Genomic DNA, 140,672 nt, shown 5'->3' with positions numbered 1-140,672 from the left:
CGCCTAGCAGCCGCAGGCAGCCACGGGTCGGGGCTTCCTCTGGGGTGCTATCAGCGCGGGCATAGCTCGGGGACGGGACAAAGAGACAGCAACTTGTGCCTCTAGGCGGGTGCTCCTCGTGCGCCCCTGGCTGGGGCTGTCCTGACTGGGACCTAGGGGGACGGAGGTCCAGGCGCTGGGTGACTCCTAATGTGCCCTGGAGCGCGGACCTCCGGAGAGGGGAGCCCAGGACGTGCCATCTGGTATCCGGACTGTCTGGCTCACCCCGCAGCGTGCCCATGGCTCTGCCTGGGCAGCGCCTGGCCTCCCCCACTGCGCGGGGCTTTCCCTAGGTCTTGGCCCTAAGAACGTCGTGGACCTTGGAACCGCCGGGGTCTCTGGGTCACCTTTCGTTTTCTGTCCGTGCGTGCGCGCGCGGCGGGGTGGGGGGTGGGGGTGCATGCCCCTCCGCCGTCTTTCGCGAGGAATGCCGCCCTCCGCGCGTGCTTTCCCCCGGACTGCGGCGGCGGGGCGGTGAGCGTGTGTGCGTGATGCTCGGAGCTAGGGAACACAGTGTCAGCGGGCGGCCTGGCCCGCGGCCACGTCCTCCGGGGGGCGCGCAGCGGGGGCAGCCCGGCCAAGCTTGCAACTCGCACGTGTGTTCCACAGCCATCGCCAGTTCCTGCTCAGATCCGGCCCCGGCGCCGCAGCGTTCCACAGACTCCCACCACCTGTCCCTCTGTCACCAGCCCTAGGAGGCTCCTTGGGGCGCTCTGGCGGGTGCTCGGTCCCGGCTCACCTGAGACTTCGACTCCATCAGCCTCACTGGGCACCCTTTTATCTGCCGCCTTGGTGGCACTGCCTGTCAGTTTCTGAGAGTCCCAAGGCTCCGCTCATTCTCCTGGTCCCCTCCTTGTCAGACTGCTGCCATAATCACTCCAGCAAGGGGGTGGGTGAGGCTTCACTGCCAGCTCCCGCCAGCAGGAGGGCCCCCCTTTCTTCTGTGATGACCTCAGAGAGGGAAAAAGGCCCCAGGGACAGCTTTCCTCAGACTTTTCTGTGCTGCCATGGCGCCCTGAGCTTCCTTTTCCGGAATACTTGTCACATTTTGGCACAGATTCTTCTCCCCAAGAACGCGATAAGTTTGCCTTGTCCCATGTCCCCAGTGCCTGGTGCGGTGCGCAGCGCAGAGTGGGTGCTTTACAGAGTGCCTGCCTCACAGCATCATCTTCCCTCAGCTCTCAACACTGGTGGAACACCGTTGGGAAGGGGTTTCTTGTCCCTTTTCTGTTGCGGTGGGGTTGGAAGCTCAAACCAGGCTGGATTTCATCACCCTCTGTCCAGTCCATGACTGGAGCTGGTTGCAGTTGTCCTCTCTGTCCCCCTCGAGGCCCTGCAGTTGTGCTGTTTCTCCTGCTGGAACACCCTCTCCCTTCCTCTTCTTTTGCTGGCTGCCCCACGTGTTTTTTTTGAAACAGAATCTTACTCTGTCACCCAGGCTGGCGTGCAATGGCTTGATCTCGGCTCACCGCAAGCTCCGCCTCCTGGGTTCAAGCGTTCTCCTGCCTCAGCCTCCCAAGTAGCTGGGATTACAGGCATGCGCCACCATGCCCGGCTAATTTTGTATTTTTAGTAGAGATGAGGTTTCCCCATGTTGGTCAGGCTGGTCTCGAACTCCTGTCCTCAGGTGATCCGTCCGCCTCAGCCTCCCAAAGTGCTGGGATTACAAGCGTGAGCCACCGTGCCCGGCCTGTATTTTTTTTTTTTTTTTTTTTAGTGGAGACAGGGTTTTGCTGGGTTGACCAGGCTGCTCTCAAACTTCTGACCTCAAGTTATCCACCTGCCTTGGCCTCCCAAAGTTTTCTCTCTGACCTCAGCCTAGATGCTGCCCTTCCAGGAAACCCCCCGACCCTCCTCAGAGCTCCACAGCCCATTCCATTATGGCATTTGTCACTCTATGCTGTTATCATCTGGCTCCTGGTTTGCCCTACGTTCCTTGAAGGCGGGGGCAGTAGCTTGTTTATGGCTGTATGGTCACGCCTCACTCAGCACCCAGCACCAGTTGGATGCATCTGGCTTCCCACCCTTTCTGGACCTCATTCCTGGTTGAACAGACCCCCACTGCCTCCAGTTTTGGGCGGCTCACTGATGACCCCACACCCACCCCAGAGATGTCACCTATGCCATTGCCCTTCTCAACCTTTCCCTCAACAGCCATTTATTGAACACTCACTATATGCCAGGCACTGCTCTGGGTGCTGGGGTAAATAGATAAGAAACCCTTGTCATCAGGGAGTTGTAGGGGAGACAATGAATTCATAAATTAAAAACTAATCTATTGTCCCAGGAAGTAAATGTTGTGGAGAATAAAGCAAAGTAAGGGTCGACAAGGAAGGCCTCTCTGAGAAGGTGCCTTGGGCAGAGATCTGGGTGAAGGGAGAGAGGGAGCCCAGTGTGTGTCTGAGGAAGAATCTTTCTTTCTTTGTTTCTTTTTTGAGATGGTCTGGCTCTGTCACCTAGGCTGGAGGGCAGTGGCACCAACTTGGCTTGCTGCAACCTCTGCCTCACAGGCTCAAGCCATTCTTCCACCTCAGTCTCCCAAGTAGCTGACCCTACAGGTGTGCGTCACCATGCCCAGCTAGTTTTTGTGGAGACGAGGTTTCGCCATGTTGCCCAGACTGGTCTCAAACTCCTGGGCTCAAAATGGTCATCCTGCTTCGGCTTCCCAAAGTGCTGGGATTACGGGCATGAGCCACTGCACCCGGCCGTAAGAACCTTTCTTAGAGCAGGAACTGTAAGTGCAAAGGTCCTGAGGCAGCCACCCCGGGGCTCCTCATCCATTGCACAGCCTTTCTTCAGCTCTGAGGCCCCTCTCCTGGCCACTCTGCTGTGTGTTCATGTGGCAGATGTCTGTAGGAGGCCAGTATCTATTGTCTCACACTTGTCTGTCTTGCCTCCCGGAGAGACTGTCTGGGTCATTTTTCTTTGGCACTTCCCATTGCCCCTCCAGACAGTTCTTGAGAACTGTTCGTTGATTGACTTACAGACTGGCTGGGAGACTTTCCTGTTGACCAATGTCTCCTTTAGTATAGAATGAGGAAAGTGCTTTCTCTTCTCTTGCAGACGCATGCTGGGCCCCCACGTCTGCCTCTCTGGGTTCGGGAGTGGTTGCTGCCCTGGCTGGGCGCCCTCTATGGGTGGTGGACACTGCACCCTGCGTAAGTGCTTGTCCCTGTGCCCCAAGCCTTCTCCTCCAGCAGTGTGTGTTGCCAGCCCTCAGTCCCTTGTCCGAGGGGCAGACGGGGGTCCCCAGTCCCTTGTCTCTCACCTGCACTTCTCCTCTCAGCCCTCTGCTCCTTCGGCTGTGGGAGCGGCATCTGCATCGCTCCCAACGTCTGCTCCTGCCAGGATGGAGAGCAAGGGGCCACCTGCCCAGGTAACTGGGGATGGGCAGTGGCTGATGGGAACAGATGAATGAGCACTGAGGTTATGTGCTGGGCAGTGAGCACTTGAGATGGGTCCTGGCATCTCAGCTTCAGACAACTCTATTAGGTAGACATTTTGTGCCCATTTTATAGATGAAGAAACTGAGACACAGAAGTTATTGTCTTGCCCCGGGTCACACAGCTGGTAAATGGCAGATCTGGATTTAAACCCAGGCCTGTTTGCCTTCAGAGCTACCCTCCCAACAGAATTCAGGAGGATCCTGGTGAGGTGGGGGTGGCTGGGACTGCCACAGGGTGCATGCTTACCCATGCGATGCCTGCTCTAGAAACCCACGGACCATGTGGGGAGTACGGCTGTGACCTTACCTGCAACCATGGCGGCTGTCAGGAGGTGGCCCGAGTGTGCCCCGTGGGCTTCTCGATGACGGAGACAGCTGTTGGCATCAGGTGTACAGGTGAGACCTCTGGGAGTGGTGGGGGAGGGGGACTGTGGGAATTATATCTCCTCCCCATCCTGCCAGGATGGTCTCCAGTGTATTGCAAGAGCCAGGCTGAGCCAAGATAGGCTCTGATGTATCAGATGGGCAGAGAGACACAAAAACAAGAGAAATGTGTCACTTCTGTTATTTTACAAATATATATATATCTTAGGGGCAGGAACTGAGCTAGGGACTGCGGTTATGGGAGCCACAGTCAGTCCCTGTTAGGGAGGTTTTTTTTTGTTTTTTTTTTTTTTGAGATGGAGTTTCGGTCTTTTGCCCAGGCTGGAGTGAAGTAGCATGGTCTCAGCTCACTGCAGCTTCCACCTCCTGGGTTCAAACGATTCTCCTGCCTCAACCTCCCGAGTAGCTGGGATTACAGGCGAGTGCAACCATACCCAGCTAATTTTTGTGTTTTTAGTAGAGATGGGGTTTTGCCATATTGGCCAGGGTGGTCTCGAACTCCTGACCTTGTTATCTGCCCACCTCGGCCTCCCAAAGTGCTGGGATTACAGGCGTGAGCCACCGCACCCGGCCCCTGTTAGGGAGTTTCTGAATATGAGGAAGGAAGACAAGTAACAGCACAAGAACAGCCCAGTTGTCGTGGAGACCTTAACTGGGAAGGGCAAGGTGCCAGGGTCCACAGAGGGGCATGGAACCCAGAGTCGGTCGGGTTGGCCAGGGGAGGCTTCTTGGGAAAATAACATTTGAAAGATGAGGGAAGCTAAACTCAATAATTATTTTGTGAATGTATTATTTGTTTATGATTTTTAAAACGTTTCTACGGACAAAATCTGTTACCTTCCCCAGAAACAGCCACTGTGACCAGTTTCTTGCCAATCTTTCCAGAGCGACAAAAGCCTTTTTGGAGTTTTAACTTGGTAAAAATAATGTTTCTCCCCCTAAATAGAAAATCAGGAGATAGTTCATTGTAGAACATTTGGAAAGTAAGAGGAGAAAAATGAAAATAAGCATTCTCTGGAAGTCCCCACCCGGAGATATTTGTTACTAAAATCTAGTTTTTTTTCCTGCCCTTTTCCCTGGGTGTGTCTGTGTTTGTGTGTGTATATGTATGTTAAGCATGCATAGATGTATGCTTTATAAAATTGGGGTTGTATCTTACCTGTAGTTTTTATTATTTCTCCTATCTTATTTTATGTTGTAGGTATCACTGACAATTTCTTGCAACGTAATTTTTTTTTTTCCGCTGGGCTTGGTGGCTCACGCCTGTAATCCCAGCACTTTGGGAGGCTGAGGCGGGTGGATTACTTGAGTTCAGGAGTTCAAGACCAGCCTGGCCAACATGGTGAAACCCTGTCTCTACTAAAAACACAAAAACTAGCCGGTGTGGTGGTGCATGCCTGTAATCCCAGCATGGGATTACAGGAGGCTGAGGCAGGAGAATTGCATGAACCCAGAAGGTGGAGGTTGCAGTGAGCCAAGATCGTGCCACTGCACTCTGGCCTGGGTGACAGAGCAAGACTCTGTCTCCAAAAAAAAAAAAAAAAAAAAATTGTTTTTAGCAGTTACATATGTGGTTGCTGTAACTGAAATAAGTATTTGTCTGTTGTCCCTTATTTAAGAGGTTTGCAGTGTTTCACCACTATAAATAATGCTGCCATAAAGAGGCTTCTTGTCGGCTTCTCTGATTATTTTCCAGAAGGACGCTGTTGGGTCCGAGGGTCTCACTAAAGGTGTCTTGGAGTTCCTTGCTTGTTGCAGCATCTCCTCCAGATAGGAAAAACAATGGAAGCAATTATCTGCTCCCGAATACCGTTCACCTTGGGGCGCTTTCTGCATGTACTTCTTATTTCTGAGGCAAACGGAATCAAGGAGAAGCCAGAGAACAAAGTCAGAGCACTTGCAGGACGGGGTGGCACTGACTGTAGCCACTAGACATCCCAGTGGAATGGGGTTAGTCAGGGTGGGTTTCTTAGCAGTGTTGAGCATGGTCTTGACCGTCCAGCTGTTGGGAACAGTGGGTAGATGCTGGGTAGAAGGCTAACTAGGGGATAAGGAGAGCGGGGGTGTCCCACGGGCTTGGGGGCCACAGTGGGGAGACTCACTACACAGTGAGTACAGACTGAGTAGACTGAGCTGAGCCCTTAGGTCCTCAGAAGCCGCCGCAGATCTTTGGCAGGGAAGGGATCGCATGCAGCATGATTTGGGGAGATCTGTCTCCCAGCTCCTGTCATCCCTCAGATCAGAACATCTCCCTAGGCTCGCGTTCCTAAAGTACTACTTGGGTTTAGTCACCACAACTTAGTCTTATCTTTTTTTTTTTTTGGAGACAGAGTCTCGCTCTGTCGCTAGGCTGGAGTGCAGTGGTGCGATCTCAACTCACTGCAACTCTGACTCCCTGGTTTAGCGATTCTTGTGCCTCAGCCTCCCAAGTAGCTGGGATTACAGGCACGCGCCACTACGCCCTGCTAATTTTTGTATTTTTGGTAGAGACGGGGTTTCACCATGTTGACCAGGGGAGTCTCGATCTCCTGACCTCGTGATCTGCCCACCTTGGCCTCCCAAAGTGCTGAGATTACAGGCGTGAGCCACTGCTTAGTCTCCTCTTAGTTCACATCTTCAGTCCTGTCTCCTGCTGCCTCGAAAGGAACCCAAGCTTCAACCAGTCTGGGCCTCAGGACAGTTTGAAAGGAGCTGCTGCCTGGAAGCACATCAGACGCTTTCTTCACCTGGGCAGTCCCTCCCCCGATACTCCTGGTCCTCTCAGCCAGTCGCTCTTCCACGGCATGCCTGCTGGGGCCAGTCTGTCCCTGGTGAGGCATATATCACCCCAGCAGGCACTGTTCTCCCTTGGGTGTGTGTCTTGGCTCCTGTGTTATCAGACTGTGAACATCTGGAGTCAGCACTGTGTCTTACTCACATTTGCGTCCTCAACAGCCCCACTCTGGTCTGCAGCACACAGTTGGTGCTCAGTGAACCTTTAAGAGAATGACTCTGTTGATTATTTAATCGGCCTCCCTGTCCACTGCCCTCTGCCCTTTTGAGGGCCCTTTGGGGCTGCCCTGCAGGCAGGGCCATTGGAAACAGTTGGGTCCGTCTTCTCTCCTCATCTGATCTCCATGGGCTGAAGGGGGCCCCAGTCCCTTGGCCTCTTCCTTCCTGGGGTTTCCTCATAGCCAATGACCTTCCTGGTGTCTGCTCTTTCTTCCTGGGGTGCAGGTGGGGATTCCACGCTGCCGAGGGCAGGCTTGGTGTGGGCTCAGGGTCCTTGTGGGGTTGATTTGTTCCTGAGTCACAGTCATGTTCAGATAGGGCTGTGGAAGGGTGCTTTCTTTTCTTTTTTTCTTTTTTTTCTTAAGACGGAGTTTCGCTCTTGTCACCCAGGCTGGAGTGCAATGGTGCAATCTTGGCTCACCGCAATCTCCACCTCCTGGGTTCAAGCGATTCTCCTGCCTCAGCCTCCCAAGTAGCTGGGATTACAGGCATGCACCACCATGCTCGGCTAATTTTGTATTTTTAGTAGAGACCGGGTTTCTCCATGTTGGTCAGGCTGGTCTTGAACTCCTGACCTCTGGTGATCCGCCTGCCTCAGCCTCCCAAAGTGCTGGGATTACAGGCATGAACCACAGTGCCCGGCCTGCAAGGGTGCTTTCTTCCCAGACACTGACGAATGTGTAAGTTCCCTTGCGAGGACCACTGTGTAAACACGTGCTTTCTCTTCTTTCCAGACATTGACGAATGTGTAAGCTCCTCTTGCGAGGGCCACTGTGTGAACACGGAAGGCGGGTTTGTGTGTGAGTGTGGGCCGGGCATGCAGCTGTCTGCTGACCGCCACAGCTGCCAAGGTGAGCTGCAGAGAAGGAACGGCTGCTCTGGGAGGGGTAATGGGGATGCCACATTGAACACTCAGCCCTGCCATGCCCAGCACAGTGTGCTCTGTGCGCCACTGGATTGAACCTTCACCACGGGCTTCTGAGGGAGATGCTGATATGGTTCCTGTTTGACTGATGTAGAGACTGAGGCTTGCCCAAGGCCAAGTCATTAGTAAGAGGTGGAGTCAGAGTTTGAATCCCAGCACATCTAACAGTTGGTTAACGACTGCTGCTGGCCTGGCGGGATGGCTCACATCTGTAATCCTTGCACTTTGGGAGGCCGAGGCGGGAGGATCACCTGAGGTCAGGAGTTTGAGACCAGCCTGTTGGCCACATGGTGAAACCTCATCTCTACTAAAAATACAAAAATTTGGCCGGGCGCGGTGGCTCAAGCCTGTAATCCCAGCACTTTGGGAGGCCGAGACGGGCGGATCACGAGGTCAGGAGATCGAGACCATCCTGGCGAACATGGTGAAACCCTGTCTCTACTAAAAAATACAAAAAACTAGCCGGGCAAGGTGGCGGGCGCCTGTGGTCCCAGCTACTCCGGAGGCTGAGGCAGGAGAATGGCGTAAGCCCGGGAGGCGGAGCTTGCAGTGAGCCGAGATCGCGCCACTGCACTCCAGCCCAGGCGACAGAGCGAGACTCCGTCTCAAAAAAAACCAAAAAAACAAAAAACCAAAAATTAGCCAAGTGTGGTGGCGAGCACCTGTAATCCCAGCTACTCGAAAGGCTGAGGCAGGAAAATTGCTTGAACCCAGCAGGTGGAGGTTGCAGTGAGCTGAAATCGCACCACTGCACTCCAGCCTGGATGACAGAGCGAGAAACAAAGTACCTGCTGCTGCTGTTGCAGGATAAAGGGATGGTGATGGAAGAGGGGTCATAAGGAGAGCCAGGGCAGAGTGGGCCGACCAGCCTGGGGAAGGAGGCCACCGAGAAGAGGGAGGGCCAGGAGAGACTCAGGCTGTGAGACCAGAGGAGCCGTGGGAGGGGCATACCAGGATGGGGTCATTCACTGACTTCATTCATCAGTTTCACCTGCCCCAGTGCTGGCCCAGGCTCTGGAGCTACCCTGGGGAGTAGGATCCCCCAAGTCTGGTGGGGAGCGGAAGAACAAGGTTAGGATAAGGGATAAGCGTTGGGGAAACCCAGGGAAGAGACGGAATCCTTCTTCAGTTTGCAGGATAAGAGATCTTACAATTTATTACTCATTCTTTTAAAATGCCTTTTATTTACGCGTTATGGAAGGAAAGAATCTCACAAGGCGGATAATTGTGAGCTCCCCCTGAATCTTACATTATTATTTTCTTTGTGTTTGACATTTTCATAAATTATAAGAAAAATTTAAAAAGCCATGGTGCTAGCCCAGGCCCTCTTTCCCACTGCTGCCCTCTGCTCTCCCTGGAGAATAGCCTGCACGTCTTAGTCTGCTCGGGCGGCCATCATAAAATTCCATAGGCTGGGCTGGGCGCGGTGGCTCATGCCTTGCAATCCTGTGAGCCTGCACGCATGAATCACCAGGTCAGGAGACGAGACTATCTCACACGGTGAAACCCCGCTCCTACTGAAATACAAAAATTAGCCGGGCTTGCAGGGATTGCAGTCCCAGCTACCGGGAGGCTGAGGCAGGAGAATGATGAACCTGGGAGGCAGCTTGCAGTGAGCCTGGCATCCCTACCACTGCACTCCAGCCTGGGGACAGAGTTTAGACTTGTTCTGCAAAAAAAAAAAAAAAAAAAAAAATTCCATAGGCTGGGGGCTTATACCACAGACATTGATTCTCATAGTTCTGGAGGCTGCAAAGTCCAAGATTAAGGCACCGGCTAATTCAGTTTCTGGTGAGGGCTCTTCCTGGCTTTCAGAAGGTAGTCTTCTTGCTGTGTCCTCACTTGGAGAGAGAGCTCTCTGGTATCTCTTCTTTTTTTTCTTCTTTTTTTTTTTTGTTTTTGACATGGAGGAGGACAGAGGACATTCCCTCTGTCGCCCAGGAGTGCAGTGATACAATCTCAGTTCACTGCAACCTCCACCTCCTGGGTTCAAGCGATTCTCCAATCCTCCCAAATAGCTAGGGTTACAGGTGTGTGCCACCATGCCTGGCTAATTTTTGTATTTTTAGTAGAGACGGGGTTTCACCATGTTGGCCAGGCTGGTCTCGAACTCCTGACCTCAAATGATCTGCCTGCCTCAGCCTCCCAAAGTGCTGGAATTACAGGTGTGAGCCACCCAGCTAGGCCTCTCATGTTTCTTCTTACAAGGACACTAATCCCATCAATAGGGCACACCCTAATGACCTCATGTAACCCTAATTATCTTCTTATCTACTTATCTTTGTATCTTCCAAATGCCATTACATTGGCGGTTAGGGCTTCAACACGATTTTTGAGGGGACAGAGTTTAGTCCATAGCATGCAGACATTGGTCTGCTGTGTGCCCTGACTGCCCTTTCCCATGATGTGTACGTACATACACCGGCACTTACAGAGATACGATAGTTGCTAAACTCTTGGGTCCTGGGTCCTGGACTAAGCACTTTACATGCATTTTCTCCTTTCGCCCTCAAAATTACCCAGTGAAGTTGGTATTATTTATCTCCATTTTATTGATAGGAACACTGAGGCTTAAGGAAATTGTTACTTGCTTAAGATCACATTAGCGCTAAGGTTTTTTTTCTTTCTTTTTTTTTTGTAGAGATGGGGTCTTGCTGTGTTGCCCAGGCTAGTCTCAAATTCCTGGCCTTAAGCCGTCCTTTCCCCTTTGGCCCCCAAAGGGCTGGGATTCCAGGCATGAGCCACTGCTCCCAGCCAGAGTTGGGATTTGAACCTAGTCATTTCTTTGCTTGTTCCCCCCAACCCCACCCAATGTTGGTCTTGAAGATCTTTCCACATCAGGGTAAATAGACTTGCCTTGTTCCTTTTAACTGCTGACTCTGCAGTGCAAATATTTCATAGTTTACTAACTCTTCTCTTATTGATGAACATGGAGATTATTTCCAGTTTTTCACAATTTCAAACAGCACTAGGGAACTTTTACAGAGGAGGTTCCACTGAACCTGAGTTTTGAAGTATGACTAGGAGTTTTCCAGCCAGACAAGAGAGAAAGGCATTCCAGGCATACAGAGAACATGGGCAAAAGGGGAGCACCAGAAGAGCATGGTGCATTTGGAAGATGGCAAGAATTTAAGCCAGTGGCCAGGTGCAGTGGCTCACGTCTGTAATCCCAGGTGTAGGATTTGGGAGGCCAAGGCAGGTGGATCACCTGAGGTCAGGAGTTTGAGACCAGCCTGACCAACATGGTGAAACCCCATCTCTACTAAAAATACAAAATTACCCAGGCGTGGTGGCGTGTGCCTGTAATCCCAACTACTTGCGAGGCTGAGGCAGGAGAACTGCTTGAACCCAGGAGATGGAGACTGCAGTGAGCTGAGATTGTGCCATTGTACTCCAGCCTGGGCAAAAAGAGCGACACTCTGTCTCAAACAACAACAACAACAACAACAACAAACAAACAAACAATAAAAGAATTTAAGCCAGAGTGAAGGTCGGGGCAAGGAAGGAGGTGGGCAAGGCAACCAGGACTATGTTCAAAGGCGTCGTGAGCTGTGGGGCGGCATTGGTGTCTTACCCTAAGATGAGGTCTGTGACCCATGGGAGCAGCGGAGGGGTTTTGAGCAGGGAGGGCCCTGATTAGAAGTGCCCTTTGGTCAGAACATCCTGGAGGCTGTGCAGAGGATGACTTGAAGGAACCTAGGTAGAGACAGAGAGACACACTGGAGGCTGTGGCTATTCTCCAGACTAGAGATGAATGTGGCCGGGCTAAGGGGTAGCAGTGAGGATGAGAGACGTGGGCTGGTCCAGAGAGTATTTAGGACTGGATGTGGGCAGTGCAGAAGAGTGGCAGCTAAGGTGGTTCCCCACAGCCCTGTGTGGGATAGGAGATGGAGATGACAGAGGAAGAGGGGACCACATGTTTCCAAAGTTCTCTTGGGGAAATGAACCCCAGTCTTGTCCCTTTTCCTGCCAGACACTGATGAATGCCTAGGGACTCCCTGTCAGCAGAGATGTAAAAACAGCATTGGCAGCTACAAGTGTTCCTGTCGAACTGGCTTCCACCTTCATGGCAACCGGCACTCCTGTGTAGGTAAGGCGGGGAGGACGCTGTGGTCTGCACACTTAGGCTGCCAATCAGGAAGATGGACAGGGAGCCCAGGGACCCGGGAAGGTTAACAATCAGACCTTCTGGTCCTCTGGAGCCTGAAGGGGCTTGAGCCTTTGCTCAGAGCCTGCCTGTCCCTGGGGTTGGCGGGGCTCTGCATGAAGACCCTGTCTTGGACTTTTCCTGGCCATTTGCCACTTTCATCCTGTTATGTTTCTCTTCCGCTCCTCTCCCAGATACACCCCAAGGATTCCTCTCTGCTCACCCATTTTCTTGGCTGCCTTTGCTCCCCTTGGTAAATAAAGCACGTTATGTCTTGGTTCCTCTGGTTTAGAAGGAGACCCTGTTTTCTCAGCCCATTAGCAGAAATTTCCAGAAAGGGATTGGCATGTTTGGTTTGAGCTTGGCTCATGGGCTGAAGGTGGGGTCCCATGGGCCTGAAAAAAGACCTTGTTCTAGCGGAGTTAGGTATTTGTCCCGAAGCCTACCTTGAGCAGCTCAGTGAGTTTTGAGACTTTTTTCGGAAAGAAAAACGGGAGGGTGGAAGGTTTGGAGATGAGCTTCTCAGCGGGATTTATCCCCACCAGGCAGCAATTAATTACCACTGCATAGTGCTGGGGCTGAGTCTGATACTCGCATTAAATGCCTGCTGGATATGTGAACCTATCAACGAGACTAGCACTAGATTTCAGCCCCGCTCCCAACTGCCTGAGTCACATCCCGCACCTTGGGGCAGGGATGGACCCTGTAAGAACGTGGCAGGGAAACTCCCCAAGTCTTCTGAGCTAAGGGATGGGCGGAAGAAGGGCTCGGTACCCCAAACAAAGCAGCTGTCCGCAGCGAGGCTCTCCCGCAGATGTAAACGAGTGTCGGAGGCCATTGGAGAGGCGAGTCTGTCACCATTCCTGCCACAACACCGTGGGCAGCTTCCTATGCACATGCCGACCTGGCTTCAGGCTCCGAGCTGACCGCGTGTCCTGTGAAGGTGAGGTCCCCCTCCCCTCCCTACAGTCGGCGACTGGCCACGCCCCCTTAGAGCGTGTCCCCTCCCCATTCACGCCCTCTGGGCACCCAGCCAGGCCCTCTCAGCGCCTGACCCTGCCCTGCCCCGGCCCCGCCCACCTGGCGCCAGGCCCCCTTATTTCCGTCTGCCCTTGTTTTCAGTTCATCTTGTTTGTTACTTCCAACACTCCCCTTTCTTCCTCGCTTTTTTTTTTTCCCACTTCTTTATCCATTCTTCCCTCTTCTTTTCACTGTTTCCCCAGCCCTTCTGTTTTTTCCCAAATGATGAAAGGATAAAACCCAACAAGGAGTCAGAATAACATGGGCTGCAGCGACAACCATTTCCATGGTTCGCTCTGTCGCACGGCCACAGTGTGCCCATAAACATAGTAGAATGTTGCGCGGACCACGGGGGTAAACAGGGGCTTGTGTTGGAGCTGAGCCCAGGTCTCCCTAAACCTTGCCTCCTGTCTCTGCTGCCCACCCCAACAGACCTCCGTGCTTCTGTTTCAGCTTTCCCGAAAGCTGTGCTGGCCCCATCTGCCATCCTGCAACCCCGGCAACACCCGTCCAAGATGCTCCTGTTGCTTCCTGAGGCCGGCCGGCCTGCCCTGTCCCCAGGACATAGCCCTCCTTCTGGGGCTCCAGGGCCCCCAGCCGGAGTCAGGACCACCCGCCTGCCATCTCCCACCCCACCACTACCCACATCCTCCCCTTCTGCCCCTGTGTGGCTGCTGTCCACCCTGATGGCCACCCCAGTGCCTACTGCCTCACTGCTGGGGAACCTCAGACCCCCCTCACTCCTTCATAGGGAAGTGATGGGGACCCCTTCCTCACCCAGGGGCCCTAAGGCCCCCTGGCTGGCAGCAGGGCCCTCTCCCTGCTGGCACCTGGGAGCCATGCTTGAATCAGGGAGTCGCTGGACAGAGCCCGGGTGTTCCCAGTGCTGGTGCAAGGTGAGTACTAGGGGTCCCTGGAACTTCTTTGGTCTGGAGTCTGGGGCCTTGTGATGGCTGTAACTCCTGGTTGTGCTTCTAGGATGGGAAGGTGACCTGTGAAAAGGTGAGGTGTGAAGCTGCTTGTTCCCACCCAATTCCCTCCAAAGATGGGGGGTGCTGCCCATCATGCACAGGTGAGAGCTGGTGCCAGGGAAGGACATAGCCCTGCCTCTTCCTTTCTCTGCACCCTCCTGCCGCCAAAAGGCTGTTCTTTAACATTAGTGTACATTAGAATCTCCTGGAGGGCTTACCAAGCCACACTTTCCTTGGCACTGTCCCTAGAGCTTCTGATTCAGTAGGTCTGGGATAGGGCCAGAACATGTGCATTTGAACAGGTTCCCAGGTGATACTGATGTGCCTGGTCTAGTGACCACACTTTGAGAACCACCCGTTTATGCTGTAATATCCCTCAAGGGGGACTTTTCATCTTCCGGGCATTGTTTTCAGCTTCATTTGCTCATTCATTTATTCAGTCATTCATTGAGCCTCTTTAAATCCACTGTGCAGTCCCCTTCTCCTGCCCCAGTTCCCCTCCTACAGGGGGAGCAGTCATTGTTTCTAAATTCTGTCCCCTTTTTGACTACCCCCGCCATCTGCTGATGGTTTTTCATTTGCTTCTCATTGCTGGAAGGATAGGGACCCAAATTCTTCACAGATCCTTCACAGAGCTTCTCGAAACTTGCTCTGCACTTGGATCAAGGGGACTCTTATTAAAATGCAGATTCTTGGCTAGGCATGCTGGCTGAAGCCTGTAATCCCAGCACTTTGGGAGGCGGAGGTGGGCGGATCACTTGAGCCCAGGAGTTTGAGACTAGCCCTCTGTCTACAAAAAATACAAAAAATTAGCCAGGTATGGTGGCGTGTACCTGTAGTCCTACCTGCCTGGGAGACTGAGGTGGGAGGATCACCTGAGCCCAGGAGGTTGAGGCTGCAGTGAGCCATGATTGTGCCACTGCACTCTAGCCTGGGCGACAGAGCGAGACCTTGGCTCAAAAAAAAAAACAGGCATGAGCCGCCGTGCCTGGCTTGATTTTCTTAGTTACTGTTGTGGGTTATGTCCCCGATACATGCTGAGTCCTGAGTGCGAAGTATTGGGTACTTTATTGCCCAGGTGTTGGATCCTTCCAAGTTCCCTGCAGGGTACATGGTGGTGTTTTCATTTTGCAGTGAAGACAGCTGGGTACCAGAGAGGTGAACATGTCCAGGGCCAAGCTGGTTAATGGAGCTGGAGGGCTAGGGTTTTCTTCTTCTTTTTCTTTTTTTTAAGATGGAGTCTCACTCTGTTGCCCAGGCTGGAGTGCAGTGGCGCGATCTCGGCTCACTGCAACGTCTGCCTCCCGGGTTCAAGCGATTCTCCTGCTTCAACCTCCCCAGTAGTGGGATTACAGGCACACACCACCAGGCCTGGCTAATTTTTGTATTTTCAGTAGAGACGGAGTTTCACCATGTTGGCCAGGCTGGTCTCAAACTCCTGACCTTGTGATCTGCCAGCCTTGGCCTCCCAAAGTGCTGGGATTACAGGTGTGAGCCACTGCGCCTGGCCTCAGGTTTTGAAGCCAGGCTGCCTTTCCTGCCCTCTGGGAAGAAAATGCTGTGCCCTCCAGACAGTTGTGAGTTTGTGAGACAGGGACGGACCCTTCTGGGGCCACCACAACTGATCCTTGCAGGACCACACAGTCAGAGTACCCTGAATCTGCCACTCCTGGGACACCTAGGGCAGTGAGAGAATGTTCCAGGTACATTAAGCATGGAGAAGCAGCGAGACCTCAAGCTTCCTCTTTGAAGAGGTCTGATGCTTTTACCTCCTATTTGTCCTTCAAAGACTGTTTTCACAGTGGTGTCGTCCGAGCTGAAGGGGATGTGTTTTCACCTCCCAACGAGAACTGCACCGTCTGTGTCTGTCTGGTAAGCGTCACAAGATCCTCAAAGCCTCCTGGGTGTTTTCTTAACCTTTGGGGGTTTTAGAGGAAGGGGAAAAGACCGGATGTTAAAGGTGAGCTTGTTGAGTGGAAGGGAACATTCTCAGGTTGTGGAATTTGGTTAGAAGCTGTAGAATTTAAAAGGGGGAGGGAAGTATAAAGCGGGAAGGTTGGTGGAGTCAGGGAGGCTTCTACTCCGCAGCAGACAGCCAGCAGGCACACAGGGTCGTCTGTTTAGGAAGGGGAGGGGACGAAACTCCCTCGGAAACTTCCCACCAGGGAGGCTGTTTTTCTCTCCAGGCAAAATATTTGCCAGCACAATAAAGGTCTCCACATTTGGGAGAAAGAAGGCTCATTACCAAACCCAGCTTGTCAAAAGTATTTGGCTTTGGGCAAATTCACTCCTGCAAGAATAGTTATTAAGCACCTACTGTGTGCCTGCCCTGCCAGATGCTGTCACGTGTATTTGATTAGGAGCATCTACTGAGTGCCAGGCCCAGGGTTGGTGCTTCTCATCTCTTTCCTCACTGAGGCTCCCAGCAGCTCTTCGGGCTTAGCTTTACTGCCCCTATTCTGCAGATGAAAAGACAGAGGCTGGGAGGTGGCAGAGTTGGGATTTGAGGTCTCTCTGAGCCCAAAGTCAGGGCTCTGTCCACCAGCCCTCACTGCCACCTTCTGACCATCTTTATTTTTTATTTTAGAGACAGGGTCTTGCTCTATTGCCCAGGCTGGATTACAGTGGTGCAGTCATAGTGCATTGTAGCCTCGAATTCCCGGGCTCAAGCGATCCTCCCATCTCAGTCTCCCAGGTAGCTGAGACCACAGGCACATGCCATTACACTCGGCTAATTTTTTTTATAGAGACGGTCTCCTGTGTTGCCAGGCTGGTCTCTCAAATTCTGAGACTCCCAGCGATAATCACCTTAACTCCCAAAATGCTGGGATTACAGGGATGAGCCACTGCACCTGGTCATGACCATCTTTTTTTTTTTTTTTTGAGACAGAGTTTCACTCTTTTTGCCCAGGCTGGAGTGCAGTGGCGTGATCTCGGCTCACCGCCCAGCCTCCGCCTCCCGGGTTCAGCGATTCTCCTGCCTCAGCCGCCCGAGTAGCTGGGATTACAGGCATGTGCCACCACCCGGCTAATTTTGTATTTTTAGTAGAGACGGGGTTTACTCCATGTTGGTCAGGCTGGTCTCGAACTCCCGACCTCAGGTGATCCACCTGCCTCGGCCTCCCAAAGTGCTGGGATTACAAGCGAGAACCACCGTGCCCGGCCTATGACCATCTTTAAATGTCTCTTGTTCTGGCATCAAAGGCGGAAGCTGCAGTGTGAAATCGGGCATGCAGACAACCACCAGCACCCTTTATCCAACTTCCTGTGTGCTACATTCCATTGTGTCCATTTCTTTCCTTCCTTTCTTCCATGTTTCCTCTTTCCTCTCTTCCCCCTCTTCCTCCTCCTGTCCCTCCCTATCCTCTCCTCCCTCTTCCCCTCTTCCTCCTCCTTCCTTCCCTCCCTCCTTCCTCCTCCTTCCTCCTCTTCCTCCTCTTCCTCCTCCCTCCCTCCCTCTCTTCCTCCATTCCCCTCCACCCCTCCTTCCCCTCCCCGTCCCCTCCTCCTCCTCTTTCTTTCTTTGCTTCATGGATCTCGTTTTGTCCAGGCTGGGGTGCAGGGGTGCAATCATGGATGACTGTAGCCTTGACTTCCCATGCTAAAGCAATCTTCCCACCTCAACCTCCCGAGTAACTGGGACCACAGGCATGTGCCACCACCCCAGCTAATTTATTTTATTTTATTTTTTGTAGAGATAGGGTCTCCCTATGTTGCCAGGCTGGTCTGAAACTCCTGGGCTCAAGCAGTTCTCTCGTCTTGGCCTCCCAAAGTGCTGGGATTACAGGCGTGAGCCACGGCACGCAGCCCCAAGTGCTTTCATGCATGATCTCATTTCACGTAATCCTTGGAAACCCCGAGAGACACGCAGATTCCAGCCTATTTCTTAGATGGGGAGACCAGGGCTCAGAGATGTGAGGTACTTGGCCCAAAGTGTTGATAGGGGAGGAGCAGATATTGGAACTCAGGTGTGGCTGACTCCAAAACTGGGGGCTCTTTGGTCTCAATGTCAAATTTAAAACACTTACTTTGAAATTTAATTCTTTGACTAGCCAATATGAGCCACCTAATTCAAAACTCAGATGCGTGGGAAGATGTGTGGGGGGTCTCCTTCCCTGGAGGAGTCAGCTCTATTCTCTGCTCCCTGGTACCTTCCAGAGCTCCCAGGCACATTTGCATAAGGAAGGGAGCACGCTCTGCCCTCTGGGCTGCCCTGGCCTTTTTCCTGGAATGGTGTGTTACGGCCTGGAGGTGTTCTAACCACACCATATGTATTAGTCCATTTCCACACTGTCGATAAAGACATACCTGAGACTGGGTAATTTATAAAGAAAAGGAGGTTTAATGAACTCACAGCTTCATGTGGCTGGGGAGGCCTCACAATCATGGTGGAAGGTGAAAGGTACGTCTTACATCGCAGAAGGCAAGAGAGAACGGGAGCCAAGCGAAAGGGGAAACCCCTTATCAAACCATCAGATCTCGTGAGACTTACTCACTCCCAGGAGAACAGTATGGGGGAAACCGCCCCGATTCAATTCAATTCAGTGTGAGAATTATGGGAGCTACAATTCATGATGAGATTTGGGTGAGGACACAGCCAAACCATATAAGCCTCATAAACACCGGGAATGTGTCCCTGTGACACACAGCATTTAAAGGTTTCTGGTGGCCTCCTTTAGGCACCTTTCCTGTTCGAAGGGCCTGCTGTGAGATGGGGAATGAGCCCTGTTCCACGCTCGTACCCCCAGTGCCATCTCTTGCCTCCTCCTCAGGCTGGAAACGTGTCCTGCATCTCTCCCGAGTGTCCCCCCGGCCCCTGTCAGACCCTCCCACAGTCAGACTGCTGTGCTTGTGTTCCAGGTAAGTGACACTCTTGGGGCATTTTTCTTTTTCTTTTTTTTTTTGAGATTTTTTGTAGACCTCGCTATGTTGCCCAGGCTGGTCTTGAGCCTCAGGTGGTCCTCCTGCTTTAGCCTCTCAAAGTGCTGGGATGACAGGCATGAGCCCCCAAGCCCATTTTTGCATTTTGCTTTTTTTTTTTTTTTTTTTTTTTGAGGGGGAGACTTGCTCTCCAGGCTGGAGTGCAGTGGCATGATCTCAGCTTGCTGCAACCTCCGCCTCCCAGGTTCAAGTGATTCTCCTGCCTGAGCCTCCGGAGTAGTGAGTAGCTGGGATTACAGGTGCCCGCCACCACACCGGGCTAATTTTTGTATTTTTAGTAGAGACAGGGTTTCACGATGTTGGCCAGGCTGGTCTCGAACTCCTGACCTCAGGTGATCGACCTGCCTTGGCCTCCCAAAGTGCTGGGATGACAGGCGTGAGGCCCGGAGCCTGGTTTTACATTTTGCTTCTTCGTGTGTGCAGGGGAGGTTGTCTTTTGAGTATGCGACAGGGTGGGGTGAGTGGAGGAGTCAGGGAGGAGATTGGTTTCTGCTTTACAAACTCAGATCAAGTGAAGCATTTCAAAGTGGCTGTTTTTATTGTGCACTTTTTATGTGTACAGCAGTTTGATGCTAGACTGTACTCACAGCCCAGCTTTCCCCTGCCTTAGGGGGCACCTTCAGCTCAGGCAGGACCGGGTTTCAGTCCACCTTTATCATTGCTCTGTCCCAGGGCAGGGAGGGGTCTCTCCTTAGCCACTAATGAGTTGGTCCTTTGTTAAAAACAAGGTTTTATTTCCTGGGATGGCTTCATCACTGTCATGGATGTTCCCTGCTGACCCTGTGCCCCTTGCTGTGTGGGGCACTTGCCGGAACTCCATCTCATGAAACCCTTATGTCACCACTCTAAGGCAGTACTATTTATTGCCCCATTTTATAGATGGGAAGACTGAGACTCGGAAAGTTCAAGTCACTGCCTAAAGGCACACAACCATTAAGTAATGGAGCAGAACTTGAATTCAGGTCTACCTGATTTCAAAGCTGGTGTTCTTTTTAAGTATTTTTTTCTTTTTTTTTTTTTCTTTTTTTGAGACGGAGTCTCACTCTGTCGCCCAGGCTGGAGCGCAGTAGCCGGATCTCAGCTCACTGCAAGCTCCGCCTCCTGGGTTTACGCCATTCTCCTGCCTCAGCCTCCCGAGTAGCTGGGACTACAGGCGCCCACCACCTTGCCCAGCTAGTTTTTTGTATTTTTTAGTAGAGACGGGGTTTCACCATGTTAGCCAGGATGGTCTCGATCTCCTGACCTCGTGATCCGCCCGTCTCGGCCTCCCAAAGTGCTGGGATTACAGGCTTGACCGTGCCTGGCCAGTATTTTTTTCTTAATATTTAAATGTTATTTTTAATTGACTTATTTTTGCATAGTCAATGTAGTCTGGATGAGATAGGAACCCTTATCAGTCCCATTGTACAGATGAGAAAACTGAGGCTTAGAGAGCTTTAAGTGTCTTGCCCAAAGTCATTCCCTGGTAAGTTGTGTAGCTAGGATTTGAGCCCAGGGCATTCTAACAGCAGGTGACCCTGGGCAGTTTCTAAGGCTGTTTTTTCACTGGAGTGGATCTTCGAATCAAAGGCTCTCCCCAGATTCTCATAGCTTCCAGGGGGGTTGGTAGCAACATTTGTCTAACGTGGCACCTTTGTCTTAGGTGTCTGGGACAGTCTCTTTTTCTTTCATTTTTTCTGTTATTCTTTAGTTATTTAGGGCTTCCCCTGCCTTTTTTAGTTAAGGACCTCGTCTTACATGTGATTCATTCTTTGTCAGATTTTTTGTTGTTGTTGAGATGGGGTCTTGCTCTGTCGCCCAGGCTGCAGTAGAGTGATGCAATCACTATAACCTCAACCCCTGGTTTCAAGCCATCCTCCTGCCTCAGCCTCCTGATTAGCAAGGACTACAGGCACACACTGCTGCACTCAGCTAATTTTTAAAAGTTTTTGTAGAGATGGGGTCTCGCAGACTGGCCTCGAACTCCTGGGTGCAAGAGATCCTCCCACCTCGGCCTCCCAGAATGTTGGGATTACAGGCGTGAACTGCCATACCCAGCCCTTGTTTTGTGTCTGGGGTTTGGAGGGGGAGAAGTGCTTTGGGTTCCTGGGCATGGAGCATGCTTGGAGCATGCTGTGGAGTGTCGTGGGTGGGTGTTAAATGCCCCGGGGCTCCCCACCCATTTGTTCCCCCTTTTCTTTAGCTGCCTCTGCCCAAAGACCTTGAGCTGCTCCCTTTCTCCTCTGCAGTGAGATGCTATTTCCACGGCCGGTGGTACGCGGACGGGGCCGTGTTCAGTGGGGGTGGTGACGAGTGTACCACCTGTGTCTGCCAGGTATGGTGGTGGAGCGTCCCGAAGCCTGTGGAATTGATGGGGAGGGGAGCGAGGCACAGCGCTTTACTCAGGTTGACTTGACTAGGAGAACATGAGCTGCCATACAGCAACAGGGAAACTGAGGAAACAAAGGCACTACAGGGATCCCCCAGGCCTTCCCACAGTCTCTTTGAACTTCATCTTTCAGCACTGCTATTTACAGAGCACCTACTATGTGCTGGGGACACAGCTGAGCACAAGGAAGTCCCAGTCCCCTTGGTCCAGAAGCCCACAGCCTAGGTGGGTTGATGGCCAGGGGCCCAGGACTCCTGATGCCTTTTTGGAAGGCGGGATGTTAAGTAGAGATCTAGAGGGTGGCGGGGACTCATCAGGCAGGGAGCTGAGGTTGCTGTACCCAGCAGAGGGTGGAGGACTGGAGATGGCCATTCTGGCTGGAGCACGGAGAGAGGCAGGCAGGCAGCAAGGCTGCAGGAAGGGGTTGCATCTTGGGTTGTGTTCCCTAGAAGCAGGGCCTGTGCAGGCGACTTACCAAAGGAGCGCTCTCAGGAGAAACCAGCGAGGGAAGCAGGGTGAAGGTGTGGTTTCACACTGATCCCTGGGAAGCTCTGGACAGTGGACCGCGCTGGGGAGCAAGGCTCTTGCACCCCAGGGCCAGTCAGTTATAGAGACTCTCTGTGTTCCCCAGGGAGTGGGGGGCAGTGACCATCCAGGCATCTCTGGAGGATGCAGCTGCCGCCAGCCACTGGCAGCACTTCAGAGACAGGACCTGGGTGGGCACTGACAGCCTCTGCCCTGACTCAGTCCTGAAGGGCTCCACCAGCTGCATTGAGGGCTTTGCACTCAGTCAAGCTGCGTGGAGGGATGTGATCGGATTGTGCTGGAGAAAGTTCTCTGGCTGCGGACCAAGAGACGATTGGAGGGGCCAGAGTGGAAGACAGTAGGGAGCCTGGATGGCAGCGGGAGGCTGAGAGATGGTGGACACTGCGCCTATTCCCAGGATGCCCTCCTGGGCTCACACCCAGCCCCCATTGAAGGACTGCGGGTTCTCCCCACCCCACTGTTGTGCTCCCTGGAGATTTCTTTGTCAGTTTCACTTGAGTAGTGGGAGGGTGATGGCAGCCTGCCAGCCTCCTCTAGCTCTCCATGGTCTCCAGGCGGGGCGCTGCCCTCATGATTCTGTGCCTGGGCTCTCTTCCAGAATGGGGAGGTGGAGTGCTCCTTCATGCCCTGCCCTGAGCTGGCCTGCCCCCGAGAAGAGTGGCGGCTGGGCCCTGGGCAGTGCTGCTTCACCTGCCAGGAGCCCACACCCGCGACAGGTGAGCTGGCCCAGGGCTGCCCCGACACAGGGCAGGGCGTGGATGCTGGGGAGAGAGGCTGAGCTCCACCTGTTGAGACTGCTGGTGTGTGTGTTTGTGTGTGTGTGTGTACATGTGTCTTTGCGTGTGTATGAGTGTGAGTCTGTTTTGTGTAGCGTGTCTGAGTGTGTGCCTGTATAAGTTTGTGTGTGTCTGAGTTTGTGAGTGGTTATCTGTGTGTTGGTGTGTTAGTACCTACGTATGGGAGCCTGTGTATGTGTGTCTTTGTATTTATGTATATGAGTGTGTGTCTGTGTTTTGTGTAGTATGTCTATGTGTATCTCTGTGGGTGTGTATGTGTGTGTGTGTCTGTGTTTTTGTGTGTGCCTGTGTGAGCATGCATGTTTGTGTCTCTTGTGTCTGCATATGTGTCTCTTCTGTCTGCATGTGTGTGTGCATGTAAGTGTATGAGTGTGTCTGAGTGTAAGTTTGTGTGTCTGTGTGAGTAATGTGTGTGTCTGTGAGCATGTATATGTATGTGTGCATTTGTATGAATGTGTGTAAATTTGTGTACATGTGTCTTTGCCCGTGTACAATTGTGTATCTGTGTGTTGTGTAGTATGTCTTAGTGTGTGCCTGTGTGTGTGTTTCTGTGCTTGTGAGTAGTTTTCTGTGTGTGTGTGTCAGTGTGTTAGTGGTAGCTGTGTGTGGGAGTCTGTGTACATGTGTCTTTATGTATGAGCATGTGTCTGCTTTGTGTAGTATGAGTGTGTCTCTGTGGTATTTATGTTTGTGTCTGGTTTTGTGTTTTTGTGTGTGCCTGTGTGAGCATGCATGTTTGTGTTTGTTGTGTCTGTATATGTGTATGTGCATGTAAGTGTTTGATTCTATGAGTGTGTCTGTGTGCAAGTTTGTGTCTCTCTGTGTGAGTAGTATCTGTGTGTGTGAGTATATGTATGTAAGTGTATTTCTATGAGTGTATGTCTGTGTGAGTTGTATCTGTGTGTGTATGTAAATGTGCATTTGTGTATGCGTGTGTCTCTGTGTGCATGAATGGTATCTGCGTGCATGTGTAAGTGCATTAGTATGAGTGTATGTGTGTCTCTGTGAACTGTATCTGTGTGTGTGTATAAATATGCATTTGTATGAGTGTGTGTGTGCATGAATGGTATCTGCGTGCATGTGTAAGTGTGCATTAGTATGAGTGTATGTGTGTCTCCGTGAACTGTATCTGTGTGTGTGTATATATATGCATTTGTATGAGTGTGTGTGTCTGTGCATGAATGGTATCTGTGAGCATGTGTATGTGTACGTAAGTACATTTGTATGCGTGTATGTGTGTCTGTGTTGTATCTGTGTGTGTATGCAAATGTACATTTGTATCAGTATGTGTGTGTCTCTGTGTTTGTGCATGAATGGTATCTGTGTGTGTGTATTTAAGTGTGCATTTGTATGAGTATGTGTGTGTGAGTTGTATCTGTGTGTATATGTAAGTGTGCATTTGTATGAGTGTAAGTTTGTGTGTCGATGTGTGTGAGTGATATCAGTGTTTGTGTGTGTGTGTGCGCATAAGGTGTCTGTCCTTGCTGCTGTTGTAGTCTAGGTCTTGTGCCCACTGTCTTTTCTTTGCCATTGTCCTCATCCAGGCTGCTCTCTCGATGACAATGGGGTTGAGTTTCCAATTGGACAGATCTGGTCGCCTGGTGACCCCTGTGAGTTATGCATCTGCCAGGTGAATGACAACCTGCTCGCCTTCAGCTGCTTTACCCGGCTGCCCCGCCTCACCCAGAGGAGACAAGCGTCCTGGCCCCTCCAGAGGCTGGCCTTAGGCTGGCTGCAGTCTCCCTCCAGCACTGTCAAGTTCCACTTTCACAGAAAGGGTTGGACGCAGTTTATCCTGCCCTCGGTAGATGTGTGAGGACCGTGGTGCTTGGCAGTTGGCCTTAAGAAGTGCGTATGGTTGGCTGGGCGCAGTGGCTCATGCCTGTAATCCCAGCACTTTGGGAGGCTGAGGTGGGTGGATCACAAGTTTAGGAGATCGAGGCCATCCTGGCTAACGTGGTGAAACCCCGTCTCTACTAAAAATACAAAAAATTATCCGAGCATGGTGGCGGGTTCCTGTAGTCCCAGCTACTTGGGAGACTGAGGCAGGAGAATCATTTGAACCCAGGAGGAGGAGGTTGCAGTGAGCTGAGATCGTGCCACTGCACCCCAGCTTGGGCAACAAAGCAAGACTCCATCTCAAAAAAAAAAAAAGTGTGTATGTCCAAGAGTGGTGGCTCACACCTGTAATCCCAACACTTAGGGAGGCTGAGGTGGGAAGATTGCTTGAGCCCAGGAATTTGAGACCAGCCTGGACAACATGGAGAGACCCTGTCTCTACAAAAAAAATACAAAAATTAGCTGCGTGTAGTGGCATGCCCCTGTAGTCCCTGCTACTTGGGAGGCTAAGGTGGGAGGATCGCTTCCTCAGCTCCTGAGGCTGACCCAGGAGGTTGAGGCTGCAGTGAACTGTGATCACATTACTGCATTCCAGCCTGGGTGAAAGAGAAAGACCCTGTTTCAAAAAAAAAAAAAAAAAAAGTGTGTGTAACACACTGTGCATGTGCAGGGAGCTGCTGGCATGAGGAGTAAGAATTAGGAATCTTCATAGAAGGTTTTCCCCAGGCATGGATAACTGAGGGAGTGGGGCAGCCTGAGACCTAGTTGTTCAGGCTGTTTCTGTGAAATTGCAATGTTTTCTTCATGACTGCAAATCGTGTGACCTCACCATTTCAGAAATGGGTAAGGAGGTGCATGAGTTTGAGTCAGATGGACAGCAATGCAAACAGCTATCCAGCCAGAAATACAACCCTTTTAGCTCATTATTGAAGCACTAGTCATTGCGGGTTTTTTTACCATTACGTATGATGGCAAAAACCGCAGTTTTGCACCAATCTAATACATGCTGGCTTTCCTTTCTACTTTAAGAGCTTCGAGTCTTTTAGAGGTTTATTTCTCAAAATGAGGTCTCTTGCACCTGCGTTGGGAGCCCTGGTTAGACGTGCAGGCTTTCGAGGCCCCGCCCACACCTCTGCCCTCAGAAACTGCATTTTAACCTCTAGGTGATTTGTGTGCACTTTCATGTGGGAGAAGCCCAGCCTTCTAGTGCCTTCGATGAGCCGTTGGTTAAAAAGCTGTAAGCTGAACACGTCTCATTGAAATTAGAGTCGGGAGGAAAGTCCATCCTGTGCTATCTTCTTTATGACTGATTTCAGGCACCCATAATCAGTCACCGAGAGAGTGATACAAAAGGTTCAAACTGTCAGATTTTTTTTTTTTTTTAAAGAAAAAGAGTCCGGGTGCGGTGGCTCACGCGTATAATCCCAGCACTTTGGGAGGCCGACGTGGGGGGATGATCTGAGGTCACGAGTTCAAGACCAGCCTGACCAACATAGTGAAACCCCGTCCCTACTAAATATAAAAAAATTAGCCTGGCATGGTGGTGCGTGCTTGTAATCCCAGCTACTCAGGAGACTGAGGCAGGAAAATCGTTTAAACCAGGGAGGTGGAGGTTGCAGTGAGCCAAGATTGCGCCATTGCACTCCAGCCTGGGCAATATTGAGTAAGACTCTGTCTTAAAAAAAAAAAAAAAAAAAGAAACCTTGTATGGCACTTTGGCTCTCTGAAATAGACATTTCTGGTGGCATTGTTTTCTCTAAAAATAATGTTTTATGGTACTCTGTAGGTTCCCGGTGAGCCAGGTTTCCAGGGAAAAGGTGAGAAAGGATTTGGATGGGGTAACGGTGCAGCCTTTGGCTGCTACAGGAAGCCGAGGAGACCAGAATCCCAGCCCTGACTTTCCTTCTCCTTAAAGATGCGTAGACTTCCTGGAAGGCTCACATGGCCTTTCCCAAGTAACCGGTCCTCTTTAGGGGGACCTGCCACCTTTCAGCTGCATCATGGTGCCTTTCAGGGCAAGCCTTGGCCAGGTTGCTACATTGCCGTTTCTTTTGCAGGGCGGGGAGGCAGGGGCTGGTGTCACCGGTGGGGTCTTGGTGAAGTTCCTCCTTCCTCCAGGCAGATGGCTCGGTGAGCTGCAAGAGAACAGACTGTGTGGACTCCTGCCCTCACCCGATCCGGATCCCTGGACAGTGCTGCCCAGACTGTTCAGCAGGTAATCCCCTGCCTCCGCCCCCAGCCCCCAGGGCAGGGCATCTCAGGGGGTCCCACCTCCAGGTTCACCCTGCACCGGGCTCCTTTGCGCTAAGCCCTATACAACCTTCATCTCTTGTCCTAACAACCCCAAGGGACAACCCCATTGCACAGATAAAGAAACTGAGGTAAAACAGTTTGCCCAAGTCAGGCCGCCTCTGAGTGCTGGAGGCAGATCTGAAGACATGCAGGACTTACAGTGCAGGTGGGCGGTACAGGAGCTGTACCTGTGAGGCAATGGGAAAACAGCAAGAGGAGAGAAGTTTTAATAGTCATTTTTGCCTTTTAATAGTCATTTTTACCTTTTCCATGATTTCAGAAGTAATGTTTTATTATAGAAAATTTATTTTATTTTATTTTACTTGTTTTGAGACAGCCTCGCTCTGTCGCCCAGGCTGGAGTGCAGTGGCACAATCTCAGCTCACTGCACCCTCCGCCTCCCGGGTTCAAGCGATTCTCCTGCTTCAGCCTTCTGAGTAGCTGGGATCACAGGCGCCCACCACCACGCCCAGCTAGTTTTTGTATTTTTAGTAGAGACGGGGTTTCACCATATTGGCCAGGCTGGTCTCGAACTCCTGACCTCAGGTGATCTACCTGCCTCGGCCTCCTAAAGTGCTGGGATTACAGGCGTGAGCCAACGCACCCGACTCCATTATAGAAAATTTAGGAAAAAAGCACAGAGAGCAAAAATAAAAAATATTAACAAGGACCTATTATGACTGTTAAATTTGTGTTTATGTCCTTCTAGTCTCTTTTTGTGATGCTCACACACATTTAGTACATGTACATTTTACATATATATATATATATATATATATATTTTTTTTTTTTTTTTTTTTAAAGTTTCCCCTACTATCTTATCACCCGCTTTTACACTTACCAGTATGTTATAGTATCATCACTCAGATCAGGCTTCTGGGGCTGTCAGGAATCAGAGAGGGGAGTGGTGTTGGGGAATGTTCTGGACAGGCGGGGTTGGTGGTTTGACTGAGTTTGGAAGGCAGAGAGGAGTTGGGGGGCCTCACACACACCTTGTATTTCCAGTCCTTCCGCCTGATCCCCCCTGGTGAGGAGGTAGAGGACGAATCTCCCCACTCTCCAGGGTGAGAATACTGAGGCCAAGACACTTGATCCTTTTGCTGAATCCGGTGGGGAAAAAGTCAATACACGATTGAGACAATCCAGACAGGCATTTCGTCCCTTCCCTAACTCCCAGGGTGACTGCCTGGGGAGGCACATGGCCTCCCGTTTGCTATCCAGATAAGCCTCTGACCTTGGCCCTGGCGGGGAGCCTGGTCCCTGGCCACTCCCAGCTGGTGCTCAGCACGTGCTCTCTCTGGCAGGCTGCACCTACACAGGCAGAATCTTCTATAACAACGAGACCTTCCCGTCTGTGCTGGACCCATGTCTGAGCTGCATCTGCCTGGTATGGACCACCCAGATCTGACCCCTGCCTCTGGAAACTCCCCCACAACTGACATCGGCTCCTGAATCCCAGAGGCAAAATCCAGAGACCTCCACGACAAGGGATGCTTCTGGTTCATGGTGGAAGTCAGCTCCCTCCAGTCCTGCCCAGGGTGACCCTTTAGACAGGGCCAGATAAATTTTTTTTGTTTGTTTTTGAGATGGAGTCTTGCTTTATCACCCAGGCTCCCAGGTTGGAGTGCAGTGGTGCAATCTCAGCTCACTGCAACCTCCGCCTCCCGAGTTCAAGCGAATCTCCTGTGTCAGCCTCCCGAGTAGCTGGGACTACAGGCATGCACCATCACGCACGGCTAATTTTTGTATTTTTGGTAGAGACAGGGTTTCGCCGTGTTGGCCAGGCTGTTTCTGAACTCTTGAACTCAGGTGATCTGCCCACCTCAGCCTCCCAAAGTGTTGGGATTACGGGCATGAGCCACCATGCCCAGCCCAGATAAATGTTCTTAAACCTGGCTGGCAAAGTCCTCTGCTTCTGGGTTAACCACTAGAGATGGTCTCAGGGATTCTTGATGAGGGTGGAGGTGAAGCGCACAAACCTAGAACCCAGTACTGGAACCTTTTCAATAGACCCACATGGTCAAGCTCTTGCTGTGTGCCAGGCCCCTCATAGGCATGCACTCAGCTAATCCATTCCAGAATTTATCATCTCATTCTTCTGGATGAGAAAACCAAGGCACAGAGAGAGTCTTTGCTTAAGATCCCATAACTAGTTAATCAAAGTACTGAGAATGGAACCCTAGCATTGTGATTCCGAGATGCACATGTATTCTCCTGAGTCATACTGCCCGTCAGTCTGAAAAAGCATGTCACGTAGTATCATTTAATTTTTGGAGAATGAAAACAAATTTTTTTTTTTTTTTTTTTTTTTTTGAGACAGGGTGTTGCTTTGTCACCCAGGTTGAAGTGCAGTAGTGTGATCATGGCTCACTGCAACCTTGAACTCCTAGGCTCAAGCGATCGTCCCAAGTAGGTGGGATCACACCCAGCCAGGATTACCGCCACACCTGGCTAATTAAAACGTTCTTTTCATAGAGATGGGGTCATGTTGTATTGCTCAGGCTGGTATGGAACTTCTGGGCTCAGGCAGTCCTCCCACCTCGGCCTCCCAAGGTTTTGGGATTATAGGCATGAGCCATTGCACCCAGGCAAAAAGTTTTTTCTTTTTTAAAAGTTTATTTTATAAAATTTTTATATAAAAAAATTTTTTTTTTAATTTTAAAATTATTTAAAAATATTTTTTTTAATAAAAAAAAAATCTTGCTGTGTTGCCTAGGCTGGTCTTGAATTCCTGGCCTCAAGTGATCCTCCTACCTCACCTTCCCAAAGTGCTGGATTATAGGTGTGAGCCACTATGCCCGGATGAAAAAAAAATTCTTTTATTTATTTTTTTTGAGAGTCTTGCTCTGTCGCCAGGCTGGAGTGCAGTGGCACAATCTTGGCTCACTGCAACCTCTGCCTCCCACGTTCAAGCAATTCTCCTGTCTCAGCCTCCTGAGTAGCTGGGATTACAGGTGTGTGCCACCACGCCTGGCTAATTTTTGTACTTTTAGTAAAGTCAGAGTTTTGCCATGTTGGCCAGGCTGGTCTCGAACTCCTGACCTCAAGTGATCTGCCCGCCTCGGCCTCCCAAAATGTTGGAATTACAGGAGTGAGCCACCGCTCCGGGCAAAAAATTCTTAATGCTTATTATGCTGACGGTCTGAATGTGGGATGACGCTGCTTTGCTGGCGTGGGTACAGATGCAATACTCCTTTGGTGATCTGTGAGCCTCAGCAGAGTGCATGCGTGACAAGGGACACGATCTGCAGAAAGATTGAGAAACTCAGGGTAAACAGCCCTGTGCATGTAAACAGCCCTGGGCTACTTACCCTGAGTGACCCACTGCACGTAGGCCCCAATTGTTCTCAGCCTCGGGCTTTGGGGAACTTTGGCCCTGGATCTTCCTCTCTTGGGTTTTGGTGCTCATCTTTTCTGGGCAGTTCATGCAACAGGCATCTGTTAACAGATGCACTCCGTGGACAGGGCCATGTTCTTACCTTTGAGGGGCTTGAATTCTAGTGGGAAGATGGACCCCAACAGAGAAAACGTGCCCCCTGCTCCACTGTCCCACCATGGACTCCTCCCACAATGTTGATCGTTCTGATGAGCACTCAGTGGCTATAGGAGCGGCATTTTCCTGAGTGTCTCATCAGCTGCCCTGAACCGAGGGCCTTGTGTGTTTTCTGTGTCTTGCAGCTGGGCTCAGTGGCCTGTTCCCCCGTGGACTGCCCCATCACCTGTACCTACCCTTTCCACCCTGACGGGGAGTGCTGTCCCGTGTGCCGAGGTGAGTGGGACCAGCTACCCCACGTGTGAGGCTCCCGGCCAGGCCTTGGCTCTCATGGGCTCCTGTCTCCTCTGCCTCCACAGACTGCAACTACGAGGGAAGGAAGGTGGCGAATGGCCAGGTGTTCACCTTGGATGATGAACCCTGCACCAGGTGCACGTGCCAGGTGAGCTGGGCCTGGGAACCCAAGAGCGGCCCCAGAAGAGGGCGGCTTCTTGCCTTTTGTCCCTTTGCAAAACATGGAGCCCCTTAGCTGGCATAAGTCCATCCTCCTGCCATCCTCCACCTTTAATTAACTGCCAGAATATCTGTGGTTTTGACCATCTCTCCCTCTGTGAAAGTCCAGAGGGAGAAGTGGTTTCCCTAAGGGGGTCCTGCCATGGCTGGCTTTACCTGTTCTCCAGGCGAGGGCTCAGGCACTGCAGCCTCTGTCCCGGGATCTTTCCATGGGTCCTGCTGCTGGTGCAAGAGGCCCTTGAGGGCACTGCCCAGGGCAGGCAAGATGCTCTGGGCTTCCTCATGGGGGTCCTTCTGCTTCCCCAGCTGGGAGAGGTGAGCTGCGAGAAGATTCCCTGCCAGCGGGCCTGTGCTGACCCTGCCCTGCTCCCTGGGGACTGTTGCTCTTCCTGCCCAGGTAAGTGGGCCTCTGGGTCCTGGAGTGTCTCCACCATTTTATTCCATCTTGCTTTTCTTCCCCAGTACGTAGAACTTATAAAGGGCCGGATGAGAGAAAGCCAGGCTCAGAGAGGGAACACAGCTCGTGCAAGGTTGTACAGCTGTGCTGTGACCTGCTGACCCTCGTCCCATGCTCATGATGCCACACACGATGGTGTTTGTTTATTTGTACTCCCTTTTTCTTCTTTATCTCCTTTCTTAATCTCTTCCTCTGCTTTCTTCTTTATTTTAAATTACAACATGGGAACTAAGTCCGTTTTACAGAAGAGTAATCTCTAACATGCATTGAGCACCCACTGTGTGCCGCGACACCTCGTGTCTATACCCCTGCAATACTCCTGTCATCCTGTGCCAGGTGAGGAACAGACCCAGGGAGGTGAAGTGCTGTGCTTGAGTTCACATAGCTGATTGGTGGTAAAGCCAGAATTTCAGCCTGGAGTCGATGCTTTTAGATAGGACAGTGGATTGATTCCCAACAACTGATGCCACTGTACTCCAGCCGGGGCCACAGAGAGACACTGTCTCTAAACAACACAAAACACAACACATATTCCTCCTGTCGCACTGAGATTTTGTACCCTTTGACAATCATCTCCCCATTCCCCTCGCCGCCACCAGCCTCCGTAACCACGATTCTACTCTCTGCTTCTTTGGGTTCAATCATTTTGGATTCCACATAAAACTGAGATTTTGCAATGGTTGTCTTTGTGTGTCTGGCTTATTTCGCTTAGCAAAATGTCCTCCAATTTCATCCATGTTGTTGCAAATGACAGAATTTCCTTTTTCTTTTTTTTGAGGATTCTCACTCTGTCACCCAGGCTGGAGTGCAGTGGTGCTATCTCAGCTCACTTCAACTTCCGCCTCCCAGGTTCAAGTGATTCTCGTGCCTCAGCCTCCTGAATAGCTGGGATTATAGGCGCATACCACCACGCCCGGCTAATTTTTGTATTTTTAGTAGAGACAAGGTTTCACCATGTTTGTCAGGCTGGTCTCGAACTTCTGACCTTAAGTGATCCGCCCCCTTCGGCCTCCCAAAGTGCTGGGATTACAGGCGTGAGCCTGTCATTTCCTTGTTTTAAAAGGCTAAATAATATTCTATTCTGGATAAAGAAATGTGGTATATGCACACAATGAAGTACTATTAACGGACACTTAGGTTGGTTCCGTAGCTTGGCTACTGTGAATAGTGTCATAGTGAACACAGGAGTGCAGCTGTCTTCTCCAAACTGACTTTAAATCTTCTGGGTAAATACTCAGCAGTGGGATTGCTGGATCTATTTTATGTTTTTTAAACTTCTAGGAAGACAGGGATTTTTTTTCACTGATGGTGGCCTGAATTTCCTTTTTTATAAAATATTTGTTTAACTCCTTTGACCTTTCGAAGAGTATGCTCTCTTTTCGGGGGCAGCTCTTCAGATCTGTGGATGATGAGCTTTTAGGGCGGGTGGCGCCGGGAATATCCACTGAGCCTTTAAATCCATCATGTTGGGGACATCATAGATTGTACTTCATTGTAACCACCACAAACTTCTCTGCATGCTAGTGGATATTAGTCCCCTGACTGTCTAGAGACTGATGGCTAGCTAACATGCCAGGCAGTTTACTCAGCATTTTATACCTTAAGTGTATTACCTCATTTAAATGTTCATGGAATGTTCCAGCGTGGCTGCCATGTTCCCCATTTTGCAGGTGGGGAAATGGAGGCTCAAAGAAGTTAAGTTTCTAGTTGGTGTGTAAGACTTAAGCCTAGGTCTCTCTTATTTCCTATCCTGTGCTCTTCCCCATCCTGCCCTCCTACCTCCACATGGGGAAACTGAGGCCCAAAGAGGTGACCTCCAGGCCTGGCATGGTGGCTCATGCCTGTAATTCCAGCACTTTGGAAGGCTGATGTGGGTGGATCACCTGAGGCCAGGAGTTCGAGACCAGCCTGTCCAATGTGGTGAAACCCCGTCTCTACTAAAAGTAGAAAAATTAGCCGGGCATGTTGGTGCACGCCTGTAATCTCAGCTATTTGGGAGGCTGAGGCAGGAGAATTGCTTGAACCTGGGAGATGGAAGTTGCAGTGAGCTGAGACTGCCCCCTGCCCTCCAGCCTGGGCAACAGAGCAAGACTCTGTCTCAAACAAAAACAAAACAAAGAGGTAACCTCCAGAGCCCAGCTCCTTCTCCTGAAACATGTTATGTTTACCACATACTTCTTATTAATAAGAACTCCCTTTAAGGGAAAACAACTTTTTATTAAAGTAGAATATGTTTTCTTTTGATGATTTTTTTTTTTTTTTTTGGAGACAGGGTCTCACTCTGTTGCCCAGGCTGGACTGCAGTGGTGTGATCAGAGCTCACTGTAGCCTCGACCCCCTGGGCTCAAGCAATCCTCCTACTTCAGTCTCACAAGTAGCTGGGACTACAGGTGCGTGTCACCATGCCTGGCTAATTTTTTGTTTTATTTCCAAGCCCATGAAGTGATAAACACTTGGCTAATTATTTTATTTTATTTTTTTAGAGACACTATCTTGCTGTGTTGCCCAGGCTGGTCCCAACTCCTGGACTCAAGCGATCGTCGCGCCTTGGCCTCCCAAACTGTTGAGATTATAGGCATGAGCCACCGAGCCCAGCCTCTTTTGATGATTTTTTAAAAGTATAACAGCTTGCTTAGGATATAGTTCATATATCATACGTTCACACATTTAAAGTATATGATTCAATCATTTTAAGCATATTTTTAGAGTTATGCAACCATCTATTAATACGAATAGTTGATTTTTAAAATATAATCATTCCAGTTTTTTATGTGCTTGACAACATCTGATTTTTCCTTGATCATACCTTTGATACTCTTTCTTCTTCTTCTTTTTTTTTTTTTTTGAGATGGAGTCTCACTCTGTTGTCCAGGCTGGAGTGCAGTGGCATCATCTTGGCTCACTGCAACCTGCATCTCCCAGGTTCCAGCAACTCTCCTGCCTCAGCCTCCCGAGTAGCTGAACTACAGGCACCACCATGCCTTGCTAATTTTTGTATTTTTAGTAGAGATGGGGTTTCACCATGTTGGCCAGGATGGTCTCAAGCTCATGACCTCAAGTGATCCTTCCACCCGGCCTCCCAGAATGCTGGGATTATGGGCATGAGCCACTGTGCCTGGCCTGATACTCTTTCTTTTTTTGCTTCTTCACTCTTCATTTTCTTTTTGCTGAGCTTCTTCCTTTTTTCACAAATGATTCCTGACTTTCTGGTGGTTTATCTTAATGATTTTTTGACTTTACAAGGTACAAAACCATTAAAATTTTGCTGTATTTTGAATTTTGATCTTTTTCTGGGTTATCAATATGTGACACATGGATATTCAGCACTTTATTAAAAAAATAGGATTTGACTTAGATGATTTTGCCCAACTGTAGGCCAATGTAAGTGTTCTGAACACACATAAGGTTGGCCAGGGTTCAGGAAGTGAGCTGTATTAAATGCATTTTTGCTGGGCACCGTGGATCACGGTGATAATCCCAGCACTTTGGGAGACTGAGGCAGGAGGATCACTTGAGCTCAGGAGTTTGAGACCAGCCTGGGCAACAAAGTAGGATCCTGTCTCTACTAAAATAAAGTAAAAGTAAAGTAAAGTAAAAAGTAAAGTAAAATAAAATAAAATATAAAATAAATAAATACTAGCCAGGTGTGGTAGCATGTGACTGTGGTCCCAGCGACTAGGAGAGCCAACGTGGGAGGATCACTTGAGCCCAGGAGGTCTAGGGTGCAGTGAGCCATGTTCACACCACTGCACTCCAGCCTGGACAACAGAGTGAGAACCTGTCTCAAAGAAGGAAAAAAAAAAAAAAAGCCTTTTTGGTTTTTTTGGTGAAACGGAGTCCTGCTCTGTCTCCCAGGCTGGAGTACAGTGGCATGATCTCAGCTCACTGCAGCCTCTGCCACCCGGGTTCAAGTGATTCTCGTGCCTCAGCCTCCCGAGTAGCTGGGACTACAGGAACACACCACCACGTCCGGCTAATTTTTGTATTTTTAGTAGAGATGGGGTTTCACCATATTGACCAGGCTGGTCTCGAACTCCTGACCTCAGGTGATCCGCCCGCCTTGGCTTCTCAAAGTGTTGGGATTACAGGCGTGAGCCACTGTGCTTGGTCAGAAATGCATTTTTGATTTACAGGTTTATTGGGATGTGACCCTATTGTAAGTCGAGGCACATCTGTGTTTATTTTCTCCTTGTATGCTGAGCCTTTATGATGTGCCAAGCCCTAGGCTGAGACTTTTCTAAAAATTCTTCAAAGAAACTATTTTTTAGAACAGTTTGAGGCTCATGGCAAAATTGAGTGGAACGTAGAGAGTTCCCATATGTCTCGGACTCCACATGCCACAGCATCGCCCCCTATTAGCACCCCACACCAGTGTGGCATGTTTGTTATAATCGGTGATCCCGCACTGACACTGACATGTCATTGACATCCAGTGTCTATAGTTCACATTGAGGTTTAGGCTGAGACTCTCCATGCACCCTTTCATTCACACTTGGTCCTTACTGCTGTGCCCATTTTACAGATGAGGAAACAGAGGCCCAGGGGAGTTGCATGCCTTGCGTGAGGTCACACAACTAACTGCCTGCCTCCCTCCGTTCATGGCTCCTTCAGTCTTCCCTTCCTGGAGGCAGGAGCTAGCCGGTCCTCACCAGGTGTGCTGAGGCCCCTCCGAGGACAGAGCTTGGGTGTCCCTGGCGTACCTTGTCCCAGAGCCACCTTGGCCACTGGAGAGAACCATTGTGCATCTCGTTTCGCCCTCCTCTCTCTAGATTCCCTTTCTCCTCTGGAAGAAAAGCAGGGGCTCTCCGCTCACGGAAATGTGGCGTTCAGCAAAGCTGCTAGGAGCCTGCATGGAGACACTGAGGCCCCTGTCAACTGTAGCTCCTGCACTGGGACCCCAATAGCATCACTCTCGAGGCCGGCGCTCCATCTACTTCAGCTCCTTTTAAGAACGAACTTGACAAAAACACAGACTTTACCTACAAGCCCAGCAGGAGCTCTTGGTCTACACTCACCCGCTTTGGGGCCCACAGGCACTTTCCCAGGGGAGCCTGGTGCCTCCCCTCGACTCTCACCAGGGCCTTCGACCCCTCCAGGAGCCCCCACTCTACCTCTAGCTTCCCCAGGGGCTCCTCAGCCACCTCCTGTGACTCCAGAGCACTCATTCTCAGCCTCTGGGGCCCAGATAGCATCCAGGTGGCCTCCTCTGCCTGCCACCCTCCTGACAGAAGCTTCAGCACTTTCCATGATGGACCCCAGCCCCTCGAAGACCCCCATCACCCTCCTCGGGACTCGCACGCTTTCTTCCACCACCTCTAGACTCTCTGCAGCCCTTGCAGCCACCACCCACCACGGCCCCCAGCAGCCCCCAGTGGGGGCCTCTCAGGGGGAAGAGTCCACCATGTAAGCCAGTCACTGTGTCCAGGAGACTCAGGAGAGAGGACACTCTGCCAGTGGCTCCAAGGGTGAACCTAGTGGGGATGCCTGGGCTCCCTCCTGCAGGGGCCCTGGTGAGGATGGAAGACCCCCAAGGCTGGATGTAACCTTGTTCCCAGGAAGTGTTTGGAATGTGCTGTAAGAACGGAGGAAGTGGTTTCCACTGTCAGCATCTTCCCTGGACCGCGTGGCCAGCTCATCTTTTGAGAAGGGTCGGGGGCTGCCAAGTTCTCCTAGAGGAACAGTCGCGTCTGGCTGGGATTCCACTCACTGGGACTGTACCGCCAGGTGTCATGCGTCCCCCTGAGGTTTCCTGATTAAAGGTTGTCTCGGTTTCCCCAGGCTGCACTTCTCATTTACCACTTACCTGTGGGAAGGTGGGAAACGTGGCCCCAAGCCCACAGGTGGTTAGTGAGCACCCACCTTTACCCCACTGCTGGGGAGAAAAGCTGGCACTAAATTGTGACTGGGCTGGGGAAGGGTCTCCTGTAAGCACTTGGTGGTCTTTTATATTGGGAGACTTCTTTTTATTTTTTTCCCCAAGATCATGATTTTAGTTTCTGTTTCTTTTTTTTACTTTTATTTTAAGTTCAGGGGTACATGTGCAGGTTTATTATATAGTTAAACTCGTGTCACAGGGGTTTGTCATACAGATTATATTATTTCATCACCCAGGGATTAAGCTTAGTACTCATTCGTTATTTTTCCTAAGTCTCTCCCTCTACCCTCCCTCCACCCCTCCGTAGACCCCAGTGTGTGCTGTTTGCCTTTATGTGTGCATGTGTTCTCATCATTTAGCTCCCACTTATAAATGAGAACATGCCGTATTTGGTTTTCTCTTCCTGCATAACTTTGCTAAGGATAGTGGCCTCCAGCTCCATTCATGTTCCTGCAAAGGACATGATCTCATTCTTTTTTATGGCTGCATAGTATGTATACCATGGAATACCATGCAGACACTGGGGGGCTTCCACAGTGAGAAGGGAAAAGATGATGGAGGGGACTTGCTTCTGGGAAGGAATCTCTGAGACTAAATGACAGGCCAGCAGTTTCTTTTTTGACACGGAGTTTCGCTCTTGTTGCCCAGGCTAGAGAGCAATGGTGAGGCCTTGGCTCACTGCAACCTCTGCCTCCCGGGTTCAAGCAGTTCTCCTGCCTCAGCCTCCTGAGTAGCTGGGATTACAGGCACCCACCACAACACCCGGCTAAGTTTTTGTATTTTTAGTAGACATGGGGTTTCACCATGTTGGCTAGGCTGGTCTTGAACTCCTGACCTCAGGTGATCTGCCTGCCTTGGCCTCCCAAAGTGCTGGGATGACAGGCGTGAGCCACCGCACCCAGCCGGGCCAGCAGTTTCTTAAGACGTGTTTTCAGCATGAACACCTGTGGGCAGAGGGGAAGGAGCGGGGAGGGAGAGTAGGGCTGCTGGGCCTTCTCGAAGCCCCAGCCAGCCCCCTCTGGGAGCTCTGGGGCTAGGCTGGCCCTTCAGAGCTGTCCTGAGCTGGGGCCACGGGGCAGGGCTTTCTGCGGAGATTGATCCTTCAGTCCTAGCAGGGGGATCTGAGCAGTGCAGCACAGTGTGCATGAGAGATGGGAAGAGGACGGTGCCATCATGAATGGGGGAATGAGGATTTGTGGTAAGGGAAGTGATGTGGGGCTAGGAAGCAGAAGCTGCCCTGTCACCAAGTCACCACTTGCTACCATTTTTTTTTTTTTTTTTTTTGAGGCGGAGTCTCGCTCTGTCGCCCAGGCTGGAGTGCAGTGGCGGGATCTCGGCTCACTGCAAGCTCCGCCTCCCGGGTTTACGCCATTCTCCTGCCTCAGCCTCCCGAGTAGCTGGGACTACAGGCGCCGCCACCACGCCCGGCTAATTTTTTGTATTTTTAGTAGAGACGGGGTTTCACTGTGTTAGCCAGGATGGTCTCGATCTCCTGACCTCGTGATCCGCCCGTCTCGGCCTCCCAAAGTGCTAGAATTACAGGCTTGAGCCACCGCGCCCGGCCTTTTTTTTTTTTTTGAGACAGGGTGTTGCCCTGTCACCCAGGCTGGAGTGTAGTGGCATGATCAGGGCTCACTGCAGCCTCAACTTCATGGGCTCAAGCCTTCCTCCCACCCCAGCTTCCCGAGTGGGTGGGATTAGAGGCACATGCCACCACGCCTGTCTAATTTTTAAAAAATTTTTGTAGAAACGGGGTCTCGCTGTGTTGCCTAGACTGGTCTTGAACTCCTACGCTCAAGTAATCCTCCCACTTCAGCCTCCCTGAGTACTGGGATTACAGGCATGTGGCCCCACACTTGCTGCCACTGAAACCCATGGAGGCTGCGGAGTGAAAGCACCCCCAGGGCATGGCCTATCACTTTGCCGAGGCCGCCCTCTTCTGAGCCCTTCTCTATCCTGCTGCTCACTCTGTGTCCCAGGGCGAAGCGTCTGCTGAAGTGTTCCCTGGCTGCAAAGGCAACCTGGTATCCAGTCGGGATGACAGTGTAGTCAGGCCTCTCACCTGAGCATGGTGGCAGGAATAATGAATGTGGGAGATAGGAGCATGGAAACCAAAGAGTTTGGAGAGGCAAAGGACTTAAGAGACTGTTTTGTCCAGTAAGATACAAAGGGTCATGGTCATGAGTGAGGTCTGGGGCCTATGAAACTCAAGTGTGAACCTCGCTCTGCTGGACTAGCTGTGGGATATTAGGTCTTTGCTCCCTTATTATTTTTTGAGATGGAGTCGTGCTCTGTCACCCAGGCTGGAGTGCAGTGACGTGATCTTGGCTCACTGCAACCTCCGCCTCCCAGGTTCAAGCGATTCTCCTGCCTCAGCCTCCCGAGTAGCTAGAATTACAGGCGTGCACCACCATGCCCAGTTTTTGTATTTTTAGTAGAGACAGGGTTTCACCACGTTGGCCAGGCTGGTCTCAAACTGACCTCAGGTGATCTGCCCGCCTTGGCCTCCCAAAGTGCTGGGATTACAAGCATGAGCCATCATGCCTGGCTTTTGCTCCCTTATTTGGACAATGGGGATAATAACAGGCCTGCTTGATGGAGTTGTGACATTGACGTGTGATAATGCCTCCGTAAGTCTCAGTGGTTTACACTTGTGGCCCTGTGGCCCCTAAGCTTGCTACAGCCCACCTGGCTTGGTGATGCCACGTGGGGTCTGATTTCAGGATGAAAGCCTAGAGTGCTCATTGCCCCCATGCTGCAACTTTTCAAACAAGTCCATCTGTCAAAATGATAGTGGCTAAAAATTAGTGTCAATTTCCTCATTGCTATTCTTTTATGCAATAAGTTAGCATGCAATTTAAGTTTCATACTAGTCCCCCCTACCTGCCTCTGCAAATAGGACTCATGTCAATAATGTTCATTTTGAATGTTAAAAAAAAGAAAAGGAGTCTGGGCACTGTGGCTCATGCCTGTAATCCTGGCACTTTGGAAAGCTGAGGCAGGTGGATCACGAGGTCAGGAGTTCAAGACCAGCATGACCAATATGGTGAAACCCCATCTTTACTAAAAATACAAAAATTAGTTGGGCATGGTGGTACGTGCCTATAGTCCCAGCTACTTGGGAGGCTGAGGCAGGAGAATCGCTTGAACCCAGGAGGCAGAGGTTGCAGTGAGCCGAGATCGCGCCACTCCACTCCAGAGCCTGGATGACAGAATGAGACTCCATCTCCAAAAAAAAAAAAAAGAGTCCTGGGCGGTGGTTCTCGCCTGCAATCCCAGCACTTTGGGAAGCTGAGGCAGGTGGATTGCTGTGAGCTCATGAGTTTGAGACAAGCCTGGGCAACATGGCAAAACCCTATCCCTACAAAAAATACAAAAATTAGCCAGGCGTGGTGGCGCATGCCTGCAGTCCCAGCTGCTAGGGAGGCTGAGGCTGGAGAATCACTTGAGCCCAGGAAGCAGAGGTTGCAGTGGGCCGAGATCACACTACTGCACTCCAACCTGGGTGACGGAACAAGACCCTGTCTCAAAAAAAAAAAAAAAAAAAAAAAAAAAGGTTAGTGGGGGGGTGGGGCAAGGGGACAGCTGTAAACAATTTTCCTAAGTTTTTCCAAGTATAAAAACATGCTTAACTGGACTGTTCCCCATCCAGTATCACAGCTGAGAAGCAGAGGCTCAGAGAAGTTAGGAGAGTGTTCTAAGGCTACACAGATTATGACGGCTGAATGGGAGGAGAGCCCCATTCTTCTGACTCCCAGTCCAGGTATTTTTCCTTCGCTTCACATGTCACCTGATGAGGTTTTCCTGCTGGCGTTTGGAGAGACAGCTGATGGCCCACAGTTGAGGAGGGTCCCTGTGAACACTATTTGAGTTTGGGTTCCCCCTAAAGCAGACTCGGAGATGGTATTCGGATGAGAGCCAAGAGAAAAAGACCAGGTGGCATTGATGAGCCGGTTACAGCTATAGGCAATTGGCACTTTGTCCTTCTAGGGACCCTCTGAGAGAATGTGGAGCCCATGCCTTGCCTCAGGATTGTTCCCCAAGGGTGTGAAGATGCACCAGTAGTTGTCCCTCAGCTTTCGTCCCTCACTGGTGGAGCCTCGTCCTGGGCTCTTGGCTCTCTAGCACACCCAGCTGGCCTTGCCATAGTACTGAGCCTGCCTTTCTGCTCGTCCCCAGGCACCAGAAAACTCTTGGGGCAGAGGTGCAGGAGCCATCGGTGGAGGGCTGGGCCGGGGCTCTCACTGGGCCAGGTAAGAACATGTTCTGTCCACGATAAACCACAGTGCACCAGGAGGCAGGAGTCCACCTGAAGCCTCCAGCGGGGTGTGCAGTGCCTTTAATGGGATGAGCTGCTTCGAATTCTCAGGAGCCTGAGCTCCAACAAGCAAGGGGGTGTTTATTCTTGGATGGAGACACCCTGCATTTTTCCTGAGCTAGGATTCCACTTTCAGGGTTCTGAGAAACAGAACAGAATGGGGGTGTGTTGGAAGCCTATTCTATGGCCTCAGTTTCCCTTGCACCTGGGAGCTTCCCAAAGGGCAGAATGATCAAATCTGTTTCAAGAGACCCGATTTTGAAGGTTATTAGATGCATGGCCTGAAGGCAAGTCACAGTAGGTTTCTAAGTAGGACAAACTTCCAGAGGCTCAAAATCACATAATTCACTTTGTTTTTTTAACTTACCTTCTTTCTAAGATCTTTCCGAGGCTGGGCGCAGTGGCTCACATCTGTAATCTCAGCATTTTGGGAGGCCAAGGTAGGTGGATCATGAGGTCAGGAGTTCCAGACCAGGCTGGCCAACATGGTGAAACCCCATCTCTACTAAAAAATACACAAATCAGCTGGGTTTGGTGGCAGGTGCCCGTAATCCCAGCTATTCGGGAGGCTGAGGCGGGAGAATTGCTTGAACCTGGGAGGTGGAGGTTGCAGTGAGCTGAGGTCGCGCCTCTGCACTCCAGCCTGGGAGACAGAGCAAGACTCCGTCTTTAAAAAAAAAAAAAAATCTTTCCATCTTAGCACCTAGTGAGCACATTTGCTTTTTCCTTTTACAGCTGTACATTGTGTGGATGCAGCGTAAACTGTTGAAGCAACCCCTGTGGATGGACTTTTCGGTCATTTCAAATCTTGCTTTTCCACATGATGCTGCAAAGAATCATGTCCTTATATCGTTTCGCACACGTACAAGTGTATCTTTAAGGTGAATTTCCAGAAGTGAAGTTACTGAGCCAAAAGGCATATGGTTTTTTTTTTTTTTTTAAATGGAGTTTCACTCTTGTTGCTGAGGCTGGAGGGCAGTGTGGTCATCTCCTCGGCTCACTGCAACCTCCGCCTCCCAGGTTCAAGCAATTCTCCTGCCTCAGCTTCCCAAGTAGCTGGGATTACAGACACGTGTCACCACACCTGGCTAATTTTGTATTTTTCTTGTTGTTTTGAGACGGAGTCTCGCTCTGTTACCCAGGCTGGAGTGCAGTGGCGCGATCTTGGGTCACTGCCAGCTCCGCCTCCTGAGTTCACGCCATTCTCCTGCCGCAGCCTCCCTGCTAATGGGACTACAAGCTCCCACCACCACAACCAGCTAATTTTTTGTATTTTTCGTAGAGGCCCAGTTTTACTGTGTTAGCCAGGATGGTCTCGATCTCCTGACCTTGTGATCCGCCAACCTTGGCCTCCCAAAGTGCTGGGATTACAGGCGTGAGCCACCGTGCCCGGCCTAATTTTGTATTTTTAGTAGAGAAGGGGTTTCACCACGTTGGCCTGGCTGGTCTCAAGCTCCTCACCTCAGGTGATTTGCCTGCCTTGGCCTCCCAAACGGCTGGGATTACAGGTATGAGCCACTGCGCCCGGCCAGCATATGCTTCTTTAATTTTGATAGAAACAGCCACATCATGCTCCTTAGGGTGGTGCCAATTTACACTCCCAGCAATGTGTGGAGTGATCATTTGGGACCGGTGAGGATGAATGGGGCAAGAGACCTGTGAGATTAAAATAGGACGAGTGTGAATGAAAAGAACGGAAGGAGCTGTGCTTAGACCCCCAAAGCCCTTACAGGAAGATGCGTGAAGCGGAGGCCTGAGACTGCAGCAAAGGCTTGTGAATTCATCGTCTCTTGTGCAGCAACATGAGGATCGAATCGGATACACTGGCGCGGGGCTTTCTGGTCAAATGATCTGTCTGATGAGGAAGCTCTTTAGATGCTGGCTGAGTTCAGGAATCCCAGGGTGGGAATGAAAGAAGTGCTGGGAGAGAGAGGCTGAGCAGCAGCTGCTGGGGTTCAGATGGGGAAGGAAGGAAGGATGGGGCCAGGCCCAGGAGAACAGATAGGATCCAGGAAAGTCTGAGATCAAGCTCAGCTGAGTTAAAATGAAACAGATCACTTTGCAGCAGGACTTGTCAGAGCCTTTGATTGGGAACTGTAGCTGGTGAACCCTGGGGAAGGGCCTAGAATGTAGCATGTTCTATATTTACTTTGAAACTATATTTTACATTGAACATTTTGCTACCAAGCCCAGTCTGAGAAACTGCTCCATTTCCTCTTTAACTTTCTAGGGAATGTATGCTACTGAGCATTCTTAATTCTCTGTCTCACAGCCTCTGCTCAGGGAAGTGGAACACCATTCTGTTTGGTTACAGACGGGGAAACAGATGTGTTCAGGGTCTTGTGCCTGGGACCTTGCGGGAGATTGACAGTTAGTCTTAGTCAGCCAGCGAATCACAGGGGCATCCTGGAAGATTGTGGGGTGTCAGCTTCTTCCACTTCTCCTGTCCATGTCTTGCAGACAACACTGCCCTATCCTGGCTACTTAGGGACATCGCCATTAGTGTCCACCTCTCCTGTCTCTCCTGATTGCTTTCCTATCCTCATGATCTCTCAGAGATGGAGTCCTGCTCTGTTTCACACGCTAGAGTGCAATGGTGCGATCTCAGCCCACTGCAACCTCCACCTTCCGGGTTCAAGCGATTCTCCTGCCTCAGCCTCCCGAGTAGCTGGGATTACAGGCACGCACCACCACGCCCAGCTAATTTTTGCATTTTGAGTAGAGACAGAGTTTCACCATGTTGGCCAGGCTAGTCTCAAACTCCTGACCTCAGGTGACCTGTCCATCTCAGCCTCCCAAAGTGCTGGGATTACAGGCATGAGCCATTGCGCCCAGCCTTGTCATGATCTCTTATTGGCTTGGGAGAAGTAAGAAGTTTACTCCCATAACTAAGAGCTTCAGTGCCCTATTTCTACTTTTCTTTCTTTCTTTTTTTTTTTTTTTGAGATGGAGTCTCTCTGTGTCACCCAGGCTGGAGTACAATGGCACACTCTCAGCTCTCACTGTCGCTTCTATGAGAAGAGAATGAGCCCAGCATTTTTGCCCCCAGGACTTTATATGATGCTTCCAGCACAGCCCCTGCAGGCCTCTGTCTTCCTGGCTCTATCATGAAGTGTCTGGGGTCACTCTGTTGGGTGCCATCCAAGTGGATGTGGTCATTTTGGTCCCTGCCCTGGCGTTCTAACCCCAGTGATGTGAAGGAAAAAGACCAGCAAAGAGAAGCAGCTTCACAAAACCTGTTTCAGTAGGTTATGTTTTTATTCTACATTATTGGTAAGACAGGGAACAGGGCCAAGACCTCCGCACTCTCCCCTGGGAAGGACAGTCAGGAGAATTAGATACATCTAAAGTGGGCACAGACGGAGGTCAGATCTTCCTGGGAGGTGGCTGGAAAGACTTGGGCTTAAGCCACGGGAGCCAGGCCGACCTGGTTGTTTGCCCTGTCGAAGACAGTGAAGTACTGGCGGATGAAGACATCACCCAGGATCCAAAGCTCTCCAGATTCGGGGACGCCCATGCCTGAAGCCGGCTGGTGCAGCTGCCCTGGCTCTGGAGAAAAGGAGAATAAAAGTGGAGTTGAGACACCGATTCAGCAGTGACAGGCGCTGGGTGATAAACATCCAGGGTGCCCTGGTCCAGCTGCAAGGCACGTGCAAGGAGGAGCTTCCTGGCTCAGTGTCCAGGGACTCAGCTGTTGTTGGCCTGGAGTTAGCCTGTAGAAGCTGTCCACAGCACAATTGGTTTCTACATTACTGGACATTATCTGGCATTTCTGGCAGGCACAGGAACCCTGACATCAGCATCAGAGCTAAGGGGCTTGGGGAGAATTCAGCTGGTAGGAAGGAGTGTGAAAACCCTGCCCACACAGCCTTTTCTCATGATTATTGTGATCCCACTCAGGCAACCGAGGAGCTGCTAGCCTTCACCATCAAGTCACTGGCTGACCTTGTTCACTGCCACCTGGGGAGCTTTGAACCCCTGCAGCTCCATCCCATTGCTCAGGCCTCAGTTCTCCTCTAATGTAATCAGAATCACTGGGGGAGCCCAGGCATCAGTGCTTCTTGTTGAGTAACATCAGTCCACTGGCAAAATCAGTTTTCCACCTGACGTTATAATAATAGAAGGGACAGTTTTCCTGTGGTTTGTATAGCTAAAGATTTGCTACTTCAGGAGAAGGTAGGGATGTCGAAGTCCTTCCAGCCTGTGGAAATGAGGATTTTCATTTGCCCAACTCTTGGTAGCTCTGATGTGATCAGTCTCACTTGGTTAACCTAACCGCACTCTGAGGGTGGGGAAAGCTGCCATGTCTACATTTTGGATGAGAAAACTGAGGCTGAGATGAGTTGTAGCTTGCTGAGAATCAATGGGCTGGTAATTCAGACCCAGGACTTGGACCCAGGGATCCAAATAGAATCCTCTTTTCCCTCCATTAACCTTTGCTTCACTTGTTCCCTTAGGGCTGTATCCGAGTTCTTATTCCTGCATTTGTTTGTAATCTGTTCCTTCTCTCCGGAGCTGTCTGGGGCAGATGTTCGTCTGCCTCTGCCTCTCGGCTTCAGCTCGTGGAAGCGACTTTCCCTCTGCAGAGGGGGACTCTGTATGGCCACATTGTGTGTGAGCCCCTCTAGTGGATGGTCCAGAGCCCCCTCACCTGCAGGATGTAGGCACTGGGTGGCAAAGGGTACTGGACTCCGTTGATGGTGAAGACGATGTCGGGTAGGCTGCTGATGGCTGAGCAGCTGACCACCATCTGGAAAGAGTGAAGTGAGAAAAGTTGGAAGGGTTTTGGTCCCGTGTGCCTGGCACACCCACTATTTGAGTGTAGAACAGAGCCGTCGGGGCTGGACTCACCTCGCCGTCTGAGCCTCGGTTCATGTCGCCTGATGTTGGCAATGGGGCTGGTTGGGCCGGTCAGCAGAGAGGTGCCGGTGTCAACAATGGCCTGGCAGCCCTTAGCGCAGGCGATGGTCTCTTTCCGTTCATGGTGATGCTGAGGGCAAGAAGCAAGTGAAGGTCCCTGAGCCCTCATGGGTACATCTCTCCAAGGGGGAACCAGGAGGTGACCCCAGATTTCTTCCCCACCCATCCATTGACCAGTGTGTGAAATTTGTGTTCCTCTCGTTCACACACTCATTCATCCTGCATTCATTTACCTAACAAATATTTTGCAAGTGCCCACTCTCTGCCAGGCATGGGAAACGCAAAGCTAAACCAGACAGCCTCACAGTTCCAGGCTGCAGGGAGCTCCCGGCCTGGCTGTCAAGATAAGTTATGGTGGCAGAAGGGCAGGATGATAAGCCGGGCATGCGGCAGGGAACAAAACAGGGTCCAGGGTGAGAGGCGGTGGAGGGAAGCAGCCAGGGGAGCAGACACCCAGGGATGCCAGGCAGGTGAAGAGAGAAGGAGGACATCAACAGGGGATGGTATGCGGGGAGGCACAGAGACCAGAGGGCTGGGGCAGGAGTTGGAGGAACTGGTGAAATGCTAGGATGGCTGGGCAGACATGAGGTGATCAATGTGTCCTGGTTTGCCTGGGATGGTCCCAGATTTAGGACCAAAAGTCCTTGTCCTGGGAAATTGTTCGCTCTTGAGAAATGACTTCACACAATTTCTTAGCCATTTTGCCCTACTTCTAGACTGAAAGGGACACGTCTCCTCGAGTGGGAGGAGCGTGTGCTGGTTCCCAGGCAGGTGGTCACCCGGCTTTCCCCAGGGATGCTGGTGGATTGTTCTGCCTCCGTGACTATTAGGACAGTGGCTATCTGAGCCTTGCAGAGTCTCAGCTGCCCAGACAGCTCTTCCCTCTTCTCCTCACAAGCAAGTGACGTGTCTTTCTAGGGTCTCTCTGGCTGGGCTAACGCCTCGCTTCCCCGGGATTGTGTTCTGTGTGTTGCCACCTTGGGATTCTGGAAAGCTGGTTAGCTATGAATCCCATGCCTGTCCTGTCCTGTCCCATCCCATCCCTCCACTTCCAGTGTAGTAAGAAGAGTCAATGCTAACAACATCACCACGCCAAGCTACCTGGTCACTCACAGGAAAGTGAGGGAAGAAGACATGAATTTCTCTGTTTGTTCATTTGTGTGAACATCTGCTGTTGGCTCCTCAGAGCTACCCTTGATTGGGCACTTAGCAGGCTGTCTTGGGGTGTGACAAATGTGGTTTCTTGTCCTCATAGGCCAGGGCCCACGCAGTGGACACTGTCACTGTTATTTCCACTTACCATGAGGACACTGAGCCTGAGGGAGGTGAGGCCACCTGCCCAAGGTCACACAGCGGGAAAGTGGTGGAACCACGTTTGGAAGAACACGGGTCTTTTAGGTTGAGTGTGTGGTTTCCACTGTGGTACTCACTCTAGTAGCCATGGCGACCCCAGGGATGTGAATGGCTGACAGTGCTCTTAAGGACTTGATGGTAGACATCTCTTGTTCTTAGCTGGGAGCAGTTTCACCCCCAGGGGAATGTATTTTTTAGTAGAGACGGGGTTTTGCCACTTTGGCCAGGCTGGTCTTGAACTCCTGACTTGAGGTGATCCTCCCGTCTCAGACTCCCAAAGTGCTGGGATTACAGGCATGAGCCACTGCGCCTCCCCAAGTGTATTCACTTTCAATGGCATCTTTGGGGGCCAAATACGCCGGAACTGGCACTGGGGGGCAAATGGCTGATGACATTTGAGTTGTACACATCAAGGGACAAAGACGCTGGTAAATGACATGGAGTGCACATGGCCCGACAGAGAGAGACTTGGCCCTATCACTCTCCAAAGACACATTTCTCCAGCCTCAGACATTGACTTTCCAAATCCCTTGCTTCCCAACACCCTCTCCATCGCAGCCAGCCTTGGACAGCTGCTGCTGGGCCAGAACCTCTGGAGGGGAGGTGGGAGGAGGCCCCTCTCCACCCAACTTACGCGCTCAGGTAGACAGAGAAGAGGTCCTGAGAAACCAGGCGCTGGTCCCAGATGTTGTCAAAGACGGGTGTGGCCCCGGAGGAGGAAATGCTGGGGTAGGCCAGCCCCAGGATGTCATCAAAGGAGCGAATACAGGAAGAAGCTCGGGTTCGGTCTCATTGCCGGGCGATCTGATTGGAGGTCCGAGATGCCTCCAACTCCAGGTGGGGGAACCGAGATGATATTCACCATCAGGTCACACCACTGAGCTCTGGGTGCCAGCCTCAGGCCTACAGCTGCCCTGGTTCACCCCATGCAGGATTTTGGCTTCAGGGCACTGGCCCCAAGGAGGGGAGAGGGATCGTCTCCTGGAATGCTCGTTCCTCTGCTGAGGTAACCATGGCAGCTGAGCTACAGATGGCCACGGTTCATGACTCAGTGTGAGATTTTGCTGAAACCCATATTCACTGTGTGTTTGTAAAGCTACGGATGAACAAATGCAAAGCAGACCCTGTAATGGACCAGTCTTTGACTCTGCCATGCCCCAAAGTAGCAGAGAGGGCTTGTGGAGATTTCCTGACATGAGCTGCAGGTCGGGAGAAGGAGGAAGAAGAGGAGGTGCTAGTAGAGAATTGAGCTTTGATGACTCTCCTTACCCTCCATAACATTCTGCTTGTGAGCTGAGGCTGGCTTATGGCTCCCGGCAGCCCACCCTTTTACTCACTGCCACCCGAGCTAGCAATGTCTGTGACATCTCTGCTGCTTCTCCCCGACCTGCATCCCCAATCAGGTTACTTTTGTGATCACCAAGACTCATCTTGCTGGAATAAGCTTATTCTGGGGGTGCCTGATGGCAGGATTCACCGGCAGCCTGCAGGCGCCCACCTTGACAGTGTCGTATCCGAGGATGCCTGTCATGCTGCCGGTGCCGTAGGTGATGGAGACTGTCTTGCTGGTGGCCCGGTATGTGGAGGAATCCTGAGGGTTGAAGAGGTTGTGATCCACTGCAAGGGAAAGCGGTGATTGTCAGCCTCTGAGAGCTGGGTGAAGGTCACAGGCTGCGATGTCTTCCTGGGATGGGGTGCCCTGGCCCCAGGAAGGGCTCTGGAGGTGAGCAGTGACCTTTCCCCCAGACCCTTGGACCCCAAGAGACGCCAGGTTCTGTCCTGTCTCATTGAACTACTGGGACCCTTCACTGATGGCAGGTCCCCAGCCAACCCCAAGGGCCTGCTGGGGACCCCCCAAGGCCAACATTGAGCTGAGCAGGCTGGTGGCTGCCCAGTGATGAGCGCTTTCACCCCCCAGCCCCCGACCAGTGCTCCTGTTACGATGTGGAAGAAGCCAGAGGCACCTCATCTTAATTAAAACTCAGGTGAATACATTAGAAGAGGAAGGAACCCACAACACACATTGTTCATGACTTCCAAAGACAAACTCTCTTTCGTTAGCAAACCAATCATTTTAAAAATATTTTTGTTCTTAAAAAAAGGAGCTCAGCACTCATCTCCAGCATGTCCTAGCCAGGCTTTGGAGCCATTTTCTCACACACACTGGACTCTTTCCTGGCGGGCTATTCTACAGCCCTTTGGCCCTGTCTTGCTTTGGGCCCCTACACTTCCTCTCCCAGGCTGTGCTTATTTTGGGGAGCTTCTCTCTCCCCTCAGCCTGGAAAGTCTTTGACCGCAGGGGTCATATCACTCATCCCTTTACCCCCTGGAGCACCTGCGCCCAGTACTTGGCACGTAGTAGGTGCTCAGTAAATGCCTGTTGAGTGGCTCCAACAGGTTTGAGGTGGGAGCTGTCTGAAGCCCACGGGTGTCCAGGGTTCCCCAGGGTCAGCTGGTGCTGGGGAGCGAGAGTGGGGTGGGGCAGGCTGGGAACTTACTGCAGGCGAGACTGTAGCAGTAGACTGAGGGCACCCACAGGTTGGAGGAGCCAGTGTCAAAGACGACGGTGAAATTCTGGGCAGGGGTTCCGATGCCGATAGTGCCGAAGTACTCCACCTGCCGAAGCCGGGACAGGGCAGTTCATAGACCGAGGTCTCTCTGTCGGGGCCTCCCTTGGGGCTCTCTCTGGGTCATCTCCTCAGTCCATCTCTCTACCTTTTCCTTCCTTCCTCACAGTTCTTGTCATTCCTTCCCAGCCGCTGCCTCATCCCTGAAAGCCCAGTCCTGGTGTCCCTTCCTCCTTGAAGTGTTCCCTGATTGCTCCCTCAATTTACCCTCTGCTGTCTCCTAAGCACCACAAGCACCTAACAGTCTGCGGTTCCCTCTTCAGCATTGTCTTGTCTGTCACAGTCTTCCCATCCTTGTAGGACATGTTCTCAGAGGATGGGGATGGAACCTTCTAGCACCGGGCAAGTGACACCTTAAGTGCTTGTGCCTTAAATTTTTTATCAGAAGCTAAGCAAGCCACCTAAAGATGGAAACTTGGCCGGTTTTCTTATTTCTACATCTAGATGTGTAAGCAGGTTGCAAGAAAGGGCATTGCCAGTATTTTTCTTCTTCTTTTTTTTTTTTGAGGCAAGTCTCGCTTGGTTGTCCAGGCTGGAGTGCAGTGGCGCGATCTCGGCTCACTGCAGCCTCTGCCTCCTGGGTTCCAGTGATTCTCCTGCCTCAGCCTCCCAAGTAGCTGGGATGACAGGTATGTGCCATCACGCCCGGCTAATTTTTGTATTTGTAGTAGTGATGGGGTTTCACCATCTTTCCAGGCTGGTCTGGAACTCCTGACCTCAAGTGATCCACCCACCTCAGCCAACCAACCAGTATTTTTCTTCTGAGTGGCAGCATTTTCCCCCTTTGCTGGCTCTGTTCTCGCCACACTGGTCTGCTTGCTGCTACTTGGCGATGAGCAGTCCCTCCTGCCCTAGGGCCTTTGCACTGGCTATTCCTTGTGCTAGGAAAATGTTTATTCTAGATCTCTCTTTGGTTGATCCTTTTTTCAAAAATCAGTCATTCAGGTCTCTAGTCAAATATTCCCTCTGCCAACAGGCCTTCCGTGACCACTTTATCTAAATTTGCCCCTCTCTATCTTCTTTTTCCTCATACTCCAATAAATTAATTTGTCTTGGCCCTCATCAGTACCTGAAATTATCCTCCACGCTTGCTTATCTGTCATCCCCTTTAGAATATAAGCTCCAGGAACTTTGCTTATTCACCATCGCTGGGCAACTTGCATAGCCTCTCTGGCCCATAGAGAGGTGGCAATATTTGTTAAATATTTGTTAACTAAATAAATGCACTAACTAAACTTCTTACCAAGGGCCTGGCAGACCCCATGCTAAGCACTCCAGAAAACATGATTGCGTGAATTCCTGGCAACAACCTCTGTTGGTAGATATTAGTGTTTCTGTTTTCCAGACCAAGAAACGGGCTCAGAGGATTTAAATGTCTTGGCCAAGGTCCTGTGACTTAGAGGCGCTAGAACCCACATTTGCACCAGGTCTGCTGGATGGCGGAGGCCAATCTCTGAACCACAGTCATCACTGTTTGTGCCTCTGCCGCAGCCAGGCACAGAGAGGGACATGATATCTGGAAGGCAGGTGTTTGCTGTCGGGTCTCAAATACTAAAGTCAGAGTGATCTTTCTGAACCTCGGATCTGATGTTGTCACCCCCTGTTTGAGATAAATCAGTGGCAGTTAGGATGGAGCCTCTCTCCGTCCACCCTCTGCTCCTGCCGCAGTCTGCAGCAGCCTTCTTCCCTCCCTCTGGGCTCTCCTTCAAATGCCCTGTGTCCCGCCTGCACAGGGTTCGCACAAGTGATCAGGCTGTGCGGAGTTCTGTCTTCTTCTCTTGGAAATTCCCGCTCTTCCTGCATGGCTCCCGGGAGGCTCCCTGCCCAAGTGGCAGAGTCTCGCAGTGTGACACCTTCACTCTGTGGTCCTCCTGCTGCCTGTTCTTTTCATTGGTTTGCAAGACTCCTTGATTACTGTCTTTGTCTCCTAGACTATGACTTTGCTCACCGCTGTTTTCCCCTGAGCCCCGCACAGGCCCTGACATGTAACGAGGCGCTCAGAAGGAATAAACATTGCATGAACGAGTGAAGGAATGAATGAATGAACAAAAAGCAACAGCTCTGAGTGTGAGCTTTCCTGCCTGCCCGGGGCCACTGACATCAAGGGGGAGACCCTGGGTCACTGCCTGGAGCCTCAGAGCCCCTGGCCCATCCTCACCCAAGACCCCAGGAACTCTCTTCCTGCCGGCGAAGTCTCAGAGCCGGCCCCTGCTTGCTCACACACTCTCACATCCAGGTAGTTCCTCCAGGGGCTGTTCGTCTATCAGGGTGGGCGCCTCCGCCTGGGGGAAGTACTTGCTGGCTGGGTTGCGGTTGTGCTTCTTCAGGAAGTCCTTCAGCAGGCCATGCTCGGACAGGTTGCGCCTCAAGGACTTCTTTCTGACGAGGGGGACCATGTGGTTTGGAGGAGGAAGAGGAATTAGGCAAGGATTCTGCTCACCGGGTACAAAGGCCCCAGAAGGAAGGAAGCTGGTCTGGGAGAGAAAGAAGGAAGGAAGGGAGACGGGTCCCCATCTGTGCACAATGGAAACAGTTCAGCTGCCCAGTGGTGGAGCCGGAACCAAACCCAGTTCGGACTCTAACCAGCTGGTCTGAGAGGAAGAAGGAAGGAAGGGAGACGCTCCCCCAATGCCTGCGCAATAATGCAAAGAAGTTAAGTTGACTAGGGCTGGAGCTGGGAACCAGACTCAGGCTGGGCCTGAGTTTTAACCACGTCTGCAGAGCTGCCTCCCAAAGGTTGGAGAGAGAGGCAGAGAAGGGGGATGGAGACAGCCGAAGAGAGAGAGAGAAAAAAGGGAAGAAGGAAGACACAGGAGTAACGAAGGGTGATGTGGGAGGCAGGCGTCTTCACACCCATGCCACCGGGACTCACTTGTAGATGATGCACTCAGAGAGCGCCACCAGACCCAGCAGCAGCAGCCACTTCATGGTTCTTCCCGGGTCCCAACTCCAGGGAGAAGCAAGACGGGAGGAAGGTGCAGAGCAGCAGCATGAGCTGCCCCTTATATACAACTTGGGTCCCGTCTTATCATTCTCGGAAAGTCACCCGTTCCCCTGATCCCAAACAGAAAAGCTCCTGATAAGATTGTCGCTGCCCCGAGCCAAGTTCTGAGACTGTTCCAGCGGAGGCACTTTCCACTGTAACCTTGCGCCATTGTGGGGGTGGGGGGGGTTGCCATGGGGGTGGACCCGCAGGGAGAGAGAGGAGCAATGGCATGGAGGGTTAGTTTTTCTTTTCTTTTCCTTCTTCTTCCTTCCCTCCTTCCTTCCTTCCTTTCTTCCTTCCTACCTCCCTTCCTCCCTACCTCTTTCTTTCTTTCTTTCTCTTTCTTTCTTTCTTTCTTTCTTTCTTTCTTTCTTTCTTTCTTTCTTTCTTTCTTTCTTTCTTTCTTTCTCTCTTTCTCTCTTTCTCTCTTTCTCTCTCTTTCCTTCCTTCCTTCCTTCCTTCCTTCCTTCCTTCCTTCCTTTCCTTTCCTTTCCTTTCCTTCTTCCTTTTTTCTTTCTGACATTCTTTTGCTCTTTCTTTCTGACTGAGTTTTGCTCTGTCGCCTAGTCACAGGCTTATTGCTTAAGCATTGACAAAGGCCCACATTGACACTTTACAAGCTCAACATTTCCACAAAGTTGGTTACAAGTGTGTTTGACACAGCATTGGACAGATAGGAAGGAGCCCCAGGTGGCCTGATGTGTCCCAGTGGGGCACGCAGCTGGGGTTCTTAGAGAGCAGCTCCCCGACTCAGTGATAGGTGGTACTGCTTGTGGTCACTGCTTAGTCACAGCACACTGGGGGGTCAGTCATTTGGGACTCAGGACACAATTCCCCACACAAGTTCATTGTGTGAGGTTGTTGGACATCTGTCTAGGCTATGGCACTTCCGGCTTGCTTTTGGTGGCTACTGGGCTGAGTCTGGGAAGGAGATGTGCGCAGTACATGGGGGAGGAGGGAGAGAGCACCGGCAGAATGCTGCCTTCCCTTCCTGGAGGAGGCAAACTTGAGACCGGCCAGGTATTTCTTTGGAATCTGTGTCCCTCCCTTTCTGCACCCCTTCTCTTTCTTTTGCTCCCTTCCCACCCTCTGCACCTTTGAGATCCCACCTGGGGCTGATTTCTCCAGGTGCTCCAGGCTTATAACTGGGCTTAAAGTCAGCTACAATGGAGCACAGCAATCTGGGCAAAGAATTCATACTCGTGGGTAGAGTGACTTAGAAAGAGGATGCTTAGCTGGGTGCCGCGGCTCACGCTTGTAATCCCAGTATTTTGGGAGGCTGCGGCAAGTGAATCATCTGAAGTCAGGAGTTCAAAACCTGCCTGGCCAACATAGGGAAACCCTGTCTCTACTGAAAGTAGAAAAGTTAGCTGGGCATGGTGGTGGGCGCCTGTAATCCCAGCTACTCGAGAGCTGAGGCAGGAGAATCGGCTTGAACCCAGGAGACAGAGGTTGTGAGAGGTGAAGCCGGCTGGGCTTCTGAGTCGGGTGGGGACTTGGAGAACTTTTGTATCTAGCTAATGGATTGTAAATGCACCAATCCGCTCTCTGTAAAATGGACCAATCAGCAGGATGTGAGTGGGGCCAAGTAAGGGAATAAAAGCAGACCACCGGAGCCAGCAGCGGCAACCCGCTCGGGTCCCCTTCCAAGCTGTGGAGGCTTGTTTCGCTCTTTGCAATAAATCTTGCTGCTGCTGACTCTCTGGGTCTGCACCACCTTCATGAGCTGTAACACTCACTGCGAAGGTCTGCGGCTTCACTCCTGAAGCCAGTAAGATCAGGAACCCACCAGGAGGAAGGAACAACTCTGGACGCCACCTTTAAGAGCTGTTACAGTCACCGAGAAGGTCTGCAGCTTCACTGCTGAAGCCAGCGATACCACGAACCCACCGGAAGGAAGGAACTCCGGACACATCTGAACATGTGAAGGAACAAACTCTGGACTCACCATATTTAAGAACTGTAACACTCACCTTGAGGGTCCGCAGCTTCATTCTTGAATTCAGCGAGAGCAAGAACCCACCGGAAGGAACCAATTCCGGACACAGTGCAGTGAGCAGAGATCCTGCCACTGCACTCCAGCCTGGGCGACAGAGCTAGACTCCGTCTCAAACAAACAAACAACACCAACAACAAAAAAGAGGATGCTTACCAACGCAGTGGATCCTCCACTTTGTGAGCTTTTATATAGTGGACAAAGTAGAGTGAAAACTCTGATGCATAAATTACTGGGGAGGAGGACAGGGGAGTGGGGTGGTCCCCAGGTAGATAGGAAGCCCTGTCTCAGGGTCTTGTTCTGAAATCACATCCCCTGGGGCATCCTCAGACTGTCCAGCCATGAGAGCTACAGGTTCTATAAAAGCTCCAAGTTGCCCCTAGTGCCTCCAGGTAAGTATTCAGAAGTGGGCAGTGTGGATAAGTTCAGGGACAGTGGTGGTTAGTAGGAAACACATGGACATTTCAGACTTCCCTGTTAGTTGACACGTTTGTGCCCCAAATGTGAAGCCTGGGCCCATTATTTTTCTTTTGTTTGTTTGTTTGTTTGTTTTTAACTGTCAATCTCACTCCAGTATGACTAGCCCTTGTATTTCCCACATTCACATATTCTGGTGCCTGCTTCTCTTCCTCTCTCTTTCCTCCCTCTCAAGCCTCTCTCTCTCTCTCTATCTCTCTCTTTTTCTTTTTCTTTTACTTTTTTTTCTTTCTTTCTTTTTTTTTTTTTTTGAGACGGTCTTATTCTGTCACTCAGGGTATAGTGTAGTGGCGTGATCATGGCTTAGTGCAGTCTCAACCTCCCACGCTCAATCAGTCCTCTGGCCTCAGGCTCCAAGTTGCTGGGACTAAGGGCATGAGCCACCACACCCAGCTAAGTTTTGTATTTTCTATAGAGACAGGGCTTCACTATGTGGCCCAGGCTGGTTTTGAACTCCTGGGCTCAAGTGATCCACCTGCCTCAGCCTCTCAAAGGGCTAGGATTACAGTGAACCACAGTGCACCTGGCCCTCTCTCTCTTTATGGAAACATAATATTTTACATATTTTTTGGGTATCGGTGATATTCTGTTACATGCATAGAAAGAGTAATGATCAAGTCAGGGTATTTGGAGTATCCATCACCTTAAGTATGGGTTGATCCTAGCAGTCATATGAAGAACTTGATGGTCCTGAAGATGCCTGCCTAAGTTTTGGGGGCACCAGATGAAATCCCCTCACTCAAGGCTGCCACCAGATGGAAGGGAGGGAGTTTGGAGCCCAAGGATGGGTGCTGGTTTTGGGGGCACAGCTTGTCTTGGGCCCACATGGGAATTTTGAGCAGAGGAGAAGTATATTTGGGAAGTAGAAGGAAGATTCCCCAGGCAGAAACCTGCAAGCACCTTAACACATTCATTCGAATGCCTGATTGTGCACTCGCTGTGTACCGTGCAGGGATGCTCTAGCTACTGGGGGTACATCCCTGAGCGTGGTAGGAATACGCCATGCATTTGGCGGGTTTGTGATCAGTTCAAGGGAAAGCTGGTGTGGAAGGGGCTCTTTCTTTCCACCTGGATGGATATTTGGATCGCTTTGAGGGGAAGCTCTCGGATTGGTGAGGATGAAAATGTTTCTCCACATTAGAAATTTTAGCACCCTGGGGGATGCTGGTATGCTTGCTGCCACCAATTCAGGGGTATGGCAGAGAGACTCTAGGATGGCTCTCAATTATTCATGCTGCTGGTGTTCACACCCCTGTGTAATCCCCTCCCCTTTTGTGTAGGCAGGACTTGCTTCTAACCAACAGGATACAGCAAAGTAGATGGGACGTTGCTTCTGCGATTACATTATACAGGCTCATAGCTTGTATCTTGCTAGCACACTCTCTGTATAGACTCTTCCCTTGCTGGCTCTGAGAAAGAAAGCTGCCCTATAAAGAGGCCCAAGGGGAAGGAACCAAGGGTGGCCTCCAGCCGACAGCCAGCAAGGAACTCAGGCCTTCAGTGCAGCAATCTGTAAGTAACTGAATCCTGCCAGCAACCGTGTGAGCATGGAAGCAGATCCTTCTCCAGTCAAGCCTCAGATGAGACCACAGACCAGGCTGACATCCCTGACTGACAGAGGCCTCTGTTGAACGGAGCCTGGATTCCTGAGGCACAGAAACTGTGAGATAGTCAATGTGAGTTGTTGTAAGTCATGAAATGTGTGTTAAATTGTCATCAGTGTCTTCAGCAATAGAAAACCAGGACTGGAAACCTCGTTGAAATCTCCAGAAAGATCCACCTGGCTGCCTCTTGCTCTTCTGTGTTTTGAGACCTTTTCAGTGCTCTGCTAGGTGGTTTTCTGCTCAGGCAATGTGAGTGATCTGAAATGGGGAAAGGTGACATTATTGGTCAGGTCATCTGCAAACCTCCCTCAACACAGCAGTGCTTATATTTCTGTGGCTCTTTGTGCTTTTCTGAATGCTTTGAATTATTTTTAAAAAGAATTATTATACGATTACCCCCAGTTTTTCCCAACTGACATAGCTGAGAGGGGTTAAGTGATCAGTGTCTACATAACCTGCACGACACAGGTGGGAGCTGAACCTGGTCTCAGGGGACTCTGGTCCCTGACCAGATTGTGTGACCATGTACATCCACCCGGTTTCTGTTCATGGGTTAGTGTGTGACATGAACGTTCCATGATGGCTGCAGCCTCCATCCCAGGAGCACTTGGAGAAGCCATTCCACTCAGCCCCTGTTACCAGAGGAACCCTTGGGAGGAAAAGGGAATCCTGAGTCTGCCATCACATGCTCATGAAATCTGATTGTCAGCCAGGGCTGATCCGTGGCTGCCAGCAAGGAAGCCACATCATCTCATTGTACCAGACTGGCCAGGCAGAAAGATTAGATAACAACGTTTATTTTGCCATTAGCCCTGCCTGGTCCTCAGTATGGTAGTGCCTGGCTTTCAGGGATGCTGGCAGCAGTGACTCTGATGCAGGGTAGCCCCTGCCAAGGGCCCAGGTGTTCAGAAATGTTCCATGAACGAATCAAATCAAGCAATGCAATGAGATCTAAGGAACCCTATCATGGCAAGCCTGAGACAGAGCACTTAAGAAGGTTAAGTGTTATCGAGCTTGTCTGATAGGCATTGTAGCAGCTGGTCCTCTAGCAGCTTTCAATCAAGGTCTCACCCCAGGGACATGATCTTCCAACAGCAAAGAGAACAGTGTGTTTTCCACTCCCCAGTCCCAGAGCTGGGTTGTTTCTCCAGAGATGCAAGCAGGTTTTTAAAGTTAAATTTATGATAACATTTTTGGCTCCACTATAGAAGTAATACATGATCATTGTAGATTATTCATAGGTAAATAAAAATTGTGAAATGATTTACAACCCCACTACCCAGAGCTAACCACTGTTAGTGTAGTAAATGAATATATTGATTTACTTACAAATATAGGACCACAAGATATAGCACATGTTGCTTTGCAACCAACCCGTTTTGATGGGCTCAGCTCATATCTACTGTGCTACTTTATCTGCAACCTGAACCTGCTTTTAAAAGAAATACCGTGGTCCTGTATTTTGCAAGTAATTTTTTAGAAATCTACATTATCATTTTTAAACCTTTCTTGAAATATTGTATGCACACAGAAAGGTGCATATCATAAAAAATAGGTTGATGAATTTTCACAAACCAAGCACACGCATGTAACCACAACCCAGACCCAGCAAAAGAGCATGTCAGGTACCCCCGGACCCCACCCCAGGCTCTTCCCAGTCACTACCCCAGTGCCAAACCAAGCGTATCACTACTCTAATATCCAAATAGCAAAGATTCATTTCACCTGTTTTTGTACTTTTGATAAGCAGTACCACATAACAAGCACTTTATTTGCATTGAGCTTCTTTGCTCAAAATCATGTTTAGTTGAGGCATCCGCGACTGGTGTCGTGTGGAGTTGTTACTCAGTCTTGTTCATTGCTATGTATTATTCTACTGCATCAATATACCCTCTACTTATCTCTTTTGCAGTTCACAGGCATTTGGGTAGCTTCCAGTGTGGGGTTCTTAGGAACAGTGCTCTATGAACGTTCTCTTATAATACACATCTTTGCTCTTTTTCTTTTATTTATTTATTAAAAACAATGGAAATGAAGTCTTTCTATGTTGCTCAGGCTGGTCTTGAACTCTTGGGCTCAAGCCATCCTCCCACCTTGGCCTTCCCAAGTGCTGGGGTTACACCATGAGCTACTGTGCCTGGCTCCTTTCTTTTTAATTCAAATGTAATAATTGTCCATATTTATGGGTACATAGGGGTGTTTCCATACATATAATGTTTAGTGATCACATCAGTGTAATTAGCATATTTATCGTCTTTAACATTAATCATTCTTTTGCTTTTCTTGGAGACAGAATCCTGCTGTGTTGCCTAGGCTGAAGTGCAATGGCGCCATCTCGGCTCACTGCAACCTCTGCCTCCCAGGTTCAGGAGATTCTCCTTTCTCAGCCTCCCAAGTAGCTGGGAATTACAGACATGTCACCATGCCCGACTAATTTTGTATTTTTAGTACAGATTAGCACATTTCAGGAGGTTTTGCATCACACCAGAGACCCATTTTCCCACGGAGACGCTGACCAGATCTCAACTGGCATCATAATGGATTTGCATCAAACGGTTTGCCGCCCATCAAACCGTCTGGCAATTTACGCCGGCAATGATTCACTGGTATTGCCCGCCGGATGGATTGGCTGGCGTTCATTTGCTTCGCGTCCGGCATCTGCAACCATATTCGTCCACCGTCATCTCGCCAGCCGACCGGGCCTGAGAGAGTCTCGCCTGCTCCCCAGCTGGAGTGCAGTGGCCAGAGGATCTCTCGCTCACTGCAAGCTCTGCCTCCCGGTCTACTTATCTTCCTGCCTCAGCCTCCCGAGTAGCTGGGACTACAGGTGCCCGCCACCTCACCTGGCTAGTTTTTGTATTTTTTATAGAGACGGGTTTCACCAGAGCTAGCCAGGCTGTCTCGGACCTCCTGACCTTGTGATCCGCCTGCCTTGGCCTCCCAAAGTGCTGATTACAGGCTTGAGCCATCAAGGCTCACCATCACTCCCCTTTATTCTTAAGATGGTAAAGATAATTATCAGTAATACTTAAGGGAACTCAGAGACTGGTGCTGGCGGGTCCTTCAGGCTGAGTGCCGGTTCCCTGGGCCCACTTTTTCTTTCTCTATACTTTGTCTCTGTGTCTCATTTCTTTTCTCAAGTCTCTCGTTCCACCTAACGAGAAAGACCCACAGGTGTGGAGGGGCAGGACACCCTTTCAAGTTTTGATAGAAACAGCCACATCATGCTCCTTAGGGTGGTGCCAATTTACACTCCCACCAGCAATGTGTGGAGTGATCATTTGGGACCGGTGAGGATGGATGGGGCAGGAGACCTGTGAGATTAAAATAACACTCCTGGACGAGTGTGAATGAAAAGGACAGAAGGAGCTGTGCTTAGACCCGGCCCTTAGAGGAAGATGCATGAAGCGGAGGCCTGAGACTGCAGCAAAGGCTTGTGAATTCATCGTCTCTTGTGCAGCAACATAGGGAGGATCCCTTCGGATATGTTGGCACAGGGCTTTCTGGTCAAATGATCTGTCTGATGAGGAAGATTTTAGATGCTGGCTGGGTTGAGGAATCCCAGGGTGGGAATGGAAGAGGTGCTGGGAGAGAGAGGCTGAGCTGCAGCTGCTGGGGTTGAGATGAGGGAGGATGGAAGGATGGGGCCAGGCGCAGGAGAACGGATAGCATCCAGGAAGGCCTGCCCGTATCCCTGGAGCCTAGCACACTGCCTAGCTTCAAAGTAGGTAGGTGGGAAATGTCAGAAAAAGAAATCCAGCAAAGGAGCCAGGACAGGGTGAAATTCCTTCCCAGAAACTTGAGAAATCCACCTGCTTATCCCATGACAAAATGTGACGAGGATGGAATGTTGCTGGGGGTGGAGCTGACCCCTCTGTTGTCATTCACGTGGCCTTCCTCAAACCCTCTCCACATCTCATACTCTCATCCGATCTGAGTTATTTCCTTTTAAAACATCATCGCTAATCACTCATTCAGCAACAATTTAGGGACCACCTACTATGTGCCAAGCCCTGTTCTTTCTGCTCAGGCTTCAACCCTAAATACGATAACCATCCCTGCCCTTGTGAATCTTAAACACTTAAATGCGTGGTTACAAGTCGTGCCAAGTACCATGAGGGATAAGGTGGGCCCAGGCTCTATGGGAGAGTGGTCAGGGAGGGCTGATCACTTTTACAGGGAAGTGACTTTTTTTGAGGTGGAGTTTCACTCTTTTGCCCAGGCTGGAATACAATGCCGTGATCTCAGCTCACTGCAAAGGCCTGCCTCCTGGGTTCGCCGATTCTCCTGCCTCAGCTCCTCCCGAGTAGCTGGGATTACAGGTCTCACTCACTTCCAGCTAATTTTTTGTATTTTTTTTAGTAGAGATGGGATTTCACCATGTTGGCCAGGCTGGTCTTGAATTCCTGACCTCAGTTCATCTGCCCACCTCAGCCTCCCAAAGTGCTGGGATTATAAGTGTGAGCCACCACACCTGGTTGGGAAGTGACTTTTAAGCGACGTCTGCAGATGCTAGGTGTTAGCAAGTCAAGAAAGAGGGAAAGGTAACCCAGGCAAAGGGAACAGCATGCTCAATCTGGAGGTGGGAAAGCACTCGTGGCCGTGGGAGCCAGGGTGGAGGGAGCTCAGGGCAGTGGGATCAGAGTGAGGCAGGGAAGGTTTTGAGGGAAAGGAGCACACAGGACCTGGAACTATGCCAAAGATGTGCTGTTTTGTTCCAAAGGCAATGGCAAGAAGGCACTAAGAGTTTTAAGCAAGGAAGGGATGAGACGAAATGTATGTTTCATAAAGTTGACTCAGCTATGGAAAGTGGGCTTGGGAGGGTGAGAGTGACCCCGGGGAGACTGGGCGTTGGAGATCATCCCTGGCCCTCCTACAGCCCAGCTCCAGCCTCTGGCCCTGCCTTCAGCAGACAGCCTGCGTTGGCTGTTACCAGAAGCAGGAGCTATGGAAATTTTCCCAGTGTGCATGCTGAGAGGCCCAGGGCTGTAATAGACTTCTAGCAAGAGAGAGTCTGAGATCAAGCTGAGCTGAGTTAAATGAAACAGATCACTTTGCAGCAGGACTTGTCAGAGCCTTTGATTGGGAACTGTAGCTGGTGAACCCTGGGGAAGGGCCTAGAATGTAGCGTGTTCTGTACTTATTTTGAAACTATGTTTTCCATTGTACGTTTTGCTACCAAGCTCAGTCTGAGAAACTACTCCATTTCCTCTTTGCCTTTCTAGGGAATATATTTTACTGAGCGTGCTTCATTCTCTGTCTCACAACCTCTGCTCAGGGAAGTGGAACACCATTCTGTTTGGTTACAGATGGGGAAACAGATGTGTTCAGGGTCTTGTGCCTGGGACCTTGCGGGAGATTGACAGTGAGTCTTGGTCACCAGCGAATCACAGGGGCGTCCTGGAAGACTGTGGTGTCAGCTTCTTCCACTTCTCCTGTCCATGTCTTGCAGACAACACTGCCCTGTCCTGTCTACTTAGGGACATCGCCATTAGTGTCCACCTCTCCTGTCTCTCCTGATTGCTTTCTTTTCCTCATGATCTTTGTCTCTTTTTTTTTTGAGCTGCAGTCTCACTCTGTCGCCCAGGTTAGAGTCCAATGGTGTAATCTCAGCTCACTGCAACCTCCAACTTCCCGGTTCAAGCGATTCTCCTGCCTCAGCTTCCCGAGTAGCTGGGATTACAGGCATGCACCACCAGGCCCAGCTAATTTTTGCATTTTGAGTAGAGACGGGGTTTCACCATGTTGGCCAGGCTGGTCTCAAACTCGTGACCTGTCTGTCTCAGCCTCCCAAAGTGCTGGGATTACAGGTGTGAGCCGTTGCACCCAGCCTTGTCATGATCTCTTATTGGTTTTGGGAGAAGTAAGAAGTTGACTCCCTCCACTAAGAGCTTCAGTGCTATTTTTTCTTTTTTTTTCTCTCTTTCTTTCTTTTTTTTTTTTTTTTGAGATAGAGTTTCTCTGTGTTGCCCAGGCTGGAGTACAATGGCACGATCTCAGCTCTCACTGTCCCTTCTATGAGAAGACAATGAGCCCAGGATTTTTGGCCCCCAGGTCTTTTTATGATGCTTCGAGCACAGCCCCCTGCAGCCCTCTGTCTTCCTGGCTCTATCATGAAGTGTCTGCTGGGGTCACTCTGTTGGGTGCCATCCAAGTGGATGTGGTCATTTTGGTCCCTGCCCTGGCGTTCTAACCCCAGTGATGTGAAGGAAAAAGACCAGCAAAGAGAAGCAGCTTCACAAAACCTGTTTCAGCAGGTTATGTTTTTATTCTGCATTATTGGTAAGACAGGGAACAGGGCCAAGACCTCCGCACTCCCCTGGGAAGGACAGTCAGGAGAATTAGATACATCTAAAGTGGGCACAGGACGGAGGTCAGATCTTCCTGGGAGGTGGCTGGAAAGACTTAGGCTTAAGCCACGGGAGCCAGGCCGACCTGGTTGTTTGCCCTGTCGAAGACAGTGAAGTACTGGCGGATGAAGACATCACCCAGGATCCAAAGCTCTCCAGATTCGGTGGGGACGTCCATGCCCTGGAAGCCGCTGGTGCAGCTGCCCTGGCTCTGGAGAAAAGGAGAATAAAAGTGGAGTTGAGATGCCGATTCAGCAGTGACAGGCGCTGGGTGATAAACATCCAGGGCGCCCTGGTCCAGCTGCAAGGCACGTGCAAGGAGGAGCTTCCTGGCTCAGTGTCCAGGGACTCGGCTGTTGTTGGCCTGGTGTCGGCCTGTAGAAGCTGTCCACAGCACGATTGGTTTCTATGCATTACTGGACATTATCTGGCATTTCTGGCAGGCACAGGAACCCTGACATCAGCATCAGAGCTAAGGGGCTTGGGGAGAATTCAGCTGGTAGGAAGGAGTGTGAAAACCCTGCCCACACAGCCTTTCTCACGATTATTGTGATCCCGACCAGGGGCAAACCGGAGGAGCTGTTAGCCTCTTGCCTCACTAAGTCACTGGTCTGCGACCTTGTCTGCACGTCACCTGGGGAGCTTTGAACCCCGTAGCCCCATCCCATTGCTCAGGCCTTGCCCTCTCCTAATGTAATCAGAATCACTGGGGGAGTCCAGGCATCAGTGCTTCTTGTTGAGTAACATCAGTCCACTGGCAAAATCAGTTTTCCACCTGACGTTATAATAATAGAAGGGAGAGTTTTCCTGTGGCTTGTATAGCTAAAGATTTGCTACCTGGTAGAGATGGTAGGTTTGTCGGAAGCCCCAGCCTGTGGAAATGAGGATTTCCATTTGCCCAACCCTTGGTAGTTCTGATGTGATGAGTCTCACTTGGTTAACCTAACCGCACTCTGAGGGTGGGGAAAGCTGTCATGTCTACATTTTGGATGAGAAAACTGAGGCTGAGATGGGTTGTGGCTTGCTGAGAATCAATGGGCTGGTAATTCAGACCCAGGACTTGGACCCAGGGATCCAAATAGAATCCTCTTTTCCCTCCATTAACCTTTGCTTCACTTGTTCCTTAGGGGGCTGTATCCGAGTTCTTATTCCTGCGTTTGTTTTCAATCTGTTCCTTATCTCCGGAGCTGTCTGGGGCAGATGTTCGTCTGCCTCTGCCTCCTTCAGCTCGTTGAAGCGCAGTTTCCCTCTGCAGAGGGGGACTCTGTGGCCACATTGTGAGCCCCTCATGAGTGGAATCAGTCCAGAGCCCCCTCACCTGCAGGATGTAGGCACTGGGTGGCACAGGATACTGGATTCCATTGATGGTGAAGACGATGTCGGGCAGGCTGCTGATGGCTGAGCAGCTGACCACCATCTGGAAAGAGTGAGGTGAGAAAAGTTACAAGGGTTTTGGTCCCGTGTGCCTGGCACACCCACTATTTGAGTGTAGAACAGAGCCGTCGGGGCTGGACTCACCTCGCCGTCTGAGTTCTCGCTGGCTCCGATGTCGCTCTGGATGTTGGCAATGGGGCTGGTTGGGCCGGTCAGCAGAGGTGCAGTGTCAACAATGGCGCAAGCCCTCAAGCCTGAGCTGATGGCCTCTCCGTTCATGGTGATGCTGAGGGCAAGAAGCAAGTGAAGGTCCCTGAGCCCTCATGGGTACATCTCTCTAAGGAGGAACCAGGAGGTGACCCCAGACATTTCTTCCCCACCCATCCATTGGCCAGTGCGTGAGAATTTCTGTTCCTCTCATTCACACACTCATTCATCCTGCATTCATTTACCCAACAAATATTTTACAAGTGCCTACTCTCTGCCAGGGCATGGGAAACGCAAAGCTAAACCAGACAGCCTCACAGTTCCAGGCTGCAGGGCTCCAGCCTGGCCCCGACAAGATAAGTTATGGTGGCAAGGGCAGGATGATGCTTAGGCCTGCGGCAGGGAACAAAACAGGGTCCAGGGTGAGAGGCGGTGGAGGGAAGCAGCCAGGGGAGCAGACACCCAGGGATGCCAGGCAGGTGAAGAGAGAAGGAGGACATCAACAGGGGACGGTATGCGGGGAGGGACAGAGACCAGAGGGCTGGGGCAGGAGTTGGAGGAACTGGTGAAATTCTAGCATGGCTGGGCAGACATGAGGTGATCAAAGTGTCCTGGTTTACCTGGGATGATCCTAGTTTTAGTACTGAAGTCTTTGTCCTGGGAAATTGTTCACTCTTGAGAAATGACTTCACATAATTTCTTAGCCATTTTGCCCTACTTCTAGACTGAAAGTGACACGTCTCCTCGAGTGGGAGGCATGTGCTGGGTCCCAGGCCTTGAGATGTGTGGACAGGTGGTCGCCCAGCTTTCCCCAGGGATGCTGGTGGATTGTCCTGCCACCGTGACTAGGAGGACAGTGGCTCGGCTTCCTTGACAGCTCTTCTCTCCTCCGCCAGGGAGGGGGGTCTCTCTGGCTTGGACAACTTCCACCTTCCCCCGGGATTGTGTTCCCCTGTGTCAGCTGTTCCTGGGGGGATTCTGGAAAGCTGGTTAGCTATGAATCCATAAGGAAAAGGAATCTGGGGCCCAGGCCTCGATGCTGCCCATCCATGGCAGTCTCACCTGTCCACGGAGATTTGCCAGAACCCTCGACAGAAACAGGCACCCAGTTCAGACTTCCAGTGTAGTAAGAAGAGTCAATGCCACCAAATATCATCACGCTGCCACTCTGGTCATCGCTGTGGAAAGTGAGGGAAGAAGACATGAATTTCTCTGTTTGTTCATTTGTGTGAACATCTGCTGTTGGCTCCTCAGAGCTACCCTTGATTGGGCACTTGGCAGGCTGTCCTGGGGTGTAACAGATGTGGTTTCTTGTCCTCTTAGGCTGGGGCCCGCAGTGAAACACTGTCACTGTTATTTCCACTTACCATGAGGACACTGAGCCTGAGGGAGGTGAGGTCACCTGCCCAGGGTCACACAGCGGGGAAGTGGTGGAACTACGTTTGGAAGAACGGTCTTTTAGGTTGAGTGTGTGGTTTCCACTGTGGTACTCACTCTAGTTGCCATGGCGACCCCAGGGATGTGAATGGGTGACAGTGTCGGCTCTTAAGGACTTGATGGTGGAGATCCACTTGTTCTTAGCTGGGAGCAGTTTTACCCCCAGGGCAATGTCTGGACACATTTTGGATTGATTGGGTGGGGGTAGTGGATGCTACTGGCATCTAATGCTTAGAGGCTGGGAATGCTGCCAAATGTCCTACAATGCATGGGACAGTCCCTGGCAAGGACTTGTGCTGGTCTGAAATATTAATAATGCCCAGATTGAAGAGACTCAGATCTAGCTGGGGAGGTACAATCGGCCCCACGTGAAATATTTAAGTGCTCATAAAGGCAGATTCTGTTTCAGAGCCACCTTGAACATCAACTGGCCAAGAGGAATACATGACAAAGAGCCTTCCTGTTGTAAATTGTAGGAGTCCTTGTTATTTCAATATTCATTTTCTAAATCTCTGCAGTTTCAGGGTAGATGCAGAAGCAAATGTAGATGGCAATAAGAAATCAGTCACCGGAGAACTGGCCATGTATAAAACATGACCCCCTCACTGAACCCACCCACCTTTGCTGTGAACGTCTCACAGTGCAATGCTATATAGCGAGGACCTAGACGTGTAGTTACCAACCAAGGAAACAAGTGAATGTCGGCGAACCCTTTCAAAGAGGACGTTAAATTGTTAATCAGAGGAACGTTGAGTGTCTTAAGAAAGTGGATGATGCCCTCAGATATTCTTGTGTAACCTCTACTCAGCCCAAATTGACATTTGATTTATTCTTTGTTCATTTGTTTGTTTGTTCATGTATTTCTTTGTTCATTCCTAGAATTAGTCCACGGTCACAAATGGAACCTAGGTTTTATTAAATCATAAAAGAAACTTGCTTTCATGATTTAAAAATGTCATCATCCATGATATATCTTGATCAAATCTTTTCATTTTTGTGTTATGGAATTTTTTCTGTTTTAAGTGTATTCACTTTATTTTATTTATTTATTTATTTTCTGAGATGGAGTCTCGCTCTGTTGCCCAGCCTGGAATGCAGTGGCACAATCTTGGCTCACTTCCCTGGCCTCGCCTGCAGGCTCAAAGCGATTCTCCTGCCTCAGTCTCCCGAGTATCTAGATTGTACTGGTGCCTGCCACATACAAGCTAATTTTGTATTTTTTAGTAGAGACAGGGTTTTGCCATGTTGGCCAGGCTGGTCTTGAACTCCTGACTTCAGGTGATCCTCCTGTCTCAGACTCCCAAAGTGCTGGCATTACAAGCATGAACCACCGTGTCTGGCCAAGTGTATTCATTTTTTTTTTTTTTTTTTTTTTAGACAGAGTCTTGCTCTGTCGCCCAGGCTAGAGGTGCAGTGTCCGGGATCTCAGCTCACTGCAAGCTCCACACGCCCGGGTTCACGCCATTCTCCTACCTCAAGCCTCCCGAGTAGCTGGCTGCAGGCGCCACCGCCTCCTTGTGGGATTTTTGTATTTTTAGTAGAGATGGGGTTTCACCGTGTAGCCAGGATGGTCTCGATCTCCTGACCTTGTGATCCGTCCTGACTCAGTGCTGGGATTACAGGGACGAGCCATGGCGCCAGCCAGTGTATTCATTTTTCGCTAAGCATCTTTGAGGGCCAAGGATGAAGGAACTGGCATTGAGGGACAAATGGCTGATGACATTTGAGTTGTGCACATCAAGGGGATAAAGACGCTGGTAAATGAGATGGAGTGCACATGGCCCATCAGATACTTGGCACTATCTCTCTGCAAAGACACATTTCTCTAGCCTCAGACATTGACTTTCCATATCCCTTGCTTCCCAACACCCCTCTCCATCACAGCCAGCCTCGGATAGCTGCTGCTGGGCCAGAACACTGTGACCTCTGGAGGGGAGGTGGGAGGAGGCCCCTCTCCACCCAACTTACGCGCTCAGGTAGACAGAGAAGAGGTCCTGAGAAACCAGGCCCTGGTTCCAGATGTTGTCAAAGACGGGTGTGGCCCCGGAGGAGGAAATGCTGGGGTAGGCCAGCCCCAGGATGCCGTCGAAGGGAGCATAATACAAGAAGGAGCCAGGTTCGGTCTCACTCAAGCCGAAGATCTGATTGGTGTCCGAGATGCCTCCAACCTGGGTGGGGGAACCGAGATGATGTTCACCCTCAGGTCACGTTCACTGAGCTCTGGGTGCCAGCCTCAGGCCTACAGCTGCCCTGGTTCATCCCATGCAGGACTTGGCCTCCAGGGCATCAGCCCGGAAGGAGGGGAGAGGGACTGTCTCCTGGAATGCTCGTTCCTCTGCTGGAGGTAACCATGGCAGCTGATCTGCAGATGGCCACGGTCTATGACTCAGTGTGAGATTTTGCTGGAGAACCGATATTCACTGTGTGTTTGTGTTACGGATGAACAAATGCAAAGCAGACCCTGGGCGAATCAGGGCCTTTGACTCCTGCCATGCCCCAAAAGTAGCAGAGAGGGCTTGTGAAGATTTCCTGATGTGGGGGGGCTGCAGGTCGGGAGAAGGAGGAAGAAGAGGAGGTGCTAGTAGAGAATTGAGCCTTTACGGACTCTCCCCACCCTCCATAACATTCTGCTTGGGTGGAGCTGAGGCTGGCTTATGGCTCCCGGCAGTCCACCCTTTTACTCACTGCCACCCGAGCTAGCAATGTCTGTGACATCTCTGCTGCTTCTCCCCGATCTGCACCCCCAAATCAGGTTACTTTTGTGATCATCGAGACTCATCGTGCTGGAATAAGCTTATTCTGGGGGTGCCTGATGGCGGGATGCAGCGGCAGCCTGCAGGCGCCCACCTGGACAGTGTCGTATCCGAGGATGCCTGTCATGCTGCCGGTGCCGTAGGTGATAGAGAGTGTCCCGCTGGTGGACTGGTAGGTGGAGGAATCCTGAGGGTTGAAGCGTTTGTGGTTGGCTGCAAGGGCAAGTGGTGATTGTCAGTCTCAGAGCTGGGTGGAGGTCACAGGCTGGGATGTCTTCCTGGGATGGGGTGCCCTGGCCCCAGGAAGGGCTCTGGAGGTGAGCAGTGACCTTTCCCCCTAGACCCTTGGACCCCGAGAGACCCCAGGTTCTGTCCTGTCTCATTGAACTCCTGGGACCCTTTACTGATGGCAGGTTCCCAGCCAACCCCAAAGGCCTCCTGGGGACTCCCCAGGCCAACATTGAGCTGAGCAGGCTGGTGGCTGCCCAGTGATGAGCGCTTTCACCCCCCAGCCCCCAGCCGGATGATGTAGAAGAAGCTGGAGGCACCTCCTCTTAATTAAAACTCAGGTGAAAACATTAGAAGAGGAAGGAACCTGTAACACATATTGTTCATGACTTCCAAAGACAAGCTCTCTTTCGTTAGCAAACAATGATTTTTCTTTTTTTTTAAACGAGCTCAGCACTCACCTCTAGCATGTCCTAGTGGGCTATTCTACAGCCCTTTGGCCCTGTCTTGCTTTGGGCCCCTACACATCCTCTCCCAGGCTGTGGTTATTTTGGGGAGCTTCTCTCTGCCCTCAGACTGGGAAGTCTTTGACCACAGGGATCATATCATTCATCCCTTTACCCCATGGAGCACGTGCGCCTAGTGCTTGGCACGTAGTAGGTGCTCAGTAAATGCCTGTTGAGTGGCTCCAGCAGGTTTGGGGGGAGGTGTCTGAAGCCCACGGGTGTCCAGGGTTCCCCAGGGTCAGCTGGGGCTGGGGATCGAGACTGGGGTGGGGCGGGCTGGGAACTTACTGCAGGCGAGACTGGAGCAGTAGACTGAGGGCACCCACAGGTTGGAGGAGCCGGTGTCAAAGATCACGGTGAAATCCTGGGCAGGGGTTCCAATGCCGATAGTGCCGAAGTACTCCATCTGCCGAGGCCGGGACAGGGCAGATCATGGACCGGGGTCTCTCTGTCGGGGCCTCCCTAAGGGCTCTCTCTGGGTCATCTCCTTGGTGTGCCTCTCTACCTTTTCATTCCCTCCTCACAGTTCTTGTCTTTCTCTTCCCAGCCACAGCCTTCCTCCTTCAAAGCCCAGCCCTGGTATCCCTTCCTCCTTGAAGTCTTCCCTGATTGCTCCCCCAATTTACCCTCTGCTCTCTCCTAAGCACCACAAGCACCTAACAATCTGCTGCTCCCTATTCAGCCATTGTCTCGGATGTCACAGTATTCCCATCCTTACAGCACAGAGTATGGGGGTGGAAACTTCTAGCACCCGGCAAGTGACAGCTTAAGTGCTTGTGCCTTAAATTGTTTATCGGAAGCTAAGCAAGCTACCTAAAGATGGAAACCTGGCCGATTTTCTTATTTCTACATCTAGATGTGTACAGTAGGTTGCAAGAAAGGGCATTGCCAGTATTTTTCTTCTTCTTCTTCTTCTTCTTTTTTTTTTTTTTTTTTGAGGCAAGTCTCGCTCTGTTGTCCAGGCTGGAGTGCAGTGGCATGATCTCGGCTCACTGCAGCCTCTGCCTCCTGGGTTCCAGTGATTCTCCTGCCTCAGCCTCCCAAGTAGCTGGGATGACAGGTGTGTGCCATCACGCCCGGCTAATTTTTGTATTTGTAGTAGTGACGGGGTTTCACCATGTTTCCAGGCTGGTCTCAAACTCCCGACTTCAAGTGATCCACCCACCTCAGCCAACCAACCAGTATTTTTCTTCTGAGTGGCAGCATTTTCCCCCCTTGCCGGCTCTGTTCCCACCACACTGGTCTGCTTGTTGCTCCTTGGCGATGAGCAGTCCCTCCTGCCCTAAGGCCTTTGCTGGGTATTTCTTGTGCTATAAGTAATTTATTCTAGATCTTTTCTTTGGTGATCCTTTTTTCAAATCAATCATTCAGGTCTCTGATCAAGGTATCCCCTCTGCCAACAGGCCTTCTGTGACCACTTTATCTAAATTTGCCCCCTCTCTATCTTCTTTTTCCTCATACTCCAATTAATTAATTTGCCTTGGCCCTCATCAGTACCTGAAGTTATCCTCCACGCTTGCTTATCAGTCATCCCCTGTAGAATATAAGCTCCAGGAACTTTGCTTATTCACCATCATTTTGGCAACTTGCAGCCTCAGCCCATAGAGAGGGTGTGGCCCTTTAAATATTTGTTAACTAAATAAATGCACTAACTAAACCTCTTACCAAGGGCCTGCTAAGCACTCCAGAAAACATGATTGCGTGAATTCCTGGCAACAACCTCTGTTGGTAGATATTAGATGTTTTATTTTTCCAGACCAGAAACAGGCTCAGAGGATTTAAATGTCTTGGCCAAGGTCCTGTGGCTTAGAGGTGCTAGAACCCACATTTGCACCAGGTCTGCTGGATGGCGGAGGCCAATCTCTGAACCACAGTCATCACTGCTCTGTGCCCTCTGCCGTGTGCCAGGCACAGAGGGGACATATCGATATCTGTGGGAAGGCAGGGTGTTTGCTGTTGGGTCTCAAATAATAAAGTCAGAGTGATATTTCTGAAACTCAGATCTGGTTTTGTGACCCCCTGTTTAAGATAAATCAGTGGCAGTTAGGATGGAGCCTCTCTCCGTCCACCCCTCGGCTCCTCGGGCGCAGTCTGCAGCACCCTTCTTCCCTCCCTCTGGGCTGTCCTTCAAATGCCCTGTGCTCCCGCCTGCACAGGTTCGGCACAAGTGATCAGGCTGTGCGGAGTTCTGTCATCTTCTCTTGGAAATTCCCGCTCTTCCTGCATGGCTCCCGGGAGGCTCCCTGCCCAAGTGGCAGAGTCTCGCAGTGTGACACCTTCACTTTGTGGTCCTCCTGCTGCCTGTTCTTTTCATTGGTTTGCAAGACTCCTTGATTACTGTCTTTGTCTCCTCAGCTATGACTTTGCTCACCGCTGTTTCCACCTGAGCCCCACAGAGGCCCTGACATATAACAAGGCACTCCAGAGGAATAAGCATTGCATAGACAGGTAGGAAGGAATTAGATGAATGAAGACAAAACTAGCAGCTCTGAGTGTGAGCTTTCCTGCCTGCCCGGGGCCACTGACACCTAGGGGGCAGACCCTGGGTCACTGCCTGGAGCCTCAGAGCCCCGGCCCATCCTCCAAGACCCCAGGGAAACTCTCTTTCCTGCGGGCCAAGTCCTCAGAGCCGGCCCCGCCGCTTGCCCTACCTCCACATCAGTGGATTCTCAGGGGCTGTTCGTCTATCAGGGTGGGCGCCTCCGCCTGGGGGAAGTACTTCCTGGCTGGGTTGAGGTTGTGCTTCTTCAGGAAGTCCTTCAGCAGGCCATGCTCGGACAGGTTGTGCCTCAGGACTTCTTTCTGACGAGGGGGACCCTGTGGTTTGGAGGAGGAAGAAGGAGTCGACATAAGGTCCTCGCCGGTGCTGTAGCTAAGAAGGAAGGCTAGTCAGAGAGGAAGAAGGAAGGAGGAGACATCTGTACAATAATCGGTTCAGCTGCAGTGGTGGAGCTGGAACCGACGCCAGTCTGGACTCTTAACCGCTGAATTAAAGAGAGGAAGATGGAAGGAAGGGAGGAGTTCCCACGTCTGCGCAATAATGCAAAGAAGTTAAGTTGACTAGGGCTGGAGCTGGGAACCAGACTCAGGCTGGGCCTGAGTTTTAACCACGTCTGCAGAGCTGCCTCCCAAAGGTTGGAGAGAGAGGCAGACAAGGGGGATGGAGACAGCGAAAGAGAGAGAGAAAAAAAAGGGAAGAAGGAAGACACAGGAGTAAAGAAGGGCGATGTGGGAGGCAGCCATCTTCACACCCATGCCACTGGGACTCACTTGTGGATGATGCACTCAGAGAGTGCCACCAGACCCAGCAGCAGCAGCCACTTCATGGTTCTTCCTGGGTCCCAACTCTAGGGAGAAGCAAGACGGGAGGAAGGTGCAGAGCAGCAGCATGAGCTGCCCCTTATATACAACTTGGGTCCTGCCTTATCGGACTCTTTGAAAGTCACCGGTTTCCCTGATCCCAAACAGAAAAGCTCCTGATAAGATTGTTGCTGCCCCAAGCCAAGTTCTGATACTGTTCCAGCTGAGGCACTTTCCATTGTAACCTTGCACCATTGTGGGGGGGGGGGGTTGCCATGGGGGTGGACCCGCAGGGAGAGAGAGGAACAATGACCTGGAGGCCCCTTCCCTTCCCTTGCCTTCCCTTCCCTTCCCTTTCTTTCCCTTCCGTTCCCTCCCCTCCCTTCCCCTCCCCTCCCTTCCCCTCCTCTCCCCTCCCGTTCCCTCCCCTCCCCTCCCTTCCCTTCCCTATTTCTCTCTTTCTCTCTCTCCCCTCCCCTCCCTTCCCCTCCCCTTCCCTTCCCTTCCCTTCTCTTTTTCCCTCTTTCTCTCTTTTTCCTTTTTTTTTGTGACGGAGTTTTGCTCTGTCGTCCAGCCAGAGGCTTATTTCTTTCCTTTCCTTTCTGGCTTACTTTTGGTGGCAACTGGGCTGAGTCTGGGAAGGAGATGTGCGCAGTACATGGGGGAGGAGGGAGAGAGCACCGGCAGAATGCTGCCTTCCCTTCCTGGAGGAGGCAAACTTGAGACCGGCCAGGTATTTCTTTGGAATCTGTGTCCCTCCCTTTCTGCACCCCTTCTCTTTCTTTTGCTCCCTTCCCACCCTCTCCACCTTTGAGATCCCACCTGGATCTGATTTCTCCAGGTGCTCCAGGCTTATAACCAGGCTGAAGTCAGCTACAATGGAGCACAGCAATCTGGGCAAAGAATTCATACTCGTGGGTGAGTGACTTAGAAAGAGGATGCTTAGCTGGGTGCCGTGGCTCACGCTTGTAATCCCAGTACTTTGGGAGGCTGAGGCAGGTGAATCACCTGAGGTCAGGAGTTCAAGACCAGCCTGGTCAACATAGTGAAACCCCATCTCTACTAAAAGTAGAGAAGTTAGCTGGGCATGGTGGTGGGCACATGTAATCCCAGTTACTCAGGAGGCTGAGGCAGGAGAATCGCTTGAACCCAGGAGGTAGAGGTTGTGAGAGGTGAAGTCGGCTGAGCTTCTGAGTCAAGTGAGGACTTAGAGAACTTTTGTGTCTGGCTAAGGGATTGTAAATGCACCAATCAGCACTCTGTGTCTAGCTAAAGGATTGTAAATGCACCAATCAGCACTCTGTGTCTAGCTAAAGGATTGTAAATGCACCAATCAGCACTGTGTGTCTAGCTAATGGGGTGGAGACTTGGAGAACTTTTGTGTCTACCTAAAGGATTGTAAATGCACCAATCAGCTCTCTGTAAAATGGACCAGTCAGCTCTCTGTAAAATGGACCAATCAAAAGGATCAGGGTAGGGCCAAATAAGGGAATGAAAGCAGGCCACCGGAGCCAGCAGTGGCAACCCCTTTGGGTCACCTTCTAGGCTGTGGAAGCTTTGTTCTTTCACTCTTCTCTTCGCAATAAATCTTGCTGCTGCTCAACTCTTTGGGTGTGCACTACCTTTATGAGCTGTAACTCTCACTGCGAAGGTCTGCAGCTTCACCCCTGAAGCCAGCGAGATCACAAATCCACCAGGAGGAAGGAACAACTCTGGACGCCACCTTTAAGAGCTGTTACACTCACTGAGAAGGTCTGCAGCTTCACTCCTGAAGCCAGCAAGACCACGAACCCACCAGAAGGAAGAAACTCCAGACATATCTGAACATCTGAAGAAACAAACTGTGGACACACCATCTTTAAGAACTGTAACACTCACCGTGAGGGTCCGCGGCTTCATTCTTGAAGTCAGCGACACCAAGAACCCGGAAGGAACCAATTCTGGATACAGTTGCAGTAAGCTGAGATCCTGCCACTGCACTCCAGCCTTGGCGACAGAGCTAGACTCCGTCTCAAACAAACAAATAAACAAAAAACAAAAAAAGAAAGGAAAAAAGAGGATGCTTACCAAAGCAATGGATCCTCCACTTTGTGAACATTTATTCAGTGGACAAAGTAGAGTGAAAACTCTGATGCATAAATTACTGGGGAGGAGGACAGGGGAGTGGGGTAGTCCCCAGGTAGATAGGAAGCCCTGTCTCAGGGTCTTGTTCTGAAATCAGATCCCCTGGGGCATCCTGAGACTGTCCAGCCATGAGAGCTACAGGTTCTGTAAAAGCTCCAAGTTGCCTCCAGTGCCTCCAGGTGAGTATTCAGAAGTGGGCAGTGTGGATAAGTTCAGGGACAGTGGTGGTTAGTAAAAAACACGTTGACATTTCAGCCTTCTCTGTTAGCTGACATGTTTGTGCCCCAAATGTGAATCCTGGGCCCATTTTTTTTTCTTTTTTTTTTTCTAAGCAGTCAATCTCACTCCAGTATGACTAGCACTTCTATTTGCCACGTTCACGTCTTCTGGTGCCTGCTTCTCTTCCTCTCTCTTTCCTCCCTCTCAAGCCTCTCTCTAGCACTCTCTCTCTCTCTTTTTTTTTTTTTTTTTTGAGACAGGGTCTTATTCTATCACTCAGGGTGGAGTGTAGTGGCATGATCACGGCTTACTGCAGCCTCAGCCTCCCACGCTTAATCAGTCCTCTGGCCTCAGGCTCCGAGTAGCTGGAACTAAAGTCATGAGCCACTACACCCAGCTAACTTTTGTATTTTCTGTAGAGACAGGGCTTCACTATGCAACCCAGGCTTGTTTCGAACTCCTGGGCTCAAGTGATCTTCCTGCCTCAGCCTCTCAAAGTGCTGGGATTACAGTGAACCACAGTGAACCTGGCCCTCTCTCTCTTTATGGAAACATAATATTTTACATATATTTTGAATACCTGTGATATTCTGTTACATGCATAGAAAGAGTAATGATCAAGTCAGGGTAATTGGAGTATCCATCACCTTAAGTATGGGTTGATCCTAGCACTCATACGAAGAACTTAATGGTCCTGACGGTGCCTGCCTAAGTTCTGGGGGCACCAGATGGAATCTCCTCACTCAAGGCTGCCACCAAATGGAAGGGAGGGAGCTTGGAGCCCAAGGATGGGCACTGATTTTGGGGGCACAGCTTCTCTGGGGTCCACATGGGAATTTTGAGCAGAGGAGAAGTATATTTGGGAAGCAGAAGGAAGATGCCCCAGGCAGAAACCTGCAAGCCCCTTAACACATTCATTCAAATGCCTGATTGTGCACTCGCTGTGTACCGTGCAGTGATGCTCTAGCTGCTGGAGGTACATCCCTGAACGTGGTAGGAATAGGCCGTGCCTTTGGCGCGTTTGTGGTCAATTCAAGGGAAAGCCGGTGTGGAAGGGGCTCTTTCTTTCCACCTGGATGGATATTTGGATCACATTGAGGGAAGCTCTCGGATTGGTGAGGATGATAGTGTTTCTCCACATTAGAGATTTTAGCATCCTGAGGGACGCTGGTATGCTTGCTGACACCAATACAGGGTTATGGCAGAGAGACTCTAGGATGGCCCTCAATTATTCATGCTGCTGGTGTTCACACCCCTGTGTAATCCCCTCCCCTTTTGTGTAGGCAGGACTTGCTTCTAACCAACAGGATACAGCAAAGTAGATGGGATGTCGCTTTTGTGATGACATTATACAGGCTCGTAGCTTGTGTCTTGCTAGCACACTCTCTGTATAGACTCTTCCCCTTGCTGGCTCTGAGAAAGAAAGCTGCCCTATAAAGAGGCCCAATGGGAAGGAACCAAGGGTGGCCTCAGCCGACAGCCAGCAAGGAACTCAGGCCTTCAGTGCAGCAATCTGTAAGTAACTGAATCCTGCCAGCAACCGTGTGAGCATGGAAGCAGATCCTTCTCCAGTTGAGCCTGAGATGAGACCACAGACCAGGCTGACATCCCTGACTGACAGAGGCCTCTGTTGAATGGAACCTGGATTCCTGAGCCACAGAAACTGTGAGATAGTCAGTCAATGTGAGTTGTTGTAAGTCATGAAATGTGTGTTAAGTTGTCATCAGTGTCTTCAGCAATAGAAAACAGGACTGGAAACCTCGTTGAAATCTCCAGAAAGATCCACCTGGCTGCCTCTTGCTCTTCTGTGTTTTGAGACCTTTTCAGTGCTCTGCTAGGTGGTTTTCTGCTCAGGCAATGTGAGTGATCTGAAAAGGGGGAAGGTGACATTGTTGGTCAGGTCATCTGCAAACCTCCCTCAACACAGCAGTGCTTATATTTCTGTGGCTCTTTGTGCTTTTCTGAATGCTTTGAATTATTTTAAAAAAGAATTATTATATGATTTCCCAACTGACATAGCTCAGAGGGGTTAAGTGATCAGTGCAGGTTCACATAACTAAGTAATGACACAGGTGGGACCTGAACCTGGGTCTCAGGAAGCTCTGGTCCCTGGCCAGACTGTGTGACCATGTACATCCACCCGGTTTCTGTTCATGGGTTAGTGTGTGACATGAACATTCGATGATGGCTGCAGCCTCTGTCCCAGGGGCACTTGGAGAAGCCATTCCACTCAGCCCCCGTTACCAGAGGAACCCTTGGGATGGAAAAGGAAATCCTGATTCTGCCATCACATGCTCCCATGAGATCTGATTGTCAGCCAGGGCTGATCCGTGGCTGCCAGCAAGGAAGCCACATCATCTCATTGTACCAGACTGGCCCGGCAGAAAGATTAGACAACAACGTTTACTTTGCCATTAGCCCTGCCTGGTCCTCAGTATGATAATGCCTGGCTTTCAGGGGCACTGGTAGCAGTGTCTGTAATGCAGGGCAGCCCCTGCCAAGGGCACAGGTGTTCAGAAATGTTCCCTGAACAAATCAAGCAATGGAATGAAATCTAAGGAACTCAATCCTGGCAAGCCTGGGACGGAGCACTGAAGCAGGATAAGGGTTATCGAACTGTTCTGATAGGCACTGGGGCAACTGGTCCCCTAGCAGCTTTCAATCACAGTGTTCAGAAATGTTCCATGAACAAATCAAATCAAGCAATGGAATGAAATCTAAGGAACTCAATCGTGGCAAGCCTGGGACGGAGCACTTAAGCAGGAAAAGTGTTATCAAGCTGTTCTGATAGGCATTGGGGCGACTGGTCCCCTAGCAGCTTTCAATCAACGTCTCACCCCAGGGACACAATCTTCCAACAAGAAAGAGAACATTGTGTTCTCCACTCCCCAGTCCTAGACCTGGCCTGCTTCTCCAGAGATGCATACAGCTTTTAAAAGTTAAATTTATGATAACTTTTTTGGCTCCAGTATAGAAGTAATACATGATCACTGTAGATTATTTATAAGTAAATAAAAATTTTAAAATTACTTATAATCCCACTACCCAGAACTAACCACCATTAGTGTAGTAAATGAATATATTGACTTACTTACAAAGATAGGACCACAAGATATGGCACACATTGTTTTGCAACCAACCCGCTTTGATGGGACCAGCTTGCTTCTGCTGCGCTGCAACCTGAACCTGCTTTTAAAAGAAAATTCACGATCCTGTATTTTCCAAGTCATTTTTAATGAATATACATTATCATTTTTAAACCTTTCTTGAAATATAATATGCACACAGAAAGGTGCATATCATAAGAAACAGCTTGATGAATTTTCACAAACCAAGCACACGCATGTAACCACAACCTAGACCCAGCAAAAGAGCATTTCAGGTACCCCCGGACCCCACCCCAGGCTGTTACCAGTCACTATCCCAGTGCCAAAGCAAGCGTATCACTACTCTAATTTCCAAACAGCAAAGATTTATTTCACCTGTTTTTGTACTTTTGATACACATCAAAAGTACTACATAACAAGCACTTTTTCTGTGTTGAGCTTCTTTGCTCAAAATCATGTTTAGGAGAGGCATCCATGAATGGTGTTGTGTGGAGTTGTTACTGAGTCCTGTTCATTGCTGTGTATCATTCCACTGCATCAATATACCCTCTACTTATCTCTTTTCCAGTTCATAGGCATTTGGGTAGCTTCTAGTGTGAGGTTCTTAGGAACAGTGCTCTATGAACGTTCTCTTATAACACACATCTTCTTTCTTTTCCTTTTATTTATTTATTAAAAACAATAGAAGTGAAGTCTTGCTATGTTGCTCAGGCTGGTCTTGAACTCTTGGCCTCAAGCAGTCCTCCCGCCTTGGCTTTCCCAAGTGCTGGGGTTACACCATGAGCTACTGTGCCTGGCTCTTTTTTTTTTTAATTGAAATGTAATAATTGTACATATTATTGGGTACATACGGATGTTTCCGTACATATAATGTTTAGTGATCAGATCAGAGTAATTAGCATATTTATCATCTTGAACATTGATCATTCCTTTGTTTTTTTTGAGACAGAATCTTGCTCTGTCACCCAGGCTGAAGTGCAATGGCGCCATCTCGGCTCACTGCAACCTCTGCCTCCCGGGTTCAGAAGATTCTCCTGACTCAGCTGCCCTAGTAGCTGGGATTACAGGTGCCTGCCACCACGCCCGGCTAATTTTTGTATTTGTAGTAGAGATGGGGTTTCACCATGTTGGCCAGACTAGTCTCGAACTCCTGAACCCAGGTGATCTGCCGACCTCGGCCTCCCAAAGTGCTGGGATTACAAGTGTGAGCCACTGCGCCTGGCCTTATCATTCCTTTGTTTTGGGAGCATTCAATATCTTCCCTCTAGATATTTGAAACTATATTACATACTATAGCTAATTACAGTCTACATTCTAATGTGTACATTCTAATACACAGTATTTTATTTTATTTTATTTTGATACAGTGTCTTGCTCCTGCTCCATCACCCAGGCTAGAGTGCAGAAGCACAATTATGGCTCACCATAGCCTTGACCTCCCGGGCTCAAGCAATCCTCCCACCTCAGCCTCTCAAGTAGCTGGGGCCACAGGCTTGTACCACCATGCCTGGCTAATTTTTTTATTTTTGTATATATGGAGTCTCCCTATGTTGCCCGGGCTGGTCTCAAACTCCTGGGCTCAAGTGATTCACATGCCTTGGCCTCCCAAGGTCCTGAGATTACAGGCGTGAGCCACTGTGCCCGGCTTCTAATACACATCTTTTAGAGAACATAAGTATGTGTTTCTGTTGGGTGTATACCCAGAATGGAGTGTGTCCTTGAGCAGGAAGGGTGCTCAGGTCTATGGTCCAAGCTCTCAAGGGAGAATCAGGAAGCAGAGAGAAGGCACTGGAGGCAATGTGCCCAAGCCCTGGGAAGGGAGTGGGAGAGCCGGGAGTCTCAACCACAGCCTTCTAACACCAAGCTGCTTGGCCCTCAGAAAGGGTTCTGACACCTGCTTTGGGCAAAATACAAGAGAAGGTCTTGGAGGAGGCAGTGACAGAAATTTGGTACTGGGCAGAGCAAGGGTTAACTGGAAGCAGAAAAGAAAATGTTTGGAAATTGAGAGCGGGCTGGGGGCAGATGGAGAGAGGATGGAGCTATTAAGCAGGAGCTGGAAAATTCCTGGGAACTGGGGCACGACCAGGAAGTTGGACTGCAGTCTCCAGGCGGGCACAGGGAGATTCTGGGCCAGCCTCCTCAGCCCCTCACAGCCCTGCTCTCCCTCAGGGCACCTGCCCTGAGCTGCACCTGCCCAGAGCCCCACTGTAAACCCACTGAAGCCGGTGGCCTGGGGTGTGAACCCCTCTTGGGGGCAGAGGTTAAGGTCCTCTGATAGTGCGTCCTGCCCCCGACGGCCGCAGCTCTTTTGTCCTCGGTATCTCAAACACCACGTTACTCCCAAGTGTGCACAGCTCTGGACCTGGCCTCCTCAGCCTTTTCTGATTCAATGTGATCCCATCTACATCCTGTTCCTTCTAAGGGGTGACCTGAATCCTGGTTTCTGACCTGTGACTCTGTCACCATTGGTCCCAGGGGCAGTAGACTGGGGGTGTGGCTGGAGGGTATTTAAAGCGCCTGTCCTGGGCCTCCTGCTCCAGATGGGAGAGCCAGGGAGCCCAGCTGCCTTCCCCTCCAAAGGACCCCTGCCTTGCGGCGCTTCGAGGGTCGCCCGTGCCTTAGCCTGCGGTGGTGAGCCAGCAGATTCAAACAGAAGGCTCACCACGCGTCTTCGCCCAGCCCTAACTGGCCAGGCTCGCGAAGGCCCTTTGCCTTGTTAATGCTACTCGTTACATTCACTCGTGCGTTTTCATTCCACATGCCATACTGGCCAGGCTCATGAGCCCTTTGCCTTGTTCATCTTCTCATTCACTCATTCATTCATTCGTTCCACATGCCATACTGGCCAGGCTCATGAGCCCTTTGCCTTGTTCATCTTCTCATTCATTCACTCATTCATTCGTTCCACATGCCATACTGGCCAGGCTCATGAGCCCTTTGCCTTGTTCATCTTCTCATTCACTCACTCATTCATTCATTCCCGTACCATACTGGCCAGGCTCGCAGACCCTTTGCCTTGTTCATCTTCTCATTCACTCACTCATTCATTCATTCCACATGCCATACTGGCCAGGCTCATGAGCCCTTTGCCTTGTTCGTCTTCTCATTCACTCATTCAATCGTTCCACATGCCAGGAAGTAGGCTTGATAGGGATGAATCAGCAATGAGTTTTGCCTTCAGTGGGTTTACATCTGAGTGGGAGTAGTAAGACCCACACCTCAGTCACTGTAATAAAAAGCAGAAAACAGAAAGTATTAACTAGGGCAGACACTAAGAAGGGTATGAAAGGGACAGAGTGCTATGGGTCATTCAGGAAAAGGAGCTCACTTCCAGGGGACATATGGGAAGCCATCGTGGAGGAGGAGGCATTTAAACTGTCTTGGTATCTGGAGGCTGAAATCAACCCAGGAGTGTGTTCCTCCTTCCTAGGGGAACATCTCATTTTTACGAGGATCTGGACCTGGGGCAGTGTAGATGTTAAGGGAATGGTTGAGCATTAAGCATCCAGGTTGACTGTCAGGTATGAAGTTTTCATTGCTAGCAAAGGTAGAGGAGCGCTGGGCATGGTGGCTCACATCTGTAATCCCAGCACTTTGGGAGGCCAAGGTGGCCGGATCATGAGGTCAGGAGTTCAAGACCAGCCTGACCAACATGGTGAAACCCCGTCTCTACTAAAACTATAAAAATTATCTGGGCGTGGTGGCGCGTGCCTACAATCCCAGCTACTCAGGAGGCTGAGGCAAGAGAACCTCTTGAACTCGGGAGGCAGAGGTTGCGGTGAGCCGAGATTGCGCCACCGCACTCCAGCCTGGGCGACAGAATGAGACTTTGTCTCACACACACACACACACACACACACAAAAAGAAAGAAAGAAAAGAAAAAGTAGAGGAGCTTCTGGGCTGGGCTGGAGGCTCCAAAATCACACCACTGTGGAGGAGGAGCCCAAGCCTCCTGTTTTCGACCTCAGCAAGGGGTGTGCCTGGGTCATCCATGGTGGAGCCCTGAGCCTGCTCCTCTGTCCCAGTCCATGCTCCAGGACGGGCTCCGGTAAGGCTGTAGGCAGGCCCTGGCCAATGCGTCCTCTAGGGGTGGTAGATGTGGGGCTCAGGTGGGAGGTGTCAGAGTTCTCAGTTTCAATGCTGAGAGCTGTGACCTGGGCTGGAACAGCTTGCCTTCCTGCCCTTCTGCCCTGGGCCATCTGAATTCTCCCGCTGGGCCACGTCCTTCCCTGGCTCTGAGCCTTGGCACAGGCTGTTCCCTTTGAATGCGTTTCTCTGTCATTACCTAGAGTGTCAGGGTCCTTGCGGAAGCAGGTGGCCCACCTAGAGGTTTGAAGAGATTTAGTGAAGGGGTGGGCAAGGGTAAAGGACCCCCAAAGCGATATTGAGGCACTGGGAGTCAACAGCAGTGGAAAATCAAAAGGAGCACAGGGAGGGACCAGCACTGCCAGGACCCGAGCTGGGGCTGAAGGTGGAGGGCCCTGGAGCCTGTGGGCCAGTCTCTCAGCCTCAGAGCAAGGGGAGATCCTGGTGGAAGGCAGGAGAGAGGAGGAGGAGGAGGGCCCCTGGTAATGCTCCCCTTCAGACCCTGCTCCCCTGTACCTTCCTTCCATGTCCTGCGGCCGCCTTGCCCCTCAGCACCCAGCAGATGGTGTGTGACTACCTGCAGTCCACCCTGTGCACGAGGGCAGGGGCAGGGTCTTATCCTTTCCCTCCGGCACCCACCCCAGTCTGGCACAGAGCACAGAGGTATGTGAAAATGGCAAGGAGAGCCGGGCGCGGTGGCTCACTCCTGTAATCACAGCACTTTGGGAGGCCAAGGTGGGTGGATTGCTTGGGTCCAGGAGTTTGAGACCAGCCTGGGCAACATGGTGAAACTCTGTTTCTACTAAAAATAGAAAAAATTAGCCGGGCATGGTGGCGCACGCCTGTAGTCCTAGCTACTCAGAAGGCTGAGGTGTAGAATCACCTAAGCCCAGGAGGTCGAGGTTGCCTTGAGCCATAACTGTGTCACTGCACTCCAGCCTGGGCGACCCGAGTGAAACCATGTCTCAACAACAACAAAAGAAAATCTCTTAAATCTACAGAAAAAGTGCCAGAATAGTGCAACAAATTCCCATATATTTTGGAAGCTGAGGAGGGCAGATCACCTGAGGTCAGGAGTTGGAGACCAGCCTGGCCAACATGGCAAAACCCATCTCTACTAAAAATAGAAAAAATTAGCCGGGCGTGGTGGTTCATGCTTGTGATCCCAACTACTAGGGAGGCTGAGGTGGGAGAATGGCTTGAACCTGGGAGGCAGAGGTGGCAGTGAGCCAGGATGGCACCACTGCACTCCAACCTGGGCGACTGAGCGAAACTCCCTCTTCAAAACAAACAACCCCCACCCCCAACAAATTCCCAAATATATTTCAATCAGATTCATCATTATTATTATAATTGTTTTTAGATTCACTTATTGACATTTTACAGAATTTACTCTGTCTCTTTCTCCATACACATGCATACATGTGTATTATTATCATTTTGGCTGAATGATTTGAGTCAATTGCAGACATCATGATCCTTTGCTCCTAAATCTTTAGTGTGTGTTTCTAAAGAAATTTGCTTACGTGGACGATGTCAAAATGACCACGTGCAGTAAATCTAACATTGATACAATACTATTATCTAATACACAGCACATATTCAGATTTCACCAGTTGTCCTAAAATGGTTCTTTTTCGTGGTTTTTATACTCTGATCCACAACTCAATCCAGGATCGCACATTCTTTTGGGTTCCAGGTCTCCCGGGTGTCCTTTGGTCTTGAACAGTCCCTCCCTCTGCCTTTTTCATTCATCACGTTGATACTTTTGAAGAGTAGAGGCCAGTTGCTTTGCAGAATGTCCCTCAACTAGGGTTTGTTTGATGTATTCTTTCTTTATTATTACTATTTTTTGAGAGTGAGTCTCGCTCTGTTGCTCAGGCTGGAGTGCAGTGGCGCAATCTTGGCTCACTGCAACCTCCGCCTCCCCAGTTCAAGCAATTCTCATGCCTCAGCAACCCCAGTCGCTGGGATTACAGGTGCATGCCACCACACCCAGCTAATTTTTTTATTTTTATTTATTTGTTTATTTATTGAGATGGAGTTTCACTCTTGTCGCCCAGGCTAGAGTGCAATGACATGATCTCGACTCACTGCAACCTCCGCCTCCCGGGTTCAAGCAGCTAATTTTTGCATTTTTAGTAGCAAATTTTTGTATTTTTAGTAGAGATGGGGTTTCACCATGTTGGCCAGCCTGGTCTTGAACTCCTGAACTCAGGTGATCTGCCCTCCTCGGCCTCCCAAAGTGCTGGCATTATAGGTGTGAGCCACCACACCTGGCATAATTTTTGTATTTTTAGCAGAGCCAGAGTTTCTCCATGTTGGTCAGACTGGTCTCAAACTCCTGACATCAAGTGATCTGCCCACCTCGGCCTCCCAAGGTGTTGGGATTATGGGCGTGGCCACCACGCCCGGCCTAGGGGTGACTTTCTGATTCTATCATTTCTTTTACATTTTTACTTGGCATTCTATGGCAAGGAAGAGCTTTTCTTCATCCTATCTATTTATTTATCTGTCTATCTGTTTGTATTTCTTGATCAGTGTGGTGTCAAAGATTTCTGCTTTGGTCAGTGAGTTATAACCCACTATTGCCATTTATTTTCATGCTTAAATTGTCCAGTGTTCTTTAAACACATTCCAGCACCTTTTGTGTTTCTTGTTATGGGCTGAACTATGTCCCCACTAAAATTCATACATTGAAGTCCTTGTAGAAAGTAAAAAGTTCCTCTTCAAAGTTTCCCTTCTTGTTAAAGAATAAATCATAAGTGTTAAAAATAACAGTTTCTTTCAAAAACTAACTTCCTTCAAGCCTCCGTACTTTATGCTAATAACTCTTTGCCGGGCCCTGTCCTATGTAGCTGTTAGACATGCTCACAGGCAAGTGGTACATTCTACGTCCTTGTACCTTAACCAGTCTATTTGTGCTAGACATGCTCACAGGCATGTTCCAGCTCACAGCCTATTCCTCTTCCCTATTTGGCATAAGCAACTTCCTCTTTTCCTTTATTTTTCCATTACTTTTATCTATTAGAAAAGTTTTAAGCTGTTAGCCAATCGGATTTTAGTTTAGATCGTGCGGTCTGGCTCCAGCCAATGAAGACAGGACACAGTAGCAGGGACAAACTGCGTAAGGGATAAAAATTGCTTCCCTCCTTTGTTCAGGTGTGCTCTCGCCATTGTTCCATCTGCGATGAGCACCCTTTCTGCAGAAAGTAAAAATGGCCTTGCTGAGAGAAGTAAATTTATGTTCAAGTACCATTTCTTTGCAGCACTGGGGAGCAAGCATTCTGTTTCTAAATAACCATTTTTACATATAACAGCCCTGACCCCCAGTACCTCAGAATGTGACTGTATTTGGAGACAGGGTCTTTAAAACGGTGATTAAGGTTACATGAGGGCCGGGTGAGGTGGCTCACACCTGTAATCCCAGAACTTTGGGAGGCCGAGGCGGGTGGATCACCTGAGGTCAGGAATTCGAGACCAGCCTGGCCAACATGGTGAAACCCTGTCTCTACTAAAAATACAAAAATTAGCCAGCCGTGGTGGCGGACATGGTGGTGGGCACCTGCAATCCTAGCTACTGGGGAGGCTGAGTTGGAGTTGGAGTTGGAGGTTGCAGTGAGCCGAGATCACAGCACTGCACTCCAGCCTGGACAACAGAACAAGACTCCACCTCAAAAAAACAAACAAACAAACAAACAAAACAGAAAACACCAGGTTACATGAGGTCATCAGGGTGGGCCCTAATCCAATATAAGTGGTGTCCTTATAAGAGGAGGAGATTAAGACACAAACATACACAAAGACCTTGTGAAGACACTGGAAGAAGACAGCCATGTGCTAGCAAGGAAGGAGGCCTCGGAAGGAACAACCCTACCAACACCTTGAGCTTGGGCTTCTAGACCCCAGCATTGTGAGAACATAGATTTCTGGGTTTTCTTTGGTGTTTTGTTTTGTTTTATTTGAGACAGAGTCTTACTCTGTCACCCAGGCTGAGTGCAGTGGTGCAATCATGGCTCACTGTAGCCTCAACCTTGAAGGCTCAAACAACCCTCCCACCTCAGTCTCCTGAGTAGCTGGGACTACAGGCATGCACCACCACGCTTGGCAAATTTTTGATTTTCTGTAGAGATGGGGTCTCACTATGTTGCCCAGGCTGGTCTTGAACTCCTGGATGCAAGCAGTCCTCCTGCTTCAACCTCCCAATGCTGGGATTACAGGCATGAGCCACCATGCCCAGCGATTTCTGTTGTTTAAGCCACCGCGTCTGCCGTATTTGTTGTGGCAGCCTGAGTACACTCATGCAGGCGGCAATGTTCACGCTTCCTGCTTTTGCGGAGTTGCACTCAGCGTCCACCTACGACGTTGGGTTTTCTTAACATTGAGTTCACCGGATGTTCATTCCAAAAGTATTTATTGAGCAGCTATTATTTTAGGCACAGAGGATTCATCAAGGAACAGGACAGACCCAAATCTTTGCCCTCATGAGTTTACACACCAGGGAAGGAGACAGATAACCAACAAGATAAATAAGCAAATTATAGTGTGTGATTCTGTGAAGCCAGAAGGAAACTACAGTAAGGAAGAAGATGGGGAGTGTCAGGAGGGTTGATATTTTAGATAGAGGGACAACAGAGGGCCCCACCCTGGAGAGGCCGTGTGAGTGGAGACTGGAAGGAGGTGAGGGAGGGAGAGTGCTTGTTACTCATGATTTGAGCTGTGCTTTTCTTTTCTTTCTTTTTTTCTTTTTATAGGCAAGTCAACTTTATTTTTAGTTTGCATGTTATCTTTTCCGTTGTTCATCCATTATGTATCTACATTCTTATTTTTTATTTTTTTGAGACTTCATGGTTTTAGTTTGCATTTTATCTTTTCCATTGTTTATCCATTATGTATCTACATACGTTGTAACATTTTTTTGATACTGAGTTTCACTCTTGTCGCCCAGGCTGGAGTGCAATGGTGCGATCTCAGCTCACTTCAACCTCTACCTCCCGGGTTCAAGCAATTCTCCTGCCTCAGCCTCCGGAGTAGCTGGGATTACAGGCTTCCGCCACCATACCCAGCTAATTTTTGTATTATTAGTAGAGATGGGGTTTTGCCATGTTGGCCAGGCTGGTCTCGAACTCCTGACCTCAGGAAATCCACCCACCTCGGCCTCCCGAAGTGCTGGGATTACAGGCGTGAGCCACTGCGCCCAGCTACATTCTTATTATTAGATCTTGCTGGGTGCAGTGGCTCACTCCTGTAATCCCAGCACTTTGGGAGGCCAAGGTGGGGGGATTGCTTAAGCTCAGGAGTTCTAGACCACCTTGGGAAACATAGCAAGACTGCCATCTCTACAAAAAAATTTAAAAATTAGTGGGGCATGGTGGTGTGTGCCTGTAGTTCCAGGTTCTCGGGAGGCTGAGGTGGAAGGATGGCTTGAGCCCAGGAGATTGTGGTTGCAGCAAGCCATGATTGTGCAACTGCACTGCAGCCTGGGCAACAAGTGAGACCCCGTCTCAACAAGAAACAAATTTAAAAACTTTAAAAAGTAAATGAATAGCCCTTAAAGTAAAACATTGTCTACCTAGGAAATATTTTTAAATAGCCAAATATATAAGCATCTAACCATTGGAAACATTTAAAAGTCATAGTATTTATTTAGAAGATATTGATATTTATTGTAAAACTGTATTCTATAGTTCATATAACCTTTGTAATAAAAACTCAGGCAGCTAATTTTTCATTGTATTCTGTTCTACACAACATGTTTTTGCAATATATCAAAATTGTGTATCCATAAAAATGGTCTGTGCTTTTCTTTAGATGGATGGACAGATGTAGTCCATGCTCATCAGTTTAAGAGCGAGGAGCAGGCGGGGCATGGTGGCTCATGCCTGTAATCCCCGCACTTTGGGAGGCTGAGGCGGGCAGATCACGAAGTCAGGAGTTTGAGACCAATCTGGCCAATATAGTGAAACCCCATCTCTACTAAAAATACAAAAAATTACCTGGGCATGGTGGTGGGCGCCTGTAATCCCAGCTACTTGGGAGGCTGAGGCAGGAGAATCGCTTAAACCCGGGAGGTGGAGGTTGCAGTGAGCTGAGATGGAGATCACACCACTGTACTCCAGCCCGGGTGACAGTGCGAGACTCCGTCTCAAAACAAAACAAAACAAAACAAAACAAAACAAAAAAACCCCACAAAAATTAGCTGAGCATGGTGATGCGTGCCTGTAGTCCCAGCTACTCGGGAGGCTGAGGCAGGAGAATCTCTTGAACCCAGGAGCCAGAGGTTGCAGTGAGCCGAGATTGTGGACTGCACTCCAGCCTGGGCAACAGAGCAAGACCCTGTCTCAAAAAAATAAATAAATAAAAGAAAAAGAGCCAGGAGCAGATTTCTTCCTATTGATAATTTCCCTGCTGTTAGAATCTGGGGTGGCTTCCATCTTTCACTGGTAATAGATTCCCTGGGAAAATCTTTGTAGCCAATACATATTTTATAACTAATAATAATAAACATATATTTACTAATGTGAGATGTATTTCTCAAAGTGGAATTCGCAGGTCTAAAGGTAGGAGAGTTTATATTACAGTGGTTTCGTGTTGCCAAGTAACTGTTCAAGTAGATGGAACCAATGGGCGGGTCTAGGACCGCCACGCGGAGTGTGCGCCAGTGCATGCATGCATGTAATATCCGCCTTGGCCAGTAGGCGTCAGTCCTCCACTGACAGTCCGCTTCCTGATGGCCTTTTTTCTCTGGGGAACATTTCACTCCAGCAGGAACCCAGGCAACCCCAGCAAAGATATAGCCTCCTCTCTCTTGCGGGTCTTTCTCTCTCTTTTATAGAATAATACTTAGCTTTGCCACGATCTTAAAAGTAATCACGGAAAAAACTCAGAGAAGTATGAGAGAAAAAAATTGTCCATACAGTTGCCTTTTGGATAGAATGAGTGTTACATCCTTTGGCTAACTGCTGTTAATCTTTTGGTCTTTGTGTGGTGTTGTTTAAAACAGAAATCGCTCATGCTACGAGGTGACAGGCATGTTCTAAATGTTTTATGTGATACATTCATTGAGTCCTCACTGTAGCCCTAGAAGGCAGAAACTGTTCTTTCCTGTGATTTTTTGTTGTTGTTTATAAAATTTAACAGCTTTGGCCGGGCACGGTGGCTCAAGCCTGTAATCCCAGCACTTTGGGAGGCCGAGACGGGCGGATCACGAGGTACGGAGATCGAGACCATCCTGACTAAAACGGTGAAACCCCGTCTCTACTAAAAAATACAAAAAACTAGCCGGGCGAGGTGGCGGGCACCTGTAGTCCCAGCTACTCGGGAGGCTGAGGCAGGAGAATGGTGTGAACCCGGGAGGCGGAGCTTTGCAGTGAGTTGAGATCCGGCCACTGCACTGCAGCCTGGGTGACAGAGCGAGACTCCGTCTCAAAAAAAACAAACAAAAAAAACATTAACAGCTTTATTGAGGTGTGTTTCACATATCATAGATTCGTAGTTCAGTGGTCTTTGGCATGTTTACGGAGTTGTAAAAGCATCACCGTGATTTAATCTCGGAACATTTCCAATGCCCCAGGAAGAAATCCACGAGCATTAGCATACCTACTCTTGCCCTTACCCCCGACTAGAAGTGACTATTCTTATCCCAGATTTACAGATTAGGGCACTGAGACCCAGAAACAAACTTTTCCAAGGTCGTGTGACTTGTACATCTCAGTGCTGGGATTTGAACTCGGGCAGAAAGGCTCTGGGCCCTGAATGCCTGACTGCTTGCAGACATCATGATCCTTTGCTCCTAGATCTTTAGTGTGTGTCTCCAAAGACATTTGCTTACATGGGCAATGTCACACTGTTCACATGGGGGAAGTCTAACATTGATGTGCACTCAGCAAGACCGGGGTCACGTGACTTAAGATGGCTGCAGGAAAAAACAAATTAAAACAAATATATGTGTATATATATATATTTGAGACGGAGTCTCACTCTATCTCCCAGGCTGGAGTGCAATGGCACAATCTCAGCTCACTGCAAGCTCTGCCTCCCAGGTTCACGCCATTCTCCCACCTTAGCCTCCCAAGTAGCTGGGACTACAGGTGCCCGCCACCGCGCCTGGCTAATTTTTTGTATTTTTAGTAGAGACGAGGTTTCACCGTGTTAGCCAGGATGGTCTCGATCTCCTGACCTCGTGATCCACCCATCTCGGCCTCCCAAAGTGCTGGGATTACAGGCATAAAAATATTTTTTAAAAAAGGCCAGGTGTGGCGACTCACACTTGTAATCCCCGCACTTTGGGAGGCTGAGGCAGAAGGATGGCTTGAGCCTATGAGTTCAAGACCAGCCTGGGCAACATGGTGAGACATCGTCTCCACAAAAAAATACAAAAAAAATTAGCCAGACTTGGTGGTGCATGCCTGTAGGCCCAGCTACTCGGGAGGGTGAGATAGGAGAATTGCTTGAACCTGGGAAGTTGAGGCTGCAGTGAGCTGTGATCGTGCCACTGCGTTTCAGCCTGGGCAACAGAGTGAGACCTTGTCTCAAAAAAAAATAAATACATAAATAAAAGAAAAAAAGAAAAAGGCCAGGTGTGGTGGCTCACGCCTGTAATCCCAGCACTTTCAGAGGCCAAGTCAGGAGGATAACTTGAGTTGAGGAGTTTGAGACCAGCCTTGGCAACATATTGAGATCCTCTCACTCTAAAAAATAAAAAATTAAAAAAAAAAAAAGGAAAAGAAGAAACAAAAATGATAAAAAACTAAAAAGATGGCTGCGTGATTTGTCTACCTATGCTGTGGGCACTCTGCTTAAGAGATGTTGGGAGGCTCCAGATTTTCCCTTGTGTAAGAGACTCTGAAAATTATATCCCTGCTCATATATGTTTCTGGGGATTTCTGACCCTTGTGTTAGCCTAAATCCTGAAAGCAAAATTGCTGGGACAAAGGCCGTACACATGTTTTTTTTTGAGACAGAGTTTCGTTCTTGTTGCCCAGGCCAGAATGCAGCGGTGCGATCTCGGCTCACTGCAACCTCCGCCTCCTGGGTTCAAGCGATTCTCCTGCCTCAGCCTCCCATGTAGCTGGGATTACAGGCATGTGCCACCATACCCGGCTAATTTTGTATTTTTAGTAGAGATGGGGTTTCTCCATGTTGGTCAGTCTGGTCTTGAACTCCCGATCTCAGGTGATCCGCCCACTTTGGCCTCTCAAAGTGCTGGGATTACAGGCGTGAGCCACCACGCCGGGCCTGGCCATACACATTTTAAGGGCAAATCATCTCCAAAAAGACTATATCAGTTTACACTCACAAGAAGTGTCCAAGAGCTGTCTTTTTTTTTTTTTTTTTAAGGGCTTTATTTCTTTCCTTTTTTTTTTGAGATGGAGTCTCGCTCTGTTACCCAGGCTGGAATGCAGTGGTGCGATCTCTGCTCACTGCAAGCTCCATCGCTCCATCTCCCAGGTTCACACCATTCTCCTGCCTCAGCCTCCCAAGGACTACAGGCGCCCGCCACCACGCCCGGTTAATTTTTTGTATTTTTAGTAGAGACGGGGTTTCACCTCGTTAGCCAGGATGGTCTCAATCTCCTGACCTCATGATCCACCCGCCTCAGCCTCCTAAAGTGCTTTATTTCTTAATATGCTTTAATGCTTTTTTCACTTTCCCCAAATTATAAACTGCAGGCTAATGACACCACCTAGAACTAAGGACGTTTACTCAACACAATCTGCTGATAGACGTTATAGTCACTTGCTCTAATTTCTTCTCACTTCTTAGGAAACAGCATAAAAATAATGAGAAGAATAGGCTGGGATTCTTTTCAGAAGATTAGAAATTAATCCCAGGCAACGTGCATGAATAATAAAAAGCCTCCCAAGCTTAAGGACTCTGATAATTGGGAATGATATACTCCATTATCTTTTTGAAGTCCCATACAACACAGAGATCCTACAATTCGAAAACGTTTTAAAGACAGAAATTTTAATTTTGATAAGAGCCATCTTTTTCCGCACATTCTCTCTCAACAAAGGTTATAAATCTGTTTGGTCTGCAGTTGGTTAAGGATAAAAGTGGAGGGGGCAGAATTTTGCTTTGTTACTTACATTTATTTTATTTTTCATTTTCTTACAGACAGGGTCTTGCTGTGTTGCCCAGGCTGGAGTGCAGTGGCATGATCATAGCTCACTGCAGCTTCAATCTCCTGGGCTCAAGTGATCCCTCCCACCTCCAACTCCCTACATGCTAGGATTACAGGCATGCACCACCATGCCTGGGCAGGGTTTTGCCTTGAAGATCAGAATTCATCCTCATGCTATTGGCACAGGCTACAAATATAGAACCTCAAAAAAGAGTTTTTTTTTTGTTGTTGTTGTTGTTGTTTTTGAGACAGGGTCTCACTCTGTTATCCAATCTGGAGGGCAGTGGTGGGATCTCGGCTTACTGCAACCTCTGCCTTCCCGATTCAAGCAACTCTCATGCCTCAGCCTCCCAAGTAGCTGGATTACAGGTGTGCACCACCATGCCCAGCTGATTTTTTGTATTTTAAGTAGAGATGGGGCTTCACTGTGTTGGCCAGGCTGGTCTCGAACTCCTGGCCTCAAGTGATCTGCCTGCCTTGGCCTCCCACAGTGCTGGGATTATAGGCATGAGCCCTGCCTCAAAAAGAATTTAACTCCCCTCTTCTCACCCCTGCACTTGATGAGTCTTAAAAAAAAAAAAAAAGAGTTTGAATCATTAATAGACACCAGCTCCAGCCTGTGCCATGGAAACCTTCCCTTGGCTCCCCGAGGACAGAGGCAGACATTTAAGGGGGCAAACCCTGACCTCTTATGGTTGATATAATGGAAGTAAGCCATGCTGACACCATATGTGTCTCCTGCTGAGAAGCACAAGGTGCTATAGTGGGGGCATTTACTACTCATCCATTCGTTTATACAAGACGTGTTTACAGAGGGCTTACTATGTGCCTGGTACTCAGTGCTGGAGCCAGACAGATCTGAGGAAACTTCCCTTATCTGCACAATGGGGACAACATTACCTGCCTTGCAATGAGAAAACATATGTAAAGCCCTCAAAAAATTAACTGGAGCTATTCTTCTTACTTTTTGTTTTTAGATGGAGTCTCTCTGCCGCCCAGGCTGGAGTGCAGTGGCGCAATCTCGGCTCACTGCAAGCTCCGCCTCCCGGGTTCAAGCGATTCTTCTGCCTCAGCCTCCCGAGTAGTGGGATGACAGGTGCCCACCACCACGCCCAGCTAATTTTTGTATTTTAGTAGAGACGGGGTTTCACGGTGTTAGCCAGGATGGTCTCCATCTCCTGACCTTGTGATCTGCCTGCCTCGGCCTCCCAAAGTGCTGAGATTACAGACATGAGCCAATGCGCCCAGCCTTCAAATTCTTAACATTTTTTGAAGAAGGGGCCCTGCATTTTCATGTTGCACTGGGCCCTGCAAATTGTGTAGCTGGTTCTGGGCTCACGGTAAAATCACAGCGAGGGAGGAACAGCTCTGCAGACCCCTCTCCTTCCACATCCAATCCGTCAGCACATCCTGTTGGCTCTTCCTCCACACACATCCTCACTCCCCGCACTGTTCTTCCTCTTCCCTGGACCAAGCTACCACCTCTTTCTTCTAAAGAGGCTGTGTAGCGTCTTCCCTGGCCTGTCTGCCTCCACTCTGGTCCGTGGGCATCCTCCAGTGGGCACCCAAGGTGAGCTTTCAAAACTGCAAATTGGATCATGTCTCTTCCCTGCTTACCCCGCTGCCAGAGGCCTCCACTCCACTCAGTACAAAACCCCAGGGTAGCCTTGCCCCTGCCTCCGCCTCCCGTGTTCCAGCCACACAGGCTCCCTTGCTAGTCCTCGGACGCTGCATGCTCTCATTTCTCCTCTGCATTCGCTCGTCCTTGCTCCAGGCACTTAGTCACTCCAGACTGACTCTCTCCCATGATAAGGTCTCGGCTCAGGGAGGACTTCCCCGTTGCCCATCTCACATCCTCATCCCTGTCTGTTCTGTTGCCCTGATTTGTTGCTTTTACAGAACCAATTGCTATCAGAATTATCTTTTTCCTTTATTTATTTACTTATTTCTCGTCTGCCTTCTCTTCTTCTTATCTGTCTCCTTCACGTGTATAGAGCAGTACCCAGCACATAGTAGGTGCTCAACGAATCATCTCCTTTGATTGAGTACAAGTGTTCCTGAGGCTCACAGAGGTTAAACACCTTAAGGTCATGCTGTGGAGCCAGGGTTTGAACTCATGTCTCCCAGAGCCCACAGCCTCAACCATCATACTGTCCTGCTTCCTACTTGGATCTATGGGGTCAACCACTGCCTTTGTTGGGAGGGTGCAATCTGTCAACAGGGCTGTCCTGTTGTCTATGCTTCTTCCTTCTCCCCTACCTTCCACCAGACCCTAAGTCAGTCAGGAGACCAGCTTTCCTTTACCAAGCCCAGCGACTGGAGGCTTGCTGATAGATGGACCACTTGCCCTGGGGGAGAGTCCTGAGGCTGAGTTCAAGTCCTGCCACTACCAGTACCTGACTGGGCAGTCTTGTGCAGAGCCCCTTTCTGAATCTGTTTCCTCATCTGTTGAATGAAAGGACTGGACTACAGGGGTCAGCACACTTTCTGTAAAGGGCCAGTTTGTCCCTATTTTAGGTTTCATGGGCTGCACAATCTCTATCACACTGCTCAGTGCTGCCATTGGTGCTCAAAAGCAGCCACAGACAATCATAAATGAATGAACATTCTTCTGTTCCAATAAAACTTTATTTACAAAAACAAGTGACGGGCCAGGTTTGGCCCCCAGGATATAGTTTGCTGACTCCTTGGACCAGACTATCTCTAAGGAAACTTCTGGATCAGAGAGTCTGTAATTTTTCATGCAAGTGAAAGCTTCTTACAGCCAAGTTGGAGAAAGGGCTTATCTAGCCCACACTTACCTGCTCAAGTAGAAGGCAAAGAGGTTCTGAGAAAGGAGGCCTTGGTTCCACAGGTTATCAAAGACAGGGGTGGCTCTTCAATGCCAAGGCTGGGGTAGCTCAGTCCCAGGATGCCATCGAAGACCGTGTATTTCATGAACTTGTCAGGCTCCTTGACACTCAGGCCGAACCCCTGGCCTATGTCCACAAGGTCCCTGATCTGTGGGAGAGGAGGGTGTTTCCGTGGAAAGATTTGGGAAGTGGGGCTGGGGCTGGGGCTGGGCTGAGGTGCAGGTGGCTGAGGAAATAGCACTAACTCTATGGGGAAGCCTAGGGCCACTGTGCCGTGGGCGGCACCTAAGCGAATGTGGGTCCCTGTGGGCTATCATTCTAACTAACTCCAACGCCTCCTTCACATCGTCCGAACTTAGCCACAGAGGCCACATTCCCTTTTTACAGTTGAGACTCCACATGTGACCACATGGTTCCCACTTGAGGACAAATGGGTAGAGAGCAGGATTGTCCACTTTTTGGTGTCACTATGATCTGATGACAGAAACAGAGAATTCATTTCGGACTCCAAAGGTGGTCTTTTCTCACCCCCTGGAGGAATCGCCGTCCCCTATCTCGCCCTTCGGGGTTCTCTAAAGTGCCCTAGATGTGTGTATGCATGTAATAATGTGTAATAATGTGTGTGTGTGTGTGTGTGTGTGTGTGTGTGTGCATCTTTTGATGTGCATGTGTGTGTGTGTGTGTGTGTGTGTGCATGTGTGTGTGTGTGTGTGTGTGTGTGTGTGTGTGTGGTGGGTGTGTGTGTGCATGTGTGTGCATGTGTGTATGTGTGTGTATGTGTGTGTGTGCAGGCACTTCTGGGGAGGAGTCCCTAGTTTTTATAGACTCTGAGTGTGACCACATGGTTCCCACTTGAGGACAAACGGATAGAGAGCAGGATCGCCTTCTTTTAGAAGACAAATGGGAAGAACCCATTTATGAGGCAGGGCTCCCCTGAAACTGTGACCCCTGTTTTCCCTGCCTGGTGCCTGCAGCCCTCGGTCCCAGACAAGTTCTACCCTCTTCCGAGAATACTCCACACCCATGTGAGTCCTGCTTCGCCTCCCAGCTCTGCTGCTTGCCAGCTGTGTGACCCTGGGCAAGGCACTCACTCTCTCTGTTCCCTCATATGTAAAACGGAGATAATAGTAGAGTCTGCCATGCCAGGTGGTTGTGAGGATTAAGCAAGTTATTCCAATGGAAGCGTCCAGCATGGCACCTGCCACAGTGTGAGAGCACAAAATTGGGTGGTTTTTACCCACCCACCTCTGTCCCTGTGCCCAGCAAAATCAGCCTCGTACTCATTGTGGGAAAAGGGGCTGCAGATTTGTGCCTCCCTCACCCAAGCACCTCCAGCAGGATGGTCCCACTCTCTGGGGAAGCTGTTCTGGAGGAGAGTGCATGCCAGCGGGGGCATCATCTCCCCAGGTCACAGCCCCACAGGGCAGGCGTCCAGCTGCTGATGGACTTTAGGAAAGATGACACTCCCAGCTGCTTCTGCATCTGGTCCTGTAAGTGACGGTCACGCCTAAGGGCAGCCCTGCCTCTGCCTCTGGTTTCCATGTTACCTTAACATTGTCATAGCCAAGAAATCCCAACATTTGCCTGGTGCCATAGGCGATGCTGATGGGCCGGCCTGAGACCCGGAACGTGGAGGATAGCAGAGAGTTGAAGATATTGTGGTTAGCTGCAGACACAGGGGTAGGCATCTGTCAGGCCTGCTGGGGACCGAAGAGGAGGTGCTGGGAGGATATGAGATGGGGGAGGGAGCACTCACTGCAGGCTTGGCTGGCACAGTAGATGGAGGGCACCCACAAGTCAGTGGAGCCTGTGTCCAGAATGACCTTGAATTCCTGAGGCGGTGTTCCAATGGTGATGATGCCAATGTAGGCCAGCTGCCAGGACCAGGGAGGGATGGTAAGGGAAGGCCTGGCATCCTGGCCATGCCCCTGGTTCCCAGGGTGCCTGCCCTCATCAGGCATTCCGTGTTTCCTGAAATCACTTTCCAACAGCCCCACCACACAGCCTCTGCTCAAGCCACCACCTTCATTTGAGAAGCTCTCCAGTGTTCCCCACAGCTCTCCAAATCCTTTCCACCCTTGAAGACCTGGTCTGAGTGCCTCCTCCTCCAGGCAGCCCTCCTAGGTTGCCCGGGCCACTGTGCTCTTTCCTTCCTTTAAACTCAAATCACATAATATTAATACCACACAGTTGGTCCTCTTATCTGACATTTACTTACTTTTGCCTATTTCTCTGAGTGGGCTATGAGTTCTTGAAGAAAAGATGAGACCTTTGGTTATATAACTAACAATAACCATATTGTTAGTTTATCATAGCATCCCGCACCACAGGAACTCAATAACTTAAAATTTTTTTTAGAGTCAGAGTCTCTCTCTCTTGCTCAGGCTGGAGTGCAGTGGCATGATCATAGCTCACCACAGCCTCGACCTCCTGGGTTCAAGCAATTCTCCCATCTCACCCTCCCAAGTAGCTGGAACTACAGGTGCACACCACCACACCCAGCTAACATTTAAAACTTCTTGTAGCGACATGGTCTCGCTATGCTGCCCAGGCTGGTCTCAAATTCCTAGCCTCAAGGGATCCTCTTGCCTTGGCCTCCCAAAGTGTTGGGATTACAGACGTTAGCCACTGCATCTGGCCTCAATAACTTTTTTATTGGTTTGATTCTTGGGACTGAAAAGGCTAAACTTTTTTGTTGTTGTTGAGATGGAGTCTCACTCTATTGCCCAGGCCGGAGTGCAGTGGTGCGATCTTGGTTCACTGCAACTTCCATCTCTCGGGTTCAAGTGATTCTTGTGTCTCAGCCTCCTGAGTAGCTGGGATGACAGGCACGCACCACCATGCCCGGCTAATTTTTGTATTTTTAGTAGAGACGGGGTTTTGCCATGTTGGCCAAGCTGGTCTTGAACTTCTGACCTCATGTGATCCACCTGCCTCGGCCTCCCAAAATGCTGGGGTTACAGGCGTGAGCCACTGTGCCTGGCCTAAACTTCTACATAGGGTGTCAAACTTGATTTGCAGTTTTCTTTGTTGTCATTTGATCAGACATGGATTGCCCTTCAATGTGGCTCCTTTAGCTCAGTGATTAGCCTTAGTTGAGAAAGGGCAAAGCTCCCATAACAAGCACTGTCTTGGTTCAAGGGTGCCCAGTGACACTATCACTGGCACAGAAATGGATGCTATCTAGCACCTGGTCATTGCTGGGCCCAGTCACTACGGACCAACAACAGAGGGCAGGAATGCTTTCTCCTCTGGAAATGGGTCGTGTTCCCCGGTCGTGTTCCCCACTCTCTGCTGAAGCCCCAGCCCTAACCTGCTGGCTCACAGCCCCAGATGAGCCCCAGTGCGTGCTAGGGGCCCTAGGGGGCGCTCTGGAGCTCCATCCTGCCAGCATACTCACATCCAGGTAGTTCCTCACGGGTTCCAAAGATATTCCATTGTCCTGATATTGATCAAGAAACTTATAGGCCAGGCTGTAAGGATATTTCTCAAGATAATCTTTCAGCATGTCATTTTCCCGGAGGTTTTCTCGAATGGATTTGATCTTCATCAGAGGGATTCTTCAACCGAGCATTGGGAAGGGAAACAAGTAAGAGACAGTCATCGGCAGCTCCTTGCTATAATGGGACTGTCACACTTTGCACTGTAATTACACCGTGCATTTTCCAAGCTTTTTAATGATTGTTATCTTATTATCAGGAAAAGACACCCAATGCAAAGGAAAGACCGCGGCAGTGGATCTAGGTTTAATTCCAGGTTCTATTGTGTCATCTTGGGCAGGTCATATGATCTTTCTGAGCCTCCGTTTCCCTATCTATCTATAAAAAAGATGGAATGATGATACCCTCCCTAACATAGAATGTTTGGAGGTGTTAAGTGAGACAGTGGATATAATGCGCCTGCCATATAGCAGGTCCTGACAGTGACAGCCCTTCCTATTGCTAATGCCATCTCAATGTCTCTTTCTCGGGCAGCCCTGGGAGGGCGGTAGAGGGGGAATCATTATCTTCTTTTTATAGGGAAGGAATCTGAAATGCAGGGACTTTGTGACTTGGCTCTGGTTACACTGCTTGTTAGTGGCAAACCTGGGCCTAGAAGTAGCCCTCCTGATCTCTCCAGGGTTCAACCAGAAGAAAGGGGTGAGAGAGGAAGCCAGGAAGTGAGAAAAGTCATGAATGCTGAGATGGGGAATAAAGTGGGGAAACGAAGAGAGTAGAGAAACAAGAATGAGTCAAAACAGAAACACAGAGTTTTGCATATACAGAGACACCCAAAGAGACAGAGAGCTAAAAGAGAGAGATGCAGAGACAGAGGTGTAGCCACAGAGACACATATATAAGGAAACAGAGAGGGAGTAGAGAGAAAACCTAGAAAATTGCACAGAAGAAATTCTGTTTCTAGGTGGGACCACATGTACAGCTGCACAGGTTGGGCACTGAAAAATTCTAGGGAGTCCCATTCACATAGCCCATGATGTGACTGGTGCCCCTGGAATTGTGCAGCTCTGCAGACCTGCCCCAAGACCTTTCGGCCTCACAGCACACATGGCTATTCATCAATAAATGGAGACTTGAATTTTATATGAGCATCAGAGAATGATTACATTTCCTTCCCCATCCCTGCACTGGAAGGAGAATAAGAGGCAAGAGAAGAAGAGGGCAAGAAGGAGCCCAGAGAGACAGCTGATGTCACGTGTCTCATACTTACTTGACCAAGCATTCTGAGAGAGCCACCAACCCGAGGATCATAAGCCACTTCATACTTCCTTCGTGGGTTTAAAGCACTCAGGAAAGAGTGAATTCTAAGCATGCAGTGGCTGTCAAGAGGAGCTCATTTAAATGCACTGTGATCTGCCCTAGTCATCCCCTTGGGGGCCAGTATCGACTCGATAAGAAATACAAACCTTCCTGATAAAGTCTTCACCTGCTTCGTGTTTGTGAGGAGGGGACCTAGAAAATTCTCAGAATACAGAGATTTCTATTCTAATCTCTTCCTTGGGGCATGGCTGAAAAAACAAAAATAAACCATACAGGGGAACAAAGAGTGGGGAGACTCTTGCTATCTTGGAGATAAAGGCACTGAGCATAATGTGATAAAAATAAGTGTTAGATGCTATGCTTGACATTTGTGATCTCATGCAGTCTTCCCAGTGACCCTGTGAGGTGTGCATTGCTGTCCTCATCTGGGAGGGGATCGCTAGGAGGAAGAGAGGTCAAATCACAGAGTGAAAGTGTTGGGAGCGGCCCACTGACTTATGAGTGGATTTAGGTAGTGGGATGGCACACAGCAGGGCCACTTATGCTGCCAATCTGCTTCAAAGAGCCAGGCTAGAGCAGTATGACCATCGCACAATTTTAATATTGGAAGAAATGTGACGCATGCAACCCAAAAATATTGTTTGTATCCAGTAAACATTTATTGAGGACCTGCTGTGTGCTGGAGAGCGGGATAGATGCTGGGAAATCAAAGTCAAATGAGACATGAGCAGGCCTTGCCTTCAGGGAGTTTGCAGTCTGGAGTTTGCAGGCAGGAATCACAAGCTGGAGACCCAGTCAGCAAAGGAAACAAATGGAAGGGCTGGGTGGGCATCTCGGGCACGGGCGCTACTGTCTCCCCACAAGGGGGCAGCCTCTTCTCCGTTCCACCAGCAGTTGCCACACTGGCAGGCGGGCTGTGATGCCAGGTTGGCCAAGTTTTTAAGATGTGCAAGTGGGAAAAACTCAAATTGCGTTTCTCTTACTACACTCTTTTTTTTTTTTTTTCCTTCCTTTCTTTTGAGACGGAGTCTTGCTGTCGCCCAGGCTGGAGTGCAGTGGTATGATCTTGGCTCACTGCAACCTCAGCCTCCAGGGTTCAAGTGCTTCTCCTACCTCAGCCTCCCTAGTAGCTGGAATTACAGGCATGCACCACCATGCCCGGCTAATTTTTGTATTTTTAGTAGAGCTGGAGTTTCACCGTGTTGGCCAGGCTGGTCTCGAACTCCTGACCTCAGGTGATCTACCTGCCTTGACCTCCCAAAGTGCTGGGATTACAGGTGTGAGCCGCCACGCCTGGCCTTTCTTACTACACTCTTGCGACATGTTTCTTACACCAGATGCGTGGGGCTTTTCTCCCCACCAACAAGCTCACAGTCAACTCTGCAGCAGGCACCAGCCGGCTGTCCTCCAATTCAATTCTGACACCATCCACCTGGGGCTAGCATCAGATCCCACAGGTTGAGGGCTCAGTCTCATGAGACTGGGCCCCACTTCCAATGCCAATTGCAAGCCCCAGGTTGTTTGACCTGTGCTTCTGACCAACTGGCCGTAAGTCGGGGGTTCCCAAGACCCCCTCTTTGGGTTCAATTAATTTGCTAGAGCAGCTCTTGGAACTCAGGGAAACATTTACTCACATTTACCTGTTTACTATAAAGGGTATTACAAAGGATACAGATGAAGAGCTGCATGGTGGGAGGTATAGGAGAGGGGGTGTGACGCTTCCATGCCTTCCCTGGGCGCCCACCCTTCAGGAACCTCACGTGCTCTGCTCTATGGAAGCTCTCCGAACTCCGTCCTCTTGGGCCTTTCATGGAGACTTCATTGGATAGGCATGATGGAAGCACAGACAGCCGTGTAGAAGTGTGATTGAATAGCTGGGCGCGGTGGCTCACGCCTGTAATCCCAGCACTTTGGGAGGCTGAGGCTGAGTGCTGTAATCCCAGCACTTTGGATCACCTGAGGTCAGGAGTTCAACACCAGCCTGGCCAACAGGTGAAACCCCGTCTCTACTAATAATACAAAAATTAGTCGGGCGTGGTAGTGCACACCTGTACTCCCAGCTACTCGGGAGGCTGAGGCAGGAGAATCACATGAATCCGGGAGGTGGAGATTGCCTTTGATAATCCATGGTGACAAATTTGGGCAGTAGGGATAAAACTGACACAGAACCCCAGCCAGGCACTGTGGCTTATCCCTGCAATCCCAGCACTTTGGGAGGCCAAGGTGGGAGAATAACTCGAGCCCAGTTCAAGACCAGCCTGAACAACATGGCAAAAGCCTGTCTCTACAAAAAAAAAAAATGCAAAAATTAGCTGGGCGTGGTGAGCCAAGATCGCGCCATTGCACTCCAGCCTGGGCAAGACTCTGTCTCAAAAAAAAAAAAAAAAAAAAAGAAGTGTGATTGAACAAAAAGGGAATGATCTAGTGTTGATAGACTGAGTGGGAAACCCAGCAATGCCTGTCTGCTGAGATGCCTGGTCTCTCCGTGCAGCATTCCTTCCTGCAGCGTGTGGGGCAAGACCCCTCTGAAGTGGAGTTTTACGACCTGCAGTCATGCAAGGTCAGTCAGAGAATTTCTTTATGGACAGAGGCAGGGGAAGATTAGAATATATTTTTAGGTGCTAAGGCCTGCCTTGGAGAGAAAAAGGAGCAGGTGAAAAGAAGGCCGGAGGAGGTCTGGGAGAAAGATTCTGTTTTCTGAGTCCTGGTTAGAGGCCTAACATACTCCAACCTTATAACAAAACACTGTAACAAGGGCTATGGGGGTTATGAGCCAGGAACTGTGGATGAAAACTGATATGTGTGTGTGTGTGTGTGTGTGTGTGTGTGTATATATATATATAAAATAAGAAGTCAAAACTCTGGATATTTATGTGAAATCCCTGATCTTTAGATGTTAGCAGCTAATTACTTTGTTTTTCAAGAAACATAGTGTGCGCCAAACCTTAAGCAACCGTGGGATGTGCAGGTTTTTATTTCTGGCCTAGAGGTGGGAGTAGAAGGGGGCCTAGAAAGGGAGGGTGTAGGGGGCTAGAAAGGGAGAGTAGAAAGGGGGTAGAAAGGGAGGGTGTTCAATTCATGTTTGCTGAATGAATAACAGATGGAATGCATTGATTTTCCTTCCGCTTGTAAGGAAAGACTACCAGGGTCCGCTAAACCAGCTGACTTACTGAGAGCTCCCACCTGATGGGCAACTGCTGTAATTCCCCTGATAGGATCCAGGCTGGAAACATTTTGTCTGCCAATTAAAAAGAAATAATTAAAGTGTCTCACCAATCAAAAAAGATAATAAATGACCACCAGGAGCTTCTGCTTGCCTGAGATGAGAAGAGCCACCTTCTTAAACTGGTATTATTCCAGGCAAAGTAAAGAAAATGGAATGCTATGGCTCCTTGCAGGGTCCTCATGTTCCCATACAAGATCCGGATCCGGTCCATGCCCATCTTGGGTAGAGCAATGCCAAGGCTGATCTGATCCCCAGGGTTGGGTTGCAAATGACGTGGGGCCAAGATTGCTCCACTGTCACAGGGATAAGCCTTTTCTATATGAACTATATTTTGGGTAATCACAAATAGTTGACTAAAATTTTTTTTTTTTTTTTTAAACATTAGTTTAAGGAATAAGGAAAAAAAGTTGTTTTATTAAAATTCCTGGCTGCGTGTGGTGGCTCACACCTGTAATCCCAGCACTTTGGAAGGCTGAAGTGGGAGAATCACTATGAAGTATTGTAATTAAAATTTTGAATTCAAGTCGAGCTCTCATGACCAAATTTCAGGAAATAATGTAGGTAAAGGAGCATGTATCATTCAAATCCTATACATGGGACATCCTGTAGGACAAATGACCTCTCCATGCTCCCCCTACTTAAAAAAATAGACTTTACTTTTTAGAGCAGTTTTAGCTTCACTGCAAAACTGAGCAGAAGGTGCAGAGATTTCCCACATATCCGTGCCACCCCACCTCACACGCACAGTCTCTCCATTATTAATATCCTGCCCCAGAATGGTACATTTGTTACAATTGATTAACCCATGATGATGCTTCATTATCACCCCAAGTCCACGGTTTGCATTAAGATTCACTCTTGGCATTGTACATTCTATGGGTTTGGACAAATGTGTGATAGGTACCCACCATTATGATATTATACAGAAGGCTGGGCGTGGTGGCTCACGCCTGTAATCCCAGCAGTTTGGGAGGCTGAGGCGGGTGGATAATCTGAGGTCAGGCGTTCGAGACCAGCCTGACCAATATGGTGAAACCCTATCTCTTCTAAAAATACAAAAATTAGCCATGCATGGTGGTGTATGCCTGTAATCCCAGCTACTTGGGAGGCCGAGGCAGGAAGCTCGCTTGAACCCAGGAGGCGGAGGTTGCAGTGAGCCACGCTCGCACCATTGTGCTCCAGGTACTGGAAAAACTGGGTATGCTATGCAGAACAATGATGAAACTAGATCATGCAAAAAATTCAAATCAAAATGGATTAAATACTTAAATGTAAGACCTGAAACTATGAAACTAGTAGAAGAAAACATTGGGGAAATGCTTCAGGACATTGGTCTGGGCAAAGATTTCTTGGATAAGACCTTAAAAACACAGGCAAACAAAGCAAAAATTAACAAATGGGATGTAAATCAAGCCAAAAGGTTCTGCACAGCAAAGAAAACAATCAGCAAGGTGAAGAGACAACCCACAGAATGGGAGAACATATTTGCAAACTATTCATCCAACAAGGGATTAACAACCAGGAATATATAAAGAACTCAAACAACTCAACAGCAAAGAAACAAATAATCTGATTAAACATAGGCAAAAGATCTGAATAAACATTTCTCGAAAGAAGCATACAAATGGCCAACAGGCGTAGGAAAAAAACTCAACATTCCTAATCATCAGGGAAATGCCAGTTAAAACCACAGTGAGTTATCATCTCACCCCAGTTAAATAGCAGTGATCAAAAAGACAGAAGATAACAAGCACTGGTGAGGAGACCAAGAGAGGGGAATGCTCATTCACTGTGGTGGAAATTTAAATGAGTACAGCCTCTATGGAAAACAGAATGCAGATTCTTCAAAGAACTAGAGATAGAACTATCATATGATCCACCAGTGCCTCTGCTGGGTATATATCCAAAAGAAAGGAAATTAGTCGGCCAGTCTGTGGCTCACGCCTGTAATCCCAGGACTTTGGGAGGCTGAAGTGGGTGGATCACTTGAGGTCGAGAGTTCGAGATCAGCCTGACCAACATGGAGAAACCCCGTCTCTACTAAAAATACAAAAAAATTTAGCCGGGCGTGGTGGTGCATGCCTGTAGTCCCAGCTGCTGCAGAGGCTGAGGCAGGAGAATCGCTTGAACCCGGGAGGTGGAGGTTGCCGTGAGCCGAGATCGTGCCATTGCACTCCAGCCTAGGCAAGAAGAGCAAAACTTCGTCTAAAAAAAAAAGAAAAAAGAAAAAAAAGAAAGGAAATTGGTCTATTGACGAGATATTTGCACTCCCGTTTTTATTGCAGCATATTCGCAGTAGCCAAGCTAGATATACTAATTACCCAGATTTGATCATTACACACTGTATACTTGAAATCAAAATATCCCATGTACCCCATAAACGTGTACAACTATTATGTATCCACATACACATTTTTAAGACTGGCTTTTTTCACTTAGTTATATGCATTTAAGGTTCCTCCTTTTCATGGCTTGATAGCTCATTTCTTTCTTTTTTAAATTTTTATTTTCATTTTTATTTTTTTATTTTTATTTTTATTTTTTATTTTTTTTTGAGACGGAGTCTCGCTCTGCCGCCCAGGCTGGAGTGCAGTGGCCGAATCTCAGCTCACTGCAAGCTCCGCCTCCCGGGTTCATGCCATTCTCCTGCCTCAGCCTCCCGAGTAGCTGGGACTACAGGCGCCCGCCACCGTGCCCGGCTAGTTTTTTGTATTTTTTTAGTAGAGACGGGGTTTCACCGTGTTCGCCAGGATGGTCTTGATCTCCTGGCCTCGTGATCCACCCGTCTCGGCCTCCCAAAGTGCTGGGATTACAGGCTTGAGCCACCGCGCCCGGCCTTCATTTTTATTTTTTGAGACAGGGTCTCATTCTGTTGCCCAGGCTGGAGTGCAATGGTACCATCTTGGTTCACTGCATCCTCTGCCTCCCAGGTTCAAGCCATCCTCCCACCTCAGCCTCCCAAGTAGCTGGGACTACAGGTGCACGCCAGCATGCCTGGCTAATTTTTCTATGTATATATTTTTTGTAGAGATGGGGTTTCACCACGTTGCCCCTGCTGGTCTCAAACTCCTGAGCTTAATGGATCCACCTGACTCAGCCTCCCAAAGTGCTGGGATTACAGGTGTGAGCCACCGTGCCTGGCCAATAGCTCATTTCTTTTTAGTGCTTAATAATAATCCATTGTCTGGATGGACTACAGTTTATCTACTTATTCACTTACTGAAGGGCATCTTAGTTTCTTCCAAGCTTTGACAATTATAAAGCGGCTATAAATAGTCATATGCAGGTTTTCATGTGGATATACATTTTCAACTCCTTTGGGTAAATCCAAACAGTGTGACTGATGGGTAATATGGCAAGAGTATGTTTAATTTTGTAACAAACTGCCAAGCTATCTTTTAAAGTGGCTGTGCCATTTTGCATTCCCACCAGCAACGAATGAGAGTTTCTGTTGCTCCATATCCTCACCAGCATTTGGTCTTGTCAGTGTTCTGGATTTTGGCCATTCTAACAGGTCCCATACACTTACTTTATAAATAAATTAATGGCATATAAAGGGGAACTGCTATCTATTAAAAGTATTTATTATTATTACTTTTTGAGATGGAGTTTCGCTCTTGTTGCCCAGGCTGGAGTGCAATGGTACAATCTTGGGTCACTGCAACCTCTGCCTTCTGGGTTGAAGTGATTCTCCTGCCTCAGCCTCCCGAGTAGCTGGGATTACAGGCGCCTGTCACCAGGCCTGGCTAATTTTTGTATTTTCAGTAGAGATGGGTTTCACCATGTTGGCCAGGCTGGTCTTGAACTCCTGACCTCAGGTGTTCCACCTGCCTCGGCCTCCCAAAATGCTTGGATTGCAGGTGTGAGCCACTGCACCTGGCCCATTAAAAGTCTTAAGAAACAGCCACCAAAGGCAACACATGCAGATGATCTCGAGATCTTGATCCTGGATCTGAATACATCAACTGTTAAAAGGCATTTTTGAGAGAATCAAAGACATTTGAACATGGACTGGATATTAGGTGATATTAAAGTTGGTAATTAAAAAAAATAAAGTTGGTAATTTTGTTTGGAATAAAAGAGCATTGCCTTTATACATATATATATATTTGAATATATATATTAATTACAGCTGTGTGTATATATATTTTATATATATGACCCTTGTCTCCTAGAAATGTACAACAAAATATTTACAGTGAAATGGTAAGCTGTATGCCTTAAAATATTATAGCAAATATAAATATATAAAGAATAAAATTTTTTAAAAAAAGAGTGTCGCCAGGTGCCGTAGCTCATGCCTATACTCCCAGCACTTTGGGAGGCTGAGGCAGGTGGATTGCTTGAGGCCAGGAGTTTGAGACCAGCCTGGCCAACATGGCGAAACTCTGTCTCTACTAAAAATACAAAAATAATCTGGGTATGTTGGTGCATGCCTGTAATCCCAGTTACTCAGGAGGCTGAGGCATGAGAATTGCTTGAACCTGGGAGGCAGAGGCCACAGTGAGCTGGGATCGCACCAGTCCACTCCAGCCTGGGCGACGAAGTGAGACAAAAGAAAAAAAAAAGGGGGGTGGGTGTATATAAAACAAAGATTTGCAGAACGGTGTGTAATTCTTGATGCTGAATGATGGAGTATGAGGTCCATGACACTATTCATTTTTACTTTTATGTTTGGCCCTTTTTTGTAATAAGTTGAAAACATTTCCATTTTGAAGGTTCTGTCTTTAGTGGTACCCCGAGGGTTCCAAGCAAGGCCGACTTGGGTGGGCCCCACACTGTCCAAGTTGCTCCTGAGCGTCCCCTGCCCATGGCTCCGGCCCTTGTCCTGCTGTCTCCCACCACTACCTCTTGAGGTTGTCTGACCATCAGCTTGAGACTTTGAGGAGCCGTATCGGGGCCTGAAAGTGGAAAGGATGAGAACAGCTTTAGAAACAACAAAATGGGGGTCTCCCTCCCGGCTTTGTCTGCTTTAGTATCATCTGCAGGGAAGGGGCAGGGCCCTGGGTAGGGAGGGAGCCAAAGACTGAAGCAGTGGGGGTGTGTTGAAGGGAAGGGAGGAGGGATTCATAACTAAATAACAGAGAGGAGGGCAGCTTGCGCAAGATGCAAGACAGACTGGGATAGAGAGAAGCCCGGGCCGTGAACAGAGGGGTCTGCAGAACAGAACAAGATGTTGGAAAAGGGTCTCCTCTGGCAGTGGGACGTATGCAGTGAGTCAAGTTTAAACAGAGAACAGCCGGCTGTGGGGAGGAGAGAGCTAGGATTTCTGTAGCACCTACCAGCAGTCCAGTCCCATTTGGATCTTCTGGTCAAATGGTGCTGGAGGCTGTGTCCTTCCTGCTGGAACTCCTGCTCCAGACATGGAGGTGGTAGAGATGCTTGCTGCTGGTGAGCCATGGGAAAGAGGCCACATTCAGTGGCCCTTTTATTACTCTGTGGCCATTGGCATCATCTCAAGCTGGACAGCAAAATAGCAGGTCACCCAAAACATCTCTGCTTTTAAAATATTATCTAATCTATCTAACCTTTCTTGGCATGTCTTGGACTTAGAACTTTTTCTTTTTTTTGTTATTCATTCCTTTAGTAAAGGTAATTCATCAGCCTGACTCAGTTTCCGTTGAAGAATCCACAAGCTTCCCAGTTGGTAACTTCTGCCTGTGGCTGTCAGATCTCATCCCACAGAATCCAAGTGTTAGAATGTTCCATCGGGCAGGGGTGCAAAGGTCCTTTAGCTCCTGCATGTCAGTGACGTGGCACCTGGTCTACCATGTTCCATTCTGAGTCCAGGACAGATGTTGCCCGCGAACCACAGCACCCCTGACCACTGGATGTGGCCCCAGAATCCTGAGCAACATGTGATCCCTTCAGCCACGTGTTCTAGCAACCAGCGTCGGCACTGGATCGGGAATAATTGCTATTCTTGGACAAGTCCAGTCTGTTATCCTGGAGATGGGGAAACTGAGAGCTGGGGTATATAATTTGCCGAATGGATGCAAGGTAGGTTAGTGAAGTGCTGGGACCCAGGGCTTCTGGCTCTCAGGTAATCCTCTTCCCACTGGGCATAGGCTTGGGGAGCTCCGAGAAGGGAAAGATGAGAGAATGCCCAATTGCGGTCCCTGCTGCCAGCTTCCGTAGGTCGCTTTCAGGGGTCTGCAGGTGCCAGAGCTGAAGTTCTTTCCTCTTTCTCCTTAAGTCCGGCTCCACTTCTGTTGCCAGACCTGCTGTCTCATGGCAGCAGGAAAGCAGTATTGGAAGCTGCCAGACATAGTGTGGGCAGCCCCGGCTGGAGTGGCACCAGGAAGCAGGAGGCAGTGGTGCCGGTTAGTGCTTGACTTGTGCCCAGCTTGGCAGTCCCGCAGCTTCCCCTCCTTGTTCATACCACACCGACCCTCGTAAGTTGGTGTGGCACTGGCCTGTATTAGAGCAAGGAACATGTTCTGGTCAGACTTTGACAGCTGAAACCCAACGTTCTATTTCATCTTTAGGGGATAAGAATCCCCTGAGTTGGGAGGGTCAGACAAGGGTGCATTCGAGGACCTGTTGCCTCTCTGATGCTCAGGAAAGACCTCGGAACTTTGAAGGCCCTGATGAGGGATGAACAACTCATGCTTTCTGGGGGCTTCGCTGTATGGAGACAAAGAATGGATCAAGGAAAACCCACCGAGAAAGCCCGGGCATTACTTAGGTCTCAACTTATCTCAGGTTGAATTCTAGCCACCAGTCCTCCTGGTCAGGTGCTGGTGCCCCATGGCCATCTTCCAAGAAGGAATGGAAGAACCAGACCCTGCCAAAGGAGCAGCCACCTTCAGGGGGCCCCTGTGATCCCACTGGGGGAGATTAGACAGGAGCGTTTACTTTCCTCCTGGCCCTATGGGTGTGCTGGGGGTTCCACCCAGGAGGACAAGCAAACCCCAGAGTTCCTGGTGGTGGCAGTGGCACCCACTGTGCCTCTTGGAGCTGGAGCTGCTGATGATAACCAGCTTATCTACGTGGCCCTGGGCCCAGAGTAAACTCAGTTCTATTGACACCTCTTATTTTCCCGCCTCAGTTTGCACGTAGCCCCAGGGCTTGCTGTTCTGGGAAAGGGGTTGATAACTCATTGCTGGTAACTTGCTCCGAGTCAACAAATCAAGTGCGTGATGAGGTCATGGTGTGTAACTTGTGGCCTCAATGGCCTGGTTGACGATGGTGTGTTCGGTTGTGGACGGAAGACTGGAGATGGAAAAGTGGGCCTTTGCTATTGCTGTTCCCCCTGTCTAGAAGGTTCTTCTCCCAGCTCTTTGGCTGGCTCCTCCTCAATATTCAGCTGCCATCTCAATGTTCCTTCCTCAGTGAAGCCTTCCGTGGTCACTCTGGTCTCCCAGCAGTGAAGCCTGACTCGGAGGAGCCCTGGAGACACCTGTTGAATGCCTTTTCCCACGTGTTCTTCGTGGGTGCCCTGTGAGGCTGATAGTGTCTCCAATTTACAGTTGAGGAAACTGAGGCTTAGTGGAGCTAAGTAAATTCCTCAAGGATTTATGGCAAGTAAGTGGTAGAGTCAAGATTTGAACTAGGTCTGTCTGACTACAAATTCCAGGCTCTTGGCCACTCTGCGGCTCATTAGTACTGGGCTTGGGAGATCAGGAAATGAGGCAGAACAAAAGGAGGAGAGGATGGGTGGGAGGAGGAGGGGATAACTGAGGACAGGTCTCATCTATTAGGAAATATTGATTCTTTCAGTGAACACTTGAGGGTGCTCGAAGCCAAGTTCATAAATTGCTCACTATTTGTGAATAGCCTTGCAGACAGGGCCACAGAGGACAGTGTACAAATTGTGCCCGGAACACAGGTGTCAGGCCATGGGGGAAGGAGGCCTGAAGTCAAGTCATGATTCACTGCTGAGCCATGCACCTGGGCAGCTGCAGCCACCTGGAGGCGGCCAGCTTTTTCTGAATCTAACAAAGGCTCTAAGTGGGCTAGCAGTGGCCCTGAAGTCCAGGAAACAAAACATTTAGAAAGGCAATGTGGCAGCACTGCAATGGAGGCATGCCCCGGGCATCCTGCAAAGAGGATGCCCAATGCTGCCTTAGGTGGAAAGTTAGGAAGGCTCCCTAGTGGAGGTGGCAACTGAGCCGAGTCTCAGTGGATGAGAGAACTTAGCCAAGTGGGCATGGGGAGGAGGGAACACCAAAGAGGGCAGCACTGGCATGATAATAGACCTAAGGGATTATAAGTCACCTGGTAAGGTTAGATGGCGAGGGTCATGGGCCCAACTGATGCATGGTATTAGTCAGCATGGGCAGTAAATGCTGCAGTAACAAGCAACACCCAATTTCACAATAACAAGGTTTCTCTTTTGCTTTCCCTATTTGTCCATTACAGGTCATCTAGGGCTCTGGTTTGAGACGTCTTAACTCAGGGATGCAGACCGATGGAGACTTCACCATCTATGGTGTCACTGGTGGCTACAGCAGGGCAAGAGGCACATGCCAACTCATGCACCCGCCATGCCAGAAGTGCCTGCAGGAGTGAAATGGGTCACTACTATTTGCATTTCATCGCCCCAAGCAACGCTGAATTTCAAGGGACTATGGAAGTATAATTCAACACGGTTTTAGAATGAGGACTAGGAAAATCTGAAGAACAGTGCTAATGATATACGGCTTAACATGGGGAAGGAGAGCAAGGACCACATCACGGTAGGCTTTGAGTGCCATGGTCAGGCACTTGGAATGTTTCCTGTAGGCAATGAGAAGCTTTGGGTGGGTGGATGAGGTATGAGCCTGCAAAGAAGGCAGCAGAGGAGAGGAAAGTGAGGTTTAAACATGAGAAGGGTGCCAGAGCCAAGGGAAGAAGAAGGAAATATGAAACATCAAACAGAGAGGGAAGCCAGAGAAATGGGCTGGGGAAGCACTGGACAGTGAGTGGAAGTCAGGCCCTCCTGCCTCCAACCCTCCCTTTCACTGGAAAGAGAGAGACTGGAGAGAAAGGGATGGAGGGAGGAGGTGGGGAAGACAGAGACCAGACAGACATTTTGAGGGGTTGCTTAGACTGGAAAATCAAGACTTCAGTGGAGCTTGGGGACCAACCACAAATATCTAAAAGCTTTTCGCAAAAACAAGGGACTAGACTTATTTGATGGCAAATGTTCAGAGTAGCATAGGGACAAAACCTGGGAATTATAGGGAGGCAGATTTAACTTTTATTTGATAACAACTTCTGTTATCAACTTAAGCTTGTTGTTTGAACTATGTACAAGCACCTTGCTGGGGTGAAGAGGCGTGTAATGTTTTGAAATGTTAATTTCCTTCCTGTTCTCGTGGCTGAAGGAAAGAATGAATGAATATTTAATACTGCAGGCTAGGACTGTTCTTTGAGAGTGGGAGGTGACAGTTAATGGCTTTGTGGTATTCTAGGGCTGTACTGAAGAAAACTCCCACCCAAGCCAGTGTTTAGAAGATGAAGTTAAATGAGAATGGGGAGGTAAATAGAGAGGTAAGTGCCATGTTAGAAAGGAAGAGGAAAAAGCTGGGTGTGGTGGCACACACCTGTAGTCCCAGCTACTTGGGAGGCTGAGGTGGGAGGATTACTTGGGTCCAGGAATTGGAGGCTGCAGTGAGCTGTGATCGCACCATTGCACTCCAGCCTGGAAGACAGAGTGTGACTCCATATCTAAGAAAAGAAAACCAAAAATCCCCCCAAAAATGAAAGAAGGAGGAGGCCTTCTCTGGGGGAAAGAGGGGTGATGGCTTCCTTCCACAGCTGAGGCTGGTTATGCTACCAATTCTGGGCCACAGAAAGGGGCAGAACTTATGATCCTAGGTAGGTACATGCCAGAGTCTCATTTCTGAGCATGTGTCTTTGGGAGGAGCTAGCAGGATACCCTAGGAATGGTCCTTGCCCTGGCTTGGGCCCTTGGAGTGGCACTCTGTGACCTGCCCAGTGACAGAAGGCATTGCCATATCACCCTGTGGCAGAGGAAGCTGTGGCTAAGAGGGTGATCACCATGGTGTCTAAACTCAGTCCCCATTCCCCCTAGTTTTCCTTTTCTTTCTTTTCTTTTTTTTTTTTTCTTTTTTTGAGATGGAGTCTCCCTCTGTTGCCTAGGCTGGAGAGCAGTGGCACAATCTTGGCTCACTGCAACCTCCGCCTCTCAGGTTCAAGCAATTCCCCTGCCTTAGCCCCCTGAGTAGCTGGGACTTCAAGTGCTCGCTGGCATGCCTGGCTAACTTTGGTATTTTTAGTAGAGACAGGGTTTCGCCATGTTGGCCAGGCTGGTCTTGAACTCCTGACCTCAAGTGATCCACCCACCTTAGCCTCCCAAAGTGCTGGGATTATGGCATAAACCACTGAGCCCTGCCTCCCCCTAGTTTTTCTGACACCGTGGTTGTCTGGAAATCTCACAGGATTCTATGGAGTGGGAGGAAGGAATGAATGTGCTGCTTTGGGAGCCTCCAGGCCTGCACGAGGATCGAGCAGAGGCTGTTTGACCTCTGGCTGGTCCGAGGGCTGTTCTGGGATGCTGCCCAGAAGAGAGGCTGTCCTTTCATTCTGATGTCCAGCTGATCTTAGGGGTTGGGGGGATTTCTTTGACTCCCTGTGGCCTTATCTGCTGATACCATGTCATTTCCAAAAACTTGAGAACCTTCGCAACGTTCCTGGGCAGGTCCTTGTCCAGAGACCAATACGGATCCAAGTGTAGGGAGCTGCAGTGGCCGCCAAAGTTCAGAGTTCCTAGGGGCTCAACCTAATGGGATGGAGCCTGCTGGTCTTGGCCGAAAGCTTTATAATAATCACACCACTCCCTGAATCTTGCTCTTAAAAAAATTTGTGTTGGGGGGCAGGGATTTAAATGCCATGGGTGCCACTGGGGTGAATGCATTCTTCCTCCAGTTGCTGGCTTCTCCACAGCTCACCAGAAATATCTTTTCCTACTGAGTGCAGTGGGGCACGCCTGTAATCCTAGCTACTGGGGAGGCTGAGGCAGGAGGCTCACCTGATGCCAGGAGTTTGAGACCAGCATGGGCAACATAGCAAAATTTCATCTCTAAAAACAAAAAACAGGCCGGGTGCGGTGGCTCAAGCCTGTAATCGCAGCACTTTGGGAGGCCGAGACAGGCGGATCACGAGGTCAGGAGATCGAGACCATCCTGGCTAACACGGTGAAACCCCGTCTCTACTGAAAAAAAATACAAAAAAAAAAAAAACTAGCTGGGCGAGGTGGCAGGCGCCTGTAGTCCCAGCTACTCGGGAGGCTGAGGCAGGAGAATCACTTGAACCTGGGAGGTGGAGGCTGCAGTGAGCCGAGATTGAGCCACTGCACTCCAGCCTGGTGACTGAGCAAGACTGTGTCTCAAAACAAAACAAAACAAAATTTTATTTATCTTTCATATCATAGTCCAGGTGGCTCTCCAGTGGTTGAAACCCAAATTCCTTCTTGTTGCCTTGCCTTCCTCAACATGTGGTATTCGTCTCTTGGTCCATTATGGCTGCTTCAGCTGACGTCATTACATCTGCGTTCCGGCCAGTGGGAAATAGAGAAAGGGAAGTGGGATACGCCCCTTTCCTTAAAAGGCATAGTCCAGAAGTTGCAAAGATTACTTCTGCTCATATGTCACTGGCCATAATGAAGTTAACAGGGGCACTGCTAGGTGAAAGAGAGACTGGGAAATGTAGTCTTCAGCTGGGTGGCCACAGACTAGGGTGATAGTTGGAGTTGGATTACTGGAGGAAGTAGATGATGAGCAGTTCCTGTTATACCCTCCTGCTTCAATGAAGATAAGCCAGTTTCCATCCTCCAGATCTCAGAGGATCAACACAACTAAGACTGATTTCTCACTCACAGCCGATCTGGGTTGGCAGAGAGCTCTGCTCCTCGCAGCCATGCAGGGACTCAGGCTGAAGGACACTCTGTCTTGATGCAGGGGAAGGGGATGGGTGAGAAATGGGACTCTGGTTCCTAAAGACTTCCGCCTGGAAGTGACACACATCACCACCTCTGCTCACATTCCATTGGTCAAAGTATATTCCACGGCCGTGGCAAGCGGGGTTGGGTGGCGGGAGGGATGAGGGCGGGAGGGGGATGGTGGTTTGGAAGAGGGAGAGGAACTGTGGTTCTGCTGCTGTGGTTATGAAGGGCAACAATGGCCACACCCTTCACCAATGTGCTCATGCCTCACTCACCTTTGGTTCTCTCCACTCCCGCCCTGAGCCTCTTTTGGCCAACATATGCAGACTTGGATAAGATTATACAGGAGGGCGTGTACTAGGCTGCCAATCAGCAGGAGAGCCAACCAAACAACCAAAGAAGAAAAAGAAAATAAAACATCCCCAAACTATGCTTAACCATGTTTATAATCACAATTTGCATTTATGCAAGATTATGTATATGTGCATTTTTTTTTTTTTTTTAGACGGAGTCTTGCTCTGTTGCTGAGGTTGCAGTGCAGTGGCTCGATCTCAGCTCACTGCAACCTCCACCTCCCGAGTTCAAGCAATTCTCGTGCCTCGGCCTCTGGAGTAGCTGGGATTACAGGTGCCCGCCACCATGCCCAGGTACTTTTTTGTATTTTTAGTTGAGATGCGGGTTTCACCATGTCAACCAGGCTGGCCTCAAGCTCCTCACCTCAGGTAATCCACTCGCCCTGGCTTCCCAAAGTGTTGGGATTACAGGCGTGAGCCTGTGATAGTCTGTGTTTTATTTATTTATTTATTTGTTTGTTTGTTTATTTATTTATTTATTTTTATGGCAGCCTGAGCAGACTAAGACACACTGTAACTGTGTAGTAGTATCAGGTTTAAGTTAAGGTGTATATTATAGAAAACCTGAAATAACCACAACTTTAAAAAGATAAAACTTATTTTTTCCCCCTTAAATAAATCTGGAGATAGGCTGTTCAGAGTTTGAATCGTTTCCATTTCCAAAGTCACCTCATAGTCCAGTATGGCTGCAGGAGTTCCAGCCAGCACATCTGACATCTAGTGAGTAGTTAGAAGAAGGCGGGGGAAGGCAAAAAGACTCACGTCCCAGCTGAATCAGCTCCTTTAAAGCAGCCTTCCAGGAAATCCTCCTCAACACTCCTGCTTATATCAGAGTCACCTAGTCACAACTAACAGCAAAGGCAGTTGGGAAATGCAGTCTTTTAGCTGACTGGGCACACTGCAATCCTGAATGAAATGTACTGTTTTTAAGGAAAAACAGAGAACGGATAATTTTGTAGGCAGCTGCCAGGCCCTACCTCAGAGGCATAATCCATTGTCTGAGTTGTGCAGGCTGAACGGCTCAGCACAGCACGGGAGCCACAAGGAGGAAGTAGAAGAGAGAAACCAGCCAGACAGATCTGACTCCCAACTCTAGAAATAAAAAGATAAAGTAACTCTTCACTGGTGATCTTCTGAAGACCAAATTAGAGATTCTACATGCCACAAATCAAAACTTCCTTTAAAAACTGCTCTTCCAGCCGGGCACAGTGGCTCACACCTGTAATCCTAGCGGGCGGATCACGAGGTCAGGAGATTTAGACCATCCTGGCTAACACGGTGACACCCTGTCTACTAAAAATACAAAAAATTAGCCAGGTATGGTGGCAGGTGCCTGCAGTCCCAGCACTTGGGAGGCTGAGGCAGGAGAATCGCTTCAATCCAGCAGGCGGAGGTTGCAGTGAGCTGAGATCGTGCCACTGTACTCCAGCCTGGGCGACAGCGAGACTGCGTCTCAAAAAACAAACAAACAAACCCCAAAACAACAACAAAACTGCTCTTCCAACCCAGTTCCCAAATCTCTCGCAATACCTCAGCTTCTCAAATGTCTCGTTACCTCGAACTCTTAACTTCCTTGTCTTGTCTTCCTTACTTGTTTATGTCACTTGTCCGTCCATTCAACCAGAATGACAAGGTCCAGGGCTGAGCAGCTGAGCAAACAGGCAAGCAAACAAGCAAAACCAAACTCCACTTTTTAGAAGGGGGTAGAGAGGCAATGAAATATATACTGCAATGTACTGTCATATTTTTTCGTTCCTGATCAGGGTCATTTGAAGGACTGAGGCATCTTGGGCTAGAGATACCTTGTTTTCTCTCCAATCTCAACCAAAAACATGACTTCCTTGAGGCTGGAGAGGGTATCTGTTCATCTGTGTATCCGCAGGTCTTAGCAGTGTGGGTATTCAGTGAATGCATGTGGAATGAACAAAGGAATTAAGTGAATGTGAGAAACAGAGTAAGGTACCGCCCTCTCTAACTGGGGTTGTTTGTGTTTATAACTTTTTTAAATTTTTCATTTATCAGGGCCACTCCAGTTATGAATGAAATTGGGTGTGATTGAGGTACAGAATGTGGGAACATAGGTGTATCTGATAGGAGATCAGGACTGGAGAGGATGGAGCTAGAGCCAAGGGAAGCTGCAAAAGGTCCAAAGTGGAAAATAGCAGGAACCAGATAAAAAGAGTACCCTTTTTCCCAATGCCACGTCCCTCCCATGACCTGAATTTCCTGAAGTTTTCTCTTCCTTCCTCCTTTGTCCTAATTCTCTATCTTTGGTTATTCAGGAGGGCCAGCACCCTCTGCCCCCATAAGATAATGTGGCAGTGACTCAGAGAGAGCATAGGCAGCAGTGTGTCGTTTCCCCTCAACATCCTTGGTAGAATCATCGTGTCTGTCTCATTCACAAGTTGTTGTTGTTGTTGTTGTTGTTGTTCTTCTTCTTCTTCTTCTCTTCCTCTTCCTCCTCTTCCTCTTCTTCTTTTTTTTAGCGTTAGCAATTTCCAGCATCTGCATAAAATGATGTGTAAAATAGAGTCTCTGCCTGTCCTTAGAGAAGTTACTATCTAGGGGGAGTGAAAGGTCAACTACAGAAAAGTGTAGAAAATGCTAAGAAGGGTGGGGTGTTTGAATAACATATAAGGGGGCACTTACCCAGTCTTACGGTATAGGGGCTTTCTAGAAGTAGAGTCTAAGACTTAAAGGGCACGAGTGACAGAAAACCCAAAACAACAGTGACACAAGGTGGTTTATTTCTGTCTCACACAGAACCTAGAGGCAGCCATCCTGCGGTGTCATGGTCCCTTATGGAATCAGGGCTCAGGTTTCTTCTATTTTGTTGTGCCACTAGTGTGACCTCTATTCCTATGGTCGCCTCATGGTTCAGGATGACTACACTTGTTCCAGCCATCATGTCCATGTTCTGCCTTCCAATATGGTACCAATCAGTGAAGAGACTGCTGGATATAAACTCAAGCTAATCCATCAATAGCGTTTCCTAATTATTTTCCTTCAGAAATGAAACACATGCAGAGTTAAAAATCACATAGCAGCTGGGCGCGGTGGCTCACGCCTGTAATCCCGGCACTTTGGGAGGCCGAGGCAGGTGGATCACCGGAGGTCAGGAGTTCATCAGCCTGGCCAACATGGTGAAACCCTGTCTCTACTAAAAATACAAAGACTAGCTGGGTGTGGTGGCAGGCGCCTGTAATCCCAGCTACTCGGGAGGCTGAGGCAGGAGAATCACTTGAACCTGGGAGGCAGAGGTTGCAGTGAGCAGAGATTGCACCATTGCACTCCAGCCTGGGAAACCAGAGCAAAACTCTGTCTTTAAAAAAAAAAAAAAAAATCACATAGTACAAAAAGGCTTATGACAAAAAATTAAGGTCATCTGGCCTGGCCCTCCCTACCCCTCAGAAATAATTTCAACCTAGCTTTCAGGTAGGTGCTGTCAATGGGAGTCACTCTGACATTATGTACCACGTGACACGTTTGCAAAACCAACATGGCACCCCCAAAGGAGTCACTAGTGTCTCGGAAGGGTCAGCAGCAGCTGAGACTGCCTTCTTTATGGACCCCTTCTGTTACAAGAAGGAGTTTTGACAAATTTAGTTTGACAGAGTTTAATTGAGCAAATAATGATTTGTGAATCAGTCAGCCCCCAGAACCAGAATAGGTTCAGAGTAACTCTGAGGCTGCCATGTGGTCAGATAACATTTATGGATAGAAAACAGAAAGTAGGTTGGGCGTGGCGGCTCATACCTGTAATCCCAATACTTCGGGAGGCCGAGGCTGGAGGATTGCTTGAGCCCAAGAGTTCCAGACCAGCCTGGGCAACATAGCGAATCTCCATTTCCATTAAAAAATAACAATCATTAAAATTTAAAAATAAGAAAAGAAAAAGGAAAGAGATGTCCAGAAAACAGAAGCGAAGTACAGAAAGAGTTGGACCCGTTATGTAAGCACAGAACCAGCCCCACCTGGTTCAACTTTGTGTAATAAAGTGGTGAGTTGTTTTTTCAGTTGCCAGGATCCCAGGTTGCAAGTTATGTAACCTGAGCGTGCCCAGAAGAACCAAGCATGCAACCACAGGCGCAACCTAAATGCTCAGACCAAAGAACGGGAACGGAATTAAGAAGTAGATACATGGTATAATCCATGATCTAATCAGATTGAGGCGTGGCATCATCCCATGGCAAGATCTAGTCAGATCATTGCTCACTGCAAGACTCAATCAGATCACGGCTCATTACCCTCTGCCTATAACACCTGCCAAAGCCCCTGGCTTGAGGAGACAGATTTGAGCATGTCTCCTCGCCAGTTGACTTGCAACAAATCTTCCCGTCTACAAAAACCTGGTACTTCGGTGTTTGGCTTTCTGAGGGCAAAGGGATCCAGTTTGGTTCCCTAATAATGACAGATTGACATTTGCCTTATTGGAACAAGGTTTGAACAGTTGGCTGCCTGTGATTGGCTGAAACTCTGTGATTGGTATGAGTAGGTTCCAGTTCACTATGTACGGAGAAACCTTTAGGACAAACTTAAAATATGCCAGGAGAGAGCTTTAGGTTAAGCTTAACACTTCTCCCCTTTTGATCAACCTCTTGATTTTGAGAGGTTGGAAACTTAAGACATTGACATCAGTTACCATTGTAAATAGACTTATTGGGTCTCAAATCCCGCTGGGAAATAGCAGAGCAGTGGGTTTCGTAGATGGGAAAGGAAACAGAATAGAAACAAAACAAAACAAAAAACCAAAAAAACACCTGATTAGTTAACATCAGGTCACTTCAGGGTCCTTTTTAAAAGGGTTAGAGCAGAGACGGCTTCCTAATTATGCTGCAATCTCCTGTTTCCAGGGGGGAAGGGAGGAGATAGGGAATATCGGTAATTCTGTAGAATAAATGGGTGGGGGAAAGAGATTAACTAGTAAATGGAAATGAGTGTGTGGTGGCCTTGGGGCTCCTCAGTCTGAGCTCAGCCCATCTGGGGCTCCTCCTAGGTTCTGGGCTTCCATCTGCTTCCCGCTCCTTTGGGGTCCCTCCGAGCAGCCTCCCAAGGTCGAGCTGTGTACTGAACGAGTCCTCGGGGCCACTCGGAAGACAGTGGACGTCCGCGCCGGCGCACTCGCCCAGAGCGGCCTAGTCTCCGCCCAGTGGGCGGGGCCTCTTCCGGGGGGGCGTGCGGCGTGCGCGGGAGAGGTCTCGTGGGCGCTCCCGTGGTTGTAGCACGGGTGACTGCGAGCGTGTGTGTGTGGCACGATATCGTGGTAACCCAGAGGCGCGCGAGGCGGGCCGCCCAACGGGGTGGCGGGGCGAGCACGCGCGCCACTGGGGCGCCGGACGTTGAAAGGGGGGTCACATCCGGCAGGGGGCGGGCCTGGCGGACCCCGGAAGTGTGGGCGCGGCTGCGGTTTAACCCGCGGTGGCGGCGGCGGCGGCGGCCCTGGCAGGTGAGCCGGGACTGGGGAGGGTCCCAGCTCTGCCGCAGGCGGGCGGGGCGGAGGACGACGGTGGGGGCGGCGCCGGCGGTGGCTCCCGGAGCGCCCCCGCCTGCCCGCCTCATCCTGGCAGAGGCCGATGATTGGGCACGAGGGGCGCGTGACTCGCGCCGGGGGCCGGCGCCCCTGCCCCTAGCGGTGGGAGGGACGCGGGGAGAGCGCGAGGCGCCGCCCCGGCTCCCCTGCGGGTCGCACCTCCAGTTCCGCTTCACCCCTCACCGCCACCCTCCTTTCTCCATCTCCGCAGGCCCTCGCCCCGTATGTGAGCATCTTGCGGTCACAATTCTGATGACATTAGAGTCAATTAGCCCATTGTATAGATAGGGAAGCTGAGGCCTAAGAGAGAGGGCACGCGGGAGACCAGTGGCAGGGTGAGAGTTGGAGGGACTTTGTCTTTGACTTACTGGCTTGTGCCCTTTCTCCAGGACTTTGAGAGAGGAGACTTTCAGCTTTGGCTTTGTTCAGGACTCAGACTTGGACCTCCCGGCATCACTGACCATTTCTTACCGCGGGACCCTCTGGGCGCAAAGGGCAGTGATGCATACATACCCATTATATGCCTGGTTCCTGTCCATTTCCTCCTCAGCAGATGAGGAGATTTCCCACTTTACCGATGGGAGAAGGAGTTACCTGGAGCTGTTTTGCGAGTTACTGGCAGAGTTGACTCTGCAACCTGGGGTTTTAGTTGCTGAGCTGAGGCAGTGCTTTCCTAGCTACACCTTGTCTGGGCTCACTTACCCTGGGAATGTCAGTCTTCAGCTCCAGAAACTTCCCAGACTCATTTCCCTTCTCTCAGTTCTCCTGTTGCTGCCTAAGGCCTTTTCCACCCTTTTTATTGGCTCCTGGAGTCCCATTTCCTACTAATGCATCAAGATGCTGCCACCAGACTGTCATTTCTGTGACTCTTGGCCTTAGAGCTGGAGGTGGTGGTGACCGAGGAACTGGGGAAGGAAAGACTCTTACTTTGTTGTCCAAAGCTGCAACCCTGCAGAGACCTGAACTCTGTAGTTCTGGGTGGGATTGGGGACTGTTGCGGTGAACATACTGGACGCTAAAGTGAGTCTTTGTTCTTTGCGGTGGTAGTGCTCAGAAAAGCCTTTTTCCTAGATTATCTTGGAAATGTGATTCCATGCCTTTGTAATTTCCATTAAGTAGCACATTTTCATTGTAGACTTTCTGAGCAGTTTCTGCCGCTGTTTTGCAGGTAGCAATAGCTGTGATTTGTTGCTTGGCTTCATATGCTGGGCACTGTTCTAGGGCTTTCTGAACATACCGAATTTTGTGAACATGTCCAAATAGGCGATGATCCCATTTTACAGATGAAGTGAGTTGCAGAGGTTTTAGATAACCTGGCTAGCGTCACACAGCCAGTAAGTGACCAAGTTTGGATTTTTTTTTTTTTTTTTTGAGACGGAGTCTTGAACTGTTGCCCAGGCTGGAGTGAAGTGGTGTGATCTCCGCTCACTGCAGCCTCCGCCCCCTGGGTTCAAGCGATTCTCCTGCCTCAGCCTCCCCAGTAGCTGGGATTATAGGTGCCCGCCACAACGCCTGGCTAATTTTTGTATTTTTTAGTTCAGACGGGGTTTCACCATGTTGGCCAGGCTGATCTCGAACTCCTGACCTCAGGTAATCCACCCGCTTCTGCCTCCCAAAGTGCTGGCATTACAGGCGTGAACCACTGTGTCCAGCGGCAAGTGGGATTTCTAAGCCATCAGTCTCATTTCGAAGTCAAGGTGCTTTTAACTGTGTGATACTGCCTCTCAGACCCTTTAGTTTACCAAAGGTGCTGGACCTTAAGAATAATTTCTGATGCTTGTTAAAAATACAGAGCTCCACCTCTAGAGATTCCTGTGCTATTGTCTGGAGGAGGGCCCAGAAATCTATTTTTAACGAACGCACTGGGTGATTCTTACTGTAAGGCAAGTTTGGGAAACACCGCCTGTAAGAACTTTGTAGATTTGCTAGGCCACTGGTAGCTTGGAAGTGAGATTATTCCTGAGGATTCTTGTTTTCTTTTTGTTTATTGCTTTGAAATTTGTTAATTTGCCCTTAAGAGGCCTTTGGGTTAGCTAGCGGTACGAATCATTTCTGGACACTGTTGGCCAGTAATAGTACGGGTTTTCCAGGCTGACAAAATCAGATCACTGAAGACCTGGCTTAATGGATTTAGCTCTTTTAATCCAGCTGGATCTCTATTGTGTGGAAATTCTGTTAGAAGTGTCCTTGAAAGGTGGCGTTTCCACAAGGTTTTGGTCTGTTCCCAGGAGCTTACCGAAAGAGAGAGAGGTGTCTAATGGCAGCCCTGTCTGAGGTTTTGCTAGGTTTATTTATTTATTTATTTTCTGTTTTGAGACGAGTCTCGCCGGTGTCACTTCAGGCTGGAGTGCAGTGGTCGGATCTCACTATTGCAAGCTCCACCTCCGGTTTTACGCCATTCTCCTGCCTCACTCCCAGTAGCTGGGACTACAGGCTCACCACCTCGCCTCTCGCTAGTCTTTTGTATTTTTTAGTAGAGACGGGTTTCACCCTGTTAGCCAGGATGGTCTCGAACTCCTGACCTTGTGATCCGCCCGTCTCGGCCTCCCAAAGTGCTGGGATTACAGGCTTGAGCCACCGCGCCCGGCCGGTTTTGCTAGGTTTAAAGGCGTGTTTACTTAGTAGGTGCTCCTTCCAATTCATATCTCACCTCTTTATCTTCTTTTACTGGTTTACGTGAAAGACTAAGCAAATATCAAACAGGTTTGTCTTGATTTAGCTGAGGCTGACAAGTAGGACCCCTGGGGCTTAGGATGGGCTGGAGAGGGAGTCTCCCCAGTGAACGTCAAACAGATAGCTCAGGCAGGTAGGCCTACCTTTGAAGACCTGTAAGTATTTTCAGTCCCGCTACTGATTTATCTGGTCCCACCTCAAGCAGGATTACAACTAGTCACAGGTAAAGTCAGCATTATAGGATTACTTTATTCTCCTGTCTGGTAAACACTGATTTCTAATTTATTTTCTTTTAAATAGAGAACATATTTCCCTGTTACATTTGCTGAGACTTGTTTTATGGCCCAGAGTATGGTCTGTCTTGGTAAATGTTCTGTGAGCCCTTGAGGAGATTGCCTATTCTGCTGTTGCCGGATCAAGTGTTCTGTAACTTTCAATTCAGGCAGGTTGGTTTGTAATGTTCAAGTCTTCTGTGTCCTTACTGATTTTTGGTCTTCTGTTCTTTCAGTTATTGAGAGAGGGACATTGACACTTCTGATTATAATTGTGGATTTCTCCATTTCCCCTGGTAGTTTTATCGGTTTGTGTTTCACATGTTTCGAAGCTCCGTTGTTAATTGCACAAACCTTTATGAGTATTATATTCCATGTATGAATTGACCTTCTTTGTTGTATTGTATTAGGCTGTTTTGCGTTGCTATAAAGAAATACCTGAAGCAGACGATTTATAAAGAAAAGAGATTCATTTGGCTCATGGTTCTACACGCTGTACAAGAAACATTGCATCAGCATCTGCTTCTGGTGAGGACTCAGGAAGCTTTTACTCGTGGCAGAAGGTGAAAGGGGAACAGGTGTGTCACACAGCCACAGAGGGAGCAAGAGAGATGCCAGGCCCTTTTAAGCAACCAGCTCTCATGTGAACTAAGAGAGCAAGAACTCATTACTGTGGGGAGGGCACCAAGCCATTCATGAGGGATCTGTCCTGTGACCTAAACATGTCTCACCACTAGGCCCTACCTCCAACATTGGGAATCAAATTTTAACGGATTTGGAGGGGGCAGATATCCAAACTATACCATTTACCATGAAATGACCCTTTTAGCCCCAGGAAATGTTCTTTGCTCTGAAATCTACTTTGTCTGATATTAGTATAGCTAATCCAGCTTTAAAAAATTAGTGTTAGGAATTGATTTCCAGAATATGTAAACAACTTCTGCTACTCAGCAACAAAAAACATAACCCGATTCAAAAATGGGTGAAGGACTTGAATAGATATTTCTTCAAAGAAGATACACAAATGGCCAATAAGTACATGAAAAGATGCCCAACTTCACTAGTCATTATGGAGTGCAAATCAGTACCACAGTGAGCTACCACTTCACCTATTACGATAGCTATTATTAAAACAAACAAGCAAACAAAAAAAAACCAGTAAATAATGTTGACAAGGATGTAGAGAAATTGAAACCCTTGTGCTTTTTTGGTGGGAATGGAAAATGGTATAGCCAGTGGAAAACAGCATGGCAGTTCCTCAAAAAATTAAACATGGAATTGCCATATCATCTAGCAATTCCACTTCTGGGTATATACCCAAATAAGTGAAAGCAGACACTTGAACAAGTATTTGTATACCCATGTTCGTAGCAACATTATTTACAATAGCCTAAAAGTTGGGAACCACGCAAGTGTCCATGGACAGGTGAATGGCTAAGCAAAATGTGGTATATATATTAGATAGAATATTATTCAGTCTTAAAAAGGAAAGAAGACTTGATATATCCTGTGATATGGGTGAACCTTGAAGACATTATCCTAAGTGAAACCAGCCGGTCACAAGAGAACAAATATTGTTGTATTCCTCTTACATGAGGTTCCTAGAGTGGTCCAGTTGTAGAGACAGAAAGTGGAATGGTGGTTGCCAGACGATGGAAGAAAGGGAGAATGGGAAGTTAGTGCTTAATGCGTACAGAATTTCGGTTTAGGGTGATGAAAATGTTCTGGAGAGGAATGGTGGTGATGGTTATACAACAAAGCAAATGTATTTAATGTGAAAGAACTGTATACTTAAAAATGATTAAAATGGTAAATTTTGTTGCATATAAAAGGGTTTTTAAAAATAGAAGATTTAAAAATTATGGTATATCTCTTAAAAAGTGTTTTTACTTCTAAACAATTTGTGTCTTTATATTGAAAGTGGGCTTCTTGTAGGCAGCATATAGACGGGTGTTTTTTTTTTTTGTTTTTTTTTTTTTTTGAGACAGAGTCTCCTTCTGTTGCCCAGGCTAGAGTGTAGTGGTGTGATCTTGACTCACTGCAATCTCCTCCTCCTGGGTTCAAATGATTCTCATGCCTCAGCTTCCTGAGAGCTGGGATTATAGGCATGTGCCTACCGTGCCCAGCTACTTTTTTGGTATTTTTAGTAGAGACGAGATTTCGCTGTGTTGGCCAGGTTAGTCTTGAACTCCTGACCTTAAGTTATCTGTCCACTCCTCCCAAAGTGCTGGGTTTACAGGTGTGAACAACTGCACCTGGCCGGGGGTTGCTTTTTAATCCAGTCTCACAAGTTGCATTTTAATTGGGATGTTAAGACTATTTAGATTTAATGTGATTATTGATACGGTGAAGTTTAAATCTACCTTCTTGCTGTTTGTTTTCAATCTGTCCCATGTGCTTTGTTCCCTTTTTCCTTTCTTATGACTTCTTTGGGATCGAGTAATTTTTATGATTCCATTTTGTTTCCTTTGTTGGTTTATTCTAACACTTTTTTTAGTGGTTGCTTTAAGATATATAGTATGCATCTTTAATTTGCCACAGCCTGTCTTCAAGTGATGTCATACCACTTTAGTGTAAGAATCTTGCAATAGGCCGGGCGCGGTGGCTTAAGCCTGTAATCCCAGCACTTTGGGAGGCCGAGACGGGCGGATCACGAGTTCAGGAGATCGAGACCATCCTGGCTAATGACGTGAAACCCCGCCTCATTGTATTAAAAAAATTATTGGCGAGGTGGCAGGCTTCAGTAGTCCCAGCTACTCAGGAGGCTGAGGCAGGAGAATGGCGTGAACCTGGAAGTGGCTTGCAGTGGCTGATCTCGGCCACACTCCAGCCTGGGCACAGAGCCAGACTCGTCTCAAAAAAAAAAAAAAAAAAAAAAAAAAAGAATCTTGCAATAGTTTACTTCATTTCCTTCCTCCTGACTTCATAATGTTGTCACCTGTTTTACCTCTACACATGCCATAAATCCCATCACACATTGTTATTTTGTTTTAAATAATCATTTTTAAGGAGAGATTACAATGTGCTCTTTATATTTACTCATCTGCTTAACATTTTGGTGCTCTTTTATTCCTCCATGCAGATCCACATTTCTGTCTTGTTTCCATGTTTCTTCTGACTCTGAGGATGTCCATTTAACATTTCTTGTGGTGCTGGTCTGTTAGTGATGGATTCTTTTCAGCTTTTGGGTGTCTAGAGAAGTCTTTATTTTGGCTTTGTTTTGGGAAGGCATTTTCCCTGTGTAGAATTCCCGGATTAACTTTTTTTTTCAGTGTTTTAAAGATGTTCCAGTGTCTTAGTTTGCATTGTTTCATATGAGTAATCTGCTATTTTTCTTCCTTTTTCTTCTTTTGCTTTTTAAGAGGTAGAGTCCACCCTGTCATCCAGGCCAGAGTGCAGTGGCATGATCATAGCTCACTGAGGCCTCAAACTTCTGGGCTCAGGGTCCCTAGTAGCTAAGATCACAGGTGTGTATACCATGCCTGGGTAATTGTTTTTAAATGATTATTCTTATTTTTGTAGAGATAGGTCTGCTATGTTGCTCAGGCTGGAGCCACCTCCTGGCCTAAAGTGACCCTATGGCACTGGCTTCCCAAAGCAGTAAGATTACAGGCATGAGCCACCACACCTGGTCTGTTTTATTTTTATTTCTTTTTGCTCTTCTGTTTTTAATGTATCTTTTTCTCCTTCTAACTGCTTTTCTTTCTTTCTTCCATTTTTTTTTTTTTTTTTTTTTTTTTTTTTTGAGACAGAGTCTCACTCTATCATCCAGGCCAGAGTGCAGTGGCATGATCATAGCTCACTGCAGCCTCAGATTTCTGGGCTCAAGGGATCCTCCCGCTTCAGCCTCCCAAGTAGTTGGGACCACAGGTGTGTGCCACCATGCCGGGCTAATTTTTTATTTTTTCTAGAAACAGGGTCTCACTATGTTGCCCAGGATGGTCAGAAACTCCTGAGCTCGAGCAGTCTTCCCATCTTGGCCTCCCAAAGTGCTGAGATTGCAGGCATGAGCCACCGTGCCTGGCTCTGACTGCTTTTCTGAGTTTAAACAATGTAATGATGATGTGCTTTTGTGTAGTGTAGTTTTCTTCATGTTTTTTTGTGCTTGGGTTCATTGAGTTTTTTGGATTTGTGGGTTTATAGCTTTCATCAGATTTGGAAATTTTTCAGTCAGTAATTCTGCAAATGTTTTTTTCATTCCCTTTTCTCTTTCCTGTCTTTCGGGGAATCCAGTTACATGTATATAAGGGTGCTAGAAGTTGTTCCATAGCTCTCTGATCATTTATTTTTCCCGCTAGTCTCTTTTTTTTCTCTCTGGTTTGTGCTGGATAGTTTCTGTTGCTATGTCTTCAAATTGACTGGTCTCTTCTGCTTTGTCTAATCTGCTGATACTCCCTTTCAGTATACTTTTTATCATAGACATTGTAGTTTTCATCTGTAGAAGTTTGATTTGAGTCTTTTAAATATCTTCCCTGTCTCTAACATGCTTAATCTTTCCTTTTGCTTCTTGAACATATGGAATACAGTTTTAGTAACTGTTTTAATGTCCTTGCCTGCTAATTCCATTATCTGTGTATTTTTTGGGTCTGTTTCTATTGTTTCCCTCACTATGGGTCTTATTTTCTTGTTTCTTTGTATGTCTGGTAATTTTTAATTGTATATCACATGTTGTGAATTTTACTTTATGGGGTGCTGGATATTTTTGTATTTCTATAAATGTTCCTGGCATTGTTTTGGAACACTGTTAAGTTACTTGGGAACAGTTTGATTCTTTAAAGGTTGCTCTCAAGGCTTGTTAGTTGGGGTCAGAACAGCCTTAGGCCCAGGCCTGATTTTTCCTCACTACTGAGGCAGTACTGTCCTTAGTACTTTAGCAATGTCCTGTGAATGATGAGGTTTTTCCACTGTGGCTGGTGGGCACACAAGACTATTTCTGTTTCAATTTGAGGTCCAAGGATTGTTGCCTTGGACGGGTACAGATCAGTACCGGCTGAGAGCCGGAGGGGGACCCTCTGTAGGTTTCTGGGGTTCTCTGTGTGGCCCTTTCCTCTCTGGTACTCTGCCCTGTGAACTCTGGCTACCCCGGCCTCCCTGGAGTTGGAATTCCTCTCCTCCACTCCCTGTGCCTTGGGCCTGGAGGCCCTCTAGGAGTAACTTGGAGCAGCTGTAGTACTCAGCTTTTTGTTTTCCACTGTCAGGGGTCACTCTTCTGTGTTGTCTGATGTCCAGCGTTTACAAACTGTCGTTCTATGTGTTTTTTTGGCTTTGTCTGGCTTTTTAGTTTTTTGAGGCAGGAGAGTAAATCTAGTGCCTCTCCCTCCATGTTAGCCAAAAGCGGAAGTCCCTGTCCAGTCAGCATTCCTTGGATGCCTGGTGTATTAGTGTGTTTTTTCACACTGCTGTAATAAAAAGAACTGCCCAAGACTGAGTAACTAATAAGGGAAAGAGGTTTAAGTGACTCACACTTCCGCGTGTTTGGGAGGCCTCAGGAAAGTTACAGTCATGGCAGAAGGTGAAGTGGGCTCGTCTCACATGGTGGCAGGTGAGAGAGTGTCTGTGGGAGAAACTGTCAAACACTGATAAAACCATCATAGCTCATGAGACCTCATTCACTATCACGAGAACAGCATGGGGGAAACTGCCCCCATGATCCATCCAATCACCTCCCACTAGGTCCCTCCCTCCACATGTGGGGATTATGGGGATTACAATTCACGATGAGATTTGGGCGGGGACACCGAGCCAAACCATATCACCTTGTATGTGCCCAGTGTTGACCTAGGCGCTGGGATGCAGAAACAAACACGACATGGGCTGTGTCCTTGGGGAGCTCACACTCCTGCTGGAGGAACATGCTGATTTCTAAATAAGAAATGCTATGTGCTGTGTACAGAGTACCATGAAAGGCAGGATGAACTCTTTGGGAGGAAGGAGCAAGGAAAGCTTTAGAGAGTTGCTGGCTTTTGAGGGATGGAGCAGGCATTTTCTAGATGGGGAAAGTGTAGGAAAGAGTATTCTGGGCAGAGTAGAGAGGAAGAGCAAAGGCAGGGCAGCTTGTGCGGTGAACTCCTTCCCGGGCAGGATCCCTGTCTTACTGATCTTTAGAGATGAATGTATGTCAAGTGACTGGAAGTGTGGTTTTTGTTCTGGGACTAGTAGGTAGAACAAAGAGAGTTGGGATGGTGTGAGCAACCCATGGAGAAATAGAGGCTCGGGGTCAGCTGATACAGGGTGTTGTATACCAACCCAAGGAGCACAAGATTTGGAACATAATACCAAATGCTGGGGAGCCATGAGAGGGCCATGGGAGCTCTGACTGTGTTCTCCCAAGGTTGCTGGGGGGTGTCAAAGAGGGCTGGAGAGGGCTGAGGCGGGCTCAGGGCAGACTTTCTGTACAAGCATGAAAATGAGTCCAGAGCTCAGTGTGGTCACAGATACAGCTTTGCCACCCTTTGTTTGATAATGGCCTTCATGGATTCCTGCCTGAGTCAAGAATTGATTTGAGAAGGCGTGGCTTGGTTTCTCTTTTTCTGTGGCTATACCCGTCTGCCTGTGGATGATTCCACTGGGCCCGGAAGTTCTGGGTCTGGCTTATCACTGGCAGGGGTAGGATCTGCAGCTGCCCAACCTTATATCCGCCTAGGATGGCCACACCTCAGCGATCTCATCATCTTGGGCTTTGAATACACACCTTGCATGACCGGTGCACACTCCTGGATGTTGGTCCTGAGTGTGTCTTTGCCTTGACCTTCCTCTTGATCCCTCCTTAAGGGACAGTTGAATCCTCTTGCTCAGCTTGCTCTGTGCAGATTAGAAGTGGGGGCGGATGGACAGCTGCAGATTGAAATCCTTTCTGAGTCATCTGAACAGTAGGGACAAAGGAGATATAAGTGGAAGTTGGGGTGAAGTCAGTATGTTTTTCTTTTCGAGTCAGTCGTGGGCCAAAGAAGGAAGAGGCCTTGCCAAGTGGCTGGGCTTTACTGTCAGGAAGTTTCAAAAACCAGCTGCCTATTCAATCACCTGTTTCTTGGCCATCATTTTGACTGACGCTGAATGCTGTTGATCTGATTACATCCAGCCACTGGAGTTATGTTCCTCTGTTGACTGATGCCATCTCTGGAGGAATCTTAAATTCTCTGTCCTCAGAGTCCACACGGGAAGTGCTTGAGTTGCAGAGGTAAGAATGGGCTGAGTTTCTGTGCCCAGCCACGGTGATAGAAATCATGAGCGGCTGTTTATTGATCCCTGCCTGAGAGCCAGACTTTAGACTTTCTAGCCATGAAACTCAATTTGTTCTTAAAAACGCTCCATCTTATAGAAGACACTGAGGCACAGAGATTTTAAATCACCCACCCAGGCTCTCCCCAGCCTTACAGTGCAGGGCTGTCTGCCTTACAGATTCAGAGTCTTTAATCCCTGGGTCTCCTGCAGAGCTGAGGTTCAAAGGAGGCACTGCTCCTGTGCTGCCGGGGCTCCTGGGCCTGTACACCTGTTCGGACTTCAGTCTGAGGGCTGGTGAAGGAGAGTAGTCACCACTTTAGTATTTGTTAGGACAGCATCATGCTGGGTTCTGAAGAAAATAGAACAGGTTCTACTCTTGAGGGGTCTAGTTGAAGATATCCTTACCAACGACCATTGATGAAGTTGGTCCCCAGAGCCAGGCCTGGTGTTCTGTGGATGTGGACTTGATCGAGGCAGCCGAGCACAGTGAGGCGCATGGGCCGTGACGCTGGACGGCCTCCGTTGCAGTTCAGGCTCTGCGTTTCCTCCCTGGGAAACTGTGGGCAGGCACAGAACCTCAGTGTTCTCCTATTTAAAATGAGGAAAGCCTGAGGATGGACAGCGGCGTAGGCACGGTGAGGGTTACCCGAGTTGCTGCATGTAGAACACCTGGGCCAGCCACCGGCCTGTGAGCAGCCTCTAAACCTCAGACACAGGGCCTGTCACCGTTCCTGACACTGACGGGACAGTGAGGCTCCGGAGGGCAACTGGGCAGGAGGCGGTGAGGCCTGGTTTGATGGCTCCCCACACTGCACTGCTGGCAGGACACCACAGCTGAAGGGGAGTGGAGGAGGGGACCAGGGGAGGGGCTGGTGAGGGTTGGGAGCCGCAGGGATGAGGGGTTAGGATGGTGGTCTCAGGGGCCAACTCCAGGTCAAGGGGGAAACTGAACTGTGAGGACAGGGCTCTCCCCGACCCGTTTGCCCAGAACATATGTGTTGTGAAGTGTTCTGTGCAGTATGGCTTGGATTAAATGTTCTGTTTGGGGGGGAAAAAAAATCTCCTTTGAAAAAGGTTGAAAGTGACAGGATTAGGCCAAACTGGGCAAATGGGCAGAGGAGGGAGGCGTCCTGTCCAGACTGGTTAGGCTACTCGACCCGTCTCCCTCCGCTGCCACCCTTGACAGGTGGTAGGTGAGGGGAGGAGCGGGGCAAGACGGCCAGCCTTAGGGAAGCAGTGTGATAGGACACACATCCGGGGAGCCTGGTGGGATGGTTGTGAGAAGGAGACCCTGGAGACGGGAGGACTAGTTTGCAGCCTGCACAGGGCAGGGATGGGTGTGTGTGAGAGCCTTTGGAACACTGACTAGCTAAAACTTGGTGATTGAACCTCACGGGTGGAGGGACCCACATGTCTGAGCTGACCTGGAAGTCAGGGCCAGGAGCTGAAGCCACTGATAGAAAAGGAGACTGGGAGGAGAGTCTGGTTGGGGGAGAAAAAACGTTGATGAGTGAGGGGAGTGGAGATCTAGGAATGCTGGAATGCAGGTGTGTGCGGAGGTTCAGCAGGTTTGGGAGGAGTCCCTTTAGGGGACGGACTGGGTCAGCAAAGCCAAGCCTGTGGCCTACGGGGCAGGGTGTGAGCGCTGGGCTCTGCAGCCTGCCCGGTGCTGTTAGAGCCTTCCAGCCAGCCGAGCGGCTTAATTTCCTGAAGTCCTCTGCCACTCTGGGTGCCTCCCAGCATTTGGCACAATGAGTGGGCTCGTTATTCTTGAGTCTTCTCACTTGACGGCCCTGCCTCTGGGCAAAGGGGGGTCAGATGGAGTTTTTCAGTGGATTGAGGAACAGTCAGTTGTTATGTAAATATTTATGTAAAGATGACAGTTTCCTTCATAAAGCAATTTCCTTATGAGAGATTGTGCATTCCCCCATGTATGCTTATATTTGAGGCCTCTTGTCTAGATTGGTTTGGAGCTTCTTTCAGAAAGCCACACCCTTTGCTTCCGTCTGGGATCAGCTCTTTCAGAGTCCTCTGGTTCTAGACCTAGCTGGGTGCCTGGCACAGCTGACAGGCAGCATTTCCTAACAGTAAGCTGTGAGGGTGTGGGAATGAGTACTGCCGGGCGCCGGACCTGCTGCTTGGTGGTCTTGTTTAATTCTCATTTAATCCTTACAATCCCATGGTGTTGGTAGTATTAGCCCCATTTTACAAATGAGAAACAGAATGAGAAAGGCCGAATAATGTGCCTGTGGTGATGGAGCTAGTGAAGGGTCAGGATGGGATTGAAATCCAGGAGTTTTCGTCTCTAAAACCTCTTCACGTAGTCTTTTTTTTTCTTTTCTTTTTTAAGACAAAGTCTCACTCTGTGGCCCAGGCTGGAGTGCAGTGGCGAGATCTCGGCTCACTGCAGGCTCCGCCTCCCGGGTTCACGCCATTCTCCTGCCTCAGCCTCCCGAGTAGCTGGGACTCCAGGCGCCCGCCACCTCGCCCGGCTATTTTTTTTGTATTTTTAGTAGAGACGGGGTTTCACCGTATTAGCCAGGATGGTCTTGATCTCCTGACCTTGTGGTCCGCCTGCCTTGGCCTCCCAAAGTGCTGAGATTACAGGCTTGAGCCACCGCGTCCAGCCCCTCTTCACGTCATCTGAACTATTTGTCCCTGGTGGGTGGGAGGAATCTTCCAACCCCACCCCAGCCCCAACCCCAGCAGTTCCTTAGAAAGGGTGAAAAACAGGTGGGGGCAGTGGCACAGGCCTGGACTCCCAGCTGCTTGGGAGGTGAGGTGGATTGCTTGAGCCCATGAGTTTGAGGCTGTGAAGTGAGCTCATGTTGCGCCCCTGCACTCCAGCCTGGGCAACAGAGTGACAGAGTGAGGCCTTCATCTCTTAAAAAAAGAAAACTAAAAACGCCTCTCTCTCCATGGTTTACACGGTAACTTTTCCAGTTGTGGGAAGGTCAGTTCCGTGCTGCTTTGGAACCAGTGAGAAGAATTTGATGATTTGATTTTTTTTTTTTTTAACTTCCTGTGGGAAGTCAGGAAACAAAACAGTCTGGCACTTGGATACACAGCTGGAATCATTCTGGGAAAAGAAAACCAGATCAGGCCCACAAGTATTTCCTCATTCAGTAGCACAATTAGGAAGGTTTCTAAGGCAACAGCAGGTGTTTCTGACATACGGGGTAAGATGGGGCCAGTTCCTTTTTAACATGTGCAGATTGGGCTTTGCAGGTTGCTCTGGTAGTAGCTTTTTCTGGTGCCATAGGTGGATGTGGGGAATTGTAAGAAACCAGGCGATATCACAGCCGTCCTTGCAGTGTGATTTCGGGCTTGAGGTCACTGACAAGTAAGTGTTGTCTGGTAAGGCGAGGTGAGTGGTGGGAGCTGTGCTTCAGCTCCTGGGTGCTGGAGCCAGTGGAGGCTGGAACCCCCCTGCCCAATGTCAGCAGCCATTTCACTTGACACAAGATTGCAGCCCAGGGGTTGCAGGAGTAACCCCAGGAGGTGCAGTAATTTATATTTGTTCAGTGCTCAGGAGTTTCCAAAGCTCTTTTTGGGCTGTTTGCTTCTCTGAGCCACACAGCAACCCCTAAGGTGGGATTATCACCATGGTGCCCCATTAAGGAAACCCAGGTTAAAAGACTTGATGACGGCCACACAGTTAGAGAGCTGTGGAGCCAAAGCACAAACTCAAGGCATCTGTTTTCAAATTCCTTGCTGCACAGGACAGAATTCTGTGCAGACACAGAATTTGGGGGGAGACTTGGCATGAACCACTTAGGGGCAAGGGGTGAGGGCAGTGCAAGTTGTCTCTGGGACTGGCATCCTACACTCTGATCTCAGTGCCCTCACTGTCTAGAAAATGCTGCATTTTACAGTTCAGCTTTTTTTTTTTTTTTGAAGGTTATCCTTGGAGAGGATCTCTGATCAGTGGAAACGATTTGTTTTTGAGCTGATTAGCTCATTGAACAAAACCATCAGTGCATGACTTTTTTTTCCCGATAAGAACAGATCTGGAAGGCTGCCCCAAGTTTGAACCCCCCCCCCCCAGAGTCCCCCTTCCATGTCTGTTAGGAAGTTCTGTGGCCTCCCCTGCTGGGGACATGGCCCTGCCTTTGGCATAGATCCACCGGCCCTGCGCTATCTTTTACCAGATCGTGTACCCTGTGCTCAAGACCTGTGGGATCGATTTAGTCAAGATAAAAAGTAATGGAAAGAAGTTGAGACCAGAGATCAAAGCAACAGGTGCCAGATGGCTGGTCCGGCTGCACCCAGAAATGCTGCTTCCTTGGTTCTGATAGCAAAGCTCCAGCGCGTTCAGCCTGTGTCCCCACCCCAACCTCCTTTCAGTGCATTGTGGCAAACGGTGGGGCTCCAGGACTCCCGTGGGGTGTCTGTGTCACCTCTCCCCTCTGCCCCGCTCCCTTTTCTGTGATCTGTACCCTTGCACTTGTCTCCCGTAGAGGATGTGGCGTCAATTCAGGTCACACACAGCAGCCAGTGGGTTTTGGTGGCCCACTCAGAGTTTCTCACAGCTTTGAGCTGAAATTTAAAAATGGGAAGATGCACCTAGATGTAGATTTCTGGCTTCCCTTTGGAGAGCGGAAGGGTCTGGGAAAGCTGGCAAGGTTGCAGGAGGGGCCTGGAATCAGCAGGGCAGCTTTCTAGCCAGACACACTCCCTGCCTGGCGCTTGGCCTCCTGTTGCCGGCCTGGCCCTTGCAGGCCACTGGGTTTGGGACCTTTGGTGGGGGTGAAAACTGCAGAGAGACAACTTTAAAAAGCAAAAGGAAAAAACAAAAGCAAGTGTTCTTCCTTCTCAGGCGCTGTTAGTGAAGAACCAGGGGCACTATTCCTCTTCTCTGTGCAGGGAACACAGACTGGCTCACGCATAGCTTTCTCACCTTGTTCCCTCCCAGCCAGATCACTTTCGAGTTGATGATATCGCTCCAGAAAAGGTGTTTTCTGCTGTACCTGTGAAGCTGTGCAGCCGCCTGCCCCGCAGCCCTCCCTCCTTCTCCCCTGCCAGCCACTTGGATCTGCAGTGGCTCCACCTGGGCTGGCACGCACAGACCCCTGTGGCCAAGCTTTCCAGGCCCACAGAGCGGCCTGTCTCTCCTCCTTAGTCCATTGGTCTCTGCCTCTGTTATGCCACTCTCACCTATATTCATGATAAATTATTGTGAGTATTTTTGGCTTTTTAAAATGAAACTGAGTTACTTGAGAGTTAGGATCAGCTCTTACCTGTGAATGCCATGTCTGGCTCATAGTAAGAACCCCACAAATATTTGCTCACATCCTGCTTACCCCATTTATCCTTCCTCCCTTGATGCGGGTCTCCCAGTGTTCTTGGCAATGCAATTGCTTCATAAGTATTGATTCAATAAGGGAGTGGAGAAATGGGAGCAGGCAGGGGTGAGGGGAAGAAGGCCCCGTTCTGTGTCCCCATGTCTTCACTGACTCGTTCTCTCCTTCCTGTCTCCATCACTTTTTGAGCAAATGTTATTGTGAGCTATCTGAGAGCCAGTCTGCTGGGCTTGGGTTGATGAAGATGAGTGAGACATTCTTGTCTTCAAGGGGTCGATTTATTCTCACCCTCAACAACTCCCCACTCCTGCGTAGCAAACCCCGGAGGTCACCAGAGCAGTGCCACATCCTCCCGGGCATCTTGGCAGTGGGAGGGGCTCTGGGCCAGGGCCCTGGTACTGAGGGGCCCAGGTAGTTGGACTCGTCACACCCTCCAGAAGCAAAAGCGCAAGGACTCTGGGTCCCCGAAGGATATCTTAGGAACCCCCAAGTTCTCTACTTTGAGACATCTGGGGTGGCTGGGGTCACTCCGAGAAGTGTTATTTTGGACTTGCCCTCGCGTTGGGTGATGGAGTCAGACGCCGCCAGCAGTGGATGGCCAGGCTTCAGGGGCACCTTCTTAGTTAGTAGCTCTGTGGGATGTGGGCAAAAGAGTTTCCTGTTCTTCTTGCTGCTTCCAGCCTCGCTGGTGGCTCTGAGGAGCGGGTGATGGCTGTGGCACTGGTGAGAGAAAGGGACCTGTAATTTCCAGGGGTGGGTGATGCTGCAGTAAACCCCACAAGGTGGCACTTGCCAGCCCAGCCTGAGATGCTGTGTGAGGGCGGTGAGGTGGGCCTCCCCAACGTGGAGGCAGAACAGGGAGGGGCGGGATAATCAGCGTGCTTGCGTGGGCTCCTAATCTCTGGATCTCGGGCCTTATGGCTAAACACGTTATCCTCATCACAGCCCTCTGATAGGCCGAGCAGGTGGGGCAAAGATGTTGGTGAAATGGAAACACCCACACAGGGGTAGTATCCTTCCTGCTTCTTTCTGGAATTCATTTTATCTGTGAAATAGGGAGCACTTAAGCTCATGCCGGCTTTACGTACTGGAGAGGATGTGGAGTTTCCAGAGGATATGGAGTTGATCTCTTTATTGTTTCAATTAAAGACCAGTGTGATAGTACAGAGGGCTTTGATTTCAGAAGAACAGAGCCACGTAAGGGTTTGTTTGCCCATTTTACAGATAAGGAAAATTGAGTCCCAAAAAGAACATCTGGCCTCCAGCTATTTGGCAAAGTTGGTAATAGGGTTCTGAGCACTCCTCGTTTGGGACATGTTTGTCTGGCATATGCCGGCAGTGCCTTCTGAAATGAGAGCCCCACGAGCAGAGGAGGTACCAGCTTGGTGGAGGCCCCCAGTCCCTTTCCCAGACTCAGCCTCCGTGTAGGGGGGACTCCTAGCCTGTTAGAAGCCTGACATTGTGGCAGGCACTGTTTTCACGTGACTCTCCCCTGCGGAGCTGGCCAGAGCTTGGGCACTCTTCTCATGAGCCGTGGCCGTGACGTTCAGCTCCTTGGTCTTGACAGTGTGTGACGCTGCCTCCCTCTGTAACGTGCATTGTCACATCACTACAAATCTGAAGCCTAAATCCCAGCATGAAGACTCCTGTCTTGTGCACCTGGGTGTCACCTGTCCCGCTGTGTCCACACAGAGCCAAGTCTTAGGAAGTGCCCTTGGGGTCCTGTGCGGGTACTCACTCTGTAGAAACAGCACTGCCTGTGTTCTCCTCCTGCCTCTGCTGTGACTGGGTGACAAGGCCCTTCCTCCCCTGGGGTCTTTGCTTTTCCTCTGTCAGATGGGGTTGCATCCACCTGAGTTCCCCCAGAGTGGTGGGGAAAGGGGAAAATAAGATAATAGATGCCAAACTCGTCAGACCCGGGTAGCCTAGTTAAAAATGAAAACTTCATTAAAAATTAAGAATCAGCCAGGCGCGGTGGCTCACGCCTGTAATCCCAGCAGTTTGGGAGGCTGAGGCAGGTGGATCACTTGAGGTTGGGAGTTCAAGATCAGCCTGATCAACATGGAGAAACCCTGTCTCTACTAAAAATACAAAATTAGCTGGGCGTGGTGGCACATGCCTGTAATCCCAGCTACTGGGGAAGCTGAGGTTGGAGAATCACTTGAACCTGGGAAGTGGAGGTTGCAGTGAGCCAAGATTGCACCGTTGCACTCCAGCCTGGGCAACAAGAGTGAAATTCCGTCTCAAAAAAAAAAAAAAAAAAGGCTGGGCGCAGTGGCTCACACATATAATCCCAGCACTTTGGGAGACTGAGGCAGGTGGATCACTTGAGGTCAGGAGTTCAAGACCAGCCTGGCCAACATGGTGAAACCCCCATCTCTACTAAAAATACAAAAATTAGCCAGGCTGGTGTCAGGCATCTGTAATTCCAGCTACTCAAGAGGCTAAGGCAGGAGAATCGCTTGAACCTGGGAGGTAGAGGTTGCAGTGAGCTGAGATTGCACCACTGCACTCCAGCCTGGGTGACAGAACAAGACTCCGTTAAAAAAAAAAAAAAGAATACTGGAGATTCTGCAGTTCTAGGTCTGGAGGAGGACTTAGGACTCAAGGACTCTAAAAAGAGGCACATGTTGAGAATTCCTGGACCAGTAAAGACATTGCCATTCCAAACTGCATGACCTTGGGCAAGTAACGTCACCTCTGTCAGCCTCCCCTGTGAGGTTGGGGTGATATTGACGCCCACTGTGTAAGACGGTTGCCGGTGTCCTCATAGCAGCAAATGCTTAGTGGTGCTTATCATGTTCCTCACACTGCTCTGTTTTACAGATTGAGAAACTGAGGCACAAACGGGTTCGATGGCACAGCTAGTAAGTGGCAGACCTGGGTTCATACTGAGGCAGTTCGGCTCCAGAGTCTCATCTCTTAACCTCTAGACCAGTGGCTCTCAAAGTGTGTTTCAGGGGGACTCCTGGAGGTTTCCAAAGACCCTTTCAGGCCATGCATGAGGTTAGAGTGGTTTTCATCATCATTCTGAGGCATGACTTTCTCTCGTTACCCTCTTTTCTTGCATGAGTGTACAGTGCAGTTTTCAGAGGCTGCGTGGCCCATGATCATGTCGTCATTCAGGAAGCTAATGGAAGGTGGTGTTTGTGTATTCTTGTGTTTTAAAAATTTCTCGGCTGGGTGTGGTGGCTCACACCTGTTATCCCAGCACTTTGGGAGGCCAAGGCAGGAGGATTACTTCAGTACAGGAGTTTGAGACCAGCCTGGATCAAATAGTGAGACCCCATCTTTACAAAAAATTAAAAAAATAAATTAGCTGGGTGTGTGGTGGCACATGCCTGCTAGTCCCGGTTACTCAGGAGGCTGAGGTGGGAGGATTGCTTGAATCTGGGAGATGTGAGGCCAAAGTGAGCTGAGATCATGCCATTGCATTCTAGCCTAAGCGATAGA

General features: G+C 49.5%; 3 protein-coding genes, 1 long non-coding RNA gene and 1 pseudogene across 13 annotated transcripts in view; 3 read left to right on the top strand and 2 right to left on the bottom strand.

Annotated features, from left to right (window-relative positions):
- The window catches only part of VWCE (von Willebrand factor C and EGF domains), a 37,405-nt gene extending 460 nt beyond the window's left edge, over positions 1-36,945 (top strand). The window contains exons 2-20 of one of the 3 annotated variants that reach the window (XM_003909738.4): positions 3,103-3,197; positions 3,326-3,415; positions 3,752-3,880; positions 7,594-7,710; positions 11,758-11,874; positions 12,746-12,874; positions 13,405-13,847; positions 13,930-14,023; positions 15,712-15,794; positions 18,695-18,782; positions 21,092-21,177; positions 22,376-22,493; positions 24,119-24,204; positions 26,532-26,628; positions 28,010-28,092; positions 30,384-30,474; positions 30,558-30,640; positions 31,018-31,108; positions 35,938-36,945. In XM_003909738.4, the coding sequence (XP_003909787.1) occupies positions 3,103-3,197; positions 3,326-3,415; positions 3,752-3,880; positions 7,594-7,710; positions 11,758-11,874; positions 12,746-12,874; positions 13,405-13,847; positions 13,930-14,023; positions 15,712-15,794; positions 18,695-18,782; positions 21,092-21,177; positions 22,376-22,493; positions 24,119-24,204; positions 26,532-26,628; positions 28,010-28,092; positions 30,384-30,474; positions 30,558-30,640; positions 31,018-31,108; positions 35,938-36,575 (2,758 nt within the window). In that variant the 3' untranslated portion in view covers positions 36,576-36,945. The remainder of the gene's footprint in view (positions 1-3,102; positions 3,198-3,325; positions 3,416-3,751; positions 3,881-7,593; positions 7,711-11,757; positions 11,875-12,745; positions 12,875-13,404; positions 13,848-13,929; positions 14,024-15,711; positions 15,795-18,694; positions 18,783-21,091; positions 21,178-22,375; positions 22,494-24,118; positions 24,205-26,531; positions 26,629-28,009; positions 28,093-30,383; positions 30,475-30,557; positions 30,641-31,017; positions 31,109-35,937) is intronic. The other 2 variants (XM_009185909.3, XM_009185910.3) reach the window with 2 other exon arrangements.
- Positions 36,946-44,598: 7,653 nt separating this feature from the next.
- On the bottom strand, positions 44,599-52,689 carry LOC116269827 (annotated as a pseudogene). Its single transcript, XR_004177652.1, has 7 exons — positions 52,492-52,689; positions 50,133-50,250; positions 49,070-49,251; positions 48,542-48,584; positions 46,213-46,259; positions 46,013-46,111; positions 44,599-44,910 (listed from the first exon to the last, which is right to left on the bottom strand). The product of XR_004177652.1 is annotated as a pepsin A-like (transcript).
- A 10,870-nt stretch (positions 52,690-63,559) lies between these two features.
- On the bottom strand, positions 63,560-73,534 carry LOC101003454 (pepsin A-2/A-3). Its single transcript, XM_031653630.1, is given in 12 exon segments — positions 63,560-63,885; positions 64,993-65,091; positions 65,193-65,334; positions 66,318-66,339; positions 66,342-66,433; positions 68,661-68,860; positions 69,540-69,658; positions 70,468-70,579; positions 71,900-71,916; positions 72,846-72,974; positions 72,977-72,996; positions 73,450-73,534. Coding segments are annotated over 12 exon segments (1,158 nt in total). The 5' UTR covers positions 73,506-73,534; the 3' UTR covers positions 63,560-63,735.
- On the top strand, positions 68,787-113,550 carry LOC110741181. 3 transcript variants are annotated; one of them, XR_002516963.2, is made up of 4 exons: positions 94,351-94,712; positions 109,565-109,977; positions 112,342-112,658; positions 113,376-113,550. It is a non-coding gene; the product is annotated as an uncharacterized LOC110741181 (long non-coding RNA). The 3 variants fall into 3 exon arrangements; XR_002516962.2 differs by lacking the exon at positions 94,351-94,712 and adding an exon at positions 68,787-69,617 and having other exon boundaries at positions 112,342-113,550; XR_002516961.2 differs by having other exon boundaries at positions 112,342-113,550.
- Positions 113,551-121,376: 7,826 nt separating this feature from the next.
- Positions 121,377-140,672, top strand: part of VPS37C (VPS37C subunit of ESCRT-I) — a 31,309-nt gene continuing 12,013 nt past the window's right edge. Inside the window, exons 1-2 of one of the 5 annotated variants that reach the window (XM_021925672.2) lie at positions 121,718-121,976; positions 125,106-125,223. In XM_021925672.2, coding sequence (XP_021781364.2) covers positions 121,975-121,976; positions 125,106-125,223 — 120 coding nt within the window. In that variant the 5' untranslated portion in view covers positions 121,718-121,974. Of the gene's footprint in view, positions 121,667-121,716; positions 122,086-124,269; positions 125,274-134,465; positions 135,260-140,672 lie in introns of those variants that run through there. The other 4 variants (XM_003909742.5, XM_031653629.1, XM_009185915.4 and 1 more) reach the window with 4 other exon arrangements.

Source organism: Papio anubis, chromosome 12 (assembly GCF_008728515.1).
Source record: "Papio anubis isolate 15944 chromosome 12, Panubis1.0, whole genome shotgun sequence".
Lineage (NCBI taxonomy): Eukaryota > Metazoa > Chordata > Mammalia > Primates > Cercopithecidae > Papio > Papio anubis.
This window is presented reverse-complemented; position numbering and strand designations above follow the sequence as displayed.